Source organism: Podarcis liolepis (assembly GCF_965112155.1).
Source record: "Podarcis liolepis genome assembly, chromosome: 14".
NCBI lineage: Eukaryota > Metazoa > Chordata > Lepidosauria > Squamata > Lacertidae > Podarcis > Podarcis liolepis.
Window position 1 is genome coordinate 31,528,020 of NC_139569.1, and position 144,179 is coordinate 31,672,198.

The 144,179-nt window shown below is 44.3% G+C and overlaps 1 protein-coding gene and 1 long non-coding RNA gene across 18 annotated transcripts; one reads left to right on the plus strand and one right to left on the minus strand.

Moving 5' to 3' along the window:
- Positions 1–18,139: 18,139 nt before the first annotated feature.
- On the minus strand, positions 18,140–95,048 carry LOC310693323. Of its 14 annotated transcripts, XR_014519064.1 has the most exons (7): positions 91,414–91,975; positions 73,542–73,702; positions 71,907–71,967; positions 57,586–57,696; positions 33,873–33,952; positions 29,186–29,299; positions 27,229–27,864 (listed from the first exon to the last, which is right to left on the minus strand). It is a non-coding gene; the product is annotated as an uncharacterized lncRNA (long non-coding RNA). The 14 variants fall into 14 exon arrangements; XR_014519065.1 differs by lacking the exon at positions 57,586–57,696 and having other exon boundaries at positions 27,234–27,864; positions 33,873–34,729; positions 91,414–91,974; XR_014519066.1 differs by having other exon boundaries at positions 27,240–27,864; positions 71,907–73,702; positions 91,414–91,968.
- NR2F2 (nuclear receptor subfamily 2 group F member 2) lies at positions 90,054–115,005 on the plus strand. 4 transcript variants are annotated; one of them, XM_083475187.1, is made up of 3 exons: positions 90,054–90,658; positions 100,691–101,218; positions 104,837–115,005. In XM_083475187.1, the coding sequence occupies exons 1-3, from the start codon at positions 90,616–90,618 to the stop codon at positions 105,109–105,111; spliced, it is 846 nt and encodes a 281-aa protein (XP_083331313.1). In that variant the 5' UTR covers positions 90,054–90,615; the 3' UTR covers positions 105,112–115,005. The 4 variants fall into 4 exon arrangements, with proteins under 4 accessions (XP_083331313.1, XP_083331310.1, XP_083331311.1 ...); XM_083475184.1 differs by lacking the exon at positions 90,054–90,658 and adding an exon at positions 97,543–98,561 and having other exon boundaries at positions 100,670–101,218; XM_083475185.1 differs by lacking the exon at positions 90,054–90,658 and adding an exon at positions 97,543–98,561.
- Positions 115,006–144,179: the final 29,174 nt, after the last annotated feature.

Below are 144,179 nucleotides of genomic sequence, written 5' to 3' on the forward strand. Positions count from 1 at the left end.
CCAGGGAAGAAGTCTAAAGAGGGGGTGCCAAATTCTGCCCAAATTCTAAAATTTGAGTTAATTTTGCACTTTATTTCATGTGAATCTTGACATTCAGAAATTGGGAGTCAGTTTTGCAGAATGAGGGGGTGAAATGAAATCTTTATTTTTTTCTTACAAATTCAAGTTGTTTCTTGATTGTTTAAACTGATTAGTGAATGACATTAACATTTGCAAAAACAAAATTGCATGTCAATTGTTCAATACTGGATGCTATTGCATGTTGACAGTCAGATAGTCAAGTTGACAGCTGCATGTCAGTTGCTTTCAAAAACTGACTGAATGGCTGCAGAGAATAAAACTGAATCTCTTTCTAGTGACCTAGAAACAATTTCAGAGAATGGTTATCCTGAATCAAAAGTATGATTACTTTATCACCTTGCAAGTATCCTAACACCTTCCGATTTCATTCCAATTTTTTTATGAAACACAGCTCTCTTCCTATTAATAGCTACCTTTAAGAAAGGATATAATATCCAGATTTTACACACACATAAATCCAAGTGAGTTGTCCAACCAGAATGTACTCAAATACATTCACATTGTGAGATGAATTTGGATTGCATAATTCTTTCTCTCTCCTAACATAGTTTGGAATTTGTTGACTACTGAATATTTGTGATCTCTGGAAGCTTTGAAGGAAGGTAGATCTTCAGTCAAGTGCCTAATTACATTAATTACTATTAGTTACTTATTACTAGTAACTAATTACATCAATTACTAGTAGCAATAGCAGCAGCAGCAACATAGTAGCAGTAGCAACATTTATGGTATTTATAGTAATAATAAGAATAATAATTTTCTTATTTATACCTAGCCCATTTGGCTGTAGTAGTAACAGCAGATGAATTTATTATGGTGGTAATAGTAATAATAATAGCAGCAGCACAATACTAGCAGTAGTAGGTATTTATTATGTTACTGAAGTACCAGGAATCCAGAGTCGTATTTGGCACAAGGGAAATGGATTTCCACATGGTCATTATCAACCTTATCCAGGATTGTGTTCCAGCCGCTTGAAGGGAAACTTGAGTCTTACATGTATGTCCCTGATTTATGCCTGATCCAGGATAATTCTTGGATTATTGTCCAGCAGAGAAAGAGAAAGAGAAAGAGAGAGCCTTTATGGTGATAGAACAGTGCCAAGTTAAAAGGCTGTTCTTGCCATTGACTCCCGTTACCCAAGAAATTGTGCTCATGGAGCAAACCACACTATTTGTGTTCGGTTTTGGAGCATGAAAAAAGAGGAGGAGAAACAAAAGACACAATGCACACACACACACACACACACACACACACACACACCATCCCCCACCTCCCATGCAGGGAAATCCATGTGCATGACCTACCTCTTGGGTGGGGTAGAGGGAAGTAAGCTGTGGGGCTTTGTAGCAATGAGCAGTGGCCCCCTATAGCTAGACATGCCAGAAAATGACACATGCCATTTTTCAGGAAATATCTGCAGGCTTGCCCTTGTTTGCAGCTGGGCTATTTTATGTTCCTGTGTGACCTTTAATGGCACGAGGGCGCTCATAGGCTTTCTAGCAATGTAAACACACGCAAGGATGGAAAAGTCCCTGGTGTTCTCATGATTGGAGATCAGCAGCACATTGGTTCCCACAAGCCTGTGTAATAATAATAATAATAATAATAATAATAATAATAATAATAATACTTAACGAGTGACTCTGGCTGTTTGCGTTTTGCACAGTCCTCTGCTCCTCTGACCCAGGAAACAGAGAGCGACCCACCACAGCTGATCCCTCCAGGCCACCAGTCTTCAAGTAAAGCAAGAGAGAAAAGCCATTCCTTTCATTATGCAGCTGACATTTTACAGGTCAGAAGCAAATGTTGCTCTCAGAATCGTGTCTCTTTTGCTTGGGTCTGGGCTGTGGCTCCAGGTTCCCACATGCCTATTGGTTGTTTTGGGCCAAGAGGAGTGTGGGTGATTTGCTTGACAGCTGAGAACAGCTGGAATCAGAGTGGGGGGAGCTGCACTAGGCAGAAGTAGGAATGGGTGAATCTGTCAATTTCTGTTTCTCTCTCTTTTTTCCCCCAGTCTTAAGTTCAGCTCTCCATATTTGCACATCAGTTTGTGATTATTATTTTTATGTCCTCATGAAAATTCATCGCTGTGTTAGCATTCATTCAAAATACACATTTTTTGTATGCAACTTTGCCTAATATACAAAATGTTGCAAAGCAATTTTCTGTAATATAATGCATTTTGTACACTATGTTCACTAATAAGTACAATTTCATCCATATATTATATATATATACCATAGTATATGTGATTTTGTACACATAGCATGGCTGGACAACTGCATTGCAAAATTCAGAGAACTGCGAATTTTGACGGAGGGCTCTGTTAAATTTTGCATTTTGTTTTGGAAAGGGTGAATTAAATGCAAACTGAATCAAATTTCTCCCCTGTGGATTTAAGCCAAAACCTGAGGGTTTCATTTACTTCTGGGACCAGATTCAGCAGCAGTAAAGGCTGCAGCATTTCTGAAATAATGTCCGTTTCAACAAATAGGAATGTCAGAGGATTTCAATCCAGGCCAGACCCCACCCTGTATTCATCCTGTCAAACCTGGCCTTATAACAGACTGCAGGTAGGTGAAACTAGCACAGTTCAGTCCCTGCAGCCCATCTTGAATTGGGTCCAGACTCCTGTGTGCCTTGACCAGTTCAAGACCCGCCCCTTTGTCCCTCCCTCATGTTCTCCATTTGCTCCATTGACTGACAGCTTTGGGGGCCTAATGGGGCGACTTCCTCATTTTCAGGGCATTCTCTTTTTCCTCCATCGCTTTCTCAGTGTCACTCTCTAGGAGAGTTTAATGAAAGTCAATGGGCATGTTCGTCATGGTCCTTTGCTTTGCTATTGATCCCCTTACTCCTGCCCCCGCTGGCTCAGTGGGCAGAAATAGCTGAGTGGTCTTCATTTTATCTCAATTACACTCATAAAGGAACGAGGCATTTTCTTGTTGACTTGTGGAAACTCTGCATTTAAAAAAAAAAAAAAAGTTTAAAAATTCTCCCAGCTTTCTGAGCAGTACCACTAACCTGCACCCACTTGAAAGCCTCTGCAACTTCCTGATACCTAATGGATGTGTGTAGGAGTGTGTTTGTGTTCCAGTGACACCATTGTGCTTATTTACCGAGTCAATTAACAAAAGATAACCTTCCATTGTGCAATCACCAATAAATCAATTGTGTTAATACTATCTCGAAATGTTCACCATTATTTAGCTGAATATTGTTGACTCTTGCCACTTGAGAGAGGCAGAGTCCTCAGTCACTGAGCTTGATTGAGAGCAAATGGATTTTTGTAGTTGTGGTTAATAAATATCAGTTGGTTTTTGGAGAAAGGTTTAAGCTGAACAGAGCTTAGTCGCTTTTTTTAATAAAAGAGGGAAATGTGTCCTTGAATTACTCTGCATGAATGTGTGTTACTGCATGAACTTGTTTATATATTCCTGCAATAACATATAAGGGCCCCAATCCAGAGACAGGAAGCCACGATTCAGTGTCACTGAAATCAGTGAAACAATTTAGCCAACTTGTTTGGGATCCAATAGTCATAGCTGTCAACTTTCCCTTTTTTTAAAGGGAAATTCCCTTATTCCAAATAGGATTCCTTGCAAGAAAGGGGAAAAGTTGACAGCTATGCCAATAGTGTGGTTTATTTCTGAGTAAACAAACCTCCTCAGGATCCCAACCAGTGAAGTAAAAACTTTCTGAGTTACACAGTAAGATGGATAATCATGTTTAGGTTCCAGGAAAGACAAATTTCTAGAGTGGGGATGGAGAGTCTCAGGCCCAAGGTTGAAATGTGGTCCCTAAACCTCTCTACCTAGCCCTTGAGGTGCTCCTTAGGGCACACCACTGCCCAGGTCACTTTCTGCCCCTGCTTTTCACCCTCAGTGAGTGGTTTTGTCTGATTGGAATGAGTCCTGCAATGCTGATGATGACTCCTGCTTGCCTGGATAGAGGACTGAGCGGGTGTGTAGAAACCAGCCTGGTGTACAAAGGTAAAATTCACATTCACTGTTCCATCCACTTTTGCCTCTAGTCCTGCCATGTGGACCCTGGAAGATTGCCCTGAGCTGAAATGTTTCCCTGCCTCTGCCTTGCAGAGAAAACCACTAACATCATAATCATTATGAAAAGCGAGGTGGTTTGCCCACAATACATTTAAAGCACATCTCTTCCCCCCCCCAAAAAAAATGCTGGGGAACTGTAGTTTGTTAAGGGTGCTGAAAGTTGTTTGGAAGGTCCACTGCTCTCCTAGAGTGCTTTAACAAACAATCTCTCTTTACATGGAACTCCAGGAATAGCAGCTGTGTGAGAGAAATAGGGTTCTCCTAATAGCTCTCAGCACCCTTAACACATGTCAGCTCCCAAAATTATTTGGGGAAAGACTATTTAAAGTGGCATCACAGTGCCTTAAATGAATACAGTGAAGGTGGGCTTAGTGTGTAAGTTGTGTTTGGATTACCTATATTTTTTATTTTAAGAAACCACAAACAAAAATTCCCTTAAAGCCAGTTCTATATCCAGGAATCCTGTGCACCATTTGCTTTCCTACCTCAGGCAACAAAACATCTTTAACTGGCCTTGCTCTTATGATACCATGTGCTTTGGACTTTGGCCTGTGAGGCTTAGGTTGAAATCCATCTTAGGAATGTTTTTGTTGAATCATCACCTTGTGGAAATTGAACACACACTCTCTATCTGTCTCTCTCTCGGCGTCAGTTAACTAAGGGAGACACACTTCAGAGGTCGCCAACATTTTTGAATGTGTTTACAGCCTGTCATGGGCAACATACATGCAAATATACTGCAACCAAGTGTGCACCACAACCTAGGGGAGGACCCTAGCTCTGGGATACAACAGTGCCCCTCTCTACTGCCACTCGTTGGTATCATTGCTCATTCCTCTGATCATAAGAATATAAGAAGAGCCTGCTGGATCAGGCCAATGGCCCATCTAGTCCAACATCTTGTTCTCACAGTGGCCAAACAGATGTATATGGGAAACCAGCAAGCAGGATTCAAGCCCAAGAGCACTTTCCCCTCCTGTGGCTTCCAGAAATGGGTAGAGCAATCTGTTTAATGAGTGAGTAGTGACAGAAGCAAAGAAAAGACCCAGCAGCCTTTGACTTGTGTTGGTGTGAAGTGGGTGCAGAGGGAGGTGGAATAGGCAGTAGCAACAGCAATGTGGAGTGGGGGGGGATCTACTTTGGGACTGCATTGCTGATAGTTCCAGGTTTTGGAGAGGCCTTGGTCAAGACATCTTCTGTGGGTTCTCCTCCCTCAGTGAGTCCTCCTCACTGCCGTTGGTTTGTATCCAATTCAAGTCCTGAACACAGTCAACCCGTTGAAATTATTGAACTTGACTAACTTAAGTGCATTAAATTCAGTGTGTCTACTCTGAGTTGTTGGATATATTATCGAGCCAATGAGCAAGCTGTGGTATCTACTGTTTCTTCACCACCAACATTTTCTGCACCAGCATGAGAGGCAGATGATCAAGGAAGCAGGTTGCAACAATGAAGCACAGGTCTGGAGGAGGGTTCATGTCAGAGGGGCACAGGCTCTTAGCAGATGTTCCAGCATGCTTACTCTTGGCACTAACCCTGATGGAGGAGGACCCCCCTTAAGGGCTTGCCCAAAACCTAGAGCCAGCAGGGCACTGGTGCCCCAGAAAACATGAATCCATGGCATGTCCAGTCAGATATTGCCTTAGTCTATCTGGCCCAGTAATGCCTACTCTGGGGTAGCCAACCTGGTGCCTTCTCTACATTGTGGGCGGCAGTTCCCATCAGCCCCAGGCAGCAAGGCCAAGGGCCTGACATGGTGACCTCTCAGTGTTGTAGACTACAATTCCCAATCGCCTCAGCCAGCAGAGTCAACGGTCAGGGATAATGAGAGTTTGAACCCCAAACATCTGAAGGGAATTATGTTGGATACCACTGCCTTAGAAAACTGAGGGTCCCAAAACTAGCCAATAGGAAGTCTGTATGTTCTTAGGCTCCCTGTAAGCAGCAGTTTGAAGCACATGGAAGTCATGGGCAGGTCCAATGAAGGTGACCCATATCACCTCCAACCACATATTCATTCGTATCCAAATGAAAGCATATGAAGTGCTTTCAACAACCCTTAAGAATAGAGAGGCAAGCTCCTTGTCAGCGATCCCAGCTTCAGACTCTATCATTCCAAAGCCAAGTTGACTTTGAGGTAGGAAATCAATTCCTGCTCTTATCCTCCTCTTGCTTCCAAAGTCAGCAGCCTTGACCGTAAATTGAATATTACACCGCTGTGGAGAGCTTCTTCCTTGTCAGGCCTGTAGTTGCATTCTTCCATTGATGATGATTGGTGGCTTTAAAACTCACATGACTGCCAGATAATAAATGAGAACTGTCATTGCTCGTGGACTGTTGTTGGCTAGATATTCTTCTTTGTATTTTGCTCTGACCTCAACGTGATGTATGGTTTACTTCAGGGTGTTTTCAAAATAGTGAGGGAAACAGACAAGGACTTTTAAAGAAAAAAAAAGAGGGAGAAAGAGAGAGGGAGGGAGGGAGAGACCTCTAATTGGATATCTCTCTCAGACTCTCCACTGACCCTGTGAGGATGGACTTTAATGGATGAATTCATCATACAAGATGGTACAAGTCAGGGCCAAATTTCCCCCTCCCACGGGGAATGGAGCAGCTTTCATTCACAGACGTTCTCACGAAGTACGTTTTTCTTCTTGGTCATCATAGTTTTGGTAGTGTCAGAAGTAGAGATTTGGCGGGAGGGTTCCATTCTGTTCGCATTTACAGGTGAACAGACCTAATCATTCCAAAACAATATGCAGACCAAAATGCAGGCATGGTTCAAAATTTGTATTTCTCTGAATTTTGCTATGCCATTCTCAAACCGAGTACTGTAATGTCTACAAAAATGCATATAGCAGCATAAAGTGTGCATAAGAAAAAATATAAACAAAAATCCATTATGTCAGGGGGAAATGCTGTTAGAAATGGGTGTATTAGGCAAAATTGCATACAAATGTGCAATTAGGAAAAAATAGAATAAATTCACTGATGAATTTTCATAAGAACTCCCCCCCCCCCCCCAAAAAAAATTGCATATTGATGTGGCAACATGGAGAGCTGAGCTTAAGTCTGGAATAATGGGAAACTGAGAGAAACTGAAATTAACAGATTGGCCCATCCCTAGTCATGAGCCATGGGATCCAAACTTCGAGCCTTTGTGCATCAGCCACCATTATTTTCTATTCCGCTGGACAGTGGATGGAGCTACAGTCGCTGTTAATTTTTTTGTTTTTGTGGCAGTCACTGTTTCTCCCACTCCCACTCATAAACTCCCCTACTTTGGGGCAAGGATGGTTGCCAGGCCACTGAGAGGGGATTCATGTTGCACAAGAATCATTTTCTTTAAAAGTCTGGAAAAAACACACTGGTAAAGATAAACCATAGGCCTGGGTAAATAGGAATGTTTTTGCCTACTGCCTAAAGACATGTAATGATGATGGTGCCAGATGAGCCTCTCTAAGGACAGCATTTCACAATCAAGGATCCACCACAGAAAAGGCCTATTCTCTTGTTGCCAGCCTCCAGACCTCTCTGGGAGAGGAGACATAGAGAAGGGCCTCAGATGGCTAGCGCAAGGTCTGGATCAGTTCATAAGGGGAGAGGGGATCCTTAAATGATTTAGGTCCTGAGCTGTGTAAGGCTTTATAGGTCAACCCAGAAACTAATTGGAAGCCAGTGCACTTTTGCCAGGATTAGTGTTATATGCTCAAACTGTCTTGTTCTGGTGAGCAATCTGGCCATTGCATTTTGCACCAGCTGAAGCTTCCAAATTGTCTTCAGAGGCAGCCCAAGGTACAATGCATTGCAGTAATCCAACCTAGAAGTCACCAGAGCATAGGCCACAGAAGTTAGGCTTTCCCTGTCCTGGTAGGGGCATAGCTGGGCCACCAGCTAAAGCTGGCAGAAGGCACCCCATGCCACCAGATTAAGGGGGCTGCAAATAATAATAATAATAATAATAATAATAATAATAATAATAATAATAATAATAATAATTTATTATTTATACCCCACCCATCTGGCTGGGTTTCCCCAGCCACTCTGGACTGCTTCCAACAAAACGCTAAAATACAATAACCTATTAAACATTAAAAGCTTCCCTAAACAGGGCTGCCTTCAGATGTCTTCTAAAAGTTTGGTAGTTATGGATTTTTGCGTGTGGAGTAACACAGAAATGACTGCTCAACATGCACCACATACCATTAGTTTTCCAGAAGTGGCTTTTATATTGTGTTAAGCCTAAAATATATTGCAGACAGTTAGGGAAACGTCAGGGTAATAGAATAAACTGCCACGTGAATGCAGCCTAAGCTATGTTAGGGAACAAAATCAGGAGAGGTCTATTGTTCCTCATGCCTTGTTTATAGGCCTCTCAGAGGCATTGGATTGGATACAGTGGGAAAGAGGATGCTGAACTTGATGGTGAGATCCAACAGGGCTCTTCTGATGTGCAGGTGTCAGGAAACCGTGTCGCCCCGCATGAATCAGCACAATTGGGCCCCAGGCCTGGGGAAGCCTGCCCCATTACATTCCATTGAAATTAATGGGATAGGTGGTTAGCTTGGATCGTAGTGCATGGAAAATGAATTGAAGGGACCACCAGCATAAGTGGAGTGAGTGGTGTAGTGGAAAATGGAACATGAATTCCAACACCTTAGAGGGCAGTTATTCCAGAAAGTTTGTAAATCCATATTAACCTACTCTAGCCTCTCGCTTCCTCGTCTTTCTACTGAAACTCCAGTATACATGCCGCTGAGTACATTTTTTTTAATCTTTCACACAGCTTTGCCTTGAGGTCAGAGTGTCAGCCGTAGCTTTTGTCGGCTTTTCTCATGTTTCATCATGGCGTTATTTAAACATAGGTCTCTGCATTTAATTTGACAATCTTTATGTAGCGGCTGGCATGGTAATTCAGCCGACTTGTCTTTTCCGGGACACCAGGACTGTCCCTCTCCTAGTCTGAGAATTCTATTTATTACTTCACTCACTGAGGAAGACAAGTTGAGTTATCATTCAGTACGCAGAACCCGAAAGGCATTTATATGCTTGGAGTACTGTATAACTATCCTGTATAGCAATGCCGCTTATCAGGAAATGTGCTACAGCATGGACAAATTCCTCTGTAGGAATATCAAGCCCAGCTGACTCCTCCATGGGGAGCAGAGATCTGAAAGCAAACTGCCCAATCTGGAGGGAATGTTGTTTCATATGTGGCAGTCTTTTAAAAGGGTAAAAGAGTATTGGGAAATGATCCATAATAAATTGGGGGGAATGTTTAAAAGTACTCCCCCCCCACAAAAAAAAACTGGAGTCCTTTCTGTTGGGGATAATTCAGACTGAAATTCCCAGATGTCAAAAAGGGTTACTTATGTATGCTACAACTGCGGCCCGTGCTTTGTAAGCCCCAAAATGGAAATGAGCAAGGTCCCAACCAAATAAGAATGGCAACTTAAGTTGACAGAATATTCACAACTTGCAGACTTAACATATAGAATAAGAGAACAAGAAGAACATATGTTTAAAGAAGATTGGAAAACGTTTATTGATATATGGGAAATAATTGTGTACAGCTGAAAACGCAGGCAGCATTACCGTATGTTCTGGCGTATAAGACGACTTTTTAATCCAGGAAAATCTTCTCAAAAGTCGGGGGTCGTCTTATACGCCGGGTATGGTTGTGGTGACGCGGAGCCACCTGTTGGGAAGGAGGAGAGGGAGCCGGTGAGCACAGCCTGCCACTTTGCTCGATGGCCGATCGGGGCTCGCTCACCTCGGGCTGCTGCTGCTGCTGCGATGGCAGAGTCAGCGGAGGGGTGTGTGCTCTGCCCCTGGCGGCATTCAACAGTGTAAATAAGTTTTGATGGATGCAATAATGGAATACTGATTGGCAGTGCCAGATTTATGTCTAGGCTAAGTAGACTGAAGCCTAGGGCCTCTAAATCTAGGGGGCCTCGCCAGCTCCCCAGCTCCCCAGCAGGCAGTCTCCCCTCTCCCAAACCTGCAAACCCAAGACTTCATGCGAGGGCAGGGCAACACAAGTCTCTAAATCTAGGGAACCTCAGCAGACTGCCCTCTCCCCAGTGCCGCAGTCTCCCCTCTCCCAAAATTGCAAACCCAAGACTTCATGCAAGGGCAGGGCAACTCAGGCCCAGCAACTATGAGACTCATGGCAAAATCTTATACATATAAATAAAATCCATCTAGATTGTCCTGGTGTGGGAGGCCCCTTAGGAGCGGCACGCGGGGCCCAATTTGGCCAAATTGCTCCAATTGCCTTAAGGTCAGCCCTGATGAGACTGTGCAGGAGTTGGACTGACAAGCCCTGCACCTTCTGGGTCGCTGGTGTCACTATTCAGAGTACAGACTATCATATCTCCTCTCCGTTTCCTCTTTACCAGGCTAAGCATACCCAACACCCTCAAACATTCCTCATAAGACCCTTGGTCATCTTGTCCACCCTCCTCTGCACTTGTTCTAGCTTGTCAATATCCTTCTTAAATTGTGGTGCTTAGAACACAGTACTACAGGTGTGGTTCCAAGCACTCTCCCAAGACTGCATTGAAAACTGCTAATCATAGTGAAGTTGCAGCTCAACAAATGAGAAAATGCAATAGGATGTTTAGAATGGCATAAGGCCATAAGAAAAGTCCTGCTGGATCAGCCCATCTAGTCTCACAGTGACCTACCAGATTTCCATAGGAAGCCTGTAAGCAGGGCCTGAGCAGTCTCCCCAGTTGTGAAACCAAGCAACTGGTATTCAGAAGCTTGCTGCCTCCAACTGCGGAGGCAGAACATAGTTATTGTAACTAGTAGCCATCAATAGCCTCGTCTTCCCTGCATTTCTCTAATCCTCTTTTGAAGCCATCCAAGTTAGTGGTAAATTCCATAGTTTGACTAATGTGTGAAGAAGGCCTGTCCTGAATCTCCATACACTCAGCTTCATTGGATAACCCAAGTTCTAGTATTAGGAGTGAAGGAGAAAAATCAGAACGCTGGCAGGAAAATTAAATATGCATCATGTTTGCATTAGGACAGATGACAGGCAATCTCATGAAAGGAAATCTTAGCATGTGGTAAGATTATTGCCTGTGTTCATCCACTTCCACCACTAAATAACAAATCATTTCCAGGATTGGCTAAAGTCAGCTTTTTGAAACATTGACAGTCACAGTGCCTAATATTTAGCCAAGAGAAGCATGGATCCAAGAGGCACAGTAGGCATTAGGGTTAATGGAGAATGATTAGCTAATATAAGAGAAATCCTCCAGACTTCTGGAATTGCATGACACTGGCATTTTGAGAAAACGTGTTCCATTCCATGGCCCTCTTCTTATTTTAAAAAGACAAAAAGGGAACAAGAACTTTAGAGAAAGATTCCTTCAAGTAAATGCCCCCCTCCTGTTTTTAACTGGCTACTTTTGTCTTCCCTGCTTCCCCCCCCCCAAAAAAAAAAATCAGAATTGTAGTCTTTGGCAAGCAAATGGCACTTTATCTGAGCTTTCTCTTTTCGAGATGGAAATCTTGCAGGGGCTGATTAGACAGTCAGAACGTGCAGGGAGCATTTTAACTATTTAAAAAATGTTTGACATTTACAGGCCAAGAGCCTGGTACTCCATTGCAAAGGTCATCATTGTGTAAACAGATATTAATGGTTAGCTGGGTAATGGGTACATAAACAGGTCACATTAATAATTAACACAAGCGGGAAGCTGGCAGTTTGGACGAAGCGTGAGGAAATAATGATAGACGCCCTTTCTGGAAAAGGGCAAGGACTACAATTAAACAGGCACCTTAGGAATCAAACCTACTCTGGGGTGGTTTCAAAGGAGCGATTTCTCACTCTCCCCCATCTTGCCAACAGAAATGTGGTTCCAAAATGTGGGAAGCATTTGGGCAAGAGTCATAAGTCAGCGGCACAGCATTGGCTTTGCATGCAGAGGGTCCCAGATTCAATCCCCAGCATCTCCCAGGTAGGGCTGGGAATGTTCCCAGTCTGGAATCCTGGAGACCTTCTGCTAGTCACTGTATACAGTGCTGAGCTAGATGGACCAATGTGGAAGCCATGTGGAAAAGCTGGATCTTGAAGGAAATGAGATCCACACATATTCCACTGATCCCATGCTGGTCTCCATAATATCATCTGGTTGGCCGTGTGGGCAAAGGTGGAAGATGAAAAGGAAATATTTTGCCACCTTAGTGGGATTTGTTTTAAATCAAGATGGTTGCTGCAGCTGCACTCCTATATCGACTTACCTGGGAAGAAGTTCCACTGAACTTTGGGGGACTTACTGCTAAGTCAACATGCATAGGATTACATTGGTGGTGTGTAAAATATTGCTCTGAGATTAGATTTGCAACTGCTTGAATGCTTCTATTCAGAAATGGGTATAGTAGTCAGAACTTGGTTTTAGTTTCTAGTCCCCAAGATTGTAATTAATTGGCTTGAAAGGATCTGTGCAGTGCCTCATGAAATCTATGAAGCCAGGTCTCTGGAACAGGTTTCTCAGTGGAGATGGGGGAGGAGTTCAGCATAACCCCATCTCCCTTCCCATGGTTGAAAGAAACAGAACGATGCAGGGAAAATAATCCCATACATACGAAACTGCATGATGTTTACAGGTAACAGAATCAAGGTGTTTTCTGTGCTGAATTTTGACCCTTTTTAAAAACACAGAATAAGCATTGAATATATTCAATGCATAACACACTGAGTTCCAAGGTGTTTAGGAAGGAAAGCAAATTTCAGCAGAGATACACAAATGAATGGGCATATAAAATGGCCTGTAAATCCATGAGCTAAACATGGAAAAAGACATTTAAAAGCTTTTTCCCCCTCTCCTTCCCCTCCCTGCTTCTCAAATAGGTCTGCTATTATGGGATCCTTAATGCACAAGGATAGTGTTCTTGAATAAATCTTTAAGTAATTCAAAAACAAGGCTCTTCAGTAAATAGTTGAAATTAAAGAGGGAGTCGGAGTCATCTGGTTTCCATTAGGATGATAAAATAGTTCACTTGAAACCTTTTACAAGATGCTTTGTTACTGGGAGGTGTCTGCATGGCTCACTCCATCACTAGCTGGTTGACACAACATAAAAAGTCTTCAAAAGGCAGGCGAGGCCTCTTAATCAAAAACTAATTGTAATAGATATTGGGGAGTGTTAACACAGTGACCGCTCGGTTGTATGTCTGGTACGTAAGCAGGAGCGAACATTAAACACAACCCTTGTTTGATAGGGCTTATCGGCATCTCAGAGTTAAGTGCTAAGCACTGTAGGCCAGTATCACCAAGCGATTGCTTTGTACCACTTTTGGAGTTAATTGCACTCTCGGACTTCACCTTCCCCACAAAATTTATGGGGTTGTCAAAGAACATGGAAACACGCTGGAGATACCATCATGGTGCCCAAGTATTCATCAAAACTACAGAGAGTTCAAGACAGGAGAGAAAAGTTTTTTGTTGTTTTTTAAAAGAGTCTACGGAATGCACTTCATCCCTAATGAAGTGTTTTTCAAACTTTCTGTCTTGAGGGAGGCTTTTCTGCACATAAGTGGCTGTGCTCCTGAGCCCCTTCTGTGTTGCAGAAGTTCCTGGGCCATATTCAATTCACATGGGGACTGGCTGAGACTGTGGCTGGGCCCTGCAACAGCCTTGGACAAACTAAGGGTGTACCCTAAAGGTAAAAGTAAAGGGACCCCTGACCATTAGGTCCAGTCGTGACCGACTCTGGGGTTGCAGCGCTCATCTCGCTTTATTGGCCGAGGGAGCAGGCGTACAGCTTCCGGGTGATGTGACCAGCATGACTAAGCCGCTTCTGGCGACTCAGAGCAGCACACGGAAACGCTGTTTACCTTACCACCAGAGCGGTACCTATTTATCTACTTGCACTTTGACGTGCTTTCGAACTGCTAGGTTGGCAGGAGCAGGGACCGAGCAACGGGAGCTCACCCCGTTGTGGGGACTCAAACCGCCGACCTTCTGATCAGCAAGTCCTAGGCTCTGTGGTTTAACCCACAGCGCCACCCTAGATGACACCAAACAGGCTCCTAGAAGAAGGATAATGGCTAAGCTGTCAGAAAGAGAAGGTTGCTCTCTCGGGGTCCTGTTGGAACATCTTTCCCCACCAAGAACAGGTACTAGGTGGGGAGGCATAACAGTATCGGGATCCCCCATAGGAATTTGTTGCTCTGCACATTATTTCTGCTGGGGTGGCCTCTTGCGACTTTTGTGTGCTGACCCTGGAGCCAGATTCCCCTTCTTCAGGGGATGAGATTGAGGACCCACTGCCACCAAATGTTTTTACCTGTCCTACAATGTGTCCTTGAACTCTGATAATGCCACTTGCTTGCCTGGACAGGGGACAGAGTCAGATGTGTATGTTTTGAAATTACTTTACAGTACAAATGTCACATGGACTTTTTTTGCTCCACACTCGTATATCTCTGGTCCCACCTGAAGCTGGAATGTGAACCATGGAAGGTTGCCCAGAGGGGAATGCAGCCCTTGGATGCAAAAAGGTCTCCACCCCTCAGGGCCTACATGGATATAAATGCTTCACCAATACAAAAGTTATCCTTCAGCATGTGAGGGATTGGAAGAACTCATGTGACCTTGGGAGGGGGGACCTCAATAAATGGTCCCTACATTCGTTTCTCTTTTTTTACATTGCTGCTTTGCAGGAGCTAACTCATGAAGAAAGCTGTAGCCTTTTGTGGTTGCATGCCCAACCATAATTCTGAATATTTTTGGGGGGGGATGAAAATATTGTTACATACCACCCCAATCTTTGAGTGGTGGGGTTTTCCAGGGGTTCTAGCCCTTGCTCACAGTTCGGTTTTCTTGGAATGAAAGTTAGTGGTGACTGTAGTGTCTTTGGAATATAAGGTTTCATATGCACATATTTATTTATTTATTATTATTTATTACGGCCATAGGCCCATACAGATAAAAACAAGACATAAATAACAGCTTGTGCACGTGGGAAAAAACAGCCGCTAAAACACCACTATAACAATAAAATACTGTAAGATGGAATGACATACTGCGCCTTAATTAGCTTGTAGTGCTCCTTGGCAGCGCTTTTGGGTAAGGACAGCGACCAGAAATCTAGCCACTTTCAGGGTCGTATGGATATCCTTATCCTGCAAAATTTGGGCAAGGTGGAATTTTGGTGGGGTACCCTCTAGCGTCTGTATGATTGATCCCAACAAATTTGCCCGTGGCACATTGAACAAGGGGCAAGTGAACATAATGTGCTGAAGCGACTCCGGCGTCTCCTTATCACATTCGCACATGGCGGAGGCTTGGCCCTTTGAGAATCTATGTCTCAGGACATTGGAGGGAAAAACGTTAAACCTCGCTTTGGTGAAGGCCAGCCTATGGGCAACAGTCGAAAGGGAGAAGAGGTATGATGGAACGCAGTAAATTAAAGTGATACCAATGTTCTGGGGCGAACAAACACCTCCCCCCAGCGTATAATTTCACTGTAAATCAATGTCGTCCAGTCTTTGGCGGATCAGTCTTTGGATATGCACATACATACCACTTGATCATAGGATAGAGGGGCTCACAGCATTAACACCCCCAGAGATCTTGCTTCTCCATTAGTCACAGCCTTGGATCCAGCACAGAGCAAGCATGTCTCTGTATATCCAGCTTCCAGACAACTTCCAGCTCAGCTCACACATACCACTCTATTGTTCTCCTACCTAGCACTAGGTGAGGTGGCGGTGGCAAGAAGGCTCACCCATCTGTTCTATGGCACAGAGCAGCTTCTTTGTTTATGCTAATCCTGGTGCTTAACTAGTCAGTCAAAGTTCCTTAATGAAAGAACTAGTTTGGCAAGCTTGCTCTCATACATTCTACCCCTATAGATACAGGATCCTAAGAATTAGAAAGGATGCAGACTACCCTCCCAAATGCATAACATTGTGTTTCAGCCCCATCCATATTCTTTATTTCAGCCCTGTCCAAATGCAATCAACTATCATTGATTGCATTACTTATAGATCTGATCCACGGTCAAAGCATCCTTCATTCTGCCTGGATAGCTCAGTTGGTTAGAGCATGATGCTGGTAACACCAAGGTTACAGGTTCAGTCCCCGTATGGGACAACTGCATATTCCTGCATTGCAAGGGATTGGACTCGATGATCCTCAGGGTTCCTTACAATTCTATGATTCTGCCTGTCTAAACAGAAAAGTCTACTGGATCAGGCCAACGGTCTATCTAGTGTAGCATGCTTTCCTTACAGTGTCCAATCAGATGTCCTTGCGAAGCCCCAGCACAGAACCCGAGCTCAATAACACTCTCCCCACTTGTGATTTTCAGTACAGTGGTACCTCAGGTTAAGTACTTAATTCATTCCGGAGGTCTGTTCTTAACCTGAAACTGTTCTTAACCTGAAACTGTTCTTAACCTGAAGCACCACTTTAGCTAATGGGGCCTCCTGCTGCTGCCGCACTGCCGAAGCCCAATTTCTGTTCTTAACCTGAAGCACTATTTCTGGGTTAGCAGAGTGTGTAACCTGAAGCGTATGTAACCTGAAGCGTATGTAACCCGAGGTACCACTGTAACTGGCACTTAGAGGTATACTGCCTCTGACTGTGGAGGTACAACACAGACATTGTGACTAGGGGCCATTCTCCTCCTCACTTCTCATGGGAACCAGTTCCATAGTTTAAGTCTGTGCTGTGTGAAGAAGTGCTTCCTTTTGTCTGCCCTGAATCTTCTTGTTATTCCCCCCCCCCAAATGTAGTAGTACAACTTCCAGACAGCTGTTCCTTCCTAGCCCACTTTTGCTCCTGTTTCAAGCAATATAATTAAAAAAGGATTCGTTGTAATGGAGACATGTCCCCCCCCCATTTACTCTGGAATGCTGGTACTATCAAATGTTAGCTAGTCTGTAAATACCAGATTATGATCTGCAAAGGGGTGTGTGTTGCAGATGGGGGGGGGAGAGCTCTTCTTCGATAAAAGAACATTCAGAAGGGGAGAGGGAGGAAAACTCAACCTTTTCTTGCAGATGAATAAGCTGTATTTGTTAAAAACCCGTAATTATCTTTAATGTTCCAAGAGAGGCTGCGAGAGCGATGCGTTGAGATGGACCGCAAGGCCACATTTTTGCGCACTTAAATGGGGGCTGACGAGAAAGGACGGCCTTTTCTCCTATTAGTTTACTATATAAATGGGAAGACATTACATAGTTTGAAATTTAATTAAAGTAATTGACTGGATTACGTTTTGTAGTCGTTACTGTCATTAGCTGCCCTGACCCTTCTGTCAAAAAGACGTGCATGAGATTATTTCTAAGGGGGTATTTATTAGGAATATTAACCTCTTTGGTAAATGCTATCAACAGATTAAAATTCATTTTAAGCATTATATGGCAGGCAATAATGCCCGACCAATTGCTAAGATACAAGGAACTTGTTCATGGCCAGATCAGCTGTTGCACTAACCACTCCACAGAGCAGGGTTCCAGCCAAACACACGCTGTCACCTGGATAGTCTGGAATTTCTCAGTGCAGAAACATACCTTTGATGTTTATTTTCCTCCCAGGTATCCACAGCAGCTGCTGATCTATCAAAGACAAGGGAACCGTGGCCATTTTCCAGATGTAAATACAGGTTGTAAAATATTTGACCAGCAGGAAAAGTAAGATGTTTAATTGACCCTACATTGTGTGTGTATGCCAGTAGAACAGACAATGTGCAGCTGGCCCAAACCCGATTAATGCATTTTACTGGCATGTAGGATACTTATGTATAGAAACAGGCGTGGTGTCAGGCTTCTGGTACTGTTCCAGAGCTGCATCCGCATCACTGTGCTACTCCCAAATTCGTCAAGTGGAGCTCAGAGGTTTGAAAATGGAAAATGTTGTGTGATCGATAGTTCACGCATAGGGATGGCAAAGAAATTAAATTCAGTTCTCATTTAAAGGTGAATTTATGTGCAAATTGGAATCCTTCCTTGGAAATTCGTCCTTCTCTGAATTTTGCAATGCAGTTCTCCAGCCTGGTAATGTGGTGTAAAAAAAAGCATATACTGGTGTAAGTTGTGCTTAGAAATGCATATATTAGTGAAAATAACATGTAGACATGCACTATATTGGAGGAAATTGCATTGCAAAAATATGCAGATTACGCAAAATCACATGCAAAAATATTAGGAGAAATTCACACTCAATGGTGATGAATTTTCACAAGGACTTTTGGCACTAGTTTGATGCTGAATGCCACCCATTGTTTTTAACTAGACAGTGAATTTTAGCTGTGGTCTTTTTCTATTTTATTTGTAAACCATTAGGAGTATTTCCTGATCACATGGTTTATACATTTTCTAAATAATATTAATAAATAAGAATGGCTTCACTATATATCCCTCTTCCAAGAGAACTCTGGGGATTGTAGCTCTGTGAGGGGAATAGTGGGGTCCCCTAACAACTCTCAAGACCCTTAACAGACTACAGTTCCCAGAATTTTGGGGGGGAAGCCATGAAGGTGGCATCATATTACTTTAAATGTATGGTGTAAATGTGGTGTAAGTCTCATCAGTACCTGGAAAACTAATGACAGTTACAGATTCAGTTACAGATACCCAAAGATGGTTTCATCTCAGTCCTCCCCACACCAGCCTCTGGCCAAAGCAGTTCCCATATAAATTCATGAAGAGGGGCTGCTAAACAAAGTAATTTGGAGTCCTCCCAAATGAATCCTTACCTCACCTCAAGCCCCACACAAGCTGCCATGAATTATTAAAGTACTATATTTGAATATGTGTTACAGGTTCATTAGCTTGTAAGGGTCGTTGGGCAATCAACTGCACTGAAGCACAAATTTGGAGAATTTTGCCACGTATCTCCATGAGAAGCTGGATACTTTTTTCCCTATGCATTCATCGCCTTTTGCAGACTTCTTGGGAAAGAGTGTAATTGTATAACTAGAGTCGGCCACCATCGTGTACAAAGGATCCGGTTTGCAGGTGTTCGTCTCCCTTGTGCTACTTGTATACCCACAACAAACAATTCAGCTCTGGCATCTGATACCCTAAGTTTTATCAGTCACACACCTGTCTGAAGGGGAGCAGGAAAGGAGCGGGAAACATACCTTTTCATTACTTTTTCCAAGGCGCATGAGAACCTGTGCTGAATTACTTCATTCTCTGTGATGTAATGGAAGCTTGTGACATGATTGTGGGTGGTTGCCCCCTCCCTCTTCAGAACAGACATTTTCCTCACTGTGTTAAATAACAACATCAGGATGAAGTGTGGAGATGAGAGAGGATGGGGAGAGTGGGGAAGGGGTGGGGTAGAGAAAGAGGGCAACTGGAATTCTTCCAGTCTCTCTACGTTATAATTTGACCCAACATAAGTCTGTTGCATCTTCCATAAACCTGTAAGATTACTGAAGACATTATAAGAACATAAGAATAATGCTGCTGGGTCAGACCAAAGGCCCACCAAGTCCTGTATCTTGTTCTCACAGTGGCCAACCAAATGCCCATGGGAATCCAGTAAACTGAACCTGAGCACAACAGCAACCTCTCTACCTGCAGTTCCCCGTAACTGGCATTCAGAAGCATACTGCCTCTGGCAGTCAAGGTAGAACATAGGCATCATGACTAGTAGCCATGGATAGCCTTATCCTCCATTAATTTGTCTAATCCTCTTTCAAAGCCATCCATGTTGGTGGCCATCACTGCCTCCTGGGGCAGTGAGTTCCACAGTTTGACTATGTGCTGCATGAAGAAGTCCTTTCCTTCGTCTGTCCTCGATCTATCAGCATTATGATGTTAGCATGGGAGTAGAATCCCATTGGACGCGGATGGCACTGTGGGTTAAACCACAGAGCCTAGGACTTGCCGATCAGAAGGTCGGGGTGAGCTCCTGTTGCTCGGTCCCTGCTCCTGCCAACCTAGAAGCTCGAAATAGGTACCTCTCCGGCGGGAAGGTAAACGGCATTTTTGTACGCTGTTCTGGTTCGCCAGAAGCGGCTTAGTCATGCTGGCCACACGCCGGCTCCCTCGGCCAATAAAGCGAGATGAGCGCCGCAACCCCAGAGTCGGTCATGACTGGACCTAATGGTCAGGGGCCCCTTTAGCTTTACCTTTATCTAGAATCCCATTGACCTCAGCCTGAGGTCCACATTTTCTCATGGGCAAATGGGTGTGGCCAGGGTCTTTTGCAAAGTAGGCCATATCCCAACAACTCAAAGGTCAGATATTTATACACCCCCAGCTGTCCATTCACCAGCTAGATAAGCAAGAAGCATAGTCATGATTCAAAGACGTACTCCTGCCAGGCAAAAGCACTTGGCGAGGGTGTGGAGTAGGGCTAGTGAGGGGTGTGGTCTGGGGAGAGTCCTGAGGGCAAGATAGGCCTTTGGTGTGCATGCCTGAAGTTCTCTACCCCTGCCAGTGACCTTCATCACAGCATACAAATAAAATCCGTGGACCAAAACCAGACATGACACAAAACATCCATGGTCAGGCCATCTAATGTTTTGGGGGACACACACACACACACAAAGTATTATTATGAAGTATTGTTGGCTTGAATCACTTGAATATATCGATAAAATTTCAATAAATATGTATTGCAGGGTTGGAGAACCAGGTGAACTCCAACTCCCATCATTCCTGACCACAGAACATGCTAGTTAGGGCTGGTGGGAGTTGGAAGTCCAGCAACATCTGGAAGGCCACAGTTGCCCCACTCTGTGTAATTCTGCTATTAAGATGGGAGGTCAAATACTGATCATCGAACTGGTCTTTCCATTGTCCCTCATGTACAGTTTCAAATATTCCACTCAAGAAGAGGACTGCCCAACATCTAATCCACCAAGCCATATGTGGCCCAGTGACCAACTTCCTCAATTTGTGCAATCTCAGAAAAACAGCAAGGGATTTATCAAGTTCTGGTGGATCATCATGCATTCACAGTTCACAAGCAAAATCTGGAAAAAACATTTTCACAGGCAATCCTGTAACATAGTGAATGGACTGGTTCTCTTGCTTCAAAGCAACTAAGCCAGGACACAGAAGATAGCACTATTTCATGCAAGACCAAAACCCACCTCCTTTCAAAAATCCCATTTACAATTCTTAAGAAAACCTCCCCAAATTGTCTGGCAGTTTTGCTGGAGCAGCAAAACGCAGCTGTCATGGGAGGTCATGATAGATGGCTCCACTGTGACCCTTTTAGAACGTATATGTTCATATTACATTCCCAGAACCTTTGTGATCAATAGTCAACTCAAATATTATTTTTAAAGAGAAAGAAAGAGAAGGCTAGGGAATTATTCTGAAAGTGGGTAAAGATGTTTCAATAGCTGTCTGCCTTCTGGAACATAAAGTGGTGGCATCTCCAGAGCCACTGAGGTGGCAGTCAGCAATCCGGCGTGTTGTGTTTGCTTTATAATGAAAAGGTTGTTAGTTAAAAAGAAGAAGTACAAACAACCGCTTCTCATTATGGGAGGCAGAAGAGCTTCAAGACAAGTGGCATGTGATACTTGCCATATTGCTCTTTACTTTTTGCTCGGTGCAGGATGCCAGCTTGTTCCCTCAAATTAAGGCAATATGCTTATAGGGATGGTCCTTATTGGCTATCCATCTTCCTTTTTTGTAATCTGGCTCCCATCAAGCTGAAATGAAGCCATTTCTTCTGACTGTGGCTGATTAAACACAGAGTAAACCTAGATCTCTAAGGAGGCTGTAATGATTCTCTGCAGACGTAATGTCACTCCTGCACCTGCAGCTTGCAGCTCTCCCCATTTCCATCGTAAAAAGAAGCATCTGTTACGGAGAAGTGTTATCTCTCTCTCTTCCCCCCACCTCCCTCTCTCTTTCTTTTATCATCAATGGTTATCTTTCTGTTTGAATACACCTACTCCATTTGGGATAAATTACAGGTCATTGGGAAGGTAATGAATGGCCACTCCGGAAGCACTCAGTTCTGGCGGTGTGTGAGAGAGAGAGGAGGGCAGAACGCCTTCTAGGAGAGTGTTATTTATCTCGGTGAAAGTTGAAGACTTGGTGGCCTGTGGAAAACCTTTCCACAGACAACAGATAGGAGTAGAGAGACATCAAAGTTGGGCGCTGGCGAGATACTGACAGAGTTCACTCCCCTCTCTCTCTGCTTCCTGATCAAGTGTTCAGCCGTCACTCATTAGGTTACTTAAAATGGAGAGGAACGAGGAGGCGCAGGCATTCCTTCAGTCCAGCCTGAGTTTCTAGACAGTAAATAAAAGCAATGGGTGTCTTGGGAGAGGAACTTTCAAAACTTCCAAAACAATAGACTCCCCCATCCAAGCTTGCAACAAGCATGATCTGAGTCCAAGTCCTCATTCCAGCAAACCAAAAGCACTCAAAGCAGGCCCAGTAGGTGGGATGACTGGAGAGTGTGCGTGACACGGGGAGAGTCCCATGGGTTGGAGAGAGGTGTCTGGAGAACCACAATTGGATGTATATCATAGAAGAAATGGAAGCTTCCATTGGATCAAAGGGTCTTAGCAGGACACCAGGACTTGTATGGTTATTTACTGTATATACAGTATGCTTGAAGCTGGTTATGTCATTTCATCCTTATAAATAGCACTATGAGGTAGAATGAAAAGCAGTGATTGACCCAACATCACCTAGTGAGCTTCAGAGACTGAGCAGGGGTTTGAAAGCTTGTCTTCCTCCAAGATAGACACTTTGTCCACCATACCATACTTGATTCAACTCAAGTTGGCATCACTGAGTCAAGTAGGGGGCAAAAATGTCCATGTGAATGCAGGATGTCTGCTTATGCAGGATAACTCCCCCTCCTTCTTCCTCTGTATTCTCCCAACATCACCCCCTTATCTGCTTCAAAGGCATGGGGGGGGGATTTAGAACTGATATGGGGAAAATTGGGGGAAGGAGAGAGAAAGGAAGTTCTGTAACATCTGCTGCATGAACTGTTACATTCAATCTTGGTTGGATACACAATATACAAGCTTGTGTATACCGTAACCATACTCAACACCTACAATTTGTGGCAGCTGCCTCATTCTGACTAATGGTAGGGCTAGCCCTAACATTGATCTGATCACCCTACTTCCAAGTAGAACCCTATGTTCTCTGCCAACAATCAAGTTGCTGTCTCAATAGGTTATCTTTAAGGATCATAATTCATTGTCTATCTAATGCATCACCCTCTGTAAATTCTACTCTTATTTAATACAGTTTCTGCTTGCCCAAAGTCTTAACACTTTCCAGATTACTTGGAGTATTGCAGTAGTACTGTCTTCTCACATTACCTTTCTTTCTATGCCAATGGTTTTTGTTCAAGCTCTTTCTATATTTGATACTTTCTTAGACTTTTGAGGCTTCATTCATAGATTAAAGTTAGTTGGGATTGGTCACAGTTTGTTGACGAATCATTGCACATCACTGTGAAGTGGTGCCCAGAAGTGTCTGACAGAGAGAGAGAGAGAGAGAGAGAGAGAGAGAGAGAGAGAGAGAGAGCTGACACCAGCCAGCATCACTGCATCTTACCAAATGTCAATAGCATAAATGTATGAAAAATGTTTTGCTATCAGTTGAGAGGCAAGAACCTCACCACAAAAATTGATCTTTCATCATCATATCTGATGCCGCATCAACAGAAATGCATTTGCACAATACATCATCAGCGTTATTGATTTTTTCCCCATTTAGAGGCCTTTTCACCAAATGACCACATAGTGAACAAAAGTTCTTCTGAACTATCACATTGGGAATGGTCGATTATATATATGATGATGTGGAGTGGATAGAAGGTAATCAAAGTCACAAAAGGTGTGAACCGCCAATTGTAAAGTGTTCACTTTGATTCATACATACATCCCAATGGAGAGCCAGTGTGGTGTAGTGGTTAAGAGCGGTAGTCACGTAATCTGGGAAACCGGGTTCGTGTCTCCGCTCCTCCACATGCAGCTGCTGGGTGACCTTGGGCCAGTCACACTTCTGTGAAGTCTCTCAGCCCCACTCACCTCACAGAGTGTTTGTTGTGGGGGAGGAAGGGAAAGGAGAATGTTAGCCGCTTTGAGACTCCTGAAGGGGAGTGAAAGGCGGGATATCAAATCCAAACTCTTCTTCTTCTTCTTATGTTGTGGCCTTTGTGGTTCTCTGTGAGATGGAGATGACAAGGAGGGTGTAAACATTTGTGAGACCCTCATCCTGCTCCACCCTGCCCAGCAGAAGTGCAGTGGCAGGATTCCTTTATGACAGTCCCTGTGACAGCTATGCCCCTTCTAAGATTATACAATAATCTTATATTTATATAATAATAATAATAATAATAATAATAATAATAATAATAATAATAATAATACAGTGGTACCTCTGGTTACGAACTTAATTTGTTCCGGAGGTCCGTTCTTAACCTGAAACTGTTCTTAACCTAAAGCACCACTTTAGCTAATGGGGCCTCCCACTGCCACCACACTGCCGTTGTGCAATTTCTGTTCTCATCCTGAAGCAAAGTTCTTAACCCGAGGTACTACCTTCGGGTTAGCGGAGTCTGTAACCCAAAGTGTTTGTAACCCAAGGTGTTTGTAACCCGAGGTACCACTGTAATTAGGAACGTATTACAACAATCAATGCAGATCTCCGTATGTTACCTTTCAGCTAGATCTACTCTTCTCTGTGTACATACATGGGCAAATGATTCCAAGTGCTCTGATACCATGTTTCAGAATGACTTAATCTGTGTTTTCCATGAAGTTCCACTGTACTTAACAGAACTTGCACACCATTCTCTTGAAACTGAAGCATCTTGTGTTTTCAGTTTCCCTAAACACTTAGCTTTGCATCATACAGTGACTAAAGAACTCTGCTTTAATGCTAATTGGATGGCAATGAGCCTCTGGAGACAGCAACCCTGCTTCAGAAATAGTAATGGGTCTTTGACCCCCTGTGACCCCAAATCGCTAACCACTGTTGCTCCTCAGAGCCAAGACCAAGAGCATGCAGAGGTCTCCATCATCAGCTAGCTCCATGGGCAGTATGGTTGGGAAACTCAGCTCCATAAGCCAAATGCAGCCCTCACAACTTCTTTAACTGGCCCTAACTTCTCCCCCAAGCCCTGAACCTCCATGCCATCATCAAAGGCTTTTCTCTGGTTGGAATGTATGTTTGAACTATTGCTTGCCTGGAGGAAGGATGGATCTAAACCTATGGGTCCTTTTGACTTGAATATAGCCTATTATACAAATATAAGAGTGAGAACCATTGCTCCACCCACTTTTGAGTCTGTTCCAATGCATCTTTTGTCTCCGGCCTTGCCTACCACTGGTTTATGGCCCCCAGAAGGTTAACAATGAAGGAATGTGGCCCTTAGGCTGGGAAAGGTTCCCTATCCCTGATATAAAGTACCAGAGAAACTAACAGATATCCAACCTCTTCTGGGTCCACGCTTCCTTCCCCTGTCATCTCCTGCAAGGTAGACCCAGGTGCTTTGCCCAGTAGCCAATTGCTACCTGCCAGTGGTGTTGCCTGGGGGTGCAGGGGGGCCAGCCGCACCGGGCGCAACATCTGGGGGGCGCGCGCTCGCACTCTCAGCTCTCTGCCCCTACCTGGCTCACTCACTCTCTCTCACTGCAGTGCTGGCTGTGCGAATCCGATCCGAGCCGCCGGGTCGCCGCCCACTGTGGAGGGGGGGGGTGCCAGGCGTGCGGTGCGGAGAGAGAGCGAGGGACTATCTGAGGGAGGGACAGTGCAGCGGCCGCCCAGCGCAGCGCTGAGCACGGGAGAGAACCACACCAGACCAGACCAGGCAGCAGCAAGAAGAAGCTGGCAGCGGCGGCAGGTTAGGGGTTAGGGGGCGCAAATTACTTGCCTTGCCCCGGGTGCTGACAACCCATGATACGCCACTGCTACCTGCCTTTCCGAACTGTAAAGATGTGAACTGAAAGCCAGGACTTTGGATTACCTTAGGTGGCTTTAGCCATAATGGCTAAGTTCTATTCCACTGGCAGCGGTGGCTTGCCTCTGAATACCAGATGATGGGCTTCCCATTGAGGCATGTGGTTGGCCACCATGCAAACAAAATGCAGAACTACATCAGATTTTGACCTGATCAAGCAGGGCTATTCTTATGTTTTTATGAGTGTCAACTTTTCAGCTCACTATTGTGGTCTGCTCAACATAGCTTGCCTCGATTCGTCTTGTAAATGACCAGTAATATTGATAAGCTATGCAATGGCTTCCATTGCCATAGTGCTAAGAGCTAGGTCTGTGCAGCAGCTATGGCCAAATCCCAGATCCCAAACTGAATTGGACAGATTCTGGTCAAGCTGGGATCTGGGACTCTTAAAAAGGGGGTGGTTGAGCAGTGAGGAGAATGGGGGAGGAGGAGACATAGCTCAGACTACCTGCGTGCATCATCACTCGCCCTCTCAGTCACCCCAATTAAAGACTATGCAAGGGCCCTGATTCATCTGGGTTGTGTTGTTTCAGATTGTCCCTGGTCAGATTAGGGCCCCACATTGGATGGGTGGGGGAGTGCACAAATAAGTCCCTATAAATTTGTCTCCCACACAAATCCACATCCTTTGACTTCTTTACACTTGACAACTTTACTCATGAGGATTGTCAGCTGAATGTGCAAATTGTTGGACGTTCTAAAACCCCTTCATCTTTTTCATCAGATCTGTGATAATGTGATACTGCATTCACACGTGTGCAAATGGAGGGTGATGATGATAAAAATATTACTGGTTTTTTCCCCCAGAAAGTTCCTCCAAACCAACCAGTTCGTGATTTTATGGGTGTCTAAGGATGGCGTTGCCCCTTGAGCTACCAGTCATCAAATATCAAACCTATATGTGTGAATTCAACTCTAAATTAACTAGTGACCAGCTTTCATTTTAATGGATTTTCCCCCTTCTCTTAGTTGTGGTTGGAGAAAAGCAAGGGGTGGGGGACCAACAACCCTGGGTCTAAACTAGACTAAATGCCTCCGTGAAACAAAGTATCGGTTAAGCTTTTCAGCAAAGCACTGAAACGTTCAAAGAGCAAAATTCTTTTGACATCCGTGCAATCCCATTGACTTCAATGAAGCAAGAAACAAACATACACACAGAGAAGAGATTTCAGTCTGTGTTGTTGTCAACGTTCTTTATTTAGTGAATAATGTACAGAAGCCAATTTTTAAAAAGATATACTTTTTTAGTGTTGTTGTGCTTCATAGACTTAAGAAAACACCGAGTTCCATGTTCCCTTTAAAGTGTTCTGGCAATGCATAGTGGGGCTTAAATGGGATCAGGCTTTCTCGTGATGGTGCACAGTAGGTTGGCTAATAGTTTAGTTCCACTCCACAATTTCAAAGGCCTCTGTCAACTCTTTTTTTCCAAGAGAAACTTCCTCGCTTTATTTTTAGAAAACATTGATCAAAGTGCTTTTGAAGACAATATTTCTCAATTCATCAAGAGGAAGAAAGAGTCAAAGAGAAAATAAAATGTGGACCGTTAGCAATAGGAACTTAAATAAGACATCACGAAAGGGTTGCCTGGTTGGATCAGTTGGAGGTCTTAATGGGCCAGTGTTGGGCTGGAAGGCAGCTGTGCCTGGTGTCCATTGGGACTGGTAAGGTGGAAGACAGGAAGCCCAAGGTGGTGCCAAGGCTAATGACAGGCAGAGCCAAGTGAGACTATCTTTGTCCCCATCCTTCTTCCTGCTGAGTTCTACAAGGAAGACAACATTGAGACTAAGGGGGAAAAGAAAGTTGACACTTAGCATCACACTCTGGACTGGTTGTAAATAAGAAGGGAGGAAGATTGGGGTTGGTTGAGGTTTAGGGGGCAACCCTATAGTTTCCCTAATAGTGCTCCCCAAATGAGGGGGGGCAGGACATTCTAAGGGGGCCACAGGAGGAAAATGCATTAATGAGGGTTCACAGCAAGAGTCTAGTGGGCCACAGAGGGAAGTGAGAAGTGAAGGGGGGGAATCCTGATTGGCTGGCTATCCACTTGGCCAATCACAAGCGGGTAAGGGGGCAGCCCACCAGGGACTGGCGCTCCTTTTTGCCATGTGCATTTTGTTGGAGCAGCCCTGGTTTGTTTCTGGTGGTAGAGGGTGATCGCTGAGGCTCCCATTTTGACCAGTAGAGCCTGTGATCCCCACAGGTCAGATAAGTGCAGTGGTGAAGTGCCAATGGGGAGGGCTGGGCGAGCTACAGCTGCTTGTTGCTGCCGCCAGTGCTGGGCCCATTGGCAACCTGAGCCTGACTCTGCAAGGTGCAGGGTGTGATCCACCCCAGCACCTAGTGGATCAGGGCCTTTGGATGTTGCTGAGGGGCACAAGGCCTGTCGGCAGTGATGGCCCAGCTATTTTGTTTCTTTGCTAGCTGCTATAGCTGGTAAAGGGCCAATCTGCTCCCTGAAAAGGTACATAATCCTGTTGAAATATACTTCAGTGATTCGTTAATTTCCTGTATCCAAATCCATCACAACTGGAAAGGGATGCAAAATTTGGATTTGTGTGTTTTTTTTCCCCTAGCAAAGCACTCCCTGCTTCACGTATAGCCTTCTCTCCTTTCACCGCCACTCTTCTCATTCAACGCCTCTTCTATCTTCCCTGTCCACCCAACTTCTTTGCCTCATGCTTATCAAAAGAAATTTCTCTAAAGAGTCCATTTGCTATCTTACTTCCGAATCATGCCATTGTCAGCATTAAACCAACAAAGCTCAATAGGTTACAATATAATCCATTTATAGTGGAGCATTATCATGCAAATAATTCAAGGTGTCTAACAATCAACTAAAAGGGGGATGGATGGATAACACCTCCCCCCCCATTGGAATCACATAGAAAAGAAACCTTGAAATTTACTTTTCAAATCAGTAATGCTGCTTTTCTGCTCTTTTGAGACACGGAGATGGTTGCGGGTTGAGGATCCACAGAAGTAACACCCTCTAGCAATGCTATGGTAGCTGGACAGGGATGGGGGGGAGAATTGGATTCCATTTGCATTCAAATTTGAAAATTCATATTTTCCCCAAAGAATACACAAACTGAAAAACAGCTACCCTCAAAATGCACAGTCCTCTAGATCGAGCAATGCAGTTCTCCAGCTACGTTATGTGCACAAAAATCCATATAGAGAAAAGTGTGCGTAAAATGCATATATTAGTGAAAATGGCCTGCACAAATGAAACATATTAAGTCAAAATTGCTGTGCAAAAATGTATGTATTATGAAACTTTGCATGAAAATATGTATACCTTATGAGAAACATATACCAATTTTATTTTTTTAAAAAATCATAAAGTGATGTGCAAGTGTGGAGAAATGAACCTAAGACTGGGAAAAAATGAGAAACTGAGAACCCATTCACAGCATACCTTTAAAGCACTATAGCACCACTTTAAACAGCAAAGGCTTGCCCCAGAGAATCCTGGGTACCATGGTCGGTTAAAGGTGCTAGGAATTGTTAGGAGATCCCTATTCCCCTCACAGAGCCACAATTCCAATAGTTCCCTTTAAATATGGATTGATTGTTAAGCCACTCTGAGCACTGTTGCTCTGTGAGAGGACTAGGGGTCACCTAACAACTTTCAGCACCCTTAGCAAACTACAGTTCCCAGAATGTGGACTCAGTCATATGCGCTTTTAATTGCAGTCTGATCCAGTTGTATGACAGAAACTAAAATTGGCATCTTTACCCAACCTTAAGCCCAAGCATCTTTTAAAGCAAGGAGCTCCTGAGGCAAAGGACAAAATGGTGACCTCCTAATTTCAGATGAAGAAGCTGATTGGACTGGCCACTGAATCTTACTTCAGTGCAGTTGAGTGCAGCGAGGCAGTTTAGTGAGTATATAACAGGCTGTGGTGCACATACCTTTGGTCTCCAACACAAAGTGTTTCCTAGGAGGCTCAGGAGGATCAGGTGTAGTGAACATTGCCACCCGAGGCAATTGCTTCACTCTGCCTAATGATAGGCCCGGCCCTGTTAGGACACATTCCCAGCCAACCTGATTAGCTGGACTTTTATATATGGGGTAACCAGAATATGCAGTAATAATGGGATATTAAAAGGAACCAAGGAAGCAGTGGGAAGGGAAGTTGACATTAAATGTATTGCTTAATTGGCTAATGTATAAATGTGGAAAATGTGTAATAGAAAATTTTAATAAAAAATGATTTAAAAAAAATAAACAATGATTAGCCGGACTTTTAATACTCAAGCTTAAACCAGAAAAGAAAGTGGGAATGTTTTGACCCTTTTTAGATTGGATGAAATTTGATTGTGTTTTGATGGGGGTGGCTGGCTCGACTGCTTTTCTTCGACACACATACGCATACACAGCATCAAACCCACGAGCTGAAGGAAAGCACATCTATAAACAAGAAAAGCTAATTTTACAAGCTAGATGGGTCCGTGTGTATCTCACCTGCCTCCCCCACCCCCATCTGAATCCCGTCTTCCTTGCTGAGCTGCAACTTGGAGAGAGGTTTTTTTTTTACGGCGGAGTTGTAAAAAACCTGGAAAACAGGAGAGTTTATGGTGGAACCACTAGCAGACCTTTAACTATAGCAGTATTCATGGTTACCACTACAAGGAAGGTATTATGTTGGGAGGGTAGTAAAGTTAAACCTGCCCTCGGGGCATTCTGAAATGTTAACGGCTCGTGCATACACTTAGGTTTTCAGAGCACAGGTGTGTGTCGTGGAAGAGGAGGGTGCCTAGAACAAAGCCGCCACCAGATTATTTTTTTTGTTGTGTTGTGTTTTTAATGTTTTGCTCTGCGCTGGTGAAAAAATTTCTCTACTTGTGAACAACTACATTTGATTAAAAGCTGTCAGATTTATCTACTTAGGAAGAGGGAAGAAATATGTGCTTCCCCCTAGAAAGGAAATCAATGTGTCTCTTTGATAGATGCCGACTTGGAAAGCAGGGTGAGTGTCCCTTTAAATGGCCAAGGAAGCGAGCTGGCCAGACACTACCATTAGCCAGGGACATAATTGTAGTGGAGGAAAGCTGGTCTTTATATCGCATAATCCATGTTTACAGAATTGTTTTCTGAGGGCAAGGCAACGAGACTATTCAAAAGGAAGGAATTGGTGATGGGAGGAGGCAGGATAGAGGGACCAATCTGGGAGGTGCATGTGCAGAATGAACCTTCTGAGGAAAACTTCCTATTGGCTGATCCACGTTCCATTAGGGCCTTCCCATAGGGGATGGATTGTTCAGCGGCCTGTAATTTACTGATCTAACCAGTAAAACTAGAGTTCTTGTATGTAGCCAGCATCAATGTACCGGCAGCCAGTAAACTCTGCCTTGCTCCATAATTCCATTGATCAGTTTTTAGCGGGAGAGGTTATCAAATCCACAGCCTGCCTTGCATCTCCCATACCCACCCAGTTTCCTCTGTACCAATATTCCCATGTATGATGTACTGATCGTTTGCACCTTGACCCAATCCAGAAAAAAAATACAAAACCTTTTGAAATAAAGAATGCTGTAATAATGTCAGGGCCTTATTTAATTTGATGGTTTTTGTCTTCTAGGGCACAGTGCTACAATATCCCTTCCCCTCCTCCAAAATCCTCTGTTCCATCATGAGGACTTGAAACTTCCTTGAGGTGTGCTATCACTACAAATTTGAACGTGGCTGCACCAGTTAATTTAAATGACATGACAAAAAGGCTCAGCAATCTTCCAGAAAGTGAAAAAGTTATCAAGTATCTCCATTTGTATTAATAGCATGCCCATCTCTTTATGGTGGCCGCCGAGTGGCTGCCGAGACCACATAACACTGGTCCTGCAAGACCTACATTGACTCCCAGTACATTTCCGAGCACAATTCAAAGTGTGGGTGCTGACCTTTAAAGCCCTAAGTGGCGTCTCCACCCCCATCATTCAGCCTGGACACAGAGGTCTGGCTCCAGCTGTCTTCTGGCAGTTCCCTCCCTGCAAGAAGTAAGGTTACAGGGAAGCAGGCAGAGGGCCTTCTCGGTAGTGGCACCCGCCCTATGTAACGCCCTCCCATCAGATGCCAAGAAAATAAACAACTATCTGACTTTTAGAAGACATCTAAAGGCAGCCCTGTTCAGGGAAGTTTTTAATGTTTGATGTTTTATCGTATTTTTAATATTCTGTTGGGAGCTGCCCAGAGTGGCTGGGGAAACCCAGCCAGATGGGTGGGATATAAATAAATTATTGTTGTTGTTATTATTATTATTATTATTATTATTATTATTATTATTATCATGCAGTGACAGAAATCAAGCACAGCTGTCCTACCGCATTTATGCCCTCACTGCCTGTTGCCCCTGATGCCACACAGATTACACACTGAAATACTTTTCTTCTTATTTCGCTTGCGCACCATCACAGATAGTGTCGGCTTTTTGATTAGAAGAAGGTACAAGCAATCTTATTTATGAGAATTAATCTCTCCGACATCATAAAAGCCACGAATACACTATATGTTTTATAATGAAATTGGGCTTCAAAAAAGAAAAAGAAAAAAGAAACTTTCTAGCCCCAGCTCAGGAAGTCAACATTGTGTTAACATTTCTTGCAATACATAAATGGTGCCAAAACCTATTACAGTTGTAGTAAATTTTGATTACTGGAGTTGTTTGTGACTTTATGTCTAGAAGATAAAGATAATATTGAGAATCGCCTCCTTCTTTTTCATATATAAATTACTTCCATAAAATACTATGTTTTGAAAACAGAGAGAGAGAGAGATGGTTTTATTGCTAGGCTGGAGTAGACTTGACAGTAAAGTTGCAATCCTTGGAGGAAGCCCAGCTGAACACAGACAGGTTTACTTCTGAGTAAACATGCACAGAATTGCATTTTAATGCTACAGTCCTAAGCACACTTAATGTGAGTAAGCTCTACTAAACCAACAATCCTGAGTAAACATGCATAGGAGGAGTGTACTATGAATGTGTCAAAATGAGCAACTACAAATCTAGTTTCTCTATATTTTCTCCCCTCCAGATCATCTAGCTCAACCTTCACCAACCAGGTGTCTTCTGTAAGTTTTTTATCCCATCAGTGCCAACCAGCATGATGGGAGCTGTAGTCCAAAGCATCTAGAAGGCACTAGGATGGGGAAGGCTCATCTAGTACGATTTGCCACATGCTTGTCACGTTTCTCCAACTCTGCTCCAAGCCACTAGCTGGTGGGTGCAGGGTGGGTGGCATGAGAAGGGGCAGAGACAGAGAAATAAGGGTCACTGTGACCAGGATCCATGCATAATCATGAAGTGATCACAATCCTCAGCAGGCTTTTTAAAAGGACTAACCAAATTCAGGAAGGATAAGCTTTCCCAGTGGCTCTTCGCTAAACTGAACCGACATGAGCCTATACTACCAAGGAACACATCAGGCACAAACATCCAGTGGTCAGTGTGTGGCTCTTCGCATTTGTCAAACATTCTATTATTATGGGAGCCCAGATCTCTGGAGCCATGTGGTAAAAGGTAAAGGTACCCCCTGACCGTTAGGTCCAGTTGCGGACGACTCTGGGGTTGCGCGCTCATCTCGCTCTATAGGCCGAGGGAGCCGGCGTTTGTCCGCAAACAGCTTCCGGGTCATGTGACCAGCATGACCAAGCCACTTCTGGCAAACCAGAGCAGTGCACGGAAACACTGTTTACCTTCCCACCGGAGTGGTACCTATTTATCTACTTGCACTTTGACGTGCTTTCAAACTGCTAGGTTGGCAGGAGCTGGGACCAAACAATGGGAGCTCACCCCGTTGCGAGGATTCGAAGCGCCGACATTCCAATTGGCAAGCCCTTGGCTCTGTGGTTTAAACCACAGCACCACCCATGCTGAAAAGGTTAAATAAAGAATAAAAGAATGAATGAATACAGCATAATAAAGAATAAGAGCCATTGTTGCACATGGTGTAAATAACAAACAAATAAGGTCTCTGCAAGCAATCATTTGAGGCCTCCAGCAAGAGAAATTTGCCCCTTCCCTGGGTGGGAAAGAGAGAGGAGAAGGAGAAAGAGTGCTGGGGAGAGGGAGGGTGGAGGGAGACTAGGTTAGCAAAAAGAGAAAAGAAAAATGGTATGTTTAGCTCTGGCTCCATTTTTTGCTTCCTGCTCTTACCAATAGATTACCTCTGAGGGAATGCAGCTCTCAATAGAAATTTCCCCCTCCCTTGCCCATGATTTAAGTCAGGATCATGGAGCCTGGAGTGGAGACTTTCTGCATGCCAAACATATGTTCTGCCTTTGGGATATGGCGCCTTCCTAATTTTGGCACCCTGGCAGAGCTACCTAGATCACCTATATATGTTTGAGCCATTGTGGGTACTTTAGGAATTGCTCCTCTGTGCAATGTCAGGAGGTCATTCTAGGCTAGGAGGGTTTAATAAATAACTATGGCACTGTGCTGCTCTCTGCAAATGTTCGAAATTCTCCCTCCCTGCACCCTCCCTGGAAACTTGTTCACAGTTTCCAAAAACATGGGATTCTTGAAGCTGGCAATGAATGGCAAACTAAGTTGGTCCTCAGAAGTTTCCTGATGTGCTTCAATAGTCTGCATCCATCCTCAATTGTTCCAGCTTTTCCGTATATCTGGAAAGCATGACAACAGCATTTCTGCAAGATGGTGGGGTGGGGGAATAAAAGGAAGATTGATAAAGCAAAGCAATTGGAGTTATTTCCTATGCATGAAATTGATTAAATGCTTCACTAAATGGCTTATAAATTTGCCTCTCATATTTCTGTCACCCACTGAAAAAGATTACAGTGAGCCAGTCGATGACCGTGTTGTATACAATACCAAATTACAAAGGGTTGTAAAAACTAATGTTTTGTTTAAAGTTTTGAGCAGGACCATATGCCTTCAGTGACCTTGAGTAAGCTATTCTAATTCAAAACATTTTATCCACAAAAAAGTGGATAAAAGGGAGGGGGTGAAAAACAGAAGAGTGCAGAATCCATCTGCATAATAAACCCCAAACCTGTGTGGTTTAGTCACTGTGTAGAACTTTGCTGAACTTCTACAGAGGAAGGAATGTTGGGCATTTACACGTTCATCGCATATCATGGAGACAGCACTTGAGAGCTATGTGGAAGGGCCATAGTTCAGTGGCAGAGCATTTCCTGTGCATGAAGGTCCTCGCAACTCAGGTAGAGCTGGGAGTGTCCCCATAAAAAGCTTCCTATCTGCCTAAATTTTCTGCAAGGAAGGACCATCCCTTCCAGCCCATCTTTCAACTCAGTTCAAAGTGAGATACCCCACCTGGAGCACTGTGTCCAATTCTGGGCACCACAGTTTAAGAAAGGTGGTGGTGCTGGTGATTGACAAGCTGGAACGTGTGCAGAGGAGGGCAACCAAGATGGACAAGGGTCTGGAAACCAAGCCTTATGAGGAATGGTTGAGGGAATTGGGTATCTTTGACCTAGAGAAGACCTAGAGGTGATACGATAGGCATCTTCTTATATCTGAAGGGCTGTCACAAGGGCTTCTTTCCTGTTACTCAAGAGGGTAGGATTATTATTATTATTATTATTATTATTATTATTATTATTATTTGTTTATACCCCACCCATCTGTCTGGGTTTCCCCAGGCCAGAACCAACGATAAGAATGAGACTCTGAGTAAACATTAGGAAGAACTTTTTGGTGGCAAGAGCTGTTCAACAGTGGAATGGACTACCTTGGAAGGTGACAGACACTCCTTCGTTGGAGGTTTTTAAACAGAGGTTTAATGGCCATCTGTCAGGGATTCTTTAGCTGTGGTTACTGCATTGCAAGACGTTTGACTAGATGACCTTGGTGTCTCTTCCAACTCTACAATTCTATTGCTCTACATTAAGGATTGTCTCTTCCTATGTGTACTTACCTGGACCTTATCCTCCAAAGCCCTTCTTGGGTGCACCCAGCAAGCAAAGTGTGAGGGGTAACTATTGGAGAAAGCCCTTTCAGTGTTGGCTCCCTGGCTGTGAAATATTCTCCCTGGCACCCACTTTGTGGTCTTTTCAGTACCAGGTTGAATACCTGTTGTTTTGTTTATTTCTCAGGGTCTTTTAAACTCTTCACCTTCCAAACATTGTTTGATGCAGGTCTTGGTGTTGCTGAATTAACTCACCATGAGTGCCTAGGCTCCGTATTTGCCTGTTCCTTTGAGGGTGGAGCCTCAAAGTTACTTTATATCAGAGAAGGGGACCCTCAGGCTCTGAGGCCAAATGGAGTCCCTGAAAGCCTTTATATCTGACCATAGGAACTCCCTACAGCTCCTTTCCACAGGCCACACTCCTCATTAGGGATGGGGGAGAAAATCAATTCAGTTCGCATTTAAAGGAGAAACTACCAAATGCATTGAAACAAAATGCAATACCGAAACACAGCCATCCTGCACTATTCAAAGTTCACTGAATTTTGCAAGGCAGATCTCCAACCATGTGCATAAATGGGGGGGGGGGGAGATTGCTTGCAGAAATGTGTCTGTAAGTCAAAAGTGCATACAAAATCTGAAGGTTAGGAAAAATTCTCTCTAAAATGCTGACAAATTTTCATTTTCATGAGGAGAGAGAGTTTCCCAGAAAATGGCCACCATAGACCCATGGCAACAGGTGCCCATAGAGACTGTTGGAGTGGGAGGCAGGGAGCCCAAAAGTAGGTGGAGCCAGAGCTGATGACAGGCAGAGCCAACTAATTCTAGTTTTGTCCCCATCCTCCTGCCTGCTGAGTTCTACAAGAAACAATACTAAGACAGAAGAGGAGGAACCTGACAGACAGTGCTATCCTCTGTCCTGATTGTAAGTAGGAAGGCAGGCAGGTGGGGGTGGGGCTGAAAACAAGCTTGGGTTAGTGGGCAGTGCCCCATTTGCTATAATGGGCCACCCTCCACTGCCAGGAGGGTCTTGTTCCACAAGGTGGGAGTGGTACTGCCTTTTCCCAATGTTGCTTTTAGCTGCTTTTCCTGCATCTAGGTCTGTTGCCTGACTTTATCCCTAAGGCAGAGAAATAGAGTGCTTTTGGTAGGGGTAGACCAGGTACATCTATTCTACTGTTCTCCTCTGCATATGCTCTTTGTCTGGGAAGGAGGGCAGTGTCCCAGGATGAGGCCAGGGGCTTCGTCTTCAGGGGTCAGTTTCAGACACTTCCACCCACAACAATCTGGCCCCCAGGTATCTAATACAATATCCTTCTAAGTCCCATTTTATATATGCCCTATATAGTGTCAATACTAGAAAATGACTTTTTCCACTTACCACCCTATGCAGGGTGCAGTGCCAAATCCAACTGATCCTAGTGTTCTTCCCTGGTTTCCCCAGTTGTGGAATGCCCTTCCCAGCAAGGTGCGCCTGTCTCCATCATCATTAACTTTCAGGAGGAATTTGAAAACATTCCCGTTCACGCTTGCACTTGGTGACTGTTCTGGCCAGCCCCGTGACCACTGCATGGAATAATGTGGGAGGTTTTTTTTAATGGAAACTGCTTTTAGATGCTTTTAATTGCAATAGTTTTTTGAATGTTTTAAATGTTTTAGAATGCTTTTGCTTTTTTGTTGTTTTTAAACTTGTGTTTCTGTTTGCTGCCCTGGGCTCTCTGTGGAGGAAGAGCCGGGTATTAAATAAATAAATAAATGAGATCTGCACGGGGCAAGAGGTCTTTCAGAGTCCTTTGACATTAAGCAGGCAGCCTCACTAAGTGGTTTTAGATTCAAGCCAACCCAGAACATATAATTCAGTTACCTATCTTGGTTCTAAAAGTTTTACTGATTTTTATCTGTGCTTTAATTATAATTGTCTTACTTATATTTGTTTTTTTAATAATTTTGTGGCTTTTAGCTGTGTCTTATCTGCAGTTTTATTGTGTACACAGCTTAGAGAGCTGTTTGATTAGGGAGTTTATAAATCTTTCTAAATCAGAATAAATAAATAAAGCATAGCCTGTTACATGCACACACACACACAAAATCAGATGTGGTCCAAAGGGGCCCAGATTCTGGATTCAAATAAGAATGTGTAGATCTAACACGGTACAGAAAATAACCCCCCACTTCAACCAATAACATCCATAAGTCTTAAGAACATGTGCAGCTGAAGGTAACATGATACCCATCACGAATCAGGACTAAATTCCCTCCCCCGCCTCCTTAGAAGATATCCACATTTGCTGTCCATATTCCAGCAGGCTCTTGGGTTCAGGAACAGAAAGGGGGATTCTCTTCCTCCCTCCCCCGCCCCCAATGACTACTTTTGTTTTCTTTGAGATGGAGCTGTAAGCAGGAGAATTTAAGAGATGCCAGTCATCAGGATGTGACACCGACTCAACGACTTCAAGTGTTTTAACTGACATAATTAATATTTTTAAGGGAGCCACTGACATCATAAGCTCTGTACACAGTCTTTACCTTTTCAACAGGCACAGTTAATGCTCTGTGACAAAGTATATTATTTCTTGCCTGTAATCCATTCATGAAAAGGTCAATCTCTTACCATTATTTTGTCAACGGAGAAGTGTTACCTTTAGGCAACAAGTTAATTTTCAAATTAAAGAAGAAGGAGTTCTTAAACTGTTGGATTTTTTTTTAAAAAAAGCAACAACCCACAACCCTGCTTGCTATTTAATGAACAGTCCTAGGTCGGTGCAGAATTTATGTTTAAGGAAAGCATGTGTTAGGAATATGCAAGAGGAAATACACTTTTAAATGCTCAGATGATTTTTTTAAAATCTATGGGTGTGGAGAGAAAGCCTTTGAAGAAGTCTCTTAGCTCTAAAGCAAACAGCCTTTATTTAAAATTCCTACTGAGCCCCCCCCCCCCCCGTCCCACCTCCCACCCCAAGTTCTTTGATTATTCAGACCTTGGCCACACTGATATTATTACTAGTTTTAGTTGTTTTATTTTTATTTATATCAAAGGTGAGGAACATTTTTCAGCCTAGGGGCCACATCCCCTTGCTGATAATCTTTCAGGAGCCACATGTCAGTGGTGTGCAGAATAAAAGGCAAAAGTGGGTGGGGCAGAGGAAAAGTGACAATTGTGACTCTTACCTTTGTATAGTAGGATACACACACATATTCCCACCTTCATCCAGGTAGAACTGGGATATGTCTGGGAAGGACCCCAAGAGAGAAACAGAGAGACCTGGAGAGCCATTTTTGACCCCCTGGGGCTGAGGTTTGCCAACTCTGGTTTATACAACTAACACAGCCCTAACCTAACAATGACTCCCTTAAACCAGTAACCTCTATAAGTCTGAAGAACATGTGCAGCAGGAAGTAACATGACACCCAATGTCATGAGTCAACATGCATTGGGTTTATTCATTTCCAGTCAACAGGGGTGTCAGAAACAAAATTCCCTTAGGTTCACCTAGACAGAGAGTGAGATCATAGACTTACCTTATAGCCTGGTAATTTCGAGGGGGGGGCATCTCCCCAAGAACGTTTGCCAACAGTGCATGTATGATGGCCACACTTTATTACAAATCTGTGTACAGCCATAAGGGCTATAAAATTGACCAGGAGGGAGGGAGGTGCTAAATTCTGCAGCATCAATCTTTGTGCAATGATAGAACACAGGAAACAATATTTCAGAATCTACAAACCAAGTCTCATGATACGGACATATGTCTGCGTAGCCAATACTGAGCTAAATGAAGCAATGGTCTTGACTTGGTATAAGGCAACTTCCTACATTACTAGGTTTATTTTATTTGTTCAAATATTTATCAACTGCATTTTCATAGGAAATACAAGAAGGCAGTGTATTAAAAAAAATTCCACAAAACTGCAATATCAGTAAGAACTGGTTGGTAAAGAAAAGATCATGGGTCAAAGGCCAGTCTGAAAAAATACAGATTTTTAAAGAAAGCAGGGATGACTCCTGCCAGCTTTCTATTGACAAGGCGTTCCAAAGGCACACTAAATGCTCAGCTCTTGGTAAAGGTCAACTAACCCTCAGGGACATGGGGGACCTCCCAAAGTGCCACTTCAGAGAGTCTCAGCAGTTGAGATGGAGCCTAAAGAATCAGGTGGCCCTAAAGCTAATTTAGTCCCAAGTTGTTCAGGGCTCTGTGAATTTACACAGCAACCTTGAGCCTGCCCTGGTTCCTAATCCCCAAGAGTTGCAGCTATATTCAGACTTGGACACCACAAGTTACACAGTGCTGGATCAACACCCAACACTTCCGGGCAATGCCATGTCCGTCATTTCCCCTTGCTGCCACTGTGACCTGTAGGGTTAGACATTCATCCAGGTGCTTGAAGAGTTAAGCCCTCCTCTTGCAGCGAGCTGGACCGCCCCAGATCCCACGTTCAAAGTGCCCCAGAAGCCTTGCGCCATCTTCATCCAATAACTTGTCTTGTAATTGCTTTACTGATTGCTCATGTCATCGTGTTTTAGTATATATAGCTCACCCCTCCTCGCCCTCCCCTTGTGCTCTCACACAGCCGCCAACAAGCCAGGGGAGCCATTCTTTATTCATTGTAACTCCCCAACTGCCCTGTGTCAGGTTGCGCTCCAGGCCCCTCTGATAAACATCAGCAGATGATTGGACACACACATTCTTAACATGGCTGACCCATGGCATCTTAGGAGGCAACAGGGAACCTGTCATTATGTGTACAATGCTCTTCTTTCTTTCTAGCCTTATCTTTCCGCAGATGAGGCCGAGATTCTTATTAACTCATTAATGACTGAAGATGTCAGTAAAGACAGCGGTGGCAGAGAAGGCAAAGAGGGCTTGCCTTGCTTATTTTAAGTCGGGTTGTAATTAGCAAAGTGTTAACTTCTCTCAGATTGGACAGCTGAAATCATTTGAATTTATTTTTTTAAAAAGAGCAGCTTGCAAGGACCCAGCGTGGAGCAAACAGGGATATAGTTTGCCTGCTCCATCCTGTTTGTTAAGGAAAAGGGGGAAAGAAAAGGTTGCAAGGGAAGATTGCAACCTTTTTTAGGGGGTGAGGAAAGAGAGAACACTAGCATATCAAGCTGTGCATAGCTGGCTGGCAAGTTTTGCCAGCAGGATACCGAGACTAAATTCTTTCTTTATCTTACTGTCCCAGGAATCTAAAATCTTACATAACATTCTATAGCAAATTGTTTGCTCTAAACCTCTTCCGTATGCTTCCAAGTCTGAAGCTGGAATGTCCCATGGACAGTTTCTTGTTTACTTCCTCTCTCTTCTTCTTCTTATTTATGTGTTTAGTTTTCTTTCCTCTGATCAACAGCTTGGAGTTGCCAATGGAGCAACCCTGGAGAAAAGTGGTAGGACTGCCATCTTAAAGCTGCCATTTCATAAATTATTACTACTCGCCATAGATCCTATTAGGCTGCAATCCTAACCACTGGCCAGCACTGTCAGGGCTTTGATGGCAAATGCCATAATTTCACTATGCACTATATCAAGAAGTCCTTTTGGTCAGGCCTGAATTTCCCACCATCCAACTTTACTGTTAGATTCTAGTGCTCATCCCTCAGTGTTCTTTCATTCTTCAGAATGATGCTGGGTGCCAGTCCTCTGTGGCTGACTCACCTCCTTTCACTCTGATTGGCTCCAATCAGCACAAAGGGTGAGAAGACTTATTCTCAGTCGCTAAAACCCTCTCCTTTCATGCCAATTGGTCAGCTCTAGCATGCTTGAGACAAGGACCCTGCTGCAGAAATAGTAATGGATCTTTGACCGGCCCTGCCACAACTCCAGACAAGCACACCTCTCTTCCTGACCCAGAGACCACCTGTTCCATGAGTTCTACCATTGTTGAAGCATCTTGCTGACCTTGCATGTATTTTTATATAAGCATTCACTGTTTAAAGAGAACTAGGAGCCCATAATCAAGTCAACGGAGGGAGAATTCTGATGTCAACGTGAAGAAAGGTACAGAAGCTACTAGAAGATACAGTAAAGAAGCCCATGACAAGTCATGATAAATGGGTCGTTATAAAATTCATGTTTAGGCCGCACCGGTCTGGGGATAATGCCATTCGTCATGGCAACACAAGGGCACTAATGAGCCCTCATTGCATATTCATGGCTGTGGAGTCTGTGTGTGTGTGTGTGTGTGTGTGTGTGTGTGTGTGTGTGTGTGACTCTCTGTCCCCCCTCCCCATCCTAAACCAATGCCTAGTAAATATCCTCTACCTCTAAGCTGAAACTCGGCGTTGACTCTCTCTTATTTGTGATGTTGCAGCAATTATACTGTAAAAGTGCTGCCCAAGATTGATTGCTTGGATCTGTGGTTCAATTGTAAATTAGAAATACACATCCTCCCTGGGGATCCACAGCCCCCTATTTGTGATTAAGAAAAAAGCCCCATAATAGACTAATAGCCAAAGTTCCCTCTCTTTTACTTTCAGGCAATTAGCTTGATGAAATGGCCTCTTTCTGTGCGCGCTAGAAGTGTAAACCGATATCATAATGAAGTATATGATGTTTATTCTATTATTTTCACCTTCTTGTGTATGGGGAACGAGGCGATGGTGGGGGGGGGGACAGGGAGAGAGAATGCATAAGTAATGGGCTGCTTTGTGTGGTGACTTTACCAAGAGTAAAGCGAAGATCTTCCTGAAAGAGGCAGGGAGCCTTGCTGTGGGTCTTTAAATTAAGCCAGTGAGGGTGTAGGTTTCCACTCAGAGACCCTATGCTCTGCTCCAGGAATCCTGTTTTTATTTTTGGAGGAAAGTGTTGAAGGGAGACCTGGAAGTTGAAAACACATCCTTCAAAGAACTTTGCATTAGCTAAACTGGCAGTTCTTCCCGCATGAGATGGGCCTCCCAGAGAAAACCCTAGAGGGGGGAGAAGGGTTCCAGATTTGAGAGGGCCCTGGACAATGCATCATCTGGCAGCGCCCATCATAAGAATGTCAAAAGAGCCTGCTGGATCAGGCCAGTGGTCCATCTAGTCTAACATCCTGTTCTCACAGTGGCCAACCAGATGCCTTTAGGAAATCCACAAGCAGGAACTGAGCATGAGAGCACAGCCGCCATCCCTCCTGTAGTTTCCAGAAACTCGGCTGAGGTTGTCAGTGGGCTTACCTGGCTCAAAGCAGTGCTGAGTGGCCAGCAATAGGCACATAGGTTCAGGAAATTATAAGGGTGGCTAAATCCAGCCACATGGCACATCTTCCTGGTCAGGGGGTGGGGCAATTGAGGAGAAGGCAAGACAAGCCTTGTCAGGGGCCTGACTGCTGGGACCTGGAAATTACCAGAAGATGCTGATTGCTGGCACCAGCCTTGCTAGGGAGTTCTGAAGAGTGGTGAGATGTGGAGGAGAATCTTCCATTGTCTGCGCTGAGCAGACAAGGACAGCAAATTAAAATGCACATGGCAACTGTTTGTTAAGGGTTGTTATGGGTTGTTAGGAGACCCTTATTCCCCACACGAAGCTACAGTTTTCAGAGTGGGTTAAAAACCAACCCTTCTCCCCTGTGAACTCAGAGAATTGTAGTTCTGTGAGGGGAATAGGCTTCTCTAAACAACTCTTAACAAACTACAAGTCACAGGATTCTCTGGGAGAAGCCATGGTTGTTCAGGTGGTATAATAATGCTTTAAAAGTATGGTGAGGTTCTGACCCTATAAAGGTGTTTTCACATATGAAGTCACCTTTTCACCAGTCTCGAAGTGTTGTTTCACACAGAAGGAAAAGCAAAGAGACTGGCTATTCGTAACACAAATAAACATTTTAACCAATGCCGTCTTCATTTTTAAGTTTTGCATTGCAAACTCCACAGAAGCAGGAGCCTCACTTGTGAAAACTCTCCTTGCCGCGTGCCATATTTTTGTGTGTGCGTGTTTTGTATAAACTTGTACATCATTGTCTTTTTGCCTGACAGTCGCAGCATTTAAAATATGTTGGGGGTGACACCATCCTTTCACCTAGTCCAGACATATATTACACAGAGGATGTTCTCATAAACAAGGCGCTGCAGGCTCTGATCTTATCACTTGCCTCTTCCTTCTTTTCAGCTCCATTCAATGACATGCATTTCTGCTAAACTTTGCTCCAGTTTCTGCTCAGGGGGCATGAAGGGGGAGGGAATCACGCTAGGAGCAGCAAGCTATGCTGCAAATCAGGACGGGCAAGTCAGGTGCTGGAGGAGGGCAGCAGGGCAGCAGGCTTTGCAATGCAGTTTTCTTGCTGGTCCGAGCTAAATAAATAAATGAGGCCTTTTTCTAGGATATGTGATCTTAGGAAGCAGACATACTATATCTGCCCATTGTTCCATCTACCTCAAGGACAGGAAACCTCATGACCAGAGACTGAATGTGGCCCTCCAGACTCTCTCCCTGGCCCCCAAGAATCTCCCCAGGCCACTTCCCTTTCCACCCCAACACTCTTCTTGAGCATTTTTGGCTTGGCTGGAATGTGCCACTGAAGTCTAATCATGCCTCTTGCTTGCCTGGACGGAGGGCAGTGTGTGACTGTGTGTGTAGAAATTAACTTGCTGTACAGATATACCAGTAACACCTGCTACTCCCCTCACATTTGTTTCTGGCCCCACCCACCCCTGACATGCAGCAGCAACCCACCCCCGGGCAAAAAAAAAAGTTTGCCTAGAAGTGAAAATGGCCCCCAGGCTGGGAAAGGTTTTGGATGCTTGATCGAGCTTGATAACAGTAAGATTTAGCATCGGTGCAGCACTTCCAAGGCTTCAAAGCACTTCCTATGCATGGTCTTCTTGTAATCCTTGCCTCTTCAGACAGTGATAAGGAACCAGTCACCCTGCAGGAGCATAATTGGGTTAGATTGATGGGAGTTGGAGTCCACTCAATATCTTGAGGCCCACAGGCACCCCACCACTGTCGCATGTAAAGTCCGTATTGTCTCTCTCCAGCACACATTACAAATGGTGGGGGGCGGTGTCAGAGACCGAGAGAGAGGAGCTTCTGAGAGGGTTTGTGGCAGAGGCAAGGCTTGAATCAGGGTCTTCATCTTTCATAACCCAGCTTCTTAGTCACTACACTGTAGTGGCTCGATGTTATGCCAGCTCAACATAGTCTTCGCTGACTTGCAGCACCTCTCCAGGGAATGTTACCTGTGCCATCTGGAGACTTAACCTGGGGTATTTTGGGTGAAAAGCATGTGTGCTGCCATTGAGCTATGGCCCCTTCTCTGTTGGTTGCAGTTTTGCAGAAATAATCTATTGAAAGTTAGTGGTCCCAGTGCTTAATCAAAGGACGCATGCCAAGCTATGACTCTGGATTTAGTCCTTTCACACTGATTGGCTGAAAAGCTGTGATGTCACAGAAGCCATTGGCATGTTTGCAGATCAGCTACAGTGAGAGAGGAGGTGAGGCTGAATTTTACAGACTGATTTGGTCTAGTTTTTTTGGTTGCAGTTCAACTATATTTTTAAAAGTGATATGTGTGTGAGGGAAGTGGCACATTCTTACTTTTTTATTCGGGCAATTTGCACCATGCTTTTCATTTTCTCCAGCAATATAACAGTTTTAAAAAGCAGATGTTAGCAACCTTTTTTTCCCTCCTAGTGGCAGCAACCAAGCTTTGCCAAAAGTTAATTCCTTACAATGAAATTAATCCCAGAGGTGTAAATATCTTCAAGATCTGCCAGGTCTTTTAAGATGTGCCAATGGCAAGATCAGGCAATTAGAACCGTTCTCCATAAGTGCTGGAGCCTTACAACATTAATAGATCATTTTAATGGGGGCAATTTTTAAAATTTGTATTTAATTTGCATGATTATGATGCTGAGTGTGCTGCGGACAGCTGAGTCAGGGGGAGAGTTATTGCAGCTATAGTCACTGTGTGTTGGTTTCAAGGATCTGGGACAGAAGTCTAAAACTGGGCACTCTTGCATCTTCTTGGCTATATGAACATTTTAAAGAAAGTGCTTTCCAACTAATGTATGACTGAAATCAGGGATGCCAGAAGTTATCCCTTACATGGAACTGTCCTGGTCCATCTAGGCCAGTATTTGGTTGAGCAGCTGCAGCTCTCCAGGATTTCAAGCAGAGAGATATCTTCCTCAACTTGAGACTCTTTAAAAGTGGGAGAGGCCAGAGATCTAGTCTTGGGACTGTCTGCATGATTTGCCACTGATGTTTGGACCCTCCCCTTGTCTAGAGCCAACAGATCAGATTCCTCACTGGCCATCCTTCAGTGAACACCACTTGATTCCATGTCTTTCTGACCTCTCAGTACCACTGCAATGCCCACTCTAAGTGCTTTCCAGCTCCAATCGAACTGCCAGTGAATATCCGCACAATCACTTGCGTGATGGATTTTGTTATCCGATCAGTTAATTGCCAAGCATGTTGTGTGTTTGTAGTACTAAAAGTGTGCTGAATATTCTACGGTTTCTACACAATGATTTTGTATTCTATACAATTATTTTGCAGACATACTATGATGCCTTTCCCCCAAAAAAAGAAGCCACATCTTTTTATCCTCTTTGTTGTGGCCATTTCCCCTGGCTGTTGCCTTGTGGCTATTTCCCCTCTCATTGCTGCATCTTTCACCTTCTTGGATTAGTCATATAAGTGAGTCCAACCAGTCAGGGAACACAGGGTAAAGAGAACGTCACTGTGCCACAAAGCCAATGGGACTTAGCTATGTGGCAAATGAAGTCATTTTGGGGCAAAACCAAAAGTGGGGAATACAGATGAATGTGGGATGGTGTGTGTGTGTGTGTGTGTGTGTGTGTGTGTGTGTGTGTGTGTTGCAAATGGTGCCCCAAAAAATCATTATGAAAAAGAGCTGTGCATTCTTGAAATGTTCCCTAATAATGTGACTAGTGACAAAATACTCAGAATTCAGCCCCCAGCAGCATTAACACATGCCTTTGGGTGTTTGTTTTTTTCCCCTTTTCCTTTTTGCCTGAAAACCTTTCCAAAAATAAGACCAATTGTTCAGAATAATAATCTTTCAACAGTAGCTCATAATCCTGCCCATGTCTCTCCATTTCATTCTTGTTCATGTAAAATGTGGTCTATAGAGAACACGGACTTCAAAACATTCCTGGCTTCCTTATGCGATCCCACGTCCCCCATTTCTTTGCTGCATTAGGTGCAAATATTGGGGTCCTTCTAATACTGAGAAGGAAAATATCACATCTCTTTTTTCCCCCTTCCTTCCCCCCCTTCCTCAATGAATTTATTTTGCTTACATTTTCACAGCCCAAGGAAACAGAATGCAATTTTTCCCCCCTAATCTTCCTAATGTAATGGAATTTGTTAGGATGAAACATGAGAACTTTGAACAACGAATTTGCAGTGTCGCTTCCCCCCGGAGGAAACGCCATTTCTGCTGTCTGTAACCGCTTTCATCTCATACAAGATTGTTTGACTTCTGCCACACTTTCTCAGCTCTCCAGCCAAAGATTCTTTGCCTTCCTCTCCATCTCCTTTCTAGTATGAGCTGCTGTTTTTCATTTCCACCACCCCTCCCCCCCTAAAAAATAAAACCATTCTGAAGAGGATTAGAAATACGAGCTCTTCAGGCCATGCGCACCGCATCTTTGAGGAAATTCTCCAAGGAGATGTGCGTGTTTTCAAGTTGCTGGAGTGGGAATCCCATTTGATAATGGAAAAGTGCTCCAAGGTATGAATTGTGCCTCTGATGTTCCTCAACATGCACGTCTGAAGTCCATAGCCACTGAACTTTCTTAAGGCTGGGGTTTTTGAAATTTGTTTTTCTATTCATCTCGCCAGACAAAATTTCCAGGTCTGGGGATACAGACAAGCAGTGATTTGTTTTGGTTTTCCTCCTGTGAGAAGTGGCTTCAGAAGTCATAATGGGACGTGCAAGTTTATCGCTTGCGGGGGTGGAATTTAAGTGCAAGGGGCCATTCAAAAATAGGACTCCCGCTCCACTTGCAGTCCAAAGCGATACAGTTCAAGAAGACTTTTGCCACTGCTTCTGCTGTTTAGGTGAACTAACATCATTGTCCTTGCCAGAACCTCAGTGAAGAATGTTGATCTGTTCTCTGTCGAAGAAACTGCAAAAGAATTGTGCCCTTTAAAGAGAGAAACAAGCCCCAAATGCATGGGGCAGCTTTCTAAAAACCAAAACAGTCTTCCTCAGCATGTTAAGATTTCCCCTCTCCCCTTCCTCAGTTTTGTTTCAGATATATGCAGGTTTTCTGCAAAGCTCCAACTCAATGTCACCTTAATACAGGTAACTGCATAAGCTTGCACATTGTCCTGCTGGATCAGGCCAAAGGCCCATCTAGTACAGCTTCCTGTTCCCCACAGTGGCCAATCAGATGCCTCTGGGAAACCAACAGGGAAGGAATGAGCACAACAGCCCGCTCCCTATTGGTGATCCCCAGAATTTGGTATTCAAAGGCAGGTGGACTGATGGACTGATTCAACATAAGGCAGTTTCCTGTCCCTTGAATCTGCCTCCCCATGAGGGTTTTACTTGAGGGTGAGGAAATCTGCTTCTCTTGGTTTCTCTCAGATTCTCATTTTTCCAGTCTTTAGTTCAGTTCTCCACATTAGTTAGCAATTTTTTAAAAATTACGAAAATTCACGAACATTTTAATGTGATTTTTTCTCACTATACATGCTTTCATATGACATTTTGCCTAATGGACACATTTTTATGGAACATGTTTTTCCTAATACTTTTTATTTCCCCTAACAGAATGCATTTTTATATGTTATATTCACTAATATAGGTACTCCTTACCTTAATATGGTGATACCTTGGTTCTCGAACTTAATCCGTACCGGGAGTCCATTTGACTCCCAAAACCATTCGAAAACCAAGGCACAGCTTCTGATTGGCTGCAGGAGCTTTCTGCACTCAAGGGGAAGCCGTGTCAGATGTCCAGCTTCCGAAAAACGTTCGCAAACCGGAACACTTACTTCCAGGTTTGCGGTGTTTTGTTCAGGAGCCGATTTGTTCGGGAGCCAAGCTGTTCGGGTACCAAGGTACCGCTGTATATGCATTATTGTGCCCATGACTTGGCAGGAGAACTGCATTGCAAAATTCAGAGCTGTGCAGATTTCAAAAGATAGCTGTGTTTCAGTTCATACATGTGAATTGTGTGCATTCAGCTTTAAATGCATACTCCATCCCCAGTTGCAGTACATAAGAAGACCTTTGCTGCCAGATCACACTGAAGGCTCATTTAATCCAACATCCTATTCTCACAAGGGCCAAGCAAGTGCATACTGAAAGACCAGAAGCAGGACCTGAGAGCAACAGGATTCTCCCCTCCTGCAATTTCCAGAAACTGGTGTACAGAGGCATACTGCCTTCACCAATGGAGGTAGAGCATAGCCAATGTGCCTAATATCCATGGAAAGCCTTATTCTCCATGAATTTGTCTAATCCTCTTTTAAAGCCTCTCCCTTTTTTTCCTTCCTTCTTTCCTCTTCCCCTTGCAACTGCCAAAATTTAAGCCTTTTTGTTGTTGCATAGGTCGCTATATATAAGGGACGTGGGTGGTGCTGTGGGTTAAACCACAGTGCCTAGGGCTTGCTGATCAGAAGATCGGCAGTTCGAATCCCTGCGACGGGGTGAGCTCCCATTGCTCAGTCCCTGCTCCTGCCAACCTAGCAGCTTGAAAGCATGTCAAAGTGCAAGTAGATAAATAGGTTTCCCGCGGCGTTTCCGTGCACTGTTCTGGTTCACCAGAAGTGGCTTAGTCATGCTGGCCACTTGACCCAGAAGCTGTACACCGGCTCCCTCAGCCAGTAAAGCGAGATGAGCGCCGCAACCCCAGAGTCGGTCACGAGTGGACCTAATGGTCAGGAGTCCCTTTACCTTTACCTATGTCGCTATATAAATCACTACGTGCTGATAGAGCTATGTGAACAATGAGCAATTGTGAACTATGAACCAACAGTCTATAGAGCGTGTGCTTTGCATACAGAAAGTTCCAGGTTCAATACCTGACATCTCCATGTAGGGATGGGAAGACCCCTGTCTAAAACACTGAGGAGCATCTACCAGTCAGGGTAGACCAGGGCCAGGGAACTTCCAGACTACAGACCTAAGCAGCCCACCAAGTCTTCCTCTGTGCCCTTCCAACCTTTGACTTGATGATCCAGGGGCAGGACAGTCAATGGGATAGAGCAAACATTCAACAACTAGCATACATAGCCAAGCTGGGACAAAGCACTTTTGATGCCTGTTGCACAGGCTGCACTGGCCAGAGAAACCTCTCTGTCTGGCCCAGCACTATGATGGAGATGTATATTGTACACCCTCTGCTCAACAGGAAGATAGGTGCCTCTGTGTGTGCATCTGTGGCAACTGCATGTGGGCGATGGAGCCAGGATATTCTGATGCAATTGGCCAAAGATTCTGGCCAGATACACCAGGCCAGTACAGCAGCCACTGCAGTGACTGGGCTCTCTGCTAGTAAACAGCAGTTCTTGAAACAGGCAGCTTCCAGTGCCCTTCAACTCTTTCCTTGCACCGCCTCTGGGGGTCTGCTTTGTCAACGGACCTGGTGTTACCATGCCGTCACTCTTCCAGGCAGCCATAGACAGAGATTTATCCCTGACTTACCAAGGGTGAATGTCGACTGTGCTGTTTTAAGCTGTAATGGTGATTAAATCATAGAACATTCGCTATTGTGTGTCCCTCTGATTTTTATCTCCATCCTTTTCACATTTCTATTCACTAAGCGAAGGCATGAGGCTTAATGCAGTATTTCTGAAAGGTCCCTGGACAGATTTAGTGCTGGAAAGGAATATATATAGACAGCTGGAATGAGGTACCCTGTTTTTACTACAGCGAATGCCTTGTATTTTAATATGCTCTTCTAGCCAATGCTAAAATGCCTTCCTGGCATGTTCCTCCTAAGGTCATTGGTGTTATTTGGAGGTTTCAGACTTCCTAGATTTTGGCAGCACACTCCCTGGGATTTGGTAGATCAATAATGAAATTACAAATCCCAGATTGCTGTTGTGTATGATACCTTTCTACACACACACAAAAGTGTAAAGGTGTAGAATTACCTGCTTTCCTTCAAAAGCAAAGACAATGATCTAGTCCTCATGAAGAAAAGACGTGGATGGAATCTGCAAGCAGTCACTGTATTTGAGGAGGTGCCACTGGGTCAGGAATAGAACTGAGTTATCATGCCTTATTCCATATGCTTTTCAGTCAGGTGGCACTCAAAGGAGTATGGGAACCAGCCCAGGAACAAGAAGACTCTGATTCAGAGCAGTTTAAATAGCTGACCAAATAGTTCTTAATGAGAAAAGAAGAAGCTCTGTTTCAATAAGAACACAAAACATTCTTGCTGCAAAGTCAATCCAGAACAGCCTTCTGATTCTGACAATGACCAGTCAGATACTACTTAGTACAAGGGTGACCAAGGGGGCTACCCTCCATATGATGCTGAAAGAAAGCACCCACCCTCCTTGACCACTGGCCAGGCTGGCTGAATCTGATTGGAGTTGTGGTCCAACGACATCCCTCTTTGCCTTTCTCCAATCCCCAGTATTCAGTAGTATGCAAAGTGGCATGCTTTGATTCAGTGATTTGAACATCATGCCTAATAGGTGGCTTTTCCTCTATACTATTCTAGATCAGCCAATGGTCTCACACAGTAGAAGGCCGCTTTCTACTGCAACAAGGACCATAGCATACAGAAGGTCCCAGGTTTAATCCCCAGCATCCTCAGGTAGAGCTGGGAGAGTCCCTGTGCCTGAAACCCTGGAGAGCTGCTATCAGTCGGTATTGCTGATGGAACAATGTTCTAACTTATTATAAAGCAATTTTGTGTGATCCTCTGTTCCTATCCCATTTTTATTCATCAGACCTCTACAGTTCTATGATCCTATGACCTCAAAGTGGTATACATGGGAGAGGTCCATTGGTAGTCTCCCATCCATGGAGACTTGAGACCCAAAGTAACCTTAGCTTCAGCAAAGTGAAGCCAATATGATGGATGCAGCGTTCTGTGATGTCATCATTACTGACAAAATAAATAAATAAAATGGACCTTAGTTCAGCCAGCCTTTTTAAGTATTCAGCCTGACCCAAGACCCAGATCAGCACTTTCCCAACAGATTCAGGAGCTGCTATGAACACCTGGAGCAAACCAAACCCCAACAGTTGTAAGGTATCACCACACCATATTCTCCAACTCGCAGAAGAGGAAAACTGGGATGCTTATCCTTCGAGGTCGTGCTCCCATGCATGTCACATGACTTGTGCAAGAGCACAACACCACAAAATGTGCATCTTTCAAGGCTGAGCTCTCACAGGAGTCAAAACAGGACATCCCAGGATCTAGTCAGAAGCTGGAATGTCTCCTGTAATTCTGGGATGTCCCATTCAAAGCAGGACAGTTGAGGGGTATGCTACGCCTGTTATCTATCCATCCAAACTGATCCAGGAGATTATCAGGCTGTATTTTGGATGTCTCCAAGGTCTCAGGGAGCAAAGACTAAATAACCATTCCCTGCTTCTCAAGGCCTTGGGCAGAATTAGCCAAATAGCACAGCAGCCATTGTGACCAAAGAGATCCAAGACGCTGGTTTTAGAACCAAGGCTTTGCCTGGATTGTCCCTGGGTCTGACTCAGTAGAAGGTCCTTCCTTTTTTTACTAAAGGTAGCCCAAGAAACTGATAATTGTGGTAGGAATGAGGAACTGAATCGTCTTACTTGGACATCTGCTGCTATATGAACAGTACATTACGATGGAAAACTCCAAAGTTGAGGTTTTCTCCATCAAATCAACATTACAGACTTATAATGCATTCTTTAATTAGATGTCGCTATTAACTGGACTGTTGCGTGATTTAAATCTGGATGTTAATCTCCGTCATTCTACGCTGCCATAGTTTTTATGACATCGAGCGAGTGACTCCTTTATGTAGTAATCTATCTGAAAACCACCTTATTCCCCCCTCTTTCTTTTTTTAGAAGAATAAAGGACATGAGATTGAAATGAAAGCTTTTCTGAGTCCGTCCATTAGTAATTTTCTGCTTAGTATTTGAAAAATGGCTCGTTTTAATTGCTTCACAGAGGAGAAAGCTATCAAAGCTAATGCTCTTTCTTTCCAAACTTTTGTAATTATTTCTCTTGGACTCTTATTTGAAATGGCTTGAAAATATTTTCATTAAAATGTAGATTTTCCCCCACCCTTCTCTCTCTCTCTCCTCTCTCTCTCTGTCTGTGTGTCTGTCTCTCTCTCTTTCAAATGGGCTTCGATTCCCCAGTGCTTACCCACCCACCCAACCCCCACTTTTTCTTTGTTTGGCTACTAGCTTTTAACTATGTATAGATGAAATCCAACATTTGAAAATAGGAATGAGGGGACATGTCATTAGCATTGCTAATATTGACTGGGATTTTATCAGGTTTGGATTTCATATCAAACTGCACGGTTTCCAAGGAAAACAATGTTTATGGGAATGTTCTCTCTTTCCTGCCACTCCCTGTCCACTCTCCGCCCAAAAAAGAAAAATTCTGAAGATTCACTCAAATAGTTTGACCCTTGTGTTTTCCCTCTTGAACTTTGTGAAGTCAATCTAATCCAGTACAGTGGTACCTCGGGTTACATATGCTTCAGGTTACAGATGCTTCAGGTTACAGACTCCGCTAACCCAGAAATAGTACCTCAGGTAAGAACTTTGCTTCAGGATGAGAACAGAAATTGTGCACCAGCAGAGCAGCAGCAGCAGGAGGCCATATTAGCTAAAGTGGTGCTTCAGGTTAAGAACAGTTTCAGGTTAAGAACGGACCTCTGGAACGAATTAAGTACTTAACCCGAGGTACCACTGTATCTTCTTTTCCACTGGGGCCAGCCATATTCTGCTTCGAATCATTGGAACATAAGAAGTTGCGTTATACTGAATCAGACCATTGATCTATCTAGGTCAGTATTGTCCACACTGACTAGCAAGAGCTCTCCAGGGATTCATTCAGGCAGGGCACCTTTCCCAGGCCTACCTGGGATGTGCAGGAGGTTGAACGTGGGGCCAAATCAGGTGCTCTATCACTGAATCCCTTTCTATTGTTGCTCCCTAGCAAATGGCATTCAGAGGCCTCTGAACCTGAAGATAGCCTCTCTGTAGCTTATTTTGTAGCCTCTCCTCCATGAATCAAAGGCTGTATCTCAGTGGAAGAGCAGGTGCTTTGCATGCAGAATATTATATACTTATTTTAGATCCCACCTTTCTCACAAGGGCAGGTCCCAAGGCAGCTCACAGCATCGAGTAAAACACATGCATCAACGTAATTCTTTTTTTAATTACAAACAAAATTTTAAAGGGGGGAAAAAACAATTTGAATGTTCCTGATATGAGAAGGTCCAAGTTATGGGCATGGTCTCACAGAGACCAAGTTGTCCCCACCACTGTTCTCCTGGAAGTCCCCTAGATTCTCCTTCCCTCTCTCCTCTTCCACACTCCACTCAAGCCTTGTAGGGCAACTAGAGGGACCACTATGGGTTGCCATAAGAAGAGGAAATGCAATGCCCCTCCCCCCCAAAAAAGAGAGGACTGAATAAAGCACACATATTTGCATACAATTTGCATATGTATAGTAATAGATGCAAAAATAGAAATAATTGCTATCTACTGAAAGCTGCAGCGTATCTCACCCTAGTGGGGAATACTGCAGCAACATGATTGGTGCACTTGTTCAGGTTTGAGGGCCTGAAGCTTTCTGTTGATGGGGAGCGATGTCTGCCCTCCCTTCTTATAGCTCTTTGCCTTTAAGCCAAACCCTCCAAGTGTCCCTGTTTTCCAGGGATGTCCCTGATTTAGAGAAACTCTCCCATTTTCTGACTGGATCCTAGAATGTCCCGCTTTTCCTTAGGATGTCCCTATTTTCATTGGAGAAATGTTGGAGGGTATGGAGTTATCCAACCCCTGAACTGTCTGAAGGCAATCCTGTATAGGGAAGGGTTTTTTCAATGTTTAACGTTTTATTATGTTTTTATATATGTTGGAAGCTGCCCAGAGTGCTGGGGAAACCCAATGAGATGTGTGGGGTATAAATAGTAAAATTATCATTATGGAATGGGAAATCCCTATTTTCATTGGAGAAATGTTGGAAGGTATGCTTTAAGCTAGATCTAGACCAGACAGCCCTTTAAATAGAGGACTCCTTCAAACAGAGGTCTGTCCTCTGTAAAGTAGGAGACAGGGCCATCCTGAACCCAACCCTTCAAGGCTTGAGAGGGCCCTAAACAACATGCCCTCTAGTTGACTCCTTCCAGTACCAGTAGGTCACGTGTGACAGAGCCACAGTTGGCAAAGGCAAGTCACCAGTTTAAATTTCCCACAATGCTCTGGTGCAGCATATTTCAACAAGCCTCTCTACTGGGCCCTCAGCACTCTCCTAGACCACACCTCCTACTGGCCCTGCTTCTGGAATGTGTCCTTGAATTGGAGTAAATGCTTTGTGCTTCCTGGATGGAGGATACAGAAGGGAGTCAAAACTAACCTACTGTGCAAATTTTGCATTAATTGCTCTGCCTCCCTTTGCCTCTAGCCCCACCAAACACTGGCATGTGTGGCCCCTGGAAGGTTGCTCAGAAAGCAGTATGGCCCTCAGACTGAAAAGCTTCCCCAGCTCTGGCCTCCATCATGTATGAATCTGCGTTTCTGTTCCCCACCCCTATCATTTGGTAAATGGTCAGTGATCCAAGGTATTCTTTTTTTCTCTCTCTCTCTCTTATGTTCCTTTCAAACCCTCCTACTCCAATTTGACTGGTGTGAGAGGTAGTAGCATCACATGTCACAAAGCTCCTATACACAATGTCTCCCCCCCCTCCCCAGCAAGGCAATGAATGAGAAAGAAAGAAAGAAAGAAAGAAAGAAAGAAAGAAAGAAAGAAAGAAAGAAAGAAAGAAAGAAAGAAAGAAAGAGCCCCCAGGCCTAGTCTGCACCACTGCTCTCCTACCCTCTGAAGCCATTATGAACAAGCCTCACTAATTATAACTCCATGGCTAGGTGCCCTCCTAAGGCTGTTGTGCTCAGCAGATATGCCTCCTGAAGGAGATATGAGTGAGCTCAGGTAATTCAGAGCAGGGAATGCATTTGGGCAGAGGGGGGAGTATGTTATGTCACTACTTTTTTTTTTTTTTTTAATTATCAGGAGCACATTTTTGGCCCTTAAGTGTCCTACTGCACCGGCAACATCATCCCAGCAGCCATTTTTCTAGTGTTTTCCTTCAGAGACAGCTGTTGCAGATAAGCATCTACAATTATAGATTCCGTTTCCTTTATATATATATATATATTTTAAAGACGACTGGAAGGAAGAAAGGGAAAGGCTTGGTTTGCTTCTCTATATGGCTGGCAGGTGTTTATTTTACTGCAATGTGTGCTTAGGGGATACCCCAGTAAACTGAGGGACAATCAACATCAACATGCTGTTTGGTCTTATTCCTTCCACTAATTATGACGTTGTTGTTGTTGAAATGCCTTTACTCATTATTTACTCCTTTGTCTAGCTCATAGGTGAGCAGTCTGCAGGCCACACATGGCCTGCTTAGGCCTTCCCTAAAGCCCAGAAGGGATGTAAGGAGGCAATGATTTCTGTCCCATCCTGTGTTTGTCACAAGAGCCTTTTCCATTCTGCTACAGTTCAGTTTATGCTGAAACATATGCTATTCATCTCACTAGTTCCTATGGCTGGATTTTGCCAACAAGAAAAATAACATTGTTTTTAGTGGAAAACGAAATGCAGCAGAATGGAAACACCGCTACATGTGACATATACCAGGTGGAAGGAAAACGATGCCTTATAATATCCCTGTTGTAAGAGGGAGGTAACAACAGGCTGAGGAGAAGAAGAGAAGAAGAAGAGTTTGGATTTTATATCCCGCTTTATCACTATCCGAAGGAGTCTCAAAGCGGCTAACATTCTCCTTTCCCTTCCTCCCCCACAAGAAACACTCTGTGAGGTGAGTGGGGCTGAGAGACTTCAGAGAAGTGTGACTAGCCCAAGGTCACCCAGCAGCTGCATGTGGAGGAGCGGAGACGCGAACCCGGTTCCCCAGATTACGAGTCTCGCTCTTAACCACTACACCACACCTCAAAATGTGTGGGTGTGCAAAATGCCTTTAGGGACAGGGAAGAACCCAAAAGGATGAAGGATGCTTCCAGGCTGTCAATATATTTGGGTGGAATTCAGTCACAAAGCAGTCAATTCAGGCTGTGCCATTATACTAGACTTTGAGCCCAGCCCAACAACCTGTTGTCATAGTAGCCAACCAGAAGCCTGTAGGAAACTCACAAGCCGGGAGCTGAGCACAAGAGCAATCTTCTCCCCTCTATGCCTCCAAAGCATTGCTGCCTCTTCCTATTCAGGAACTCCACTAAAAAGTCTATGGGTTTTAGCTGAGAAACTGGTATATTAAAAAGATTGGTGGGTTTAAAAAAACAAAACCAGTCACAATTCATAGTGTTAATGAATAGATGCATCGACTGGCAAACCAACTTTTCCGGGCTGCAAAAACAAAACAATCCCTCCATCTGAATAAAAGAACCATGTTTCCTAGCTAATATTTACACAAGCTCGTTCTTGCCCACAATGGCAAAGTCACTCACTTGGTTTTCTTCAATCTATTCTTCACCGCACTCCTGGTAACATTTTCATTGTCAGCCCTGAGTTACTGTTTAATCCATGATCGCTTGATAAATGGAGTTCAATTGGAATACCTGTGTTAATTAAACCAAAGATGGAAGAGACAGCTTTCATTTCTTGCTGATAATTTTCTACGGCTTTGCTACAGCAGAGAGAGAGAGAGAGAGAGAGAGAGAGAGAGAGAGAGAGAAATATGAGGGCTTTATACATCCTTTTACCAAAAGGGGGGGGGGGAGACCCAGGAGTATTCAATAACACCTTCATATGATAATGCTTGCAATTGTTCAATATCCCTGGCTAATTCCTACACAGTCCCTTCGCCCTTTGCAAGTTAGAATTGCTGTTTCATGTCATGAAAACCATTTCCTGTGAGAATGTAGAGGAATTTCCAAAGATGCAATAGGTGGACAACGGACCCTATTTCACTGGCAGAATATCTGCTTTGCATGCAGAAGGTCCAAGGTTCAACCCCTGGCATCTCCCAGTAGGGCTGGGAGTGTCTCTTGCCTGAAACCCTGGAGAGCCCCTGCCAGTCCGTGTAGACAGTACTGGAGCTAGATGGACCAATTGTCTGACTTGGGGATTATGAGAGTTGCAGTCCAACTACATCTGGGGGGTGCCTCATGTAGCTCTATACACATTCATCTACCTACAGTACATACACCAATGTGCTTAGTCCAGCCAAAACAGAACCACATCTGGTTCATTTATTCCAGGTACTCTGATTCTCAGCTTATTTGTTACAAGTAAACGAACTTCCTAAATATAACCAGGCCCTCCTATCTTGATCTCTTGCTAATTTTAGCATAGCATTGCAAGAGGTAGTAAGTTTGTTAGCTTAGATGGTTTTGAAACAATGTATGTGTTTGAGAAGGGGGTGTTATACTTTTAAACACACTCTGTGCAATTTGTGGTGGTCATCTTTAAAAATACTGCTCCATTATCCTTTTTCTCCCCATTTGGAATGAATGAGGCTAATTAATTTCAGGCCATACTTGATGAGGTCAGCACCAAACTAGGGGGTGCGTGCTAGACATTGCTAATCTCTTTCAGCTGAGAGTGATGAATTAAAGATGAAGCATGCCTTCACAGACCTAATTTAGAATGTATATTTTTTTTTAAAAAAAACCTACAGCAAATAATGCTATAGCATTCACAACAAAGGAAAACTTGTTCTTGTGGCTCCCATGTAGTGTTGATTTTGAAGAAATCTTTTATTCACTTGGGAGCCTGGCTGTGGATGGGTGGAACAGATCAGAAAATTGCAACATGGGCTTGTGTGTGTGTGTGTGTGTGTGTGTGTGTGTGTGTGTAAAACTCACTAGTGTTTGATATCCAGTATGTATATCTGACATTGTTCACGCTTAATTTAGGGCTTCTTCACTTATTGCACATTTAAGGTGTACATTTAAGATTATTTTAAATGTGGTTCCTTAAAATGCGGCATTTAGATGTGACTAACACCCGTTTCATATAGATATGCTTGTCAGAAACCCAGACTTCACTGGTACAGTGCCAATCTAGATGATCATGGAGAACCATTATTATATATCCCATCTCTTTAAATTCCCTTTAGAAGCAGTTGAGCAAAGAGCAAATTAGATTGGGACTGAATAGGCACTTGCAAAGCAATGGTTAACCCAATGAAAGGGTTAACTCAGTGCAAATCGCCCTTTGATATAGCACACCCCACAAACCTGCTACTTTGTCCTGTTAGGGAACACATCTATAAACCCATATGTTTCTCCCCAATAAGACTCATTACAGCCTGAGTCAGGTGAGTCAAGTAATAGAATACACTGGAGAAAATGGAAGGGAGGCGGTTTAACCCTTCCTGCAGCATGGTGGTCCCAATCCAGTTTAGAGATGTGAAACCTGATCCTGAATCTCCAAAGCCTGAATCTAGTTTACCCCTCAATAGCAAATGCAGGTTTGCTCCCCATAATTTGCTAAACGGTCCTTAGAACCAATCTACAGTGGTGCCTTGCAAGACGAAATTAATCCGTTCTGCGAGTCTCTTCGTCTTGCAGTTTTTTCGTCTTGCGAAGCATGGCTATTAGCGGCTTAGCTGCTCTTAGCGGCTTAGCGGCTATTAACGGCTTATCGGCTTTAAGAAAAAGGAAATAAACTCGCAAGAACTCGCAAGACGTTTCGTCTTGCGAAGCAAGCCCATAGGGAAATTCGTCTTGCGGAACGACTCAAAAAACGGAAAACTCTTTCGTCTTGCGCGTTTCTTGTCTTGCGAGGCATTCGTCTTGCGAGGTACCACTGTATGTGTGATACTCATGACACTCAATTATGCTGCTTTAGGTTAAAAAAGCATGCATATATATGCCTTATTTTAACCTAAAGCAGCTGCATAAATAGGTTGCAATCTGGAGGAGAAGTTCTGTGTGGGGAGAAAGAGACTTCTTCAACCTTCCTGAGTATTTTTCCCCATTCAGAATGTCGCCCACCCAACCTGGTGTGTTCCACCCCAAGGAAGAAAAGATGCCTGCAGTATATGGGCCTAAATTAAAACTAGGTGAAAGATTTGTACTAGTGCTTCAACTTTTAAATCTTCAGTCAACTGGTCAGAGTCAATTTTAGAGTTGCAAGTAAGAATGCAAGGAAAGGCTGCTGGATTAGGCCGATGACCTATCTAGTCCAGCATCCTGCTCTCACAGAGCCAACCAAATGCTTGTACAGTGGTACCTCGGGTTACATATGCTTCAGGTTACAGACACTTCAGATTACAGACTCTGCTAACCCAGAAATAGTACCTCGGGTTAAGAACTTTGCTTCAGGATGAGAACAGAAATCGTGTTCCAGCGGCGCAGCAGCAGCAGGAGGCCCCATTAGCTAAAGTGGTACCTCGGGTTAAGAACAGTTTCAGGTTAAGAACGGACCTCCGGAACGAATTAAGTACTTAACCCGAGGTACCACTGTAAACAACTGGCATGCACAAGAACCCTCTCCACTCCTGTGATTTCCAGCAACTGGTATTCAGAAGCATTACTGCCTCTGTCCATAGAGGCAGAGCATAACCATCTCAGCTAGCAGCCATGATAACCTCTTCCATAAATTTGTCTAATCCTCTTTTAAAGTCATCTAAATTGGTGGCTATCACTGCCTTACAGCAAAATCCTATACATGTCTATTCAGAAGAAAGTCTCAACAACTTCAGTGGGCCAGGTAGGGATGTAAAGAGGCACTGTTATCTTTCACATGCAGCACTGTTTCTGATCCACTGCAGTTCATCTTCCACCCAAAACTACATTATTGCTGTCAGCTGTGGCAAAATGATGTAATTCATGTAAATTGTGCAAATCATATTGTCATTAGTAAGGTTACCAGACGTCCCTGTTTCCCGGGGACAGTCCCAGGATTTACAAATCAGTCCCCTGACAAAATCCTATCATTCCTACTGAAGTTGAAAAGTGTCCCTGGATTCATTGAAACAAATCTGGTAACCTTACATTATGTGATTCCACCCCCACTATTTCAATGCAACGGAAATGCATTGTGAATGTCATGTATCATTTGTGGACTGAAAGCAACGACAATATAATGTTCACTGGATTTATTTCCATTCTGGATATGGGACAAATAAGCAAACATCAGCCATTTCTGTTCCCGTTTCTGTTTGTTGTCAGAATTCTCTGACATTCCTACCCCCAAGTAAGTAGATGTAGGATTGCAGCCTATTAAATATATCTCATGTTTCAGTATCCCATCAGAATTGACTAATGATGTATGTTAAGGCAATTTATGACTCCAGTTAAAACCTCTGGGCACTCTGATCTTTCCCAGGTGAGCTGTACCTGCTTCCCAAATTCAAACTTTGTCTCCTTTCTTATCAACAGTGTGTGCATGATTATAATTGTTTCTTTAAAATGTTGCTGCATTTTTCCATGTTTTCCTGCTAGGTGGGTGGTGTAGATTATATGATAGCTTTTATCAGGCTGGCTTAATACAATAATAACATGTGCCCAGTTTCTGCCTGACAAAGAGGTGCATTCTTCAAGCACAAAGGAGGACTGTAGACCCTTTTCATGTGAGATACTAATGTGTCTTACAACTTTTCTTGCAGCACTTGTGGGGTGTGTTTGTTTTGCTGGAGGACAGAAGATGCAAATGAAGCTGAAGTTGCATTCTAGGGAGGAACCGTCAAATCCGTCAATTTCAGTTTCTCTCAGTTTCTCATTCTTTTCTGTCTCAATTTCACTTCTCCACATTTCTACATCAGCATGCAAAAAAGAATTTTAAGTCCCCATGAAAATTCATCAGCATTTTAGTGTGGATTTCCCCTGATAAACACATTTTTGTATGCCATTTTCCCTAATATAATTTTTATATGTTATTTTTAATAATATAAGCATTTTCATGCATACATTAACCAAGTGTGTGCATTTTTGTACATGTTGCCTTGCTGGAGAAGTCCATTGCAACAGCCATAGATTTGTGATTTCTGAAGGCTAGCTCTTTTTCAGCTTGTGCTTAATGTTTTGGAAAGGAAAAAATGAGATAAGTTTGCCTTTAAATGAGAACTAAATCCAACTTCTCCCCTATCCCTAAATGCAGGCAATGTGGGCCTTGCATCTGTGTGACAAACCAGTCGGCATACGTACAAGTCAGTTCAAGTCTCACACATGAAAGTGCGCTTAGCGACACAAGCTCCAAACTGAGGTATAAACTGAATTAACCAACTATCCTGGCCCCAGTTGCAGAAGGCATTTAGGGGCAACATAAAATGAGGTCAAGACCATTTGTAGCTCCTGAGCCACAGGTTCCCCCACCTGTGTTCTGTGTCGTGGTAGAAAGTCTGTAAGGCAGTCCCCTGGCTGAACAATCTTAATCAATGGATCATGCAAAATTTAGTCAATGAATCAATTCACTGATCAGCTAATTCAACTAATATGGGCCTGAGTCAAAAGGGCTGTTTGGAAGCACAACGCTCACTTGGTTTGTTTTCACATGACCTCCGCCTTGTGTTTTCTAGCATCAGGCATCATTTTAGAAGATGTATCTCCTTCCTGGGTATAAATGAAGGGTGTGAATATTTCTTAGCAGACCATGCTGGACATCTACACATTTTTGGAAATACCTGTATAAGAAATAATATTTTTTTCAAATAAAAAAGAGGGAAAACGGCATCCTGATTTTTGGGGAAGGGTCACAGCTTGGTGATAGATTCATGCAGAAGGTCCCAAGTTCAATCCCTAGGACTGGGGATGCCCCCTGTTTGAAATCCTGGACAACTGCTGCCCGTTAGTGCATATGATACCGAGTGAGATAAATCAATGGTCTTGCTTGATGTCATGCAGCTTTCTCCCATCGTTCAGCCCAGACACTGAGGTCCGGCTCCGAGAGCCTTCTGGCGGTTCCCTAATTGCGAGAAGTGAGGTTACAGAGAACCAGGCAGAGGGCCTTCTCGGTAGCAGCACCCACCCTGTGGAACGCCCTCCCATCAGATGTCAAGGAAATAAACAACTATCTGACTTTTAGAAGACACCTGAAGGCAGCCCTGTTTAGGGAAGTTTTTGATATTTGATGTTTCTCGTATTTTAAATATTCTGTTGGAAACCACCCAGAGTGGCTGGGGAAACCCAGCCAGATGGGTGGGGTATAAATAATAAGTTATTGTTATTGTTATTGTTATTGTTATTGTTATTGTTATTGTTATTGTTATTGTTATTGTTATTGTTATTGTTATTGTTATTGTTATTGTTATTGTTATTGTTATCATCTGCACTGATTGCACATTTTTAGATGGTCAATTTAAAAAATGATCAATCAAGTGAATGTTGCTACTCTAGAGTTCTGAGTTTAAATACACAGGTCCTATCTACTTTGCCTTTCAATTGGAAGTCATCAAGTATACAGTGTTCAAGTATTTTAAAAATGAGTAAAATATAGTCCTGTTCAGATTCACCACTGGAGGAGAGGGTGGCTGAGCTGAGCAGCCATGCCCTTGCCACCAAGTGCATTGAGTAGTAGCCCTGCCCCCAGAAATCCATGTATAGCATAAAACCTGAAGTTGCATGTATTTGCTGAAAGCCTTTGTATGGACCCAGCATGCTTGGGGTTCTGGGGAGCACAGAAGCTTTCATATGCGTTGAGCCCCTGCCTGTAGACATCCCCACTGTGTGTGCAGATGACAACAGGGAGTGTGGCTACTTCGTGCAGTTCCATTCCTGTGTTGCTCTACGCTGGATCTATAACACCTAAATGTGCTTTAAATGCATGTGTGAAACCACACTACAACTTCTCTGCATCTGCTGTGTGTGCATATAAACAATGAATTGTTTTGCTAAAGCAGGGGTGAGGGGGCTTTTTCAACCTGAGTGCCACATTTCCTTCTGGGCCACATGCTAGTGTTGGTTTAGCCAGAGGCAAAAAGGAGGAGAGCAATGAATGTAGATATTACCTGTGTACAGTAAGTTCAGAGACCTACCTTCTCAGTAATCTCAGTTCAAGGTCGCCTTATCACATATATGCCCCCACGTTTGCTACAACCACAGCAAGGATGCTACTGGACAAAGATGGGAAAACGATAAAATGCCAGCCAAAGAAGAATGGCAAGAAAAACCTTATGGATTATGCCGAAATGGCAAAACTAACTGAAAGACTTTGAAATAAGGATAAAAAATCATTTAAGAAAGAATGGGAACCATTTTTGGCCTACGTAGACAATCAATGCAAAGAATTGGACTCATTAGCAGAGTTTGAATAATCATTTACAGTTAGAAAAAATCATATAATCTACAAGTAAAAGTACAAAAAAAATGGGTGAAAAACGGAATATGCAGGAAATGATATGATTTTGAAATAAACCAGAGAGGGAGGTTGAGGGAAGCCTGGGGGGAATGGGGAAATTTCGGAACTGTGAATTATGTTATTTGTTATGCTGTAATATTGGAAAAATTGAAAACTTAATAAAAAATGTTTTTTTAAAAAAACTGATATATGTGCCCACGATCACTTCAATCTGTGATACTAGCACTGTTCATAAGTGCAACATAATACACATTCTGTACTTGTAAGAAACTGATATCTTAGTGTAACATCACCCATACTTTGGACTCCCTGCCTATTCACATCAGGCAAGGCACCTTCTCTATCCAGACATGTAGAATGTTGACTTATCTTTTAAACCTGATTTTTAGCTTACTGGTGATTTTAATCATTTTTGAATGTTTTAAATAGTTGTGCTTAACTGTTCTTTACTGATAATTTTATTGTTTTATTCTTTTTTTAAAAACTGCTTTGAGGTTTTGATACAATCAAGCGGAATATATACATTTTGTGACATGGAAAAAATAAGCTGGTTTCTACACACATTCTGTTTTCCATTCAGACAAGTAAAGAGGCATCATCAGAGTCTAAGAACACAGCCAAGCACAAACACCCAAGGAGGGTGCAAGGCAGAAGTGTGGCTGGCAATGGTGTGTGTGATTAGGGAGAAGATGTGGCCTAAGAAAAGGCCTAAGGACCCGATGGAGAAGCCTTGAGGACCAAATTTTGCTCCAGAGCCTGAGGTTCTCCACACCCAGGACTCAGCTACACAACTGCAAATAAAATGTTTTAAGGGTGTTGTAAAGTGCAATACACAAATGTGACACTAGATGGTGATGGTGAGCTATGGCAAATTCAATCTATTTTTCAAAACTTTTTTTAAAAAGCATTTTCACAGCATTTTTATATGTGTGTAGATTCCACCCAGGTACACCCCCCCCCCCGCTGCTAAACAGAAACTGATAGCAAGCAAACAACCTACTGCTGAGCAGAATTGCTGTAACGTTTTAAATGGGTGGCTTTGCCTGCCTGCCTTTGTATCCCAGTAGCCTCACTACAGAGAACCTGCTGCTTCTCATTATGTCCTGTCTCCATGCTGAATCAATCTACCAACCCTTTGATTGCTTCTGAAAATATGTTTATTTTTTAATAATGCTCGTTTTTGCTCCCCTGTGATTAAACCCAGACAAGGCAATGCCCAGAAAGTATGTGGAGGGATTCTTTTGGGCAGAAAGGGGAGATAAAGACCACATGTTTTTTTCTTATTGTGGGACCATTAGAGCATATAAATCTGGCCATTTGTGTTGTAGACGCATCAGAGGGTGGTTGTAATAAATACAGATTGGCACATCATGCTCGCCAAATGGACTTTATGGATCAGGTCCCATGCTTCGTAATTCTCTGGTGCTGTCCCTGAACTAGCTTCTTGAAGGCTATTAAAATTCTGAATGGTGCATTATTCCACTTTTTGGGTACACTTCTCGGCCCTAACTGTCAAAGGCCTATTGAAAGAACCTGGCTTTTGAAATAAATCACTTTTCCCTTTTGAGGGAACATACTGTCCTTTCTAAGAATTGAATCCCTTACCAAAAAATTTAAAAAAAAAATCAGTGATGATCTAGCTGTAGAACCTGGCAGATGTGCATCATAGTTTGGTTGGGCTATTCAGAAATAGAGAATAGCAGACAAGGGAACAGCTGAGTACATTTAAGCCAGTAAAATCTAGGGTCAAATGTTAACCTGCTTGATGCACCTAACTAGGGGAGAGGAGAAATGTGGGTACAGTTTGCACATAAAAGTAAATATACCTAAGCTGCATGTCCCAAAACAATATGCAAACCAAAACACAGCCCTCCTTTTAAATTCACACCTCTTCAAATGATGTGATGCAGTTCACTATCTAAATAACAGGGGCAAAAATGCATATACTATGAGAAAGGGTGCATTAAAATGTATATATTACTGGAAGTAGCACACACCATGCATTAAAACACAGAAAATCACACTGAAAAATGTATATATTAGAGGGAATTGCATACAAGTCTCTGAATATTAGGAAAAATTCACACTAAAATGCTGGCTTATTTTCATTAGGACTTATCCTAAAAGAATTGCAAATAAGGAAAAGGAGAAACTGAGATAAACAGAAATTGACACGCTCTCCCATCTCAACACCTAATGTCTAGGCCAGATATCTAGGCCAGGAACAGCCAACTCAGAAAGGTACCGGTTGCTTCTCCTCCTCTCTCTCCCCCCCCCCCAAATCATTATTCATTTGTTTGCTTGTTTATTGAAAGCATTTGCATCCCATCTTTCTCAGTCAATATGAAGCCATCCACTAGCTAGGATAGCTTTAAAAGAGGCTTAGATAAATCCAGTCCACAAATGTACGAAACTGACATACCAATTCAAACGACTGATCCATCTAGCTTGGCATTTTGTACACCATGAGTAGCCAGTGGGCTGCTGGTGCCCTTCAGATTTGAGGGGTCTCCAGTTTTCATTATTCCTGACCACAAGCCACAGTGTCTGGGCTAATGGGAGTTAGAGTTCAACAACCACATTGGCTGCCAGTGTTCTAAACTGACAGGGTAGCAGCTTTCTAGACTTCCAGACAGAGGTCTTTCTGTGTTACCTTTCCCTCCCTTCCATTATTGTTAAGCTTTATAGATTGTAAGCTCCTCGAGACAAGGACCTGTCTAACTGGATGTGCAGTGCAATCTACCACATGTTTCATCACAAGTAAGTCCCACTTTGTTCAATGGGGCTTGCTCCCAGGCAACTGAGTACAGAATTGCAGCCTAAATTACTTAATAGGCTGGTATATGAGCACACCCTCTTCAATGCCTAGTTATTTCTGTAGCGCCTTTTCAGACTTGTTTACCTAGCCCAGCTGTGCTGCATTATCAGAAAGGAGGCCATGAAATCTTAGCCATCATGCTGTATTATACTGTCAGCAGTTTAAACCAACTGTGGATTTGTAGAGAGAGATTAATTCATTTGCCCTCTCTCATTACCCTAGAATTTGCGGTCATCTGACAAAATTAACTGGCAGTAGATTCAGGGCAGAGAAAAAGAAGGTACTTTTTCACACGACATGCAATTAGCTTGTGGGATTTGATCGTGGCTACTACTGGCTTAGGTAACTTTAAGAAGGAGCCGACATAAATTCATGGCACTGGAGAGGTCTATCAATGCCTATTGGCCATTTATGCTTCCATGCTCAAGCTTGTGTACACACTATAATTTTAAGGCACTTTTGAAACACATTGTTTCCCTCAGAGAATTCTGGGCGCTGTATTTTGTTAAGGGTTGGTGGGCATTGTAACTCTGTGAGGGGTAAAGTGCAGGGCCCAGAATTCTTTGAGGGAAAGAATGTGCTTTGAATGCGTTTTCTGGATACAGTGTTCACAAAGCCTCAACAATATTGAACCAAATGGATCGTTCTTCTGATACAATAAGGCTCTCTTTAGTACCTATTATTCTCTGAAATGGGCAGAAACGGTGTGTGGATGTTGATGGAGAATTTGCAAAGACAGTTATTTTTTGAAAGAGATGTCATGGCAGACGACCCCTTCAGACTGGAGTCTTTTTGCAGGTGTGTTCTGCAACATGTTATTGATACAATGTGTTGTTGTTGTTTAGTCGTTTAGTCGTGTCCGACTCTTCATGACCCCATGGACCAGAGCACGCCAGGCACTTCTGTCTTCCCCTGCCTCCCGCAGTTTGGTCAAACTCATACTGGTAGCTTCAAGAACATTGTCCAACCATCTCGTCCTTTGTCATCCCTTTCTCCTCGTGCCCTCCATCTTTCCCAACATCAGGGTCTTTTCCAGGGAGTCTTCTCTTCTCATGAGGTGGCCAAAGTATTGGAGCCTCAGCTTCAGGATCTGTCCTTCCAGTGAGCACTCAGGGCTGATTTCCTTCAGAATGGAGAGGTTTGATCTTCTTGCAGTCCATGGGACTCTCAAAAGTCTCCTCCAGCACCATAATTCAAAAGCATCAATTCTTCGGCGAGCAGCCTTCTTTATGGTCCAGCTCTCACTTCCATACATCACTACTGGGAAAACTATAGCTTTTACTATACGGACCTTTGTTGGCAAGGTGATGTCTCTACTTTTTAAGATGCTGTCTAGGTTTGTCATTGATACAATAGTGAACAGTAAATAAATCCATGCATTTGTGGTGGATTTATACCAGACCATCCGCATATCGTACCGCTTCCTTGCTTGTTCTGCAGTGCTCTCAATGTTACCACATTATTGCCATCTTGAAGGTCCCTCTTGTGCTATGTAGCACCACAACAGCAGGGCAACAACAATAACAGAGAAAGGATGTTTGTGGTAGGGAAAGTTGCAAGATTTCAGCAGGGAGCTATGGGACATGAACCGATTGGAAACAAAGCAGAATGTCCATCCCCAAAAAATTTGCAGGTATAAGCTACAGGGAGAGGGTTGAAATGCTTGACTCAGGGAGAGCCTAACCACTGTAGTTCATATGTTGGTAACCTTGATGTTGGATTAGTGCAATGCCCTCTATGTGAGACTGCACTTGGGTCTGGTTTGGAAGCTCATGCTGGTGCACAATGTGGCCGCAAAATTGCCAATGGGTACATTTAGTCAACAGCATGTCACACCATCGTTAAAGCATCTGCACTGACTGCCTGTCTTCTACCGAGCCAGATTCCAGGTTCTTGTATGGATTTATAAAGCCCTGAACAACTTAGTCCAGGGTACATCAAGGACCACCAGAGCCCTGTCACTAAGATTCTCTACAGGAGCATCATTGGTCATTCCCCAAGCTGGCAAGGCTCATCTGACAACAAGAAGAAACTAAGCTTTTAGTGTCATCAACTTAGTATTGTGGAATACTCTTCCAAAAGGGATTCAGCAGGAGCCTTCTGTTTCAACTTTTAAATGCCTGCTGAAAAACTTTTGTATTCTGTCAGGGTTATGAGGGCTATTGAGAATACATCTTTCCATGATAATTAACTGATTTATGATTTTTAATTGTTTGTATAGTTTTTACTGTGTGTTTTTTAAGTATAATTTTTGTATACTTTTTATGAATAACATCAAATACATATTTTGATAAATAAAATAAAACTCAGCATGAATTCACCATGAAAAGGACATCCAAGGAGGAACTTATACAACAAATGCAGTTTTTGTGGTTTTGTGGTGGTTTCCACTGTGGTTGTGCTATAGCACAATGGTGCCCCTCCAGATGGCAACTAACAACTAACAAAACAGATTGCTGTGTGCACAGACCAGTATGAATTTGCTGCTGATGATCCATTGTTGTGCCAATGGTCACATATATCAGCAATATATATAGGTAAAGGTAAAGGGACTCCTGACCATTAGGTCCAGTCGTGACCAACTCTGGGGTTGTGGCGCTCATCTCGCTTTATTGGCCGAGGGAGCCGGTGTACAGCTTCCGGGTCATGTGGCCAGCATGACTAAGCCGCTTCTGGCAAACCAGAGCAGCGCACGGAAACGCTGTTTACCTTCCCGTCGGAGCAGTACCTATTTATCTACTTGCACTTTGATGTGCTTTTGAACTGCTAGGTGGGCAGGAGCTGGGACCGAACAACGGGAGCTCACCCCATCGCAGGGATTCAAACCACTGACCATCTGATCAGCAAGTCCTAGGCTTTGTGGTTTAACCCACAGCGTCACCCGTGTCCTTGCCATATATGTGTGTGTGTGTGTGTGTGTGTGTGTGTGTGTGTGTGTGTGTGTATATATATATATATATATATTATAATATTATATATATATATATTATATTTATATATATATATATATATATACACACACACACACACATATACACACACACACACACACAAACACACACTTCACTCAAAGATGCCTGGGAACTGTAGTTTGTTAAGGATGCTGGGTGCTGTATCTCTGTGAGGGGAATCCTGGGGATGGCAGTTGACCCCTCACAGAGATACAGTACCCAGCATCCTTAACAAACTACAGTTCCCAAGCTTCTTTGAGGGAAAGTTATGTGATTTAAAGGTATGCTGCAGATGTGACCAGTTACACAATGCAGAATGCATCTGCAAAACACACACACATACATTACAGTAGAGAGTGGGGGCCTCTCTCTCTCTCTCGCTTCCCCTTCCTGGGGTATCCATCTCTGAAAGGACCCCTTCTGTATTTTAAAAAAGCTCCCCTTTACTTCACGCACGCGGCAAAGAAAGAATTGTTCTGCCCCATGTGTTTCTATTATTTAAAGGGCTTAAGTCGAAAGGTGTGCATTGCCTGTGTGTGTGTGTGTGTGTGTGTGTGTGTGTGTGTGTGTGTGTGTAGAGAGAGGGGGGGAATTCTGATTGCAGATAACCGCTCAATTTGATTTAGTGTCGAATGATAGTGATGGGGTTGATAACTCGGCATTCATCGGTAATTCATCTTCTCCTGGTAGAAATTTACCGCAAAGCAGTGCTTTTCCCAACACTGACAAGTCCTATTAATCTTCTTCAGACACATTTCAATAGGTGTCTCCATCTAGACCCTCCATCTAAACACTCTTGGGCATCACCGGAGACTTGGAGACGCCTTCACTGAAGGTTCCACTAGAAGTGAAAATGGGAGACTAGATTGTACTCTTTTTTTAAAAAAAAGAAATAATTAATTCTCTCTGTCCATTTAATTAGCAACTCCTGCCAGCCTTTTCCCCACTCAAGTGTGACAACGCTTTTCCCTAACTTGAACAAGACTTGGGAAACATTAAGTTTCTAAAACTGAAACAATGTGGCCTAAAGGGCAGAGGGTTAGACATAGAGTGAAGTGGCCAGGGTTCAAATGAGAGCTGTAAGTCAAGAAGTCATTATTATTGAGTGTCACACAGGCATTATCTAATTTGCAAGGCCTTAAGTAGCAAACTGTTCTGTCTCATTCTCAACTTCTCCTCTGTAATATGGGGGTAGTAGTATGAAGCCATGAGATACTGGGCTGCTGCAAAAGGGTGAATTTACTGCTGAACGCATCACTTGCAGTTTTCAACTGCAGTTTTGAAACAACTGCAGTGTTTTAGATTGCCATCACCCTGCAATTTGCAACACTAGTCTTAGGGTTACCTGCACACCTTTCTGGGAGTAAAGCCCAACTGGACACAATGAGACTTGCATGTAAGTAAAAAATGCACAAGATTCTGCTCTACATTATTATTCTTGTTTTTGTTATGAACAGCAACACTGTGAGGTAGGCCAGCGCTTCAGGTGAGGAACTGCAACCAAGAAGGAGTGAATGCCTATGATGAAATAGGAAGCAGGGGAATTAAAATATACTCCTTTGAGGGCATTTAATTTTGACTACATCCAAAGCACCTTTTAAATTTGATAAGAACTCCTAAAATGTGAAATTGCACCCTTCATACACTGTGCTGGGAGAAAAATGCTGGTTTTGTGGGGGCGGCTTTTCTTTCTGGTTTCAAACAGGACTAAAAAGAAAACCTGGGAGAAATTAAATTGTGGAATTCAGCCACTAACCTGTACAGTTGCGATCACTGAGACAGCGCACCAACCCCTGCTGTGTCCATTCATCATGACGCTCCATTTTAGTGGGTGGAGGGCGGGAGGAGAAAGATGCAAAATATATTGTAAGGCGATATCTGAAACGAGGCCTCTGGAACACTGTGATTTACTAGTAGCGTAAGGTTAAGATGAGTGTCGAGAATTCAAAACCTTCCCTTCCTAGTTTATCCATTTTTAACACACATCTGTCAAGCGCCACTTGAGTCCTAAGCTCCGACTCCACTACAGGAAGCGACACGAGGTTAATACGGCCACGCAGATCCCAACTGTACAACTCCCGGGATTCCCCCTTTTTTGTTTTCCTTACATTAGCTGCCAACGCGCGAACAAATATTGCTCAGTCAAATTAGACCCATAATATTTAAAGATGGATTATGCTCTGGGATCCTCGTGGTGGGCAAACAAGATGGGTGCAAAATGGCTGTGTGTGTTTTGCCAAAGACCCCTCAGAATTTAAATGGGGTCATTTGGAGTTTGTTAGTTTGTTAGCAGAGGAAACTAGACATGGAAAATTGTCTGGGTAGGTCAAGTACTTTGGAAGAAGACACCCCCCACATACACCATGACTTCCTTTTTCTTTTCTTCTCTTCTTTCCTTTTCTTCCTTCCCTTGATCTGTCTTTTGATATCCTCTCCCACTCAAGCTATCAATGGTTACTAGCCTCCAGGCTATGTTCTACCTACTGTGTTGGAGGCAGTATGCCTCTGAAAACCAGTTGTTGGGAACCATGGGAGGGCTGCCCTCAGTCCTGCTTGTGGACTTTCCCATTGTGGCTTCTGACTGGCCGCTTTGAGAACAGGGTGTTGGACTAAATGGGTCTGATCCAGCAGAACTCTTCTTCTGGACTTAGGTAGCCTGATGCACTGCATGTTTATGTTGAAATGAATACCTCTGTGCTCATTGGGGATTTTACTTAAGAAACTAGGGACACTCTTGTCTTAACACCCATCACACCAATGAGCAATGTGTGGTCTCATTGTCAAAGGCTCTTTTCCTTTTATTTGTGAATCACAGCCACATATGCCACATTTCCTTTAATGAGCTCAAAGCAGTGTACATGGTTCTTCCCTCCCATTTATTTTTCACCTGTACAACAACCCTATGAGGTAGGTTAAGCAGAGAGGTAGTGGCCAACCCAAGGTCACCTAGTCAAGTCCTGTGTGCTGATTTCCCACAGGCCACTGTGAGAACAGGATGCTGGACTAGACTAGTCATTGTCCTGGTCCAGCAGACTCTTCTTATGTTCTTATGCATGTGAAGTGGATGGGATCACACCTCCTGCATCCACCTGATGTCCTACTATATGTGCAACTGAGGGCACTGCCTTCTGCAAGGTTCTTGGTTGTTCAGAGAGAGCTTGTGTGCATTTAGTGCAGCAGTCAGGCTTTCAGACAAATACGTGCTCACCAGGAATTTGCGCAAAAGGCACAATCCCTTCTCCCCATGCCTTCATTACCATGGATTCTGAACATCTGCATGGGCCTCATGTGTTCTTTGCATATGCCTATATGGTCCACAAATTTGATTCATGCAGTCTTTCTCCTCTACATACACACATACACAAAGTTGTGTAACCTATGCAAACGTTACCTTCTGCACATGAAGGTGGGGCAGATTTCTATACCATGTGGAGAAAATGCTCCCCTGGGCAAGTCTGTCAACAGTTCTTTGTGCTTGCTTTCTTCCTTTTTTCTAGAAAACATGTGGCACTGTCACGTGGCACTTTCCATTAGAACCATCCTCAGGAATTCCTAGGATAAATGGGGAAAGTAACTTTAACTAGCATCCTTATTTGTTTTATATAAGTAGATTATCTTCATCAACAAGAAGACTTCACATCATGAAGTAGCCAAGACCACAATTCTGAACACACTTACTCAGAAGTAAACCCCCCAGGAAACTGTTAGATCTATTTCCAAAAGTAATTATGCATGAGATTGTACTGCATGGTGATGAGAGGTGAACCAGAAAGTTCCTCCTCCATTTGTTGTCAACTTACTAGGATATCACAAGCAGATTTTTTGATAAATCCCAGAAATAATGGTAAGTCCCAGAGTATGGTCTGAAGGCACAGGAGGATGTCACCTTACTGGAGGCCTGGATCGGGTCAGAACCTGGATGGGTGACCTTCTGGTAACTAGATGTACACCGTGTAGAAGGTCATGGTTTCAGTCCCCAGCATCTCCAGAAAGGGCTTGGAAATATTCCCATCTGGAACCCTGGAGAGCTGCTGCAACCCAGTGTGGGCAATACCAAGCTAGATACCAATACCAATGGTCCAATATGGTATATTGCTTCATATGTTTTGTTGTTAGCATACAATGGCCTCAACAACTTGGGACCAAGACTTCTTGCATGAAACCAGCCTGCTCGCCAGTCATCTTCTCAATCTACAGAGAAGATAGTAGATGGCTCAGTGATAGAGCATCTGCTTTGCAGGCAGAAGGTCCCAGGTTCAATCCCCAGCATCTCCAGATAGGTCTGGGAGAGAACCTTGCCTGAAACCCTGAAGACCCTTTACCAGTCAATGTTGACAACACTGAGCTAGTTTGACCAATTGTCTGATCTGGCATAAAGCCGTTTCCCATGATCCTGTGTTCCTATCCCACCTTTCTTCAACAGAACCCAAGGTGCCACACAAGAGAGTCCCTAGGTAATCACTTATCTAAGTACTGATATGACCCAGGCAAACCTTAGCTTCAGCAAGGTAGAATGATCATAATACAAAGCTGACCATTTGACTTCTGTCAGGGCAAACTGTACTTTGATGCTTGTTTTAAATGTGTTTTAGCGTGCTATATTTTAACTATTGCTTTTAACTAGTTTGTTTTTCTAACTTTGTATTTTATAATGGGTTTTTTTTAAAAAAAATTGTAAGCTGCCTTGAAAGCCAACTTGGGAGAAAGGGGGATATAAATACACTTAATTAAATAATGAATAAAGGTGGCTGCATCATACGATGTGAGACGTCGTTAATTGATCAAATAAATAAGCAGAATGGGCTTTAGTTCAGCCACTTTTCCCCAACCTGGTGCCTTCCAGATGTTTTAGAATACTGTTTTCCTCTCCCAACAAACACAGCTCTGGGGCTGGTGGGAGTTGTAGTCCAAACATCTGGAGGCCACCAGGTTGGGGGAAGTTGACTGTCACCCTTCCAAATGATACGCCTCTCTCCTCCAATGTGTGTCTAAGATCACTTAAGCTAGCTTTCCTGCTTTTGAACTTTTAACCACCTCATCACGCCTATGGAGGTGCCTGAAAATTTTTATACATAAATGCATTATTACACAAAAGTGTAAAAGCCCACGTTGCACCTATTGGGTTGATTTTGAAGCAGCTGGTCTGGTTGCCATAAGAACCTTCTGGTACATACAATATATGTCTTGGCAGGCGGGAAGATTCGCCCACTACATTTTATACAGATCAGGCATTTATACAGAGCAGGGTGGAAACAACATTCAGAGAAGGCCTGTGGCTCGGTGACAGAACAGGAGCTTTGCATCCAAAAGGTCCCAGGTCTGATGTCCAAAATCTCCAGGTAGGACTGGAAAAGATTCATTTTGGGATTCAAGGAGAGCTGATTCTGGTGTGTGGGAAGATTAGCCTGCCAAGATGTAGCTGAACTACAACTCTCATCAACCCTGGCCGTTGCCCATGTTGATGGGAATTGTAGTTCAGCAACATCTGGAGGATCAGAGGTTCCTCACACCTTGAGTATACAATACCAAGCTGGTTGGACAAACTGTTTGACCAGCAAATAATACAGCCTCCTCACTTCTTGAGGAAGGGCTATAGCTCAGTGGTAGAGCATGTGCTTTACATGCATAAGGTCCCAGATAGAACCCCAAGGATCTTCAGGAAGACCAGGCAGTGTCCCCCGCCTGAAACCCTGGAGAGATGCTGACAGTCAGTGTGGACAGAACTGAACTAGGTGGGCCAATGATCTGACTGAGTGTAAGGCAGCCTCCTTATGTTCCTATCATTCCTGCTTTGCAGATGGAAAAGTCAGGTTCAAAAGCAATGAACTCTCCAACAAACTCAGGCTGAGCGGAAATGATGGTCAATGTTTCCACTATAGGACCTTATTTCCCTGGCACTAACTATTGTGTTTCCCTGCCACTGCTGACACATAGAATGCCATCTCAAACTTGGTCCCCTTCTTCCCCTCAAACCCATTTTTCTGAATCACATTAAAGATCTGAATGACCTTACTGTAGGTGGCAAGTTTAAATGTACCATATTAATAACTTCTTATCTGAGATAAATTAAGTCCTTGTGTGTCAAAAGCACTCTGCTCTGGATTACCTACAAGAGAAGTATTTATTGAATAAATGTTAGATCCAATTTCATTTTAATGTGACTGACAGGAGGCTTCAGCCTTTGCAAATGAGATAAAAACACACACTCAAACCTGCGACTGTATTGCAACTTTACACCTAACTTGTCCATTTCTATTATTGTCCTTTTTTTTAGAAAGGGGGGGGGACATTGAAAGGGATTTGGTGGTGGACAGCATTTTTTTTTCTTATTCCTATTCTGAAGAGCAAAGGGAGAGATAGAAAGCAACAACAAGAAGGGGGAAAAGGCTGGCATTCAGCCTAAAGAGAAATCATTGAAACAAATTAATCCTATGCTGTTTAAATTGACATGGTAATCCATCATCAGCAAAGCAAACTCTGAAAGCAATCTAGAATCGGCAGTCTTCTTTCACTGCCCCTGAAGGCACAAAGGCAGATAGTAGAAAGGAGAGAGAGAGAGAGAGAGAGAGAGAGAGAGAGAGAGAGCGCAGGGAGAAATATCATAAAAGTTAGCAATGCCTTGAGAAGGGGGGGGGGACAGCCGGTGTTTCTTCTGCCCTCCAGTCACAGCTTTGCCTCCCACCCACCCCAAAAAATTAATCCCACAATAATACGCCACTCAATAAATTCTCTATAATCGCCCGTCCTTGCGTCTGAAATTTTTATTTTTCTCTCTTGAGTTGCCTTCAATTGCAGATCACAGAAATCTGTGTGCTTTTTCTAATTTGATGTGTAGGGGCATAACAAACAAACACTACATCTTCAACAAAATATGAGTAGGGGGAGGGAATGTGATCCTCTTTCTGAAAATGGCTGGGAGAGACCTAGATGTTGTCAAAGTGGTCACCTGGTTTAGCCAAAAGTTTTCAGACAGCCATTTGGGGAATCCAGAGGTTGCTCTGAGTCTTATTAAGGGACTCTACAATAAGCAGCTCAGGGAGCAAAGATTAACAAAGACAAAGCTTATTTGCTCCTACTAAAGATGCAGGAGGAGACCGTTCTGTTTGCATCACCACTCTGGTCACTTGGGTTGATAAGGAGGTCCCAAACTCCTGGGCTGCACCCTAAAACAGGAAGGGCCTCCTATATTCTCTGGAGACACTCCGTTCTAGTCTATAGGTTATTTTCTATAAGCATGGACCCCCACAGACTCTGGTAGCAAGGGACTTTCCCAGTGTGTTTTTTTAAATGTATTTTTATTAAAGATTTCTTGGTTCACAAAAGTATGTGCAATGTCTCTTTTTGCAAGTTACATTTTCTACAGATCAGTTTCATTTGTTGAGACATTAGTGTTACATTAGGAAGAAAAGGGGGAAAGAGGTGGAGGGGGCCATGGTGAGTGGGGGTGGAGTCGGGTGGCGATGTTTCTATTTTACTTAATGTGTGAGGTTTTGTGTCAGTGTCGCTTGTGCGGGTTCTCTTTACTATTCGCTTGTGTTCCTTTGATAGTGAGAGATGTTGGGGTTGGCCTAGGGTGTGGTTGTTTGTTTGTGGTTGGCTGTGGTGAACTTTGTTTTCATGTGTGAGTGGGGTGGGTGTTTTTGAATCAGGTTAGCCATATTGATCTGTATGCTGTTGGTGGATTCTTGTCGTTGTCTTGTTGGGCTGTGTATGTGATAAAGGGGGGGGGCATACCAGGGTGAAGGCGTCTTCTTCCATTTGAGGGACTCCTCCAGTTAAGAAGTCCATGAAATTGGGTGAAATATCAGGTACATAGAATCATAGACTTGCAGAGTTGTAAGATATCCCAAAGTTCATCTAGCTAGTACAACCCTCTGAAAAAACACTACAAACACTTACTAACACATCCCCTGCATATGCACAAGCCCTAAAAGGCTTAGAATGAAGGTACCCAGAGAGTCGTGTACACATGTGAGTTTTCCAGATTAAGAGGTTATTCAGAAAGAATGGAGTGAGATGGACATCAGTGAAGAGAATGGAGTTTTTGGTTGTGGTGCCTAAGCTCTGGAACACCCTTCCCTTGACTTGCCATCAGGGTAAGGGCCATAGTTCAGTGATAAAGCATTGTCCTTGCCCCCAGAATGTCCCAATTTCCAAGCCCAGCATTTCAGGTAGGGCTGTGAATACTCTCTGTTTGAAACCATGGAGAACCACTGCCAGTCAGTGTTGACACTACTAAGCTAGATGGACCAATAGGATGACTCCGAATAAAGCAGTTTCCTATGGCACCATCACTTTTACAAAGAATCTGAAAACAGCACTCCTTCTTCTCTGCTGCTTTTAGCATGCTTTGATGCTTCTATTAGCTTTGGGTGTGTTTAGGTTCCGTAGAGATATATATGCTTGTTTGCTGGCTCATGCAGCCCTGTGGTTTACCAATGGGATGATACCGGTTTAAAATAAATTAATAGGATCTGAAAACACAACGCAAGGACCATAGCATTAAAATTGAAAGATCTCTCCTTTCTTGCAACTTACAAACCATCATTGTTGGCATCATAGAATTTTCCTTATGAATGAAATTATAAGAAGACAAATTTTGCTGATTCAGATTTGGTAGACCCATCAGAGAATGGATGAAGACTTACTAGACCAGGTAGACATGAAATGTCATAGACATGAAATAGTGTTTCAGCTTATGAGGGAAAAGTTCTCTCCCATATGGCTTAGGAAACCTCAGTTAACCAGTCAGTAAAATGTACTGTATGTTGCTGAATACATCAGGTGATAGCCAATACATGTTCTGCTTAGAGTAGACCACTGAAATTGATGGACAAATCTAACTTAGGTTCATTAACTTCAATGGGTCTACTCTGATTAGAACTTAAGTGGTCTCCATTTTAAGTATGCCAAAGGGTGCTTGTCAACAACTTTGAAAACAAAACCCTCTATTTTGAGGCTGTATACAGAGTTCAGGAAATGTTTGAGACTTTCTCTGCAATGCTGAAGAATTTTGAAGTCCATAATATGAACCATACTTAACATATGCCCTGTTTTTTAATTTAGCAGGGGCATAGTTTCTTCTTTTTGTTATTTAGAGGGGGGGGGTTATGTGTCACAGAAACACATGAGCTCCCTTATCAAAATGACTGCATTGTTGCCCTGAAACTTAAAACTATTAAAAGTATTATAATAATAAAAGTAAAACTCCCTGCCCTTTGACCCCTAGCCTCTATTTCAAAAACAGACGTGCTCTGAGATTCTGTGGCTGTGAGCTTGTCAATTTCCTCTTCTATATGAAAACCCAAAAAGATGAAAATACAGATGCTTGAAGTGGGCCAAAATTAGGACGATTTTTTTAAAGTGATAAATTACAGGAGCTTTGGGGGGGGTGTAAACACTACATTATGGCAAAACTATACCCTGATCATCTACAATGTACACCATGACAGAAGCATGTGGCTTTCAAGTAGTGTAAAAAATATCCCTCCCCCTGCCCAAAAAATTATGATGTCCTTTAAAATTGGACAAGCTTCATAAGAGAGAGAGGGAGAGGGAGAGAGACTTTAAAATCACAGAACTGTACCAAACACAAACATGGTTGTAAAATAGCTTGAAATGTGGTTGCCAGAACAAGGTGGATATATTTAAATGTAACCTTTAAACAAAAATAGTTTCAGTGGATGAAAAATGGCAAACTTTGCAAGATCAACTTTCAGAATGCAAAATGCAGGTGTTTAATTACCAAATGTACAAATGTTATTGTGAGTTCTCCTTCTTAAGTCTCAGGGAGACTCAGTGCTGGGCATCATGAACCCGTACAAGTGCAGTAGAGGCTCAAAAGAATGCTGTGTTCTGCTGAATAAATAGATCTCTGGAAATACACCTTAGAATACAGAATATAAAGCAATGAATGAAACAGTGAAAGAGTGGGATAGAGAGGTGTTATCGATGAGAATTATTTTAATCAAGTGTGTATGTGCTTTAACAGGAATATTGGTTTAATTGGTAGATTAATTAACTAAAGTAGAGGCCAGTTTTGATCATTAAGGACACAGGTTAAAGTTAAGTATTTATTTTAGCCTATTTTGATTCTATTCTGTCTCCATAACAGGGAAGGGGGGTGGAAGGAAATGATTATAACACTGAAAATTTCCACACACTTCTTTCAATAAGTCAAAATAAGTTACCCTTGACTTTTTTGGGTAACACGCCAATGTACTTCATTGATCAATCAATTAACTGGTGAAAAGGCAACTTATTAATTGACTCGATTTTTTAATTGGTTGACAGTCTGTATATAACACAGTACATGCATACAGCTACATTGATCCTATGGCATAGAGGAAGTTGATTGTGGTAGTATTATTAGGTGGGGGGGGTGATCATAAGGAAAGATGCCTATGAGAGGTGTTTAAAACTTCATTTTTCACAAAAATGTATTTTGCAACTTTCACAACAAGCTTATCCGACAACCACAGATACCATTTTAATGGTTTCTGGTACTTCACAACTGCTTTTTCCAGTTGTGATTTAACTCTTCAATGTGATGTGATCTTCATTCCATTTACCCCACTTAAACAGGCAAGATTATGAAAATAAATGTTTGCTTATTTTATTTTTAGAACAGCAACACAGAAAATAATATTTGATACCAAACTTAGTGTCATCATTGGGAAGAGGAATGAGACAAGAAAAAGTCAATTTGAGGGCAGGGGGCAGATGGGCAAACAAGTAGAGTTTAAACATCCCCTTTTAGACAAGTATTCGACTGTTGTTTGAGAGCAGTTTGTCTTAACTCGTTTTAGGAGACACCATCTTAAGGAGGCACTTAAAATCTTTGCAAGGAAATCCTAGGCTCTTGCAGGCAAGAGGATCAAGGGTGCGCTAATAATTACAAGGCTCGTTAATATGTGGTGGGTTTTGTGGGTTGCTGTTTTTTCTATCTGCTAAAGTCATATGGGTTCTCGACTGAGAGCTTCTCCTTTATGCTTCAGCCCATAGATCAGTTCAGGTTTATAGTGTGATCCAAATGCCAGTTCTTTGTTTAGATAAACCTTAACATAGGGCCTGGAAACTAATAAAATGTCACATTGAATTAATTTGAGCTCCCATTTGTTTAACATTGGCTTGCAATATAGATACATGCAGAGAAGTCTAAAGTGATTCTGTTTTGTTGTTTTTTAAGGGATGTGATTTTTTTTTAAAGCCCTTTTCCATGTTTAGGGGCAATTTTGTTCCTTAGTTTAGGAATATGCTTTTAAAAAAAACCCCACCAGAAATGACTCCACAAGATTTCCTTGTTGTCAGGTTATTGAAAATATTTGTTATGGGAAAGGAAAGGAAAGGAAAGGAGAGGAGAGGAGAGGAGAGGTTTCTGTAATCTGGGTTATTTTAATTTTTCTCCTCAAACTGGCATTTTCAGTTGAATAAAAACATTTGGAAACTGTTTCATTGTTACCAGTCTTTGGAATGCCTGTTTCAAAAATAACAGGAAGCTATCAAAATAATTTGACTATGCCTTTAGTATATATGGATCTCACTTTTCAACATATTTATTTATTTGAACATGCATTCATTTCTTTATAGTTGGTCTCTTTTTCAGATGGGAGAGAAAACCATTAAAACAGGAATATGATGGCTCCTGTACAATGATTTTTGTGTGTGTGCATTATAGAACCTGCTGGCTTGAAACATGCAACTTGTTTTTTTTAATGAAATGGCAATCAAGGAATCAATTCAGAATATAAGAACAGTTGAAATATTCTAAAATTATGGCTCAGAACAGATAGATGTTTACAGTTTCTCTCTTTCTTTCTTTCTTTCTCTCTCTCTCTCTCTCTCTCTCTCACTCACACACACACACACACACCCCTTCAATGTGTGATGCTTAAAAGGTTCAAACCAAAAAAATTATTCCAGCAGTTGATTTGTCCTTTTACATAAAGATACATTTTCCCTTCCTCCTAAGGCTAAATCATTTTTTGGACCAGGGCTTTCTGGGGGGGGGGGGATGCATCCATTGCTGCAGCTATGTTAACTGTAGAGGTCAACTTTCCTGCTTCCTTTAAAATTCACATTTTTGTCTGATAAAGAGGCTCATCATGCAAAAGAAGCAATTTTACAAACAAGATTGTGAGATGTGTATTTTGTAGTGTGTTCTTATGAACATCTTGTAGTGGAAGTGTCTATCTGCACATTTAGATATTATATGAGTGCACAGTGCACCTGCAAACATACATGTATATTTATACATATTTCATACATATACATGTTTACCATGCATGCACACATACATTTCTACTGCATGCTAGTTATATCCGTGCAGACTTCCTGTGTGTGAAAGGCTGCTTGTGACTGTCCTCTTGTAAAAGTACTTGCCATCTTTGGCTACCAACTCATTAAAGAGTTGCTTCTGATTTGACATGATTCATCAACAAATTAACTGATTGAAATACATACCAATGTGCTGTAGTAAATGTGAATCACTCCAGAGGGGTAACATGAAGGTGGCCTGTGAATTAAGATGTATTTTGTCCTTTCTTTCTCAGCTATAGGATGCAGAGAGTTCATATTGTGGGGCCCAATTCCACCATCATCACCCCTAACCTCTTAGAAGGAATTTCAGGAAACAAGAGATGTGCTTAGATCGCTTCACAGAACATCTCTCTCTCTCTCTCTCTCTCTTCTTTTTACAGCTCCAATTAAAATCCACATTTTGAAATTTGTGATTAGGGAATGCATCTATAACTGGCAGCAGTTAATTGATGGGGAAACTACGACCCTGTGCACATTCTGGGGGTGAGGGGAGTCCTGTGGAGCCTAGTGGGACTTTCTTTCCAGGAAACGTGCATAGGATTGGGCTGCCCTGTTGGTTTGTTTTAAATTCTGCTTTAACTTAATAATAAAGGTGGTTTTTTTCTCTTTCCAGACATTTAAACTAGACTCCCAGAATCAGGTGGTGAACACACACACACACACACCAAATAAAACCCTGCAGATATTAGACCCACCACCTACCATAGCTTTCCCCCTTTCTATTTTAATATTTTATTTCAAACATTACGCCTACCTCGTAGTCACACCTCCGTCCTCCACCCCGCTTTAAATTTGGGTCTTCAACCTCGGTTCTGTGCTGGGGCCGCAAGAGTTAATGAAGCCCAGCTGCACCCGACCTTTGAGGTCAAACTTTTCCTATCTCTAATCTAACTAATTAGTCAAAGAGGGGAATGGACGGTGCGCACCCCCTTTTTTCTTTTTTCCTTGTGGGTTTTTTAACACACACAAAAATTTAATGTTCGACTGTTAAGAACTGTAACTTTAATCTGGGGTTACCCCGGGGTTTGGTAGAATTTAAACCAACCAGCATTGTGGACTCTGAAAAAGTAGCCATTAAAAAATATCGAGGTAAATTTGACTCCCCACCCCACCCCCTGATGTGGTGATGGAGATCATTTGTATGGGGGGGGAGTTTAGCTCAAGGTCGTGCAGTTCTACGGAAATGCTTCACCCCCCCCCCCTTCGATTTATTTAGCCAGTTAGTTGACCCGCCCCCTCCAGCTTCTTAACTCTAATGTCTACCCGAAGGGAAATGCGGGGGGGGGGGTCCTCTCTCTTACAAACGCCTCCTCAGCCGAACTGCCCCACTTTGAGAGAACTTTCCTTGGAAATAAGTTGACTTGCTGGAAGAACTGTCGTGTGAAGACTCGGATCAACATTTCTATCCCTTCGGAAAACGTGTGTTTGTGCTTGGGGGTTGAGGTTGGGGTTGTTGTTTTTTTGCAAGATCTCCGCCTGTTCTCCCACTGTACATTTCAGCGCCTGCTACCTTTCCGTGAGCTGAAATGAAGACACCCCAGGAGAGGAAAGAGAAGCAAACATCTCTCTCTCTTCAAGTTGTCGAATTGTGCATTTATTAAGATCCTTCTTTTGAAAGGAGCACACACGCACCAACTCCCATCCCACAGCCCAGCCATCTTATCAGTTCCACAACCTTCTGTCTGAAGACAAGAGTCTCCCGGACACAGCCCTTCTCGTGGAAGGGGAAGTACAAATGTGCTGGGGCAAAATGAGAAAAGTTCAACCAAGGAGCAAGCTTTAAACGCCGCTCTTCTCCAAATCGATCTGAATCGCTCCATTTACTGCGCCCGCCTCCCCACCCTCGCCAGCGGAATAGTCGGACATCAAATGGACCCCCAGGAGTTGACAATCCCAGCCCCTGGGCTTCTCTGACACGTTTGGGTGACGGTCTTTCTCACAAACACAAACCCCTTATATTTTATCCACACGTAGATACCCTCCAAGTACCATCGTAACGTGCCATAAACACGGTTAATAACTGGGGAGAGGGGGGAATTAAACACATGCAATTGCTTGCTTCGTAGAGGGTTAATTGAGAAATCCTCCAGGTTTTCTTTCGCCTTCCTCGAGCTAAGAGGGACTCTTTCGCGGGTGGAGATGGGGGAGGCGTTGGGGGAATCCGGGCAAGGAAATGTGTGCCAGCATTTTACAGTCCTGGTTCGATTTCATTCTTCTATCCATCCCACCCCACCCCACCGTGCCTGAAAATCTCCGGCCGTCGCGTCCAGACTCCTCTTTCTTTGAGTTGCGCTCTCCTCCTTTCCCCTTAACCTGGGATTAGCAAATATAAGAAATTCACAGCTCGCTTGCGCTCTCTCGCTCCCCCCACACCCGCGACACTCCGGGAGCTCCTAATCACTCCGTATCGATTTCGCTAACTCTTTTCATCCCGCTGAAGACACATCTTAAAACACTCCTGCTTAGAATGTGTTCTTTGCTTTATACACACTAATAAAATGATTTGCCCCCCTCTCTCCCTTTCCACTCCGCTCTCCGCGCAGTAAAAAAAAAAGGGGGGGAGGAAGAAAGAGAAGGAGGGGAGGGAGGGAAAAATCGTTCGGGTAACCTGACTGTTTGTGTGTGATCGGTAAATATTTAGCCTGGTGATACCTCTAGCGTCTCCTCTGGATCAATAGAGCTAGCCCAGTCTCAAAGGGAGGGGGGCTGTCCAAGAGGTGAGGTCTGCCTCAGACAGACGTCTCCTTCTCTTATAGCGCAGGGACAGCAGGGAGGGAGGGAGGGAGAGATTGCCCCCCACCGATCCTACGTGCGGCTTCTTGGAAATAAGTCTGCTGGCTTTATTGCGCCTTAAATGCGCGGGGCGCAGAAGCGCAATCGGGAAAAGAGCGCTGCGAGGGGCTCGGACCCTGATACTTTCCGCCTCTCTCTTTCTTCCACTCCATTTCCTGCTCTCGACACGAAAATTGTTCTCCTCTCTCTCCGTCGATTCTCCCCCTCCGGCCTCCTTTTAAAAAAAACAAACAAAACAAACCTAAACTTTCGGCAAAAGAGCGCGCAAGTTACGCTCCCGCAGTGGGAACAAAACTCTCTGAAATCGCCGCGCTTGCCAAATTGAAGGCGCAGCGGCCGAGAGGGGTGGGGGATTCTATCTGAACAATTTCTCTCTCATACAGAGAGAGGGATATTTTATATACAATTCTGAGCACGCCAAGTTAAATTTATAGGAGGCGTTTTCGGAACTTCCACTTAAGTTCTCTGGTAGGAGTCCACCTACAATGGGCAAGAAATCGCGGGTATCAAAAATACCATTCATACTGGGATGGATGGATAGATAGATAGATAGATAGATAGAGGACTGCCTATTCCCATTATAGGAGTCAGGAACCTGGGCGTGTTTCAGTCGAAGTCACCCCCTCATTCCCGCTGGATTCCTTGGGAATAATCCCCCAGATCACCTTCCTGGATCTGCAGCCTCACAGTGACTTTTATGCCCAGTGAATTAAATAATGGACGGGATGGGGGGGTGGGCTCAGCACTGGAGTGCGAGTGGGGTCCACACCGCGGTTTTTCCGCATAAATGGCTTCCCGTTGTGATCCAGGTGCGGGCCGAGGAAGCACTTCCTCGAGGTAAAATATGACCCCTGGTTCCACAGAGCTCTAAAGCGTTTACCCCTGAAATGCAGATGTGCAATAAATGTACACGTGTCCTTCAGATGCGTGCAGTATGGATCCGTGTCCATGCAGTATGTACACGTGTCCTTCAGATGCGTGCAGTATGGATCCATCTCTTTAGTCGCATCTGTCGCTCGTTCCCCACATCCGTCCATCAGTCATGCTCCCTCTCTCTTTCACGCACCGATAAATGTGCCCACCTTTTCTTTGACCTCATCTAGGGAGACCGATTCAACTATTGCCTTCCCAAGAAGGAAGAAGAAATCGCCTTAAAACGGTTGCCCCGCCGCCGCCTGTTTAGGATAAGAATGAATAAGACGCGCCAATAAAGCAGGGAAATTGTTAGGCCAGCTTGTTCACACGACAGGACAGGCGCATGTTGTGCCCAGGGAGGATCTTAGGGTAAAAGGCTCGTTCTCTGTCTGAACAGGCCTTTCCCTGCCCTTCCAAGCATAGGGAAGCACCTGGGAGACCTATAGCTTTGGTGTTGCTGGGCATGGGACCCAAAGGGCTCGTGTGAAGGCGGCGAAATTAATCTAGAATGTATCTCTAAAAACAGACAGGCGATCTAGTCAACGCTAAGACACTTTCGCGTCCTGTTAGAGAAAAGCACAATGAAAGAAAGGCATCTTGAAGCTGCAGTCCTTTACCCGCTTACCTGGGAGTAAATCCCATTTAATTCAGCAAGCTTGACTAGGCAAGTATAAGATTGCTCTCACGATTTCTATTAATGCGCCTGCAGCGCATTCCCTTGAATGGGGTTCAGTCCCATATAAGAAGTGTGCATGGGACTGCAACATGAACATGCTGTTAAATTTGTTTGGATCATGCCCACTCGGTGTATCTCTCACTACGGGGGAGGGGGAGCGCAGTATTTCTGTGTTGTTGGGTTGATAATATATATCATAGTCATCTGTGTCTCTCTCCGGTAAGGATAGGCACGGAGTCTCCCAGCTGACAGATGTTTGTCTGGAATAACATAAGGACGTGAGCGTCTAAAACAAACATAAATAAACGTATAGGTGCCTGCAGTTCTTAGAGCCATCGTATAATTATAGAGACGATGCTTTCCACGCAGTTAGGTTTTCTTCCACCGCCACCCCAGAACATGGTCGTGAGAATGCGTAACTTCCAGTGCCTTTAGGGGTAGGAGGGGATAGGGAACCCAATTATTCTCCAAGGAAAAAAAATGAACAAGCAAACACTCATCCTCAAATTTCTCCTTCGGAAGGCCTTTTTGGGCTGCGAAACCGACACCTTCCTTTCTCACCGAGAGACCTGCAGCCCGATCCTATGCGCTGTAACTCTGAAGTAAGCCCCCAAGGTGTTCAAATAGGCTAGAAATACAAAGGGCATGTTTCTTAAGAACTTGAGTACGTGCCGAGATTCTGCGGGTTCCCTCTTTAAAAATAAATAAATAAATATCCTGCTCCATCCAGGTAAAATAGGAATTGGGGGGGGGGGAGGAGTGAAGAGAACTAAGGCACCCTCTTCTGTCAATGTCTGGATGTTTAAAAGGAGCCCTTTCCTCCCTCCCTTCCCCCCCCAACCCCTTTTGCTAATAAGCAAAAGTAGAAAAACGCTTCCTCGCAGAATATATCTTTATACTAACGCATATTAAATTGCCCTGTCTTGACTGGGCATATCAAACAATTTAATTAGAGGGCTTTCTACCCAAAGGAAGAAGAAAAGAGGGTGTGGAAGAGGTGTATGTGCGTGTGTTTGTGCATTTGTGTGAGTGCGAGTGTGGAATCTGCCCAGCATTTTATTGTATTTAGCAGGAATACAGGCAGAAAATGTAGCACAAGTTTGTGTCTGAAAGAGCACCTCCATGCCCATTGAAAGGCACTGATCCGAAAAGACAGAGAGGACAAGAAAAATCGATTGCCCGGGACCTTCTTCGTCCCTTTCATACCATTCAAACACCCCCTCCCACTATTCCCCCTAAGACAAAAAAAAAAACCTCAGCCAGTTCCTTGGAAAAACTGGAGTGTGGGGTGGGAGAGAGAGAGAGAGAGAGAGAGAGAGAGAGAGAGAGGACAGAGGGGAAGGAAGGATCTTAAACGCCATACTTTGGTGCTTCCATCGTATTACTCTTATGTGACTGGGATTTTAAAGTGTGTGCGTGTGTGTGTGTGTGTGAAATCCGATTCATGCTTTGTTCTGCTTTTTGGGTAAGGGGGGGCAGGAGCATTCACTCTGGGTGTAGGGAGACCGGCATGCTTTTTTAGGGTTAAAATAGTCTTCACCTCTGACCTCTCCATTGCAAAAGCCTCAGATATCCTCATAACTTCAGTCAAACTTTGGAAAGGCTGATCTGCAAGGAGGCAGGAGGGGGGGGGGGATAATGCTGAGGCTGGAGACTGAATCCATTTGTAGCTGGTGGAATTCTCTTCTTTAAACGCCCCCCTCCTGCCCCAAATCTTTCCTCTCCGCTTTCCCTTCTTCTCACAACACAGAAGGGGAGACGTGTGTCTGAAGGTTTTCTGAAAGGGACGTCCTTTGAAAGGTATTGATAATTATATCAGCAGCGAAAACAAGAGGAACTGTAATTCTATTACATACAAGCAAAGAGAGACCCTAAGAAGAATTAAATATAGTTTTGGGGGGGTTCCTCTTTTGGGAAGACTGGCCTGGGTCGAAGGATTTAGGGGTGCGTTTTGATAGAAGGTGCCCCCACCAGAACCATCATCAAAATCCATCCGACTGGGATGAGTCTCAATCATTGGAAGGCATTCCCAGGAAAGGTTGTTGTTTTTTTTACAGGCCTATAATCTAAGGTCATTAATGACCTGTAGAAAATGAGTCACCTTCCCCCGCCCCCCCCCCCTGATCAATACCCTGTCTTTCCTCTCCCCCCACCCTCGCCAAGCAAACCTCCTCGGTGGACGTAATTAAACTTGCTTCTCTAGTTTTTCATCATTGTTTGAGGTGGGCCAAACCCATTTGTAAATTTCATTAGCCCTGTAAACATGCAATTAACGCTGGAGGAGGTGGTGGAGTTAATTGCAGAAGCATCTTTTAAAGGCCGGGAGTGGGGAATCTAAGAAATTAGCAGAAAGAAAGGAAAGGTATGATCCTTTTGTCACCTGTGACATTTATTCACAGTACGGGTTTTTCCCAGGTACCTTCGGTGATATTCCAGCACACACGCACATTTCCCTCTCATTATTAAATTAAGTGCATTCTCCATATATTTTTCTTCCTTTTTGTAAAAGCTCAGCTAAGTAAACGAAATTTGTGGCCGCTTGTAATTTTTAAACAACAACAACAATCTGTTCAGACTGAATCCCTCCCACCCACACTTTGTGCAAAATGAAGAACAATTCTAGGGGCAACCCCAGAAGCAGTTTTCGGGGGAGACTTCAAAAGGTGCTTTTCCTTTCCCATTGTGGTGGTGGGGGTGTCTGTATTAACACAAGGGGAGGTTATCTTTGTTGGTATTTTTGTTTTATTTAAATTAGCACCAAGTCTGAAAAGCACATAAAGGACTTCAAATATTTGTGGGTCGCTTTAAACGCTCCAGATCGAGGGGATCCTATGATAAGAGACTGAATGAGAAAAGTGGGGGGGGAGGGGGAGGAAGTTCCGGATTTATAACTCTTCGAACTTTTTGCCCCGGCTCATTCTGTTTCGCCCAAGACCCCACCCCCAATCCATTTGGTGTGCTTTTTTTATATACCTCTCTTTTCCTTCATTGCCTGAAAAGCTAATACTCTCTGAAGTCCTACTAACCCCGATTTCTGATGACTTTCCGCTTTGGAAGTCCATCTCTACCAATACGTGCATTAATTTGGAAGGCGCATTCCTCTCTCTCTCTCTCTCTCTCTCTCTCTCTCTCTCTCTCTCTCTCTCCTCTTTTCCAATCGGGGGAGGGGGTGTGTGTCTGTGTGTGTGTGTGTTCCAAAGTGTCGTCTTTCCAGCCCCAAACAAGGTGCAACGAGGCGTTCTTCCTTCTAAGGAATGAGAAGATAGATATCTGCTACCTTAACGTTTGGGTGGGGGCCCTTTCCCTCCCCCCTTTTTTTTTCTTAAAGGCGAGGCGCGCATTCTTCAACCGCTGTGAAGCAAACTCCCCCTCGGACCCGCTCTGTTTAAACTTAAGAGTGTGCATATATAGGATATTATTATTATTGTCATTTCTCCTCCCTGCCGCCTGTTCCAAGGCTCCACGCTCAAAATACACAGGGGGGCAAAACACATTCCTTTATAGATTGAGAAAGATCTTATCCTTTCGTCGCTCTTTTTCTTTTTTTCTTTTTCGTTCGCTGATCCCTTCAGGTTCTCCCCCACCCCCACCCCCAATAGTAACCACCCCTCGCTCTCCTTTCCAAAATCAGTTTGTACAATCGCTAAGATAAATACCAGGGCGATACGTTTTCATTGCCTAAGGGGGGGTTTTCTCCTGCCCAATTTTTTCCCTAAAAAAATAATAATTTAAAAGCCATCAGCTGCCAAACAACAGGAAGAAGATGCAAGCGATCTGGGATCTTGAACAAGGCAAATATGTTTTGGGTATGTTTCATTCTCTTTTTTAAATTTCTCTCTCTCTCTCTCTCTCTCTTTCCCCTTCTCCTTGCGACCTGGTTTGTGGCCGTGCGGGTCTCTCTCCCTCTCTCTCATTCCTTACTTATTTCATTTTAAAGGCTGAAATCCGAAGCGCAAAAGTAATGCCCTGCGTTAAAATTCAGAGAACTTCCCCCGCACCCCCGAAGTCAATGGTTTGAGGGTCGGGGACGAAAACTCTGCTTTCAAAGGTTACGTGGGGAGGGCGGGATTTGTGCCGGGAGCGTGGGGGGGGGGAACGATGTGTGTGTGTGTGGACTTTACATCAACTACTAATTGAGAGAAAGGTCCCTGTGTGTGTGGGTGTGGGTGTATGTCGTGAAAAATATGCTTCTCTATAAAGCCCCTTTTCCAGCTATCCAAAGGGTACCCCCCCTTCCAAATCCGGTTCGGATTCGATGATGATGATGCCTCTCTGAGTCAGAACCAGTCTAAAATCTCAAGGTCGTATTGCTGTGGATATAAGCAATGATTGAAAAGGGGGGAGGAAAAGGGACCTCTCTAAGGCAGGGAATAGGAAATGAAACTGCAAGAATTTGTAGCCACGTGCGTTTTTGCTTGGGTTTCTCTCCCCCCCCCCCCCACTTCTTCCAGGAGCAAAATTGAGTTTCACGACTAGCCTTCTTTGCAGTCCCCGTTCCGCAGCTCCGCTTTATCCTTACCCCCTTAAAATCTCTGATGGATGATAAAGTAGAGGTACTCACCATTGCCAGAGGGGATATCTGTTGCCAAATCCAGGTTTCCAGGCGCAAAGTTTTGTTTGTTCCTTTTAATTGTTGGAAGTTGGGGAGTGGGGGGGATTAATAATCTTCAGGCTGATGTCACTTAAAAAAAACAAAAAAGCCGCGTGGAAGAGCTCTAGACTTTCCCTAGCGCGAGAAATACGCACGCACGCACATTCACTCGCTCACACTCGCTTCTCCCTATTAGACCGGCGGGGGGATTCCTTATCCATCCTATGTCGCCTCCTCCCTTAAAAGAAAATCACAATTTTTTCGGAAGTTTGCAAGTCCGGAGCACAAAAAGATGTTATTTTATTTTATTTTTAAAATGACATAGCTCCTTAACTGGCAATCCGGAGGAATTAATCATATTATAAACGTACAGAAGTTTAGGAGTTGCTTGCCTCCCCCCGTCTCGCTTTGCCTACGTCCTCCCCCCACGTCCCTTTCCCTTTAAGAGCAGCGTTTCTTTGAAAGTTGGATTTTTTTTTCAGGCCGATGAAAGACTTACGCTAGGGGGCAGACGCATACTGTACTTCTGGAGTCTTCCAGCCGGTCCTCTTCCTCCTCCCCCCCCCCCCCGCCTCACACACACCAATACACACACTTCTGTCCTCTCTTTCTCTCTCCATCTCTCGCTCTCGTAGCATATGTTCTAATTTAGCACTGTAAATTTTTCAGAGGGCCCGACTCTGACAGCCCCTGGTGATTTTCAAAGTACCACAAGCCAGTGGTTAAAATTACATTGACTTGAAAGTTCAGTGTCGCACAATGGAGGGCCACTTTCCCCCATTCATAGCTCTTCGGATGAGCTGGGAGGGGGACGCGGGGGGGGGGAGGCAAACAACACAGTGAGCATTCATTGAGTCTTCGCCCCACGTAACCCAGCGGTTTCCCCCCACTGATTTCACTTCAGAGGGTCCAAACTTCGTTGCGAAGAAGCCAGGAAGAACTGAAGGGAGGGTTTCTTGTTGTCATTGTTGTGTTTTACCAAACTCTCCCCATCCCGCACCTTTCGCCAGGGAAAAATAAAGAGGGGAGGTCCCTGCTTCCCCACCTCGCTTAGCCTAACGTTTTCTTAAAATATTCCACACCCTTTTCTATTTAACATCCCGGATCTCCTGATGATTGTACACCTGTTTTAAAAAATGGGAACGTGGATAGGTATTATTAATACCACTATTGCTTCTCCCCAGAAGTTGCAAAATGGACCCTTACTTGCAAGGCAATAAATAAGGTCTGGGATTATAACTGAGCTCTGTAAATTGACAGTTATGGATGATGGATCGGTTTGAGAATCGTTCTCTTTAAGCGATCCTATGTTGCTGTGTAATGTGGGGAGGGGAGAGAGAGAGAAAGAGAGAATGAACAGTCAGTCAGCCATGAACTTGCCAACTCCCCACCTCTGCTATTTTTAATAGTTCCATCCTTTGGATGAACAGACGTACACGATCAAAGCATTTGATGTTAGGGCTTGAGTGAGCTCCGTCTATTTTAGTTCTCAGTGATTAGTTGCTTTCTCTTTTTACGATCCTGCAGGAAAACGATTAATACAGAAGGGTCGTTATTTCCCCTTTCGGGTTTTTTAATTTTTATTTTGGTAGTCTTTGCATTCAGCAGAATCATAAGATTTCTTCTGATAAAATAAGATAAGGTGGTGATATATGGGGAGAATTTTCCTTATATAGGCTGCGATCACCTATATATCCTGTATATATCCAGGATATATATTTCCATACTGTGAAACACACACACACACACACACACACACACACACACACACATATATATATATATATATATATATATATATATATATATGAGAGAGAGATATGGAGGGGGTGTATCAAGGCGCTAGTTCTCTGCAATCCTAGAGGCCGATTATTTCCATCTCTTCTGGATCATAGAGGGCATCTTCCACTGTTTACAGGCGGCCCAAGTCCTTCTAATCAATAGAACATTCCGCCGCTCGCTTTGAAACTGACCGTATGAAACAGACAATATTGCCAGGATCCTCACTAGGGCCAGTAACAAGCAGAGTTCATGTTACAACTTTCCTGCCTTCGTCCGTAGCACCTGCAAGCTTAGCAACAGACATTTATTTCTTCAGGAGAAAGGGGTGGGTGGTATGAACGTGGCAACGTGATAGCGTTGAGCTGATGGAAAGGGTTACAGCTCCAGATCCAGATACTTGCTCTCATGTATCTGGGATCCCCATTGTATCATTTAATATGTGTCTTGGACATACCTTGTGTGTATTTATGTGTGTGTGTGTGTGTGTGTGTGTGTGTGTGTACACACACACACACACGCAAGTCTGTGTGTGCAAGTGCGTGTGCGGGTATATATGAGTTATATAAATATATATACTCTCAGTTTTGAGTCTGTTTCTAGCCTGCCATTTATCATTTTTCTCTGGTCCTTCTCAGCAAATGTATTTCGCTGGAACACTTACTTCTCTGCCTGGAGGTCAGTTTGCCTCTAGATTGCAGCGCGAGAGATCCCACAGCTAGGCGATGACTTAAATTTGTAACCTCGTCTAAGGCTATAAAATTAAATCAAGTTGCAGAGGTTCAAATGTACTTCGCCATGCTTGGGTGTTTTGTTTTGTTCTGAAATTCTCCCCCTTTCCTTCCTGTTAACATAAAAGAGGAAATATGCTTTCTTAAGGGGTGGTGAGAGAGGGGGGAACTTTGGGTCTTTCCAATCCAATGCGAAAAGGCTGTAAATGTGTTTTCTGGGTTTGATTAACTCCATCCTTTTCCTTTCTGATTTCCCCCCCTTCCTCGCTATCATCGCCTTCCTCCTGAGGAGGCATCTGGGTTAGATGTGTCCCCATTTGGGAGTATGTACAGGCGGCCAGGCGTTCTGCGCGTATGTATGCATGTGTGTATTTGTATGCTAATTTTTCCCCGTTTCTGTTTGGATTTTGGAGCAAAGGGAATGGGTTCATGGAATGCTAGAGGCTTCAGGGAACAATGAAGTGTGTGGTTAAGTATTCTGAGGTCTGCTACCCTAGCCTCTGATGTGTGCGCCCCTATACATTGATAGATGTCTATCTAATGTATGTGTCGAGCAAGCAGCTTTCAAAAGATTCCTACGCAGTGCCAGCAAATCAGTTTATCTGCATCTTTTCCCCCGACGGGCCAGCCTCCTCTAGAGTGTTAGGAAGGCTGAGACTTCCTAAGCTAAAAATGGGAATTATCTGCATGCTCGAAATCCAGTTTTAACGGCCTCCCTCGCTGCACACCCATGTCAGAAAGTGAGAGCAAGTTAGCGTTTGTGTCCATAGAGCTCCCTACAAGACCATCGTTCCGAGGTTAGAGTGTATTCTCTTTCCTTCCTTTTTCTTTTTTAAAAGAAGAGGTGTTTCTTTTTAAGAAAAACTGACAAACAATTCTCTGACTTGCGTGTCATCAAGCAATTAAAAGTTCAACCCACCTACCTGTAGAACTTTAATCCGAAATGGGCAGCGTTTGTGTCAATCTGTGTCAGCACCGCTGCGACCCAAGCTGTCTACAGCGCTGCAATTGTCTAATTTCTTTAACCCAGGCACATACAGCTCCCCTAACGCCACTGCTCAGCTGAAATGACCCTTCCCTATAAGAACGAAATTGTTTTTCCCCACCTAAGCTCAGCAACAGTGGCAGGAAGAGGATAGAGCTGTCTCTCTTCCTCAAGCCTCAGCCTTTCACAGGGGGATGGACCGTACTGTTGGTCTCCCAGCAAAAGAGTTCAGAAAGTCCGTCGTCTCACAAAGACCTGTCTAGCATCCTTTAAAAAGAAGTGGTGTCCCGACCTCCACCCACCCTCTTGCATATGTGTGTGTGTGTCTGTGTGTGCGCGCAAAATCAAGACTCTTTAAAAAAAAAATCATTGCTAGATCCCTCATTCCCATAATAAATAAAATATGTATAATGCTTCTTCTTTTTAAATGAAAAATTCCCCCTTCAAATCTTACTTTTGTTGCTCTGAGTTTCAAAGCTGGGTGAAAGAAATTTGGGGGGGGGGTTACGGAGTGAGAGAAAGAGAGAAGAAGGGGGGAAAGGGGGCGCGGGGGGGTGTTGACGAGATAGAAAGGAGCAGCAGCAGAAGAAGAAGAAGCAAAGAACCGAGCTCCCTTTAGGACCTGGCGGACTTCCCGGGGCTCCAGCCATCCCAGCCGTGCACAAGGCTGAACTGCCCAATGAGGGGCGAGGGGAGGTCCGGGAGCTTTTGACCAGTCAAAGGCAGCCTCTTGCCTTATAAGGCGAGCGGTCGCCATGGCAACGTGTGCTAAGTTGCAGCCGTCGTGTCAAAGTTCACTATATAGAGAGCTGGGTGAGCTGATCGCGGAGAAAGCGTTCGCCACTCTCCCCAGCCCCGCTCCTATAAATCGCATTCACTCCTTTAACCCCCCCCCCACTCCACCTACCCACCCACCCTCCTTAGCATATTTGATCACTGGGATTCTCGGTCTCTCTCTCTCTTTTTTTTCCCTTGCCTCTCTCTCTCTCTTTTCTCCCTCCCCTCCCTTTTCTTTTTCTTACCCCCGTTTCTGTCTCTCTCTCTTCTCGCCTTCTCTCTTTCTTCCTTTCGCTGCCCCCTCCCCCTTTACCTTTTTGTGCGCGTGCAAAACCCTCTCTCGCTTGCCCCCATCTCTTCTGCTTGCAAGGAGAGCTCTCTTCCTCTCTCCCCCCCCCAACCCCCATCGCCAAAGGACCGCTCCAAAATCTCCACTTTTGCATGCATGCAAAAAGAAAAGGGGGAAAAATCTGGTGCATTTTCCTTCCTCTCTCTCTCTCTTTGCTTCTGATATTTATTATTAATTCTTATTAATTTCCACCCCTTGCTTTCACCCACCCACCCACCCAACGACACCCACTCGGGCCCCCGCCTCCCCCTCCCCCCTCCTGCACTCCTTTTATCCTTCTCCCTAGCTGAGGGGGGCGGGTGGGTCGGGGGGCTCCTGAGCTTGGGGAGAGTTCACTCTTCTCTCGTCTCCCCCCACCGCGCTCTCGCTCTCTTCCTCGCTCGCTCCCTCCCCCCAGCCCTCTCTACCCACCCACCCACCTCCTCCAGTGCCGCCGCCTCCCTCCCTAACCCCCTCCCTCCCTCCCTCCCTCTCTCTCTCCCTTCCCTCGCCTCCTCCTCCTCCCCTTATCGCCCCATGTGTTGTGCGAGGAAGCAGCTTTGCTAAAGAGACCCACTTGCGAAAGAAACGGGAGCAGCATAAGGCAGCGGCAAGCGGCGGCGGCAGCAGCAGCAGGAGCAGGAGGCGGCGGCTGCGAGCGAGCGAGCGAGCGAGCCGGAGTAGCCTCGGCAGCAAAGGAGGAGGGGAGGAAAAAAAAAAGAACGAACAAACGAACGAAAGAAAGAAAGAAACGGGGGAAGAAAGAAGCGAGGAAGGAAAGAAAGAAAGAGCTGGGCGAAAGAAGAAGAGCGAGGCACGCCGAGAGAGAGAGGGACGCACCACCGAGGAACCAGGGGGGAACCCGAACCCCCCAAAGGCTCCCTTAGCCTATTTCGCGTGTGTGCGTGTCTCGTGTGTGTGCGCGCGTCCCGTGTGTGCTTTTTTTGTTTGTTTTCTTTGGCCAGGGATTTTTCTTTTCTTTTTCTTTTCCCTCCCTCCCCCCTCCCTCCTTCCCTCCCTCCCGTCCTCCTCCTCTCTTCTCCCTCCCTGCCTCCCTGGTTGATGTTTCTACAGCTTCGCCAAACTCCGAGCGGGGCATCCGATCCCAGCACTCCCACCGGCGGCAGCAGCGGGAGGAGGCGGCGGCGGCGGCGCAGCAAGGACGGGGTTCCGGAGCGCCGCGCCGAGCGTGGGATCTTCTGCCGCGGCGCCTTTCGCTCTTCTCCTCCAGCGGCCGCGCGCCGGAGTTGCTGCTGCTGCTGCTGCCGCCGCCGCCGCCGCTGCTGCGAGCTTTCCCCCCTCTCTGGCTTTCGATGGCTTTCCTGAATGGCTGACTGCGGGCTTCTCTGGATCTGGCCCCCAGACACCAGCCTCTCCTCCTGCAACTCTGCTCGGCTCCCCGAGAGAGAGGGAGGGGGGCACCTCTGAAGAGAATCGCCTCTCTCTCTCTCTCTCTCTCTCTCTTCCTCCTCTCTTCCTCTTTTGTATTTTTGTTGTACTTTTCTCCTTTATTCATTTGCTACCAGACAATCGCCTCCAACCTCTTTGCTCTGTTTCCCCCTTCCTCGTCCCCTCTCTTCTTTCTTCCTCTCTCTCTCTTTTTCCTCGTTCTTGCTCTACTTTTCTTCCCCTCCCCACCCCACTTTGGTGACCCGCATTGCTGACTTTATTTTGGGGGACTGCACAGCAAGGAAAAAGTGGGGCGCGAGCAAGCAAAGAAAAAAAAAAGGACATTAAATTAATTTTAAAAGAAAGGACCAGAGGAGGGTAGAAGAGAAGAAGAAAAAGAAGGGAAACCGCACACAAGCCGAACAACTTCCACAAAAAAGGGAAAAAAAGAAGGGGGGAACAAAAACTCGCCGACGCGAACTGGGGAGGACAGCAAAAGAAAGAGAAAAGAAATAAAAACAAAGGTGGACTAAATTATATATTTATATCTATCTATATCTAGACAGAGAGATAAATAGGTCTCTCTCGCAAGGACGCTTCCTAGCTGAAGAGCTGCGGGCTCAGCCCTCGGAAGAAGCGGATCCGCTGGCAACCGAAAGCTACGGGGGGCGAGCAATTTGGCCAAGGTGTCCCATAGATATGGCAATGGTAGTTGGCACGTGGCGAGACCCGCAGGACGATGTGGCCGGCCCGCAAGGAACGCAGCCTTCGCAAGCGCCCCCTGTGCCGGGACCCCCGACGGGCGCCCCGCACACCCCGCAGACGCCGGGCCAAGGGGGCCCTCCCAGCACGCCCGCGCAGACCAACCAAGGCAGCCAGCAGAGCCAGGGCGAGAAGCAGCAGCAGCAGCAGCACATCGAGTGCGTGGTGTGCGGGGACAAGTCCAGCGGCAAGCACTACGGGCAATTCACGTGTGAAGGCTGCAAGAGTTTCTTCAAGCGCAGCGTCCGCAGGAACCTCAGCTACACGTGCCGCGCCAACCGGAACTGTCCCATTGACCAACATCACCGCAACCAGTGCCAATATTGTCGCCTCAAAAAATGCCTCAAGGTTGGAATGAGACGGGAAGGTATTGGAATTTCATTTGTTTTCCACTTCTCAACCAACCCCGGTGGGGAGGGGAAAGAGGGCGGGAGGTCTCTGGATTTGCGTGCGCATGTAAACAGAGACCAGCGTGGGATGTGGAGGACTAGGACCGTGGATTTTAGAGATGGTTTGCTTTCTGGGATTGCATAGCTTGTGTACATTTCCTCTTCTTTTGCCATGGCCTGGAATGGGGAGTGTGGTGCTGTCCTTGGGAAAGCAGGGTTAGGTGAGTTTAACAGGACAAGGAAACGTGGTGTGGAGTGTGAGAGGCTGGGGTGGGTGGAATGCGTTTCCCTGACAAACATTGGCCCGCTTGTTGATTCCAAGAAAAGCTAGGTTCCATTTTTATTTTATTTTATTTTTCCTCTCAACCCACCAGCCCCAAACACAATGACTATCCCACGAAAATGCTGTGCGTTATACCTTAGAATGGATTCGATGGGCTCCGATAAAAGAGGGAGGGGGGTTCTGTCCAACGGCGGGGGTCAAAGGCAGGCTGGGATATTTCTCCTGCTGGCCACCCTTCCACCGCCCGCAGCGATCCGTAGGCACCACCACTCCCCAAACAACGTGCAAGATAACCTCAGACGTAGCTCTGTAACTTCTCTCCCTTCCCCGCGTTGCTAATCCCAATAATCAATCAATCAGTCAATTGCCAGAGAGGTTCCCTTCGGTTAGAAATTCCGCGAGGCTTCTTCCAAGAATTTCCGGGGCTTTCTCTCCTCCCCAGTCCGGGCGAGAAAGCTCAACCTCGCGCTCTCAAAACACGCGCGCGCGGGGTCCTGTTTGGCCTATGCCCCTGATAATAATCAAGATTTCATTTATGTATTATTCCAGTTCTTTTTTCCCGGGGGTTGGGAGGGTGGAGGAGAGCAAGCCGGGTTGCGGGTTGGGGGGCGGGGGAGTGGGAGAGAGCGATCGGGGATCTTAAGCACCGGAAGGAAACACACAAATAAATACAGAGTTTAAACCAGGGAGGTTTCTGTGAGCAAGATGGAGCTCGGTGGTGGAAGATTCCGAGAGGGCAAGGAAAGGCGAGCCTGTAGCTTCCTTAATGGCGTTGCGCTCGCCTCCTCCTCCTCCTCCTCTCCCCTCCTCCCAACCTCCGGTGTCTGGCTTATGTTTGGGGGTTAAAGGCTGCCCTCCTTCGCTCTCTGAAACGCTCAGTCTCCACCTTGGGCCACGTTGGAGCCAGATCCAGCCCCTGCAAAATAAAATAAAAAACATTCTCTCGTCCACATTCTCGTCTTCCTTCTCCACCCCCCTCCCTCGGCGCTTTTGTGGGTCTTTCTCTCTTTCATTTTCTCTCTTCTTGTCACCATGTAAATTTATGAACCAAATGAGAGGCCCACTTTCCATAAAAACAGCCGATCCCGGGGTTTTCCAAAGCTTCGCTCCCACCCCCACCTCTGAATGAATGGCGAGGAAATGTAACAATAGGCCGTGCTGTTTGATATTATTTTATTTTATGGACGCGTGTGGCTGCAGTTCTAATCTGATCTCTCTCCTCCTTTGATATAGATTGTGTTGTAGTTTTAAAAAGGAAGCAGCAGCAACTCTCCTTCTTCGGGGAAAGCGGCGTTTGGAAAATATGGGGAGGGGGCCCTTGCCTGCCAGTTTCTCCCTTCAAAAAAAAAATAGCGATGTGGAGAGAAGATAATTCGAGTATTTTATTTTAATTGTGTTTTGATACGATTGAATGGAGGGGGCGGAAGAGCCGCTTGTGGTTGTGTTTTGCCCGCTGGCTGTTCGTTTGGCCAAGGAAGGGACATTACTTTTTTGCCTTCTGCAGCCCCCCCCCCCAAGCTTTTGATCCCTCACCCATCTTTTCTCCCCGACCCACAAAAAAAGTACATTTGGATTGACACCCGCTGACATATTTGCCAAAGTGCTGGTTGCTGTCTTCTCAGCAATTTGAGGAGCGAGAGACCCAGCTTCTCTGCACCTCCTTGACCCTCCTGAGTTTCTTTAATTCACCCTTGAATCTGAGCAAACTCCCCCCCCCCCAAAAAAAAAATAAAGATAAAGTAGCTTTAGATGTGCTAGCTCCAGAAGGGGCTTCCTTAGCAATTCAGATATTAATTGCTGTAGTTTCTTCCTTATTTACTGCAGCCGTCCAGAGGGGCAGAATGCCACCTACTCAGCCGACCCACGGCCAGTTCGCCTTAACCAACGGAGACCCCCTGAACTGCCACTCGTACCTCTCCGGATATATCTCCCTGTTGCTGAGGGCAGAGCCTTACCCGACCTCGCGCTTCGGCAGCCAGTGCATGCAACCCAACAACATTATGGGCATCGAGAACATTTGCGAGCTGGCGGCTCGGATGCTTTTCAGCGCCGTCGAGTGGGCCCGGAATATCCCCTTTTTCCCCGACCTCCAGATCACCGACCAGGTGGCCTTGCTGAGGTTAACCTGGAGTGAGTTGTTTGTCCTCAACGCGGCCCAGTGCTCCATGCCCCTCCACGTCGCCCCGCTCCTGGCTGCCGCCGGCCTGCACGCCTCGCCCATGTCCGCCGACCGAGTTGTAGCCTTTATGGACCACATACGAATCTTCCAAGAACAGGTCGAGAAACTTAAGGCCTTACACGTGGATTCGGCGGAATACAGCTGCTTGAAGGCCATCGTCCTTTTCACCTCAGGTAAGCCACAGGGTGGGGGCTCTGAGGAGAGGGAGGGAGCGAGGAAATCTGAAAGTCTCCCCTGCCCCAACCCAGCTTCCTTGGTTTTTCCGTGAGAAAATTCGGAATTGAACTTGTAACACCGCAACTGGGGATTTTTTTTGGGGGGGGGAGGGAGAAGAAATGAGCAGATTACATCTCTCATCCTATTTATTGCATGTTTACTCGGAAGTAAGGCCCGCTGCGTCCAGTGTTAGTTCAAGGGTGCCTAGCGTGGAAGCAGAGAGAGACAGGGAGAGACGATTAATTTCGAGGAGGAAAACCCTCCAAATATTCTGCCTTCAATTTTAATGTAATATGGACAGAATAACTTTTTTTATTGAGCCATGTGCAGTCACTGTTGGCGAAGGGGGATAAAGACTTTCGCTAAATGTGCAAATAAAATAACCTCTGGGTTGATATAGTTAAAGCATAGCAAGTTGATAAATAACCAGAGTATGCTGGAATCTGATCTTTTTAAAATATATATAATAACCAGTGGAATTCTTAACCAAGCAGAAAGTCTACTTCGAAGGAGATAGAAGAATCCTAAAATTAAAGGGATATTGGAGGGTGATATGTGCTGGAGCTCTAACTAGAGTATCCAATAAACAAATCAATCACATTCTGGAAAGGACTGAGGGTGAATAAACTCTCATAGTAGGACCTGGCGGCCTTGGAGCAGATTGCCAAGGGGGAGAAAGTGGGTCTGAACCATGGTCAGAGGGGCTAGATGCATTTTAAATAATAATGATAATAATAATAATAATAAGTTGAAGCAAGAATGTGTGTTTGGAATTCAAGTTGCTGCCCCCTATACAAAAACCTAGCGGTAGTGGCAATACTCATGCATAACAGCAGCGGGGATAAGGAATGTGAAGAAGTGTTGCAACTGTAGTCCCTGAATTGCAACATTATGGGTTTCTGTTTTAACTCCTCTTTAAAGAAAGACAAAAAAGAAATGCATGTTGGAAAAGTGTCACTTAGGCTGCAGTCCTTTATCAGAGTTGGCTGGAAGCAATTCCCAAAACTCTGTGGAGCTTACTCCTGAGTAGATGTGTAGAGTTGCACTGTTAAACAATCAAAAGTGCCAAAAAGGGGGGGGGGTTGGAGAGAGAGAGAGAGAGAGATTTCAGTGCCAACTTTCTGCTGCATATAAATAGCGCTACAGTTATAAAACAATAATGGAATGCATGATGAAATCTAATTAGCTGTGGTTCAACCTGGGTGAGTAATATATCTGATATTAACTCTGGAGGCAACATAATTTCAAGACATACTTTCTTTTTAAAAAATTATAATTCATCGGATCAGGCCTCTAACAGTATGCTAGATTCTCAGAATATAAATAGTGATGTGTGTGTGTGTTTATCTTGTAAGTAATGGGGCAGCTTTGGGTAGTGGTCATGTGATGACCATATGAATGGAGGCAGGATCTGTAAAGTAATCACTCATTGGTATATATAGATATAGATACATATTTTAAAATATTTTCTTTCATTTTAAAAATACCTTTGATATGAGGAAATAGGCCGAGGCATCAGTAGTTTATGTGGGAAAATTAGGATTTACAATCCAGTCCTTGTTATGTTAAGGGAGGTCTGAGGAAACCAAGTGCCTTTCTGGACATTGTCCAAAATTTAGGTCGTGACCTGAACTTCCTTTTATATATTATTGCTTTCCACAGTTACACCTCCGCCTGCCCCCACCCCCTGGCCAAAAATATTTGTTGCCCACCTAAATTAGTTGGACTCAGAGGTGATCAATTATCAGAGGCAGCACTAGAAAGGAACAGTGTGTGTGTGTGTGTGTCCTCTATTAAAAGGACACATTATTTCCTTCTTGAGGATCTTCTCTGAGCCTCTTAAGGCCTACATATGAACCCCAAACATTTGATTTCAAATCTGGTGTTGTAGTGGGTTGCAGTAGTGTGATTAATATTGTTACCTTTGTGGGAGAAACCTCTCAGCTGTTGTCTAAAGTGCGAAATTTATGACTGTTTGCAAAATGTGGATCTGTATGTAAATTGCCTTCCCAGCTTAGATAAAGCTTCTGTTATCTGATTTTGTGGGGTTATAAAACATGGGGGGGAACGGATGCAGGGATTTGTCAGCTAAGACGCCCCAATAGCACTGGGGCTGATGTGTTATTTAGATGTAGAGAATTTTCATATAATATTTACTGGTGCTTTCTATAGAATCTATATCTAGATTCTAATGGCTTTGAAAAATATGCATGTGTTAGTGCTTTGCCCAGCCAGCTAAGGTCACAACCTGAGCAAAGGCAGCTTCTGATTAAAAGGGACCTCATTGTATTTTAGCCTGTCAAAAGTGGGGCAATATATATATCTATATATTAGTGCAAAGCGTGGCAAGAATTCTAAATTGTTTTTAAACAGTTTTTTTTTCCTTTTTAAAAAATCGTATCTTACAGATGCATTTTTTTAAAAATAAAAAAGTATATATTCGTATGATTGGAAAGAAAGGCGAGGAAAGAAAGGGGAGTGGGAGAGACAGAGAATGAGAAGGGGGGAGAGAGAAACAGCTCTAATGAAGAGAGCGATCAGAGTCTGCTTGGTTGCCTTTGAATAGGCTAAACTGACAAGATCAGTTTTAAAGGACCACTTAAATCACTTTCAAAGACTGAGGGAAACGGCGGTGTCTCCTTTAGGGGGGAATCGCTTTTTGGGTGCGGGGCTCCATTATCCCGAGTTGAGCCAGTTTCTTAACGTGTGTGGGTTTCTGCTGCCTTCTTCTTTTTTATGAAACTCTCTTTTCTGGCCTTTGAGATTAGACTCAGCACAGTTATTTCCCCAATGCGAGCATGTGTGTTGTGAGGAAAGACCATGTCTTATCTTTCTCCTTCTCCATACACCCCCGCCGCCAAAAGACTCCCCCCCCTCTCCCGCATCCCAATGCAGTGAAAATCTGGTGAGATCACTGAAAGGTTTGGGGCTAATTTTAAAATCAAGACCTCAGGCCAAAATCCTGGCCGGGAGGGGAGACTTCTGGAATATTATTATTTTTTTAAAAAAAGAGCACGTGCTCCTGTTGAAACCGAAAGAAAGAACAGGAAGATCCAAACGCGTGTTTCCTCAGAGGAAAAATCTTGCTGGACTGGCTCCCTTGGAAGCGGGCAGACGGGACTGCAACATGACTCTCCTCTGTGCTTGGGATTGTAGCTTGAGCAGGGCTTAACTTGGACTGAATCATGTCCTCGCGGTTTATTCGGATGTCCAAGACTTGAACTCAGCGAGCCTGACTTTCAAAAGGGAAAATAAATGCCTGTAGGGTTGGAGGGAGAGATCCGCAGATTTGGGCGCGCACAAGCAGATCGACCCAAAGCACGTTGACCCCCCAAGTTCCGCAGGTCTTAAATCGCTAGGAAGCAAGTCTCAAAAGATTTCAAGAGCAGTGCTCACGACTTCATCCTTACAGTTCTTAGCTGTGATTTTATTTACATTATTACTGTTGTTTTGATTGCGGGGGGGGGGGGGGAATTGGTTTTTAAACCATTCCAAAGGGGAACTATAACTTGTTTGATACTGACGACACTTTCCCCCTCCCTTCCCCTCTCTCTTTGAAACCAACTTTCTTCCAGATGCGTGTGGTCTCTCCGACGTAGCCCACGTTGAAAGTTTACAAGAGAAGTCCCAGTGTGCGTTGGAAGAGTACGTAAGGAGTCAATATCCGAACCAGCCTACGCGATTTGGAAAACTGTTGTTACGCCTCCCATCTCTCCGCACCGTCTCTTCCTCAGTCATAGAGCAATTGTTTTTCGTCCGTTTGGTAGGTAAAACCCCCATAGAAACCCTTATCAGGGATATGTTACTGTCTGGAAGCAGTTTTAACTGGCCTTATATGGCCATTCAATAAGGGGAAAAAATGTTGGAGAGAGGAAAAAACAAACCCACAGATGAGAGAATTTGAAAAAAAAAAATTGGAAATTTTGGAACGGAGGATTTTTGCGAGTGACTTTGGGGTCTGGCGGTTGTTTAAACGTCCTTCAGCTAAGCAAGGGTGTTGCATCTTGGCTAAAAATGAAGAGAGAATAATTGGAATGGACTGAATACTAATTAAAAAAAAAAGACTTGTGATATGAACTTTTTACAGACTGAATTAAGAATTCCCCTGTTGTCCAGAAGTTGCTACTTCTCTCTCTCTCTCTCTCTCTCTCTCTCTCTCTCTCTCTCTCTCTCTCTCGTTGTTTTTTAAAAGAAAAGGGGAAAGGAATTTTTTTATTTTTTTCTTTTCTCTGGGGTGTTTAACTTGAAACACAATCTCTTGCTAAAAGTGCATTTAAAAGAAATCTGGAGAAAATTAATGGAATGGAAACAAGTCTCTCTCTCTCTCTCTCTCTCTCTCTCTCTCTCTCTCTTCCAAATTATTAATTTGTCCTATGTTGTCTGTGTACCTATAGGGTTTTGTTTGGGTTTTTTTTGTTTTTTTGTATTTTTTCTGGTTCCAAACCAGTTTATTCTGTGGTTCTATAATAATTTTGATATAATCTTGCCTTCATTTAAAAAAAACAACTACAACTGTGTATCCTTTTTTAAAAAAAGTTCTGAAAGAATTAAAACTGTCTCAGAAAGGTTTATGAGAAGAACATAAAGAGAAGAAAAAAAATTCCCCACAATAGTAGGAAAGATGGAAGCGCACTTACAACTAGTCAGCCAAAATTTAGCTCCAAGCTACGACAGCTATAATTATTGAGATCGAATAAAAGAGAACCACAACTATTCCCCCACCCGCAAGCCCACCTTCCCTTGACTAGGTTTTTATATATATATATCTATTTTAAAGACAAAACATGAATTTTGGAAGGGAATGCGTATTTCTTGGAGGGAGAAGGAATTGTGTCTAAGACACAACACAGTTTTGATGAAAACACACATACACACACGCACACAAAACCACACATAGGGTTTCATCACAAAGTGAACTTTTTTGTAATTTGAATGAAAATTGGGTTCCGCCTAGTTGTCCTAAATTGTTACCAAGTTCCTCTATCTGTTTGTATATTTGCAAGCTCTTTGTATTATAATACTTGTTGATATTTTCCCTTTTTTTAAAGAAAAAAGAAAAAAAACCATTGAATTCAGCATGACAAAAAAAAATAACACTACTGTTGGCACTTATAGATAATGTGGTTGATTCAGTATCTTAGAGTTTACAGTTTTTGTGTTTTAAAGAAAAAAAAGCTGAAGGGTTTTTTTTTTAAGTGCAACATTTCTGTATACTGTAAAAGTTATAATAACTGAAAACTGTTTGGTCCAGTCTTTGTGTGTTATATTCCAAGGAAAAATTGAAAGTATTCAGAAATTAAAATATTATTTGATATCTGACACCTTGTATGGCTCTCCTAAATGTCTTGGGGTAAAATATTCCTATTTATTCTTCTGTTGAAGAGGTTTTGGTCCTTGGATAGATAGATAGACTCTGCTTCAAAATCGGCTTGCAACACAATAGGTGTTGTTCGTGTGTGTTTCCTGTAAAATAGATGGTGGTGGTTTGGTGGTGATGGTGAGATGTTCCAGCTTCAGCTCCTGGTTTAATTGTGGCTTCATGAGGTCTCCAACCTGATCCTCAGTATGTTTGCCCCCAAATAATTTTCACAACCTGTGCGTAGAGTACATAGGATTACAACCTAAGATTGCAACATTTCCTTTCCTCTTATCCTCTTGATAATTACAAAAAATAATACTAGTAATAATAACTGCAGAGGGGATGGTTAAAAGAGCAATGACCTGTTAATTCTGTCACATTTAAGTGCCTACAAAGAACTGATATACACACACGTACACAGAAACACACACATGTATGTATGTATGTATTGTGAGTATATAATCTGGTTCAAGCAAAGTGGCATTATTGGAAATGTAGGTCAGTTGTTTGCTCTGAATCCCAATGTCTGTGACATAGAGAAGAACTCTGGAATTGTGTGCTGGTTGTCACTGAGAGATCTTTTCAACTCAGAAGTGGATTTGCATAGTTTCCTCCCCATTTCTTTTCTTTTAGAGAGCCAAAGATTCTCAGACCATAAGACAGAATGTACAAGTTGTGTGTATGTTTGTAGGCACCTAGCATTATATAAGAAGGACTTATAATAATGCATTCTGAGTCTAACTATAATTAGGAATAAGTATGATTGATTCCAAAAGACGCTGCACTTAAGGCTGCAGTCCTATGTTAGGAGCAAGCCCCGCTGAATACAATGGGATTTATCCCGAAGGAAGCACACAGGAGATTGTGCTGTATATAGTAGTGTATTTGGTTCAACCCAACATATTGAGTAAAAGGCCAGATTCCCACTGAAATTATTGGCTCCAGTATCTGTTGCCCTCAAATTACGGTACTCAACAACGCTTCCTCCGTCCCCTCCTACAGTCAACTTTTCTTACTCTCCCTGCGCTTCAGGTCTCCAAAGCAGGTTGACAAAAACTCTGATGTCTTGTGAATTTGAGTGGGAGGAGGGAAGTATAGAGGGTGTACTCAAAACAGCCCCTTGTCCCCTCTTCTAAGGCTTTCTGCCCCCACCCCAGCCACACATTCTGACCCATACATACATGCATACGGAAAGAGCCCACCAGTTTGTGAACTACACTCCATCTCTGGCTTGCTTCAGTTCCAGGCATATGGACCAGACATTTTTTTATTTATTTATTTTCGAGGAATGGGTGTAATCTTTGCGAATGGCTGCAAATGATTATTTTTCCTATGAACCCAAGGCACTTTTGAGATGCATAGATAAATATGCTTGCTGGTTTAGAGAGGAGAGTGATCCTCCGGTTTTAGTGGTGCTTTTCGTGCTGGTTACTGTTTGCTACTCTAAAGGATGTCTGTGTCTGTGAATGAACTTAACAGGGGAACTTAACCCTTCTCTAACTTCACCTCGAAGGATCTCCCTCTTTGGCCTGCTAGCTTTCCGTGTGTGGTGGTGTTTGTTCTTAAACAATAGTTTATTGCAAATGTGTTTCCTGGCATATTGCAACTTAATGATGTTCAGCTCCTCAGAAAAGCCATTTCTTGATTTTTCTTCTTCTCTCCCTCCCCCCCCCAACCTTCAGACATCTGGGCTGTTGCTCAGTTGTTCTTCCTCTATATACCTGTCTCTCTTGGCGTTGCTTTCCCTCCGCTCCCTCGCTTCCCCACGTTAACTTCCTAATCGAGCTTGGACTGGAGAGATGGCGGCAGAAAAGAGCTGAATGTAAAAGGGGTTCAACAAAAACCCAGTTCCAGCCACCACTACCACCACCCCGCCATTCCACTTTCCTTCTTCTCCCTCGGTAAATTTTCCATTCCATTCCCCTTCCCTCTGTCTCTGTCTCCATATATGCATCCATATATTTGGAAAGGCTCCGAGGTGGAGTTGTTTAAAGGCTTTCAGATAGGTGTGAGTTTATGGCATTTAAGGAAAGTTTTTCTTTGCCTGCTGACTTAGAACAAAGGAGCTCCCCCCGAGCAATTGAGCCGGACAAAGGAAGTGGGCCCGGACTCAGAAGGAGTCCTACGTGAAATTGACTAGCTCTTATAAAAAGCTGCTAAATACGAGCAACTCCTTCTCTTGAAGTGTCCGGAGATTTCCCTCAAGCCTCCCTCTCTAGGGTGGTTGGATTTCTTTTAAAAATAAAAATAAATCTGAGTTCTTCCCCTTCCCAGCACCAGTGTTGGAATTATAAGTAAAATTATTAAAGTGACTCTCCACTTAAAGAACAGCAGGGGAAAGAGCCTTTGAAATACGATTGTTATTAATAATGTTATTAAAAGCACATATGGGAGAAGCTCTCTTTCCGCCCACTTCTCTCTCTCTCTCTCTCTCTCTCTCTCTCTCTCTCTCTCTCTCTCACACACACACACACACCCCTTCTAATTTTCTCTCTCCTTCGTCCTGCCCTCTAGCAATTAACTTCACTATACTGGACCGGGTGAAGGGAGAAGGGGAATCTTATTCCGAAAGTTAAAGCATAAGGGTTTGGGGGATCGAGCTTGCCTTAAGACAAGACAGGGCGAGGATCGCGCGGAGAATAATGGAAGCTTTGAAACGCACGCCAGCGAGCGGTAGCATACACGCAACTCGCGCGCAAGCCGGTTTAAAAGGTTACTCGCTGCGGATTGCGTTCACTCCGCTTGTCTGACGCTAGATCTCACGCTCTTTCTCGGTTCCCCACCCCCAACCCCGTAGCAATTACTGGAGAGACAGCAGATCGTTCCTCTTAAAGAGTGGATTCGTCCTCCTCAGTGCCGGTTTTTTTGCGGGGAGGGGAGGAAATATGTTTGCGGTGTGTGTTTGGGGACGGGGAGTAGATAAAGCGTGTGAAACTATTGCCTTGAAGCTGGGTTGTCCTATTAACTCAGCCAACATGGCGTCTCCCAGAAGTGTACTGCAGAGAGAGAGAGAGAGAGAGAGAGAGAGAGAGAGAGAGAGAGAGAGAGTCCTGCTAAGCAAAAGGAATCGCGTTGTGATGAGGAGAGAGATCTTTCCCTTCATCCTCGTAATAAGTCAGGAGGAGGCTGGTATTTAAACGCATACACGAGGCTGCAGGCAGCGGGGCACCTCTCTGCAAAAACTCCCAAGCCAGCAATCGAGTCAAGGCAAGTCCAGTGGTTAGCTGTGGATTTAAAGAAGCAAGGATGTGTGCGTTGAAGGGGGGAGATATTACAAACCCTCCACAGCTACACTGTCCAGTTCTCCATCACAGGATTCCGAATACCTAAACTTGTGGTGTTCTCCCTCCCTCCCTCCCTCTCTCTCTGTCTCTAGCAGATCTCGAAATAGATAGATTGGGCTTCAAGGTGCTTTTCAGATAGGGTGGCTCACACGTGCATCTATCCCTTGATGTCATGCTCCTAATCCGTGGGTAGAGGAATTCAGTGTGAATAGAAGCCGTCCACAACCTCTTGAAATCCATTCTTGGTCACAGGATCACTCACTTCAAATGTGGAATTACTGTACTTTGCTTAGTACATTTATACACTTAGGTGGGGAAGTCTGTAGACAGGGCTTGAGCGGGTATCTAGGAGATATTTGGAGTAAAATGCCCGCCTTCTCGCCTCTCTTCAATCTAGCATAGGAGTTGGGGGTTGGTTCCCCCACCCGATTCTAGGATAAGGTTTATTTTCCTATCGTCTTCCGTTTGGGGAAGGGACTTAAAAGAGATTTGCTGAGGTGGTCTGGCGTTAGGTATCCGCAGAGGGGCGGACAGACGTGACTGAAGACATCCGTATTGCAAAGGCGAAGGGGTGGGCGGAGAGGGGCTCTCTTTCAGCTTAGGGTACACGTCCGAATCTAAATTACCTGGGAACTCAGCTTGTTTTAAAAGCATCCCCTTCTTAAGCTCCACGACCATTGGAGAAGGGGGGGGGGGGAGAATCCCTCTGCAGAGCGTTATTTAATTTTTTTTAAAGAAGTGATGAAGCGTTTTTGTGCTTGTGTGTGTTGTCAATCTCTTAACAAAAGGTGCTCTTTAAAGGAATGGCGTTGGGAGCTTGATCTGCAGCGAGAAACCCAAAAATCAATGAATTATTATTAATATTTTAGGGGAAAGCGGGGGAGAGCGTGTCTTGTCTACATAGAAGAGAGACGGTTCTTGACGAAGATGGAGGCCTTCTTAGAGTCTGTTGAAAAGGGAGGCTAGGAGTTTACAAGAGGGGAAAAGTGCTTCTGATCATCCCCTCCCTCCGTCCGCATTTTCTCCTCTATCTGTTAAGCTTCCCGCAGCGCGGCTGTCTACTTAATGGCAAATTTTTACCTCGTTGCGGTCATTTTAAAAACGCTTAGTCCTAGTTGTTTGTTTGTCACAGGAACTTCTAGGTGCCCCCTCCCACCCCCACCCCGTCGCCCCAGTTTAGGAATGAATGTTTTGGTATTTATTTGGAAAGAAGGTTGCGATCCTTCCTGCTTGTCCCTTAGAGTAAACACCACGAAAGAGAACAGTTGCTGAATTTGCGTAAACATGCGTCAAGAGTGTTGTGTTTTATATTTTAAAAAAATTTAACAGACTGAGAAAATACGAGCCTGGTATTTAATAAAAGGTGTGGATTTAGAAAAGGCTGCAGAAATTATCTGGGTTGTTTGTTTTTTCAGGGTAGGTTTTTGTTTTTTGTTTTGCTTTGCTTTTTTTTGCACACCAAAGGAAGCAAATGGGGGATATTTCTCTCACACACCCCCACCCACTTTGCCCCCATCCTTCCCCAACGGAGTGTGTGAAACCTCATCCTGGGGGAAGGGGCCCTTTAACTCGAATGTTGGGATGGGGCGAAGCGAGGCCTCTTGAATAAACAGCCCCGCATCAAGAGTGTAAATAACTCTCTGCTTAAGAAGGTGACAGGCTCTGGAGAGAGAGAGGGAGACCCCTGCGTGAGTCTCTTGGAAGGGGATTGGGAGCGAGGGGGGTGGGGAGAAAGAAAGAAAACGGAGAAGTCGGTTCCTTTTGCACGGAACGGTTATACAGCCCATGAAACGCGGCGCAAGCCCATCGCTTAGCCCTTAGATCTTCCGCTCTTCCCTAATACAAACCAGATCTCCGCTATTGTTTATCATCCGGGCTCGTGCCCGACAAGTTATAAATCGTATTGCCCTTTTGATAACGCAGTTGTAATCAGTTAGCATCGCAGCCGGGCCCAATTGTAAAACTGCCTAATTTAATATGTCAGATGTGCCATTAAAACTTTATATATTTATATACATATGTGCATTCCCTCCCCTTCCATCTCCCTTGCCCATCTCTTCCCTAGGAGTGAAATGTCAACAGTGTTATTGTTGTTGTTGCAGTTGCTATTATTATTATTATTATTATTATTATTATTATTACTATTATTATTATTACTATTACTATTATTTGAAATAATGTCTTGGGTTGGAGATGCAGGGCTTTGCTAAGACATCTCTATATTGCTATATTACTATTACTATTACTATTACTATTACTATTACTATTACTATTACTATTACTATTACTATTATTACTATTACTATTACTATCCATGAGGGATAAGCCCTCCCACTAATGCTTCGGTCTTCGGCACATGTGCTTGGGAGTGTCTCCCACGGCTTTGAACTTCGTGAGATTTACTTCGGAATAAGCGTTTTTAGAATGCGGGAAGAGGACATATATGTTTGGCCAAGGAAAGGGACTCTTGTCAGCCCGGGTTTCTTTGAGGAGGGGGAATCACATTTATTGCAAAGGTGCCTTGTGATTAATTGAGCAAACGCTCAATTATTTTATTCGGAAAATTCTCTTGCGTTTGCTTGGAAAGTAGAGTTGTGGAAGAAGGCGCTTGGGTTTCAATGGATCTCCTTGGTTGGAGGCGGTTCTCATCCCCCAAATCCATTCTCTCCCCCCACTTTCTGAACCCCCATTAATATAGTGTGGCGGCGGCAAGAGAAATGAAAGGGTGAATCATAAGGCCTGGTGACTTTTTCGAATGTGTAAAAACACACAGCTTTCTAATTCCCTGGCTTTTCTCTCTTCCCCCCACCTCCTTCTAAAACGTGATGGTGTTTGGGAGATTCGTCTCTGAGGAAGCCTGGAGCCCGGACAACAATCGCGGTCCAAGTTAGCCCCAATTTGGATCAAACTTACAGAGGGTTGATTTTGGTTGACAGAGCGTGTGTGGAGGCTGAACTCCCATAATATGCACTTCTGTTCCTTTATTAGGCTTGGACAACGAACTAATGAGCTTTCCCTCAGAAGATTGTCACTCCTATTTATTTTATTTTCTCCACCCCTCTTCTGAAGAAAACTTGGAGACCGAGGGAATAGACGTTTTTAAAGGTGTGGGAGCTGGAGATAGCTACTGATGCGCGCACACACCAACATCAGGGGGTGGCATTATTAGTAGTAGTATTACTAGACAGCGGGCAAGATCCATCGAAAGTTCAGCACTCGGAAAGTCCCATTGATTTGGCTTATGCAGCGCTTCCAAGCATGTTGACACAGGGGTAAGGCTCCTGGAGTTGACCGTGATTCTTACCTCAGGGTGGTAGCGATCCTATATACACTGGGTTTGGTATATTACACATAGCTTTGTTGTCCGACTCGTCCTTAACGTCCCTTGAAATCTCTCTGCCTTTCTTTGTCTGGATGGTCTTAAAAGCCACCGAGAACAAGTGTCCCGAAGGAATGGCAAAGGTCAGAACATCTCTCTTTTTGCGCCCTGTTGTTGGGTTTCACTAGGATTCCTTAGGTCGATTTAAAGGTAGCTGGCGAAGAAAAACTTCCCCAGCGGACTGGGAAGTTTGGGCAGTTTCTGAGCCCGAAGGACGCCTCGCGGCCCCAAGTTTAAAGAATCTGATAGGAAGATGAGAAACGGGAGGACAGAATGAGAGGAGTGCTGGCTGGTTGGAGGGGGGGGGCGGGACGTTGATCCCATCTCTCTGCGAGAAATAGGTGCCCACGGGACTCCATTAACCTACCTGGAAGGCGATTAAAAAGAAAAAGAAAAAACTAACCTGAGGCAAAGCGGAAATGAAATAAAAATTATATCAAGAGATATAATCGAATTGTTTACAGAGCAGAGGCAGTAATACATGTTACCCTCCCCCTCCCTGCGGCTCTTTATTTTCTTTGGATCTCGATATTTTTTTTAATCCTTCCTTTACAAATTTCTGAATATTGTCTTTTGAACTGAGCCCTTTACCTTATTAAGGTGAGCGCGCGCGGGGTGCTTGTGTGTACAGAGGGAAAGAGAGAAGGGGGGGGGGTCGATTGCTGCAATCCTCTTTGAAACACGCTTCGTTTAACTATTTTACACAAGTTTGCTTAGATCCCTGGGGGATTCTTCACTTAGAGAAGGCTGATACTAGAGTTAAAAGCTTGCGAAGTGAGGGAGGGGAGAAAAAAGCAGAGGTTGTGGTGGATCATATCTAAGGGGGGGGGCTTATCACACGTGGGTAGCAATAATAATAATAATAATAATAATAATAATAATAATAATAATAATAATAATAATAATAATAATAATAATGCTCCATCTGAAATTGAAACAGTGGCCACTCAACTAAGGAGAAATAGGCCAAATTGAAATGAGCAAAGGTATAAATAATATCCTGTAGTCATTTAAGTTACACCCTAACTTTTCCTCTCTTTAGGTCTGATTCTCGGTCTTAGTTTCCCCGCTCGTTTTCTCCTCCAGCAAATTGATGTTAACGTGTGTCTTAGACTTTGCCTGTAATCAGACTCCCCCCTTCCCTCCCTCCTCTATTCTCTCTCCCTCTCTCTCTGAAGCATTTAATAAATGTCTATTAACGCGCTCCAAACCTAAGGTGAATTTACTGTCTCCCGGTTTCCAAACGGTACTAATGATAGATTTATCAACAGGGACTCGCCTCCAAGCGCTGTAAGGGAGACCCGCTCAGCGAATAAGTATGACGAAACACCCAACACCAATATCATTATTTCTACATGGGGGAAAGAACTGGAGGGTGGCGGCGGAGATGTGTCAGGGTATCATCTGAATTAATTAATCGGAATTAAAATCGGGTTGGGGGCAATCCTTTCTGTTTTGGTACCGCGCCTTGGATGCAATCTTCTTTCTTTCTCGTTTTGGAACTGTTGTTTCGGAGCTGAAATTAAGACACACGATCCTGGTTTGGATGCTTTTCTCTTTCTTCCGGGTGCCTTATTGTTGTCCGCCGCCCCCGCCCCCCCGCCCCTGCTTCCCAGGTTGCGGATTAAGTAACAGCCCTCTTCACGTTTCAGACCTGCGGAGAACTCAGTCTTAAATTTCCATGTTGTGTTTTGAGAATATATTTATTGTCTCCCCCCCCCCGCCCCAAAAAAACCCCGCGAATAAAACCCATTGAAGACTGGAGTGACCTCGCCTTGATGCGCTTCCGTTTTCTAACTTCTTCCATTCCTGGAAACATTTAAGGAAATGGGGGGTTCGTAAAGATGGAAATAGGGGAAAGAAAAACAAATCACTGGGAAAGGAGGAGAGAAAGCCAAATTTGAGACGAAGGGCCGTTGCAGTCTACGGAGCTAAGGCCATGCGCCGGCGACCCACTATGCACATTTACCTGGAAGAAAGTCTCTCTGAAATAATGAGGAGAACCACGAGTAGACGTGCGTGAACCAGACTTTGGAAGGGCCGTAGCGCAGCGGTAGAGCGTCTGCCTTGCACCCAGCAGTTCCCAGGTTCATATCCCCGGCATCTCCAGGTACGGCTGGGAGAGCTATTTGTCTAAATCCCTGGAGAGCCGCTGCCAGTCAGTGTTGGCAGCTTTATATGTGCCTCTGTTCCACCAGACTAGAGGCATATTTACTGAGAAGTAAGCACCTGTCAGCACAATGACTTTTGTTTCTGAGGAGGCCACCTTCACAAAAAACCCCACCACAGTTGGAATCGATGCATATTTCCTCGGGAGTGAGGTCCATTGAGTTTAATGGGCCTTACTCCGAAGGAACACTGCATAGGTTCGCAGCCTCAAGTCAAAACCACCCTCAGCTGGATTGCGCCCTGTGTGTAGGTATCCTATATATATGGGCGTAGTGTGGATAAAATGAAACCGAACCCGGCTCTCTGGATCCATTGTTACTTTAAGCTGCGATCCTATACACTCTTACTTGGGAATGTGTCCCATTGCACTTGGTGACTTGCTTCTGTGTAAACACGCTGTTTACTACACATCTCTCCCCTCAACGGCATTATCTACAGTTTCCGCCCTTATTCTGGGGAATATTTCATAGGACCCTCTAGGATCTGTGCTGTTGGGTTTCTTAAGCGACAGGTATTCCTAGCTCTTCACAACCGCTGTAAGTCTATGAACCTCCAGGAACGATCCCTTTTCAATATTTCATTTCTCTCCACTATCCCTATTTCAGTGTACAACTCTCTCATTCCTGTGCTGGGTATTTATTTTTTATTTATATATATATATATATTTAAAAAGAGGTAGCTGTGAACGCATTTTGCACTGTAAATTTCTTATAAAAAGTAAAACCTTGTGAAATCACACCAAGCTCCTTTGCAGTTTTTTTTTTTAATTCTCCTCTAGAAATTTCATTGAGATGTCTCCTGTACTGTGCTTGTCAAGTGATCTTTGTTCCTCTTCAAATAAAGGGCTTTTAAATGGACTTCTGGCTCCCGTTTTGTTGTTGTTGTTGGGTTTTTTTTCTTTTTTGTCTTCTCTCTTTCTAAACGTTAGAAAATTGTGCCATCTACCAGCTAATCCAAGTACTGTCGCTCTCGGAGACCTCCAAAGACCTCCAAACCCTCACCCTCAATGCAGCCGTGTCAAGGGGGTGGGCCAAGAAGGGGGCCTGGTGATGGGAAAAAAATACAAGGCCGCTCAGGATGCAGAGTTTGTTCTGCTTTTAAAGACATATTTCTTTTCTTTTTATCGTGGGAGTAGGGGAGACAGAAACGTGGAGTGCAAAGACATATAGCCAAGAAGGGAAGAAAATACGTTCGATTCCGTTTCTGGAACGAGTCACGGTTGGTGTCCACGGCTACCCCATCTAACCCAGCCCTTTTAAACCAATTTAGCCGGATTTTTAAGACGGACTTGGAGGATGTAGGGAGAAAGATCTAGAAACATATGCAGCTGTTTTTATGTCCGTTGCACATCTCGTTTGGTGCTTGCACCCACATGGAAATAGATTTCTGAGGACCCAGAGAAAGGGTAGCCTATTCTTCATAGATATTTGTTAGTAACACCGTTCCACCCCAATCCCCCCCCCCCACAAATTATTTAACTTCGAAATAAAGCTGGCGAAATGATCGCGTGCAGGAAGATGCAAGTAGCCGGCAAGCCTTGCAATCTAACGGTTACGTTCTAGGACATTGGCTCAGGAGCTGGAGTTTTATGGAAATAGCCATCAAGTCCCCATAAACCGGGGACCTCCTTACAAAAGGGGGCGGGGAGGTGTCTCCCCTGAACCGGACTAGGATTGCATTTTCGTTCGCTTGCTAGTTCGGTGGGGTGGTTCCATTCCCTCCAGGGACAAAAGGAGAACCGAACCCCACACACATACCCCTTTCCTCTTGCCGAAATAAATTTGGATTTTTGTTGTTGTTGTTGTTGTTGCTGCTGCTGCTGCTGTTTCACCTGACTGGGTGGAAAGTGAAAACCTGAGCATCCTTTCCCCCCTTCCAACATGAGGCGGATGGGGAGCTGGCCTCCTGCGTTATACACATTAAATTGGAATCTACTTCAAGGAAGGCTGTGCTGCGGGATGCAGTCTCGGAAGGAAATGATCTGTAAAAGCTCGGAGTGAATAAACTGTAACGCAGGCCTCGAAACACCTCCACGTTTGATAAATGTTATTTTATTTTATTGCTGAGGGTGGGGGGGGGGGGAGGGAGAGAAACATTAAGGGAACTATCCAAACGCATTGATTTCAGTGCGCTTACGTTCTCCGGATCGGAATAAATCGAATGTCCCTTGACCCCGGTCCGCTGTCCTCTTACTTAAGAAGCAAGCCGCCCTTATTCAACTTTTACAGAGTAAACAAGTACTGGACCGCAACAAGGAAGTGTCTACAAGGTATGCTCTTAAAAAAAAACAAAAAAAAAAAAACCCCACACCTTTTAACGGATCAGCAGATACCAGTTCGTATTGCTTCGCAATAATTTTCCCCACACACTTGGGTACAGACTAGGTGCTTTTAACATTTATTATCGTGGTGTGTGTGTGTTTTATGGGGGAGGGGGGGATCAGGAACAGATAAATATTTTCTAGGATGCTTCGCACTCTTCCGAATATTGTTCTGTAGAGAACTCCAGCCTCGACCAGGAGATGTTGGCCTTGGAAGCCTAGCATAAATTTCGTCGCTATACGACAACCGAAAGAGAGCAAGGAGTGAGAACCTAACCACTTCTCAGAGGTCAGTCTCGTTGAGCTTAATGAGGCTTACTCTCAGGTAAGTGAGTTTAGGATTGCAGTCTTAGCTGTGGTGTGCAGAAAATCCTGGCTTTGTATATACGATGTCCTTTACCATAACTACTGGTGGACTTTGAGTGGACCTTCTCGGATTCTGCAAACTGGCTCTATAAAATCGCCTCTCTCTGTGACCCCCGCCCCCTTTCACCACTGCCCCCCCCCGTTTTTCTTTACCGATTTCCTTTCCCAGTAACATCAGATGGCCATCCACTACCTACCTCCAGACGCTTGATAGAGCGAAAACTTTTCGAAATCCTACATGGATTGAGAGCGAGTTTTAACCTTTCCACAACTAGGACTGAATTTCTAACAGAAGATGGGCAATGTCCCTCTTCAGCTGTAAAACAATTAATTTGTATTTCTGATGGCCTATTGATTAATATCTAATGCCCCCGCCCCTTCCTTCTAGGGCTGAAAGCATTGAATTTTCTCTTTATCGTCAGAAATGGTGCGGCCGGAGGGGGGAACTGTTAATGACATTTTACACATTTCCGAATAATGGGCAAGCGGCATACACTGCCCCTCATATTGGTCTGTGAATCCTTCCGAGAAATTCCAGAACCAGTCTGGAAAGGCTCTCTAATGGTTGCTACTAAATAAAATTTAAAAACACTCAGTGGGCAAGTTCCTTGTTAGGACAGGACTTTCCCCACAGACGTGTGAACGTGTGTGTCCCTCCATAGGTAATGGATCTTAAAAGTTTTCTTTTCGGAAGAATGGAGTCCTTGTATTTTATTGTATTAATTCCACTTAACTAACAGCTAAGAGCCTACCAGCTCTTCCCAAATTCATTGCAGCTGTCAGAAGCTACACATTTTTATCTGAACCTGATTCCACCCGCCGCCGCCCCTCCTTTCCCCCTTTTTGGTTGCCAGGAGATCACACACGCACGCGCGCGCTTTCGAGGAAAAACTCTCCCTTCTCCTTCCCTGTCTTCAAGCCAGCGAGAAACCGAAAGAGCTTGAGACCATCCTGTGAGGGAGGCGGTCCATTCGGAAACTGGCAACGTTGGATGCGAAACCGACGTGAAATTGACTAGGTTAGCTCTTCCCCACAGTCTCCTGCGCCTCGGACATCACTGCTATCAGAGGCAAAGCTCCACAGCAGGAGGCTGGAAGGGCATCGCCCTTACACTGTTATTGATTCTTGAAATTACTTTTTTTTTTTTTTTTACTACTTTTGCTCTTTCTCTCATTACGATCTGCGACTGGTAAATACTCTTCCGCCCCTCAATACATACACGCACTTCTCCACCCGCTTCTGTTATTTCCCACGTCGCCACCCACGCTTGTTAAACCCTCATTCATTTTATTATTTGGTATTGCCACTCTTCCTAGTCGTGTGGGTAGGGCCCGGACGCGCGCGCGCACATACACACACTCTTTCTGACGTCTTATTTAAAAACAAGAACAGTCCCACATTCGCAAGCACCCGCCAGGCCCCATGGAAGTGATAGCCTAGACATCTCAGTTGATTGTGAAGACACAATTCCTGCCCTTTGCTTAGATTTGCCTAAGCGAGATGATTTGTTTCGAGGTTTCAGAGGCGTTATGAAAACCGTGCTTAATCCTTCTGTCCCTATATTCGACACACACCCTTACCCAAAAATCCATATTCGAGATGATGATGATGGTGATGAAGATCACACCCCAACATTCCCCACGTCAGTTCTCTCTTATGAAAAGTGTCCACGTCTCCCTGCTGTTTTCATCTAACTACAAGGGCGATACTCTTTAGATAAAGGTTCGCAACAATGTGTGCATGTGTTTGACAGAGAAAGGAGGGGGGAACCAGGAGCAGAAAGAGATTTCAGATACTCCGGTCTGAAGACTCGGGACCCAGAGAAAAGAAAGTAGACATTGTTCATTTCAAAGGCTTGCTTCTTTCTCTTCAACACCCCCCCCCCCACCCCAGTGAAAAAAGGGGGTGGGTGGGATTGTGGGTGGAGTGGCGCGGGGAAGGAAGAGGATCGTTCACAGAACATGGAGACAGCCAGGGGCTCTTTAATCCTCAGACTCTCGTTTACCCCAGGCCTTCTTTAGAAAACAGAGCAGCCACTAAAATACCTCATATTTCCATCTCTCTCTCTCCACTGCCGCACTTGTCTCGCCTATCTTGCCTAGAAGTAAGATGTCCCCATCGCCTCTGGGTCAGGCAGTGATCTCTCTCTCTCCAACGTAACAAACAGCCGGGTTAATTTTATCTCATTAGCATTTCCATAGCAGACTTCACACGCAGGATTCTCTCTCTCTCTCTCTCTCTCTCTCTCTCTCTCTCACACACACACACACACACACGGCCAACAACCTTCTCCTTTCGCAGGTCTGGATTCTCTAGTAGGACCAACAGGACCTTTGTTCGTCATTCTCCATCTCTTCCATCCCCATTTATACCTTTGCCTCATTCCAACTCTTCCTCTTTACTTCCTTCTAACCCTCCTCTAACCCTCCCAATCTCTCTCTTTCTGCATTTCAAATTCTACCAGTTATCTCTTCTTCTGTCTCCAGTCATTTCTCTCTCTCTCTCTCTCTCTCTCTCTCTCTCTCTCTTAAAAAAATTGATTAATCTTTTCATGCTTTCCATTCACTGATGGTTTAAAACACACACACACAAGCAGAAATGAGGGGGGAGGGGATTTGGTCAACACCAAAATGGCAAAGTTCAGCTTGTGGGGGGGAGACCCCTCCAGCTACCTACAAAGAGGCTGGGGGGGCTTTGTAATAGCAGAAAGAAACAAAAGTGAAAAGAAAATTGCAGTTGAGTCTCAAGTGTGAGAGTGTGTTTGTGTGTATGTAGATGTGTGTGTGTGTTTTAAAGGCTCCTTTGAACTGCCTTTGTGCTGAGTAGGCAAAAAACCTCTTTGGCGATGCCAGTCACGGTTTAAGGAACTTTGAGTTAACCTCTTATATCAAATGAATCTTTTCATTTGGAAACCAATAAATCTCAATCTAAGGGGGCTACCTTTTGTAAAGCCAAGCCTGGGCTTTAGCAGAGGCAAAGGCTGGCAGCTTATAAAAAAACAGAAGAGATAAAGTTTGCCTCTGTCCCTCCTACGCCCCCCCATATCACCCGGCCCCATATATATATATATATATATATATATATATATATATATATATATAGCCCACTTGTTGTTGTTTTTTTAAAAAGTGGGAAGTTTGTTTGTTTGTTTGATGATGGTGATGGTGATGTTTGTGGAATTGCAACCAGTGGCACAAGGAATCCGGAAGACTTGGACCTTTACTCACAGTAAGCCGATTTACTTCACTATAGTCTTGAACCATCAGGGGTGATTTATGTGTCCGTAAGAAAAACAAGACATGTTTTGGACTGGAATTAGAGGGGTGGAGCTTGAAGGTGCCGGTGTGTGTGTGTGTGTGTGAAGAAAGGAATGAGAAAGATGGGTGTCTGGAGAATTAACCGTGCAATCCTATGCATGCCTACTCAGAAGTAAGACTCATTGCGTTCAGTGGGGCTCACTCCTCAGTTACGTGCGCGTAGGATTGCAGCCGAACTGTGCTCGCTTTGAGGAGAGAGCAATCAGCTTCTTATTATGAATTGAGTTTGGAGGACCAGTCGTTTTAAAAGAACATTTGAAAAGAAAAGGTGGAAAGATGCTTTAGGAAAAGAATGGCTCCAGTTCTGCGAATTGATTGCCCCTTTTCCTGAAATTGTATACCCCTTGTAATGTGATTGTAAGAATGAGGGGAGGTAATATAGACATACAGACGGATGGATGGATGCGTTTCCTCCTGTCTGTCTGTCTATTTGGTTTTAAACAAACTAGCGTGTATTTATATCTGCATGTACATTGTGTGTGTGTGTGTGTGTGTGTGTGTGTGTGTGTGTGTTAATAATTCTGAAATATATACAAGCATACATAAAAGGAAATCTATAATGCACATGCAGGAAATGCTAATTCACACGACCATTAATCTCTCTTATAAAAAAACCCCAGTACTTCTATGCTTTCTTTCGCTGACATGTAACTCACTTCTCCTCCTGTCCTTCTCTTTTCTTTCAAGGGGCTGCCCTACCTCTTTCCCTTTTCTCTTTTCTCTTTTTGCCTTCAGCTTGTCTCTATCCAAGAGAGTTATTAATTACTCTTACAAGGCGGGCGATTCTTAACTAATAACAAAGTTGTAAATTGCCACCTTCTCGCCAATATTTCTCATTTGTCAGTCTTGATTGATTTGATTAATATTCCACGAGCGGTGGTAGGGGTCGCTTGGAAGCCGGGCTTACGTAATTCGGCAGACTCAGGACCGCTACGAAGAAATCGTCCTCAGTGGACGATGGGGTCCCTATCCACCAACATGCAAGTGTGGATTACATTGGCAAGGGAGGAGGAAGCATATTTGGGGTGGGAGGAGGGAAGTGACGCTATAACCAGATGGACGTGGAAGAACATCAGATGCTGTGTTGGGGTACGGGTGTTGAACAAAAATTAAAATGACCCCTGTTCGCCTGTTGATATGAAAGCTGACCAAGGAAGACGCAAGAATGACACAACCCAAGGGCTACCCAGGTTTGTGATGCAATATTTATAATCAACCCATTGTGGATTCCAGCCCGAGGAAGATGAGAAAAGGCCGCCCCATGTATAATTTCACTTCTCATTTCTCTCTCCCCCCGATTCACAATCTCAACACATCCTAATAAGTATTTGCCTTTAAACCCATCGAAGCCCCTTGAACACCCGGTGGGTGTAAATCGCTTGGAGACGCAGGGCCGTTGGGTTCGGCTGGCTTTTGGGCCTGGAAACCAAATTCTGGCTGAAAGTGAGGGTGTGTCAGCTTGGATAATTAAAGAAGGAGTGCCCCCCCTTCTCCACACAAACACGACCCCCCCCTGCCTGGACGCTCTAACAGCGACACCCTCAAAGCGCTCAATCAAACAGGGTGCCCATTTCTTGGCGTATAGATGTCCGGAGACACGCCTCTCCGCGTCTGGGGGTCACCTCGGCCAAGTGGATCTCTCTAATGCACCCAGGCGCATCTGAGCTGCCGATATGCGCGCTGGGGGGTGCCTGGTATTTCAGCTAGCACGCAAGGACTCCGCCTGGGTCTCTATCTTCACGCGCAGTCTCGCCTTGGGGAAGGCGCGCCACCGCCGCTCCATCAGGATCTCTCCCCGCAAATGCTCTCCCTTGCAATCCATTAATATCTGTTTCCTTCCAAGGCCACTTGAGTTATCCCATCTTAATTATATTAAGTGGAGCAGCAGGACTTGCTAGTACTGAACATGACGTATGAGAAGGGCCGCCTCTTCCATCTTCGATTGTTAATATCTCTCCCATGGCCTCTATCAATATTCGCAAGATAATATGCCTGAAATAAAAGGGGGGTGTATTTTATTTCTCTGTTAAATATGGTTTCTCAACTCCTTCCTTCCAAGAGGTAGCATAGGAACACAATTCACTCTCCTGTGACAATATTTGCACGCCACTGTATATATCTATCTACATATATGCGTGTGCGTAATGCTACTCTTAATTATGACCTGAGACTATTTTTAACTCTGAAATGACAGACTCTTGCGAGAGAACGGCTAGATTTGTAGAAGTAAGTAAGAAAATCTCATGTGTGTATACACGCACATACAACTGTAGGTATAAAACATTACACACATACCAGCCGGCCAGGGATAGGTACTTTGAAGTTCCATAGTTTTCAAAAAGACAGTTAAACAGGTGTTTTGGTTGTTGTTTCTAAAGTAACCCCTCATTGAAATCCACGAGGTTTTAAAGTGCTTTACTTGACGGAATTATGCTTTATCATCATACATAAGAAAGGCGATCCCTACGAGGGATCAAAAAAGCAAACAAAAAACAACCACCACCCACTCATCGCATTTTCTTACCGCCTTCCTTTCTCTCGCGAGAGCATATCATGCCAAACAAACAAAAAACAAACAAACACCAGTCTCGGGTCATATATATATATATATGGGATATATATATATATATATATATATATATATATATATATATATAATCACTCACACATACAGTGGCGTGCAAAAGTTGGCAAAGGATAATACCTCTCGGAAGGAAGAAGGGAAGGATTAAGAAACTATATTTAATATAGGGGAAGGAAGGAAGGCGACAGAATTGACTATACTGCCATAGCGCCACTTCCTAAACAAAACGTGTCAAAGGTGTATCTGAATGGTGGACAAAGTGAGGAAGAAGTCGAGGGGTTCTAATAAAGCGTCCCCAATTCAATTTTTGTGCATGTTTACTTGGAAGTAAATCCCATTGTTTTCAATGGAGTTTGCTGCCATGTACAGTGGGAATGTCCAGGGAAATTAAACTTAAGTAGTGGAACGGGATGTGTAGGATGCGAGGGGTGGAATCCTGACACGTTGCCTTTATGCAACATTTCTCATTCTGACGCTACTGTAGGAGATCAGTAAAATGTTCAGAATGTGTGTGTGAGAGAGAGAGAATGAATGGGCCCTTGTGGTCCATTTTCTCTCTTTCCCTGACTCTATAGCTCTTGCAAAAGGGGGAGTGGGGACCAAATTAACCTAGATTAAGGCCACCAGACTGCCAATTCTTTATTCCTTAATCTCGATTCTCCCATCCACCCACCCAGCCCAAGACATGCAACCCTCCCTCCCTCCCTTCCCCCCGGATGCACTTAGCTGACAACACCTGTTTCTTCTTTCCCTAGAAACCCAGAGCGGACCTCGTCAATTTCGCGTCTGAAATTGATGACGTCAAGACGGAGCGGTCTAGGCCGGGGAACCGGCTGTGTGTGTGGGCGGGGGAATCAGCTGCTGCGAGCGCTTTCTTCTGCGCGTTCAAGGCTCTGAGCAGGCGCTGTCTAACGAGGAAGGGAGAAGTCAGGCGAGGAGCTCCGCATTTCGCCCCTTCCCCTCTCCTCCCACGAGACTTCGCTTTCCAGCTCTGACACTCCCGCGCGCAATTTTTCCTCGCGCAATTTTGGGTGTTGTTTTACGCCTCTAAACATGCCTGAAGTTTAGCCACAGAAGCAGCAGCAGCAGCAGCAAAACGCCACAGCTGAATGACAAAGGCTAGGGGGCGAATCATCCACCTCCCTTCTTCCCCATTGATGTCCAACAGGGCGCCTCCTTTGCTCTGTATCTTGCAGCAAGCAAAGCCAATTGATACTCCTGGGATTTACAAAGGGAACATTTCTTTCTCGAGATCTTGTACAAGAACTCTCTCATTCTCTCTCATACACACATCTAATATCCACCCCCCACCCCGCTTCCCCTCTCCTTACTGTGCTTCGCACACATGGTACTCAAAGCAGGCATTCCCAGGCAGGATGAAAGAAACTCTCCAGCACAACCACGGTTACAAGCCCCACACCACCCCTGTTTCATTCCTCCCCCCCCCCCGCCAACCCTCAGTTATAGGGGGATGGCAGTTGCAAAGATTCGCGAGCTATCACAATCCTGTGACAAGATGCTGATGGTCATATTTGGCGTACGGGAGTCCAGGGGCAAGGACTCGCCCATTATCTGTGGGATGGTGCTGGCATATTGAACTTTACATTTAAAATTTAAATATATTCAAGATCACCTCCTCCACCACCATCAAGTCAGGGCCACTGAATCCAATAGTCTTTGTCACCCATCCATTCATTATTATTCTAGTTTCAATTTCGAAAACTAAGCTAAGGAATTTAGCCTGGGAGCAAATCCCATTGAACTCAATGGGCCCGATTTGAAAGTAATTATGCATCGATTTGCGCTGTAAAATTATTGAGGGGAAGTAAACGAGTAGGGTGAAAGAGTCCTGTACATGGGTGTATATGGGGAGCGGGGTTGTGGGGTGGGCACGCCCATTTTTTCTTGGCCTCGCCCACAGTTGCCCCAGAGAATTTTTGGGGGAGAGACTGAACCCGGCTGGGCCCAAGGTATCCCATCCTTTTACAGTAATGGATGTTAAGTTATGGATCAGATTGGACTGAGGGCAGAAGAGTTCGTCTTTATTTAATCGGTTTAATGACTCGCTACCATAAGGTATGTGCTGATGGCCCTTATACCGTGATAGAGTTGACCCCGGATTAAGCCAATCTTTCCTATGTGCTTTGAACTATATCTCCCATCAGCCCTAGTGGTAGCTGAGGCTTATGGAAGTTGTAGTCTAAAAGCATATGGAGGGCAGACAGCCAGGGAAGGCTGGAGAAAATCAAGACAGAGTATGGTGGATACGTCAGTGCTTCCTATCTATGAAAGCTAAAGCAATCTTCCATGTTCAGGAACAGTATACCTCTGAATCCATGAACAACAGAAGGCCAATACTTTCATAGCGGTCTAGTTTTATCAACCAGGACATTCTGTTCTTACGATAATGAAAGGCAGGGGGAGATTGGATTAATCGGAGTGAAGGACAGGTCTAAGCTATTTCAAGAACAATAACAATTGAAATTTCAGCTGAAGCGCTCTCTCTGTCTCCTATCTTATGGGACTTCAAAGAGAAGGATGATTTGGATGCCGGTGGACGCCTCTTCTATTCAGTCCTCTTCCTCTTTGATAGACTTACCTCGAGAGGAACCCTAGCATCCCAACCATATACCTATCGATGCTGGAATGAAAGAGACAGGCTGCGCAGAAGCTATGAAACAGTCCAAACTACATATTCTAAATCTAATTATTGAAATCGGAGTGATGCCAATTTCTCAGTGCTGCGAGCTCCTCGTTTTAAGGCACTGCGGTTCATTTATAGTAATACGCAACTAGGTCCTCTGTTTGGACGAAGAACTTGGCCTTGTGCGCACTTCCTTTAAACCGCCTGTTTTATTCTCAAGTGATGAAGTACCCCTGAAGTGATGTATGAGGAAGAGATTGGGGCTACTTTGCGGATTGTTGGGGAAAGTCTTTGAGACAAACAAGCTGGGAAATAGTGCAGGACATCGCAAGTTGAGGGAGGAGTTAATCACACACACACTTTGCTTCAAAGAAGCACCAACCACCTTGCTGTAAACAACTCAACACGTTTCAGGGAGTCCCGGAGTCGGGGCTATTGCTCTCGCCTTATTGCCACCAGGACTTGCTCCTAGGCGTCAGTCAGTCGATCAATTTCCTCTCTTCCCCACCGATTATCCCCGGGGTTTTCCAGATTCCAGAAGCAAAAGGAACAGAGAACCTCGTAGCTCTCTAAAGCCTAACCCATTGGGCTTTTCGTGGACTCTCAGTCCACTTCCTTGGCTGCCATGAGACTCTTTCTTCGATCTTCTCCTGCAGCTCTGCTCGTAGATTCCTCCTTTCCAGTTTCCAGGATAGAACATTATCCTTTACCGCGCGGGTTGCCCGGGGTGGGGGGAGACTACTATGTGGCGTGAACTAGGAAGGCCCTGACTCTGGGGCGCGTGGTCCTCTGCGAAAGCCTGGAGGAAATCTCCTCACTCCCTCCAGCGACATATATCTTGCAAAAGGGAGAGAGAGAAATCGCACGACACAACCACGCGTCTGCTATGCAACCCGGAGTCCCCCCTCACATCAGAAACCTCTCCTCTCCTCGGCCTTGAGAAGGAGGGTGCCTTCTCTCCCTACCCACCCCTGACCCATAAATGCAAACCTCCCCTTTCATTGCAGTTCCCGTTGACCTGCCATGGGGAATGGGTCAGCTCCCCCTCCCCTTGCATAGCCCCCACCCGGAAAAAAGTTTGCAGTGTTTCTCCCCCACCCAGTTTAAACAGCCCTCACCTCCACCCTCAGCGACCCTGAGCACCACAGCCTCAGATCTCCAAGGAACAGGCCGTGAGCAGGCTTAAGGGAGAAAAGTATAGAAATCCTGGCGTGTGCATCAAGCTAATGATAGATTTCCCCTCCCCACCCCTCCCTCCCCCTTCTGCGGTGTGTGGGATGGTTTGATATATTCCGGTGCCTGGGATTAATGGTTAAATTTCAGACTGCTTTTTTTTATGAAAGCAGTTTCCTCCCCCCCCCTCCTTTCCCTCTCTCTCTAATCCAGGAATCATTAGCAACACCCTCTGGCTACATGTTTTCCACCGCTGAAACATTATGATCGGGTTGTAATACAAATTCCACAGCCTTACTTTGCATCTTTGTGGTAGGAGACGTAACGGCAATAATATTATTTGGGGGGGAGTATTTTTTTCGGTTCTCCCCCGCCCCCCCAACTTTCCCCTCTCTCGCCTACTCTCTCCTTTCTTTCTTTTTATTTTTATTTTTTATTTTAAGGTCAGACACCCGCAGACATTTCTCCCAAGGATTTGGGAGGTGCGCTTGTCTAAAAAGATAACAACACAAAGCTTCACACTATCCCCAAATTTCGTGACTGTCTGTCTTCTTGTCTATCTCTCTATCTCTATATAGCCCCTTTATATGTACGTGATCAAAGCGTGGCTCTTCAATTCCACCCCCTCCCGCCTTTTGAATCCTTTGTTATTAAGGAAAGTGGACTCCGCGTATTATGTCCTCTCTAATATTCAGAATTGTAAGACAGAAGTCTTCCTCACTTATCACGGGGGTCCACCTGTCGCAGCTGTTTGAATCTATTGTTCTCAGGGTAGAATCTGTTTAGACTCATTTTTACTCTCACTCCCTCCCCTGCCTCCCCCCCCCCTTATTTTCTTTACTCTGGAAAACACTCCACACGAATTAATGATGGGTGGGAAATATCAAGAAGCCAGGGAAACAACAATATTTTTTAAAACGCATCACAGATGCACAAATGTTTGTACCTTCTTCTGCTCCTCTGCTCAGCATCTTTGAGTTGCTTCACAGATTGTGAAAACGAGGCATGAGCCTGGAATCAGAAACCTTAGAAACATGCTCTGTTCGAAGCCGCCTCTGCGCCGGGAGACGTAACTTTTCCGTTCGGTTCGATAAGTGTGATATAAACAGATAGATGGACTCTAAGAATTTGCTTATAATAAATTGAACCCCAGCCTATGTCTAAAATAAATGGTCTCGAGGAAAATGTTTCCCCGCAAACGTCTGCGGTAACATATGAACGCCTTTGGAATGCTACATATAATTCGCGCTTTTCATAGGATAGCCTTTTTTCATCATCTCCCCCTGCATGTTTCATTTTATGAATATTTATATTTGTTATTTTGAAAAAAATAAACAACAACCACAACCAGAAGTGATGATCATAAATATATTTTCTCCCAAGTTTGTACTGGCCCTCAGACACTGTTTTAAAAATACTGTTATTTATCTCAAACAGATTGTTTTTAAAATATCTCAGTTTATTCGCTAAAGTGTATGTCTGATTCTTTAAAAGGGAGAGATTGCGATCGACAGGCAGATAGAGAATCATCACTGATTTAGAACTTGTCCTTGATTTGACTAGGCAAACGTTTTGGTTTCTTCCTCTGTGTATGTGAAAAACTGAAATGTCCGCCATTGTGGCCAAGAATTAAAATATGAACATAATCCCCTCGCCAATGGCGGTTGAGTCTCTGCCTTGGTTTGATTTTCCTCTGAGCATTCCGCCCCCCTTGGCGTTACTCGATAGCTTTCCTTTCCATTGACTCATAAGGGTGCGTTTGGGTTACCTCCAAACTTTAAAAAATAAATAAATGAATGAATACCGGGGTTTTAAATTATAGGCGAGGTGTGAAAATCTATCCGTTATTGTATAGCTTAAATTCAAACATTGCCGGTTAGGTTACAACTTGTAAGTCTTTGAGAAACCGTACACCCAAGGTTGGTTTTGCGTTTCTTCTCTCCCCCCCCATCTCCCCCCCCAGCTTCTTCACACATACACCCACACATTCTGATACTACAGGAGATAGCCAGGAAAGATACAATGTCTCTTCAACTCCGAGCGAAAGGGGGCACTTTCAAGTGTCCGATTCTATTAGGTCTCTTTGATTATGAGAGAGAGAGAGAGAGAGAGAGAGAGAGAGAGAGAGAGAGAGAGAGAGAGAGAGAGAGAGAGAGTTGCAAATAGCACCAGCATCAAGATCTTCTGGACTTGCAGTTTGCCTTTCAGCGGCAAGGTGGCGCTCCAAGGTGACAGGTTTGGGCGAGAGAGCCCCTTATTAGCATGGTTTCTGCCGCGGAGATTAGGAGAGGGTTACAATTCCATTGGGCAGCTCTGCAAAAAAGACAAGATAGAGCAAACAAACCTTCAAACAGTCTGATTTCTTAAATAAGAAAGAGGCAAAAAGGGGGTGGGGGACTGGCAGGTAGAAATGAGACTTATTCAGGAAAAGTGCAAAGCATGTGTTTTCTCGATGCATCTTAGATGCGCACACAGACACACACAAACCAGGCTCATTTTAAAAAATGGGGGGAGGGCTTACAAGAGATAAACGTAATTATAAATAAGTGAGTTCGAAAACACGACGAAAGTTATGTTACTGATTTTAACCTAGGCAGCGTCCAGAGCGAGTACAAGGAGAAAGACTGGAGAAGCAAGGCATTAACTCAGGAGACCAAGACTCTCTCTTCGTAAGTTTTCGGGGTTCGGAGAGAGATTCAGTTCTCTTCGCTTTTGTGCTACGAGACAGAGGTGATGATGCAGAGGGGGGATTTGTAGAAAACATGCCAATCGCTGCCATGCACCTGCTTCTCCCACTTTCCCTTCCTTTCCTCTCCTAAATTTATTTATTTTTCACTCTCTCTTCCTCCTGGAAACAGAGGCGAAAATGTCTGGGATTTGAAGATCAGACGAGCTCTTTTTTAAAAGGTGGGGGTGTGATCAGGCCGTGTTACTGCTTTCTTTCAAATAAAACAAACAAAGAAGCCAATATCTGGACCTGCAACTTCCTCCAAACCCATATGATCCAGTTCTTAGATTCCTATGCTAAGGTCTTTAATTTCGCTCTCCGTCGACTTAGATTTTCTTTTAAAAACAGAGAGAGTGAAAGGAAGCGGTGAGGTTTAGGAACTGTTCCCAAACCGACTAGTTTTAACAACTTTTTTTCCTTTTGTCCTTAGTCTCTCTCTCTCCCCCCCCCCCCCTAGAAATTTTTTTATGTTGGGGAGTAGAAGTGGAGAAGATGGGCTCTTTATCCCTCCCATCTTTCCTTCAAGGACTTTTCCTATTAAAAATCAAGACAAAAATGATTCCTAATTAACCTCCGGTTCGGTATCTCCTCTGTGGATAGGCGTGAGACGCGGCCTAATGGAGCCATCGGTTTCTATGATATTAAAATAGATTTGAAAGGCAGTTCAGAACTATCCTTGCCGTGTTTTGTACCCCCCTTCATTGTGGTCTTCTCAGTTGTGACACCCCACCCCGCAACTTGTGCATTTGGAGCACAAACGATAGATTGAGTTTGGAGATGTTTGTTTTGTTTTAAATACATCTGAACGCAGAGAGCAAAGGAAGATGCTCCAAAGCGCGGCTGAGGCCTTGGAGGATGCGATGCGTCCAAAGGGAAACAGCCGCGATGTTCCTCTCTGGCCTTCCTTCACCATTCATTTCTCTAAGAATTTTATTTGCCCAGCGTGATGAAAAGTGACACTCGCCAAATAGACAGCTTCTGAAAGTAATGAAGTCAGATGTGGCTTTAACCCGACGGTTGGTACAAATAAATGTGAAAACGAGCGGGGAACATTATCTGCTCGCTTAACTAGCAGCTAAAATACAGAGACCGCGCCTGCCCCCCCCCCCTGCATACCATTGTCCCGCCAGGAAAGGATCCGTAGATTTCATTTCAGCGTCTCCCACCCTAAGTAATGACAATGTCCATCGCAGATATTAAGACTCGCCTCTTTCAGTTTCCACAATTTCTAGGAAAGAAGTCGCAAAGGAGAAGTTGGTGTGAATTGCTTTTAAAAAAGAAAGAAAAGTATTTCTTTATTCTTTCCCTTCCCCTTCCCCTTCTTTCCTCGTGGGGAATTCCATCGACCCATTTCTCCTTTAATAAAAAAACAAAAACAAAACGTCCACGCCCTTCTCACCAAATTGCTGTGAGAAATATTTCCCGATCTGGAAAGAAACCAGCAGCATTATTCCTTCCTCATCGCTCCCAAATGTATCATAACAATCTGGGTGCATTTTATTATTATGCCAATTGCTTGTTGTCATACTTTGGGCAGGAGTTGGAGAAGCCCCCTTCTCCTCCTCCGAAATATTATATATATTATATACATATTATATAGTCCCTTCCTTCCCGCAGATGTAACCAGACAATCGTATTTACTGGGAAAACATTTTGCGAAGTACTTTCTTCCTATCCGCTCCCAAACACTCGCTTACTGTCAGCTGCAAGTGTATTTCTGGGAGAAATCATATTGTGAAGGAAAACGGGAACGTTTGTGGGTTTAAGCTCTGGAGCTACCATCCCAAGGATACATAGACGCCTTCTCTAATTTAGAAGGCTGGTTAGGAAGCGCATTGGGTACAAGATTAACAACAACACGAAGAGGAACGACCTTTAGGATACAGGCGCGCTCACAAGTGTTTGTAAACACGGGCCCACCCCCCTTAACGCTGTTCATATTTCAAACTTTTCCTCTGCTTAAAATAAAACGAATAGGAGAGATCAAAGTACGTTTGCATATATAGAAAGGGAGGCGGGTTGGGTGACGGGAAACATATGCTTATTGAGAAATTGTCAATCGGTTGTGCAAAAAGGAGCATGATTTCAACATTAGTCCAAAAATACCCACACCCTAAATCGCAGGAGGTATAATAGTTTCTAGGATCCCCCCCCCTTTGGTTTTCTCTTTCTCTTCTTGTCTAGATTGCATGTTAATCAAGCGGTGTTTTCTTATCATGTGACGGTTACAAGTCGAAAGCTCTTGGCATTATAAGAAACGTGCTTTCCTTGGTCTCGATAAGATCAGATCTACATGACAAATATAACCTGGTTTGAAACCTGTTTAGCTGTCATCGAAGCCGTTTAGCTGTTCTTGGGAAAAAAGCAACAATTCTCTCGGTTGGGGATTGTAGTTTGAACGGTACCCTTGCCCCGAGATTTCTTCCGCATGGAAACTGTAAATCTTAAAAGCAGGAAGCGGCTTGAGCATACAAGGGTAGATATGTTGCCCCGTTTGTCACTAGGGGCTGGTCTAGGAAGAGTCGCGTTTTACTTGCTGTAAAGTATGTCGGACGAGGGGAGCAGCAACCACCACGCTATTAAAAGTCCCCGAGACGACACTTAGGCCTTCTCCAAACAATTGCCCGGTTATTTTAAGCTCGAGAAAAATGGGGACATATTATTTTGGGAGGGGGAGGCGGACGAGTCCCTTTAGCACTTTATGGGATTCTTATAAGTTTTCCAGCATATGGGACCAGGGACGACTTCCTACTAGATCGTTCCCAGTGTCTTGAACAAAATATTCTTGAGGCACCGAGAAACGGGCAAAGGAGAAAACTGAACTGCTCATCCCGTTTTGGCTACCCGGTCCTGAGAATTTGCTTCCTGTACTCGCGTCCACCCACCCCATTTCTAGCCTTTCAGGAGTTATACAAATATTTCCAGGGCTGTCAGTCGATTAGAGGCTTTTCAGTGGGCGAGTGGCCTACCTTTTAACCGAATAATCGATGGCTACCTAGGTTGTCATGAGATCATTTGCCCGGTTATGAAAGTAAAGGAAGGTGCCTTTGGGGAGATGCTGAACCAAAATCACTTGCAATGGAAGCTGCGCTCTTTGTAGACCGCCAGACCCTCTGGAATATTTTCTATATTTTATGACCATAACAATCAAAGGGCTGGGGATATTATAAGCATTTCGGATGGCCGATTAATCAAGGGCATACGTAGCTGATTAATCTGCCGTTCCAAGCTTGCACAAGTACATGAAATTTAAGGTTGTAGGTTCTTCTACGACGCTCCCACTTCCCACTTGGGAAGAGTCTAACCATTGATCTCCCCTCTAGTTTGCCACCAGACTTTGAGTGAATCGGAAAAGAAATATTTTGGCTTGATTTGGCTCTGGATGGAGAGCTATGGGACTTACGCGGGGAGGCGATGGGGCGGAGAGAAACCCAACTATTGTTGGAATCCCTGAGCACTGTACCCTGGTTCATCAGCGACAAGGGTGGAGCATCTTGAATTTAGGTATGCTAAGATGTCATTTAAGGTGAGTGTGTTTGCGTAGAAGCAAAAGGAAGCACAGAACGTGAGAGCTGAAGGGCAGTAGGTTCAGGGCAGTAGAAACATGCTCTTCATCCAGTGCTAGAGTCTGGAATTCATGTTGGAGTTTGGAATCAAGAGCCTTACAAGCTCCTCCCCTCCTCCGATTCATTTGTAGCCCCTCATTCTGCCGAGTGAGGCCCTCGACTTAGAAAATTGAGGACCACAAGATTGGGGGGGGGCAGGTCAACGCCTATTGACTGGAGCAGCGATAGGGCCACGGACATCTGAGGACCTGTTGTTGGGAACACTGAGCAACCCTCAGTTTTGATACCCTGCTTCTGATGTCCCGACTAAGGCCTGGATTAGATGGACAGCTGAGTTTTATTTGGCAAGCCATACGGGGAAAGCTAAAGGTTGGTGGAAGAGCACGTGCAGAAGGTCGTAGGTTCAATCCCTGGTATTTCCAGGTGGGTCTGGCTAGACCTCTGTTTGAAACCGTGGACAGATGCTGCCAACCAGTGTTGGCAATATTGGACTGATGGTCCCATGACCGTTCATAGGTTATAAGGGGCTCAGTCTAGTCGGAGTCTGCACCACCTCACCCAGCATGGCGTTGGATTTATTCCGAATTCTTATTTATATGGGGAATATACACGCAGGGGTTGCAAAACTTTTCAGAAGTAGGAGATCGATTTTCTATTCTTACTTTCTTTCCTTCCCATCCCCCAACAACCCCCCTCCCCCAATTCGCCGAGTTGTTTGAAAAAAAGCTGTCAAACCCCATTAGAACATCGTCCTTTGAGTGGCAGACCCCAAATGCTTTGAAAAGCTTAAAGGGTTAGGGAGAGAGAGAAGGGGGGAGGGGTGCCTCGTCTATTTAAAACGAAAAGTGATATCCTCCCCCTTTAAAGATGCTGTGGATAATCTAGAACAGGTTGTGTCTGTGATCCAGGGATGAAGGGCCGAAGAAGCCGCGCGTTTTCATCTCCAAAGCGGGGGAACTCCACTATCCTGGAAGTCTGATTTTTTTTTAAAAAAAAAATGTGTTATTGTCTACGGCGACTAAATCATCGCATACATACGTTCGCAAGTAAAGTGACATTTAGGTTTACGAGACACACACAGAGAGAACACAATTGACCAGGGAACTAACTATATCGTAAGCAATCAAAATTCGCTTAATGAACCTCATTAATTGCTGACCATTAGATATTTCCAGAAAACGGAGGAAGGAACTGAAACACTTAAAGGATCGCTGATCCCTCTTGCAGCATCACAACGTAAAATGAAATATTTAGTTATTTACCATCACCCAAAAAACAAACACTCCCAACTTTACCCCAAGCAACTAACTAAGTTATTGTCCCACTGGTTCTAAAGAGGTTCACTCTGGCATTGAAAACATTGGAAGCTAAAAAAATTGCTTAACTCTAGGTTGGATGGTGAGCAACAACAAAGAGGAAGCATATTTAAGCTTCGGTTCAACAAGCGAGAGCTAAGTGCAGTGTTGTACCCACTTCCCTAGGAGCTAACCCTACTGAACTCAATTGGGATCACTTCTGAGTAGACACAGAGTCGCACCACCTAATGATAATAATAATAATAATAATAATAATAATAATAATAATAATAATAATAATAATAATAATAATTTATTATTTGTACCCCGCCCATCTGGCTCGGTTTCCCCAGCCACTCTGGGCGGCTTCCATAGAAACCAAGAATACACTAAAATATCACACATTAAAAACTTCCCTGAACAGGGCTGCCTTTAAGATGTCTTCTGAATGTCAGGTAGTTGTTTATCGCTTTGACATCTGGTGGGAGGGCGTTCCACAGGGCGGGCCCCACTACCGAGAAGGCCCTCTGCCCGGTTCCCGAGGCTTCTCTGAAATCTCTGGGACCTTTAAAGGGAATTAACTGGATCCAAAAACAACGGATCCCATTGCAACCACCACCACAACAACCATTACAATTTAGCCAGCATTAAGCACCCTTAAAGTCTGCTGGTTTCTTGAATTCGAAATCTTTCTCGTTGGAAGGGCTGTGCCTGTTTACTCATAAGTATACCTCGCTGGACCAATGGGGCTCACTCCCAGGAAAGTGTGCATAGGACAGGATTGAAGTCTGACTTGGTCCTGACCATGATGATGAGCACCTGCCAAAATATCCCACCGGATTGGTGTAACGTGACTTGGATGTATATATCTGCACCATGTTGTGTTAGCTTTAACAGAGGAGGAGCTATGGCACCCAGGTGAACTTTTCCTCATGGCCTCAGGGTGCTGCCTACCCCTTGGCGTGAGAGGCCTCGGCAAACCCCGAGTCCTCGGAGGAGACCTGGAGTGGGACTGTTAAGAAGACCGACTAGCCAACCCCATAGAGCGCATTTGCGGACATAAACAACTCTGTTTTTCTATGTTGGGTGGTGGTGGGGAAAGCATTTCTCTTCATCTGGAGCTGCTGATTATGCAGTCGTCACTGGGAAAAGGAAGTCGTCAAACTCGCCAACCATTAGCTCTGTAGAGGTGACTTTAAGAACACTCCTTTCCAAATGAGACAGAGATGTTGCGGTGGTTGGTTGAAAAGTAAGTTCGTTCTTTTCTTTCTTCCCCAAGAGTGGAAATATTTGAAGTTTTGAGATGTGAAATATGGCATGCATTGCCAATATGCCACACACACACACACACACACACACACACACACACACACACACACACACACACCTTGATAGAACTTCCGGGCCATGGTGTGGTCTGTTGAACTTTTTTTGGGTTTTTTGGCAAACACATGATGACGCATTAAGAAAAGCTTCATCTGCGGAGCCCGAAAACACAAACAGGGCTCTCAACAAATAAAGGAATTAGGTCCCCCGACGAACTAGCTGAGCCAGGCATACAGGATTTGAAACGCTGCCCCTACTACTGGCGAGGGTAGGAGTATTTTAAGTAGGAACATGCTCATTTCTTAACGTGGACTCTCACCCAGTAAGTAAGTCTTGATAGATTCAGTAGGACTTACTCAAAGTGAAGACGCGTTGCATGGGCTACAGTAGCAGATGCATTGTTAATTAGAAGTTCCCCCATTGAATTTCAGAGTAAGTTTACAGGGCACTTCAGATGATATGTGGTGGTGATAATAAGTATGTAGTAGTAACCAATACAATAATAATAGGTAATAGCTAATAAAATAATAAGTAGTAGCTAAATAATATTGCCTGGGGTTTCTTTTATCCTTCTCCCTCCCAATCCCCATTCCTTTTGTGACATGCTTTTTATAATGTTAGAGGGAAAAATACTTTTTATTTGTGGTTAAGGAGTCCAATAAAAGTGAATTAAGTAGTGTTTATTTTATACTATATACACATTGCTTGATTGTAAAAAAGTAATCTCAAGACGGTTTACATAAAGAATTACTACTACTACGATACTACTACTACATACAGAAGTACTACTCTGCTGCTGCTACTACTACGGTAGTTGTAATGTATAGAGTCATGCTTCAGATGTCACTTCATAGAATGAGGCAAAAGCAGAGAGGTCCCAGCCCCGCACAGCTTGCAAAGTAGCAAGGAAGGAACACCTAACTCTAGGCCTAGCGGCAGAGTCCTCCCTCCTAGTTCTCCGGCTAATTTATTGCTCAAGCCCAACTCGTCGAGTAGCTTCTACAGGCATCCCACGGGAAGCCCCCTTTAGCAAGGATTTTTCGCCCCCCCCTTCCCCCCAGTCAGACACCCCTCGCCTCTCTACAGCTTTTCTCTCGCTTGGAGCCACAGAGATTTTCTCCAACTCCGCAGCAGATGCCTCCACAGAGACTTTTTAGGAGATAATTAGATTATAAAGAACATTAAAGTTGTTTTATTGATTCCCAAGGAATTCTCCGAGAGGGTGGGAACGGAAAGCGGCGGGGGAGTCGGCTTTCATCTAGGTAATTTCTTCGGATCTCGCGATGAAAGGAGGAAGCGCCGAGAGCCCGCTTGACCGCCCAGTCTCCTGCAGCCAGAAATAAATGCGCGCGCGCGTACCCGGTTCCTTTCTCGTGTGATGGCAGAAACACGTCTTTTCTCCCAAAGGTACCCTTTCTTGAGGTTAACTGTGGGAAGGATGAAAGGTCTTTTCCCTTCCTTAACATATTATTCCCTGCATTCTTTCTGCAAGTCGGGTGGGAGGAAGCGAAGAATCAACACGCCCCACCCCAGAATACGCATCTATATCTATTTGTCCTCTTATCCCAATCCCAAACTCTGAGACTGTTATAGTTTCTATCTACCCATCTCGCTTTGGCTGGATATCAAATCCAGATGGTCTCCAAACGTAAGTTCTGGGAACTTCCAAGACTTGGTATACGATATAGACCCTTCCCCCCCTCTCTTGGTTCTCCATGGACCTCAGGAGCAGGACCTGTTTCGATGAGGTCAGCAGTTACTTAGAAATGATCCCGGCTCTCCTTTTGCCAATGACGCCAGGACAAAGCTGTCGTTTGGATTCACACGATCAGTTGGGGCCCTGGTTGTTATAAGTGGGAAGAAAAATCTTGTCTTCCCTGTAGTGGTACAGACAGAGAGGGGCTTCGATGGCAGAAGTCTGGGCTTCTTGTTCAGCAGGAGGACCTCTAAAGGCAGCCGGACTGACTTAGCTGTGGGATATCTAAAATAAGGCAGTCAAAACCAACTACCTCTGATTGCTAGAAAGGCACTCACACAGAGGAAGTTGGAACTCACAGGGTCTATAAGGAAATCTTCCTTGTGAGAGCCACTCCCACTGTGTCCAGCCAGGTAAAGGTGCACAACCCTATATAAGATGGTCAGGTCTGGCCTGCTCTCTTGCCAATCCCTTCTATCTGATCTCATCTCTTCCATGTTTCATCAATAACTAGGGATATAGGACATATGCAGAGTAACAGCTCAGACTCCCAATTCTAATCTAAACTGTAATATATGTCTGTAACTACATTTTAAGCCTGCCTCAAGACTGCTACTATGAAACTGAGTGAGTAAATCTATCTTTACTTACAAAAAGACTGTTTTGCGTGTTTATTGTCTGAAGGGGAGAAAAGGGGGGAAATACCAGGAAATCCAGCCTGCCGTAAAGCATCCTGGATTACTTAAATTAAATGGCTAAAGCTAGCTTATCAACAGCTTCCTCATTTTTACTGACAAAAGGATGTACTCTGCTGAACTCACAAATATAAAGTAGGTTTATATCTAAGAAACATAGCCCCTCCTAGTTTCAATACACATCCCTACGTTAGTGCATTGTGAAGTAATTCACGTTATCATCTAATGAGGGTGGGTGATAAGGCCAGCAGGTTTAGTATTACAGTTGTACCTCCGCTTACGTATCCCTCTGGATATGTAAACTTTGGGATGTGAACAAGGCAAACCTGGAAGTATTTTTCCGGGTTTCGCCACGCGTGCATGTGCGGAAGCTCTAAACCACGCTGCGCACATGCACAGAAATGGTCCTCCGGTTGTGAATTCCTTGAGATGCAGCCAGACCTTTGGAACGGATCCTGTTCACAACCGGAGGTACCACTGTACTTTATTGCATCACTGCCCTCCCCGCGCCCCTCTGTTAAGAAAAACCTGGTCCCCAGATGTTGTTGAACTCCACCTCCCACCATCCCTGTCCCTGACCATTGCCTAAGCTGCCTGGGTCTGATGAGAACTATAGTTCAGCCACATCTGAGGACTCAAGAACTCTGGTCTACATCTGGAGTAACCAGCATGCTGTCCTCCAGATGTGTCCTCCAGCCAGTGTGTCAGGGGTGGTGGGTAGAGGAGTCCAACAACATCTGGAGAGTACTCCCCTGGCTATACCTGGTCTACACTGGCTGGCATCTTCTTTCTCAGCCTGACTTGGAGATGCTGGGGATTGAACATGGGACCTTCTGCACTCAAGGCCAATGTTCTGCCACTGAGCTAGAAAGCATATTTCCTAGTTATTCCTAGAACAATTAAAGTGTCACCTGGCGGTGGTGCAAACACCTTTCACCTGTTACCCCCTGCTTTCCACGCAAACCTTTTAGCTGGTCTTGGATTCCCCTTCAAAACGTGTCAGCTAGATGGACCCATGATCTGATTCAGGGCAAGGCAGCTTCCTACACTGACTGCTACTTCTTCTACCCTGTTAACTTCTTGGTAGATTAACTTCTCCGTATTGTTATCATGTGGATTTAGTTTTTGTATTTATTGACATTCTTATTTCTGGTTGTTCTTAATATTGTTCATTTGCTGCTTTGTGAGCCACTTTGAGCACCACTGTGGAAAAGTGGCATACAAATAGACTGATGGTGGTGATGATTCTGTAGCTGCATCAATGAGCCAACTGAATGTAGACCATCTTCAGAAGAACAGGGAGGCTTATAGCTGGCACCCTCAGTCTCTAACCTATATTGGGTTTTTTAAAAAAATGAAAAAGGAAGAATTATCTTTCCTTCCCCTCCTTTGAATTTCAGTTTTGAGAGCTGGTGTGGTGTGATGGTTAGAGTGTTGGACTATGACCTGGGAGACTAAGGTTCAAATCCCCACTCAGTCAATGAAGCTCACTTGATGACCTTGGGCTAGACACCATTCTTTAGCCTAGCCCACCTCATTGGGTTGTTGTAAGGATGAACCATGGGAGCTCCTTTGGAGAAAAGGTGCTACAGTGGTACCTCTGGTTACGAACTTAATTTGTTCCGGAGGTCCTTTCTTAAGTCAAAACAGTTCTTAACATGAGGCATGCTTTTGCTAATGGGTCCTCCTGCTGCTGCCACACCAATGGCGCGCGACTTCCACTCACATCCCGGGGCAAAGTTCGCAACAAGGGGCATCTACTTCTGGGTTAGCGGAGCATGTTACCCAAAGCATTCATAAGGAGGACGGTACATAACCTGAGGTTCCACTGTATATAAATGTAATAAACCCAGGCACATGTACTTGAAGAGCTCAGTTGGTTAGAGCATGGTGCCGGTAACACCAAAGTTGCAGGTTTGATCCCCATATGGCACACTTGCATATTCTTGCCTTGCAGGGAGTTGGACTAGATGATCATGAGGGTCCCTTCCAGCTCTGCAATTCTATGATTCTACAAAATAATCTAAGCCTACTATTGCTGCTTCTGTAAGAAGCCTAATGCTCTCAGTGCTATTTTGTTGTATAGTTGGACCCCTGCATCTGTTAAGGTTCCAACTTTGACGCAGACAGTTGATTAGAGCGCGGTACTCATTATGCCAAGGTTTGATCCCTGAATGGGACAGCTGCATATTCTTGCACTGCAGAGGGTTGGACTAGATGATCCTCAGGGTCCCTTCCAACGCTACAATTCTATGATTGTATTACTCCTTTTCTTGCCTTGGGCAAGTCGTTTAATTTCTCGGCTTCAGTTCTTCCTTTGTGAGAAAGAAAGAAAAAGAAAAAGGAAGAGGCTGTGACAGTCCTCGCAGGGCTGTTGTGAGGACAAAGACAATGCATATCACAAAGCATTTTCTCAACAATCTGGTTTACAATCACACTCACAGTTAACCACCAGTAAGCCCAGCCCAGTGCAGTGAGACTTATTTCCGAGTAAACACGCCTGGAGTGAGGCTGCCGAGGTGCTAGGAGCTGCTGGATGAACAGGCCTCTGCAGGTAGACTCTGTCTTCCCCCACTCTGGGCGAGCCAAACCAATGTTCTTGTCATTACTAAAGCCAAGTTCAGGCAGCTCAGAATGAAATCCAAGGAGTTAGAGTGGCTAAGGGAATTTGTGACATACTTTCAAATGATGAGCAGGCCCTTTCTGGACCATGAGAAGCCTGGGGGCTGAATGCTCACCTGAGCCCTCCACCCTGCTTCTCTTCTCAAGGGGAGTGAGTTCCCACCTTGTATAGGAGAATCTAGGGCAGCCACCCCCAAACTCCACCCTCCAGCTGTTTTAGGACTACAATTCCCATCATCCCTGACTGCTGCTCCTATTAGCTAGGGATGATGGGAGTTGTAGTCCCAAAGCAGCTGGAAGGCCGAGTTTGGGATTGCCTGATTTAGGGAAATCCCCCTTCCCACTTATTTAAAAAAGAGCCCCAGGATGGTCCAAGGAAATGGAGGGGTGGTGGTGGTGGTGGGGATAACAAGCCAACCTCTCATCTTCAATTCAAGACCGAGGAATAACAGTAGCAAGGGGTGGGAGGTCTCTGTCTCTAGGATATTGCAATCTACACAGCGGCGGAGGTAAAAGACAGGAGAGAGAGAGAGAGAGCAAAGAGGAACGAGGGCGGGGAGGAACACGGAAGCAAATGCAGCCAGAAGACACAGTGCAGCTTCATTTCAGTAGGGGGCGAGCCGAGGATTAATGGGGGGGGGTGTCGTTAAATTAATTTCTAAATTCTAACCTTCTCACCTCGGGTGGTGCTGGGCTGTTGAAGCGCCGGCCCTTGTGGCGGGCGACTGCAGTTATTAACTTCCTTCAAAGAGATCCCCCACCCTCACCTACTCGGTAAAAGAAATAAAGTGTGCGTCCCCGCGCGCGCGCACGTGTGTGTAAGGAAGGGGGCAACTGATGGAGGGTGGCGGAAGGAGGCTGGGCTGCATGCATTGACTAAGGCTTAGTGTGACAACTGTCGAAAGTTTGACATCAAAGGTAACTCATATGATTCAGTTACCAGAGGACCTGTCGGACCTTAGAGGGAATATCTTAATTACTGAGTGGCAATGCTAGAGTGGGAAAGGGGGTGGGGTGGGCAGAGCTGGGGGAAAGTGGGGAGCGTGAGTGCGGCTGGCTGGAAGAGTTGTGTGTGTGTGTGTGTGTGTGTGTGTGTGTATTGATGGGGGGCTCACAAAAGGGAGGGGTTGTGCTTTCAGCCTTTTTTCTTTTTGACGAGGAATCCACATCAGGCCTCTATGAGCGTCTTAATCATGTTTTAGCGATGGCAGCTTTTCACTCTGCCGCAGCGCGCCCCCCCCCCCGCCCTCTCCACACCACACCAGTCCTCTGAACTTTATAACTATATGTAAACACGGTGTCAGCTGGCCAGTAATCTCTTCTGGGGTTTCTTATTAGAAAAAAATTTCATTCTCCTTGAGTTCTAGATTAAGCAGAATAGTTTTCTCTATTGCTGAATGGACTGAGGTTTCTTGGAATATAATGTGTCAATTGTTGATGGTTTGTGACCCATAAAATGTGAGGGTGACTATGCTGGCTTTGGTATGTAATTATGCAAAACACTCTCTATAAAGCCTTGCCATCCGATCTAATGACAATCCCTGAGGTCTATTCCCTTAAAAAAAAAAGGAGGGAGTGGGGGGAAGTCTTATGTATATATAGGCTTCAAGGAGAAAGGAAAGGGGGAGGGCGCGGGGGCGGAGAGGGAAGAGTAACATTTTGTTTTTATACACATTTTTATGGAAGTAAAAAAAAAGAGAAAATCCTGCAAATCAGATGCAGAGGGTAAAGAAATCTAGAGAAAATGATCAAACTTATGCCGGGCTGTGTTTCATAAGTTAATCGAAGGGAAAATACATGGGGGTGGGAGAAAGACAGAGAAAGAATAGTAGATTAACTGTACAAGAGAAGTGTGGGGGGGGGGGAATCACCAGAAAGTTACAAATTTTCTCCCCATCAAGACACTTCTGCAAAAATAAAATAAAATAAGTTTAAAAATGGCGAAGTCGCTATTGAAATGGATCCAAAAGAGAAAGATTTGAAGTGGGTGGGCGTACGACAAAAGTTAGAATATCACAGGCATGTTTGTAATGTATTGACAAACACGTGACCACCACGTCTTTCTTTGATGTAGGTCTGTTTCATTAGGCAACACATCTTATTCATCGTGGCCATTCAGTTCCTACAGTTTTAATTGAGAGTTTAGCTCTGGACTCTCAATAAATGTGACAGCTGTCGAGAGATGATACCCAGTATTTTAAAAACCCATCTATCTGGGGGCGACGGAAATCGGGGGAAAGGCGAGGGGGGGTGGCGTGTAGAAAACCTGTCTGAGTGAAAAAATCTTAGCGGATCACGAAGCAGGTAGTGGAATCAGTTTGGTCGCTGAACTCGGAAGAAAGCTTTGGGTGGTGGTCAGGGGGGTAGTAAGAAAAAGAGAGGGCTGAACTTTTTA

What these genes read in the sequence shown, in the direction of transcription:
- NR2F2 (XM_083475184.1), top strand. Translation starts at nt 98,132, where the DNA reads ATGGCAATGGTAGTTGGCACGTGGCGAGACCCGCAGGACGATGTGGCC. An exon ending in GGTTGGAATGAGACGGGAAG is followed by an intron (nt 98,562 to 100,669) that starts GTATTGGAATTT and finishes TAATTGCTGTAG; the next exon opens with TTTCTTCCTTATTTACTGCA. An exon ending in CATCGTCCTTTTCACCTCAG is followed by an intron (nt 101,219 to 104,836) that starts GTAAGCCACAGG and finishes ACTTTCTTCCAG; the next exon opens with ATGCGTGTGGTCTCTCCGAC.